The sequence below is a fragment of the Gordionus sp. m RMFG-2023 genome, chromosome 1 (genome assembly GCF_954871325.1).
Source record: "Gordionus sp. m RMFG-2023 chromosome 1, tfGorSpeb1-WG-v2, whole genome shotgun sequence".
In the NCBI taxonomy this organism is placed as follows: domain Eukaryota; kingdom Metazoa; phylum Nematomorpha; class Gordioida; order Chordodea; family Parachordodidae; genus Gordionus; species Gordionus sp. m RMFG-2023.
In genome coordinates this window covers 81,647,250-81,777,988 of record NC_088775.1, presented here as the reverse complement: position 1 = coordinate 81,777,988, position 130,739 = coordinate 81,647,250, and the positions used below count along the sequence as shown (strand labels likewise).

Here is a 130,739-nt window from a genome sequence, read left to right as displayed (position 1 = left end):
TTTCAAAATAATATATTGTTACCTCGAAATATTTTCAATTTAATTTTTTTTTGCTTTAATATAAGTATAATTAATTATTTGACACAATTTTTAGTTTTTGACCTAAAATTTTGAAAATGATACAAATTTGGCGACCAAAGTATTCTAGTAAAATTAGAGAAGTTAATATTTAACCAGATATAAAATTGTGAATATATATAAAATTCCCGATTGAGTGGATAAGAACACTATTTAATGTTAAAGGTATTTGTAATGCACGTGTTCACATTGGCTTTGTAAGTCAAATGTATCATTCGGATGGATTTTACGAAGAAGTGATAGGTCTGACTGTTTAATCTAAATATAAAAGTCATTTCATTCAGTTTTTTTAACCATTAAGGTTTTGCTGTTCTATATTCAAAGACATGTTTCCACAGTTAATACAAGGAAGGCGAAATCTACCATTACTATCGGCTAGTGAGAAACATCTAGCGCCTTATGGGAGCGTAATATACTATCTTAGATGAAGATTTACTGCAATTAAATTCTTCATCATTTAAAACACTCTATATAGCATCATACCAGTGATTACCATTCTATTTTATTATAAACTAAAAATAGGAGAGGGATATCATTTTATAAATCAGGCATTTTATTACTTTCATTATTATCATCATTCTGTTTTCTTTCATATTACTAATAAATTTATTTATTTTCGTAGCTTCTTTAGCTATTTTCAAATGTTTTTCTTTATAAATTTAAATAAACATTTAGTGAAAGAGATTTAAACCTACCAGGCATATCGTTGAACATAGAACACGAATCGTTCGCTTTATTTATTTTTCCGCTTTAGGAAATAAAATTATTCTTGTCTCAAACCTAAAAATCAGATCAGATTGGATAATTCAAATTAAACATCTTACATCAAGGCGAGATATGATAACACATCACCACTTTATAATCTGGTGGGCAGTTCGTTAAATTTTGCACTGTTGCAAGAATTTGCTACTTCAAGTACCCTCCCAATTAATGTTGTTAAATGGCTCGATTTTTAAAAACGGTTATCCCAATATTTTAGCCAATATATTTAACGCAATCCTGAAGATTTGCTCATAGATAGCAGAAATGTTAGAACATCTATTAACCTAATCTCGAAGTTGGCAAAATAATGGCAATCAAGCCGTTTTTGGTTTAAGCCCACCCAAAATAATACAGATAATATACAAAACAAGGAAGAGTTAAGGCGATAGTAAAACAATCGAAAAAAACTAAAACAGATATAGGCATTGGGGAAGAAGAGATTAAGAAAGTAATAGATCCGAGCAGGGAAGGAAACAAAAATTGAAACAAAAGTGTGGAAAGAATAAAAAGAGAGAAGACAGGCAAGCAACGAAAATAAAATAAGAGTGGATATAGAAAATCAAACAAAAGAGGGAATGCTAAAGAACAATAAAGAATAGACAAGACAAAGGAGGAGAAAAGTAGGATAAATAAATTGGAGACGGGAATAAAAACCCCAAATGATAGGAAATAGAAAGGAAGAGTGAAATAACAGTCCAAAACTAAAACATGGATAATGGAGGGAAAAATAATTGAGAAATATAATTAAATAACGTCTGTGTTGGAATAAGGGAGACAACGGAGTGAAGAGGTCGAAGGTATAAAAGGTAAAGGAAACAGGAAGTTAGAGAGATATTACAACTTAGGAGAATGAATGAAATGAGAATAAGAAGGAAGAATAAGTGATGAAGCTATATGTAGGACAGAGACGAGAGAGGGAAAGAACGAGAGAAGGATAAAGAGGGGAGAAATAGTCAAAGAAAAGGGGAAGATATCATGCATTGGTAATATGAATTCAAAAGTTAAAAAGATCATAATCATATATCATTTTTTTAAGAGGAATTTGAATAAACTTAATTTCATGATATTAGTTGGTCGTGGTATATTGAGACCTTATTACTTGGGGAAAAATTGCATAAAACCCTGAATTGCATGTACTATGTTAGAATAATTTTTTTTTGGCAAACTAGATTTTTTATTTCTCTCGATACTATAGATAATCTCATGGCTCACTTTTTTTAAAAAATTCTAAATTTCTTAGAAGATGAATGGTGCAATTAAGGATACGAATTTCAATTTTTTTCACAATAATTTTTAGTGTACTCTAAACTATAAATATATATAATTTTATTTAAATACAACAAATATTAAATGTTTAAACATTTTAATTTTCATGAAAATCTATAAAACAATTATTTGTAGGCATAAAACATAAATATACACCGCATTTTTTGCAAGATACTTTTGTTATAAATAAGCATCATGGCATTTTACATCTACCCTTCTTATCATTATATTTGGGCCAATGAGCCGCGAGGTCTTCCCTAACCTCTTCATTTGGTAAATATTGGGCTGGTCCTTTTTTACATTTTTCCCGATGACCAGTTTGAGAATTGATTTTCGTTTTGGTATATTGTATGAAGTGCATTTGCCATATTTGCAAAGGACTTCCGCCACCGAAATTTTGAAATTGTACAAACTTAATCGATCTTTGCGTGCTATTGATATACTATTACAATCACGTTTATATAGCAACCATGAATTTATAAGTAACATGTCAAATATGAATAAAATTCTATGGTACCATTTTCTTGATTTCGTATGAATTCTATATAAGGAAAGTAAAGAATCCATGACATCTACACCTCCCATTGATTTATTATAAATTTTAACAATATTTGGACATTTTATCATCATTTTATCCTTTTTTTTCCTATCATATCTTTCACAATCTATAAGAAGATGTGCACCTACAAAAGTGCTTAATAAAGTCATGGCACGATTGTCGTGCCACTTCACTGAATTTATCTCAACTCCGTTTATTATTGTTTTTTTTGAAACAAAAAATCCTCGCCCTTTTTTTCCGACTCCTTATCTGTTGGGATGTTTATATTTGGAAGTTGATTACCTCTGACCGTGGCCGCGCAAAATATCCCTCTTTGAGCGAGTACGACTAGCAAATTTGGGGAACAAAACCAGTTATCAAAAAATAATTTATAATTAATTTGCTGCTGTATATAAGAAATTAGGAGCACAGCATTGCCACTACAACATCAGTCAATCCTTCCGCTGGTACTATTTTCCCAGAATATACTTCAAAATTATGCAGAAGGCCATCATCTCCGCAAAGTAGAAAGACTTTATAACCACATTTTTTGGGCTTTTGAGGGTTATATTGCTTCAACCTCTTCATCCCTTTGTATGGAATAATTTGCTCATCTACCCAAATGTTTTCGCCTATCGATAAAGATTTTAGTATATTATTGGTTAGGTTTAATTTTATGAAGTGGGTCATGGCCTTCACTTCCAAGTGGAATAAATTTTCATTATCATTTATATGAATGAATGATTTTATTTGTTCCCAGCGAAAGGGTCATGAAATCTGCCACTTTGGCCTGTCTTGTATTAGTGGCCCAGTACAGACGTGCTCCGGGAAGTTTAATAATTGACATATAAAAAATAATTCCTATAAATTTTTCTAATTCATCTCACTATAAATTCAAAGGTTTATTGGAATTGCAATGAATGGCATATAAATTTGATTCGTAAACAATAAGATGTAATAATTCATTGAGATATATATTAAAATAATTCATTGGTTTTTTAACTTTATCAACCGTTGGAATTTCTCCTTTCCACTTTGGAATAATTAGCGGTAAATTTGTTAAGCAATTTTTCCAAACCATTTTTCTCCTAACGATTTATTTTTCATTATTGATATTTTCTTCTTCTTCCGACTGTCTCATTTAAATCCATATATTTATAGATTTATATAAGAGCATAAATTTTAAATATACCTAAATCATTATTTTGTGTTGATAGAAACTCAAAATCAGATGTTTCACTTAAATTTGAATCTTCACTATCGTTAGGTAAGTTATCACAATTCATAATTCTAAAAATATAAAACTCAAATAAAATACCTTATTTGTATAATGTGTCTTTAAAACCATGTATGATTATTATAAAATATAATTATCAAAAATAATAAATATATATAAAATAATTTCATAAACATTTATTTTTACACATTTTTAAAAATAGGGTTTAAATGTGAAATAAAAATAAATAATAGATCACGTGGCCCAAATTAACATTCGAATCGAAGATATGGATTGTGGCTTCAAATACACACCATACAATTTATCTAAAATTTATTTTTAAGATATTTATTATATAATATGTGGAATGAGATACACAGTATGCAATACAGGGTAGTTAATTTATAAAAATAATTAAAGTTTATATTTCAAAATATATAAACATTCTGTTTGTAATAATATATTTTAATACAACGCTTAAATAAGGAAAAAACATGTATATAATAAAAATATTTATAGGATTTGAATTTTGTAAACGACTTTGAACGTGTAAATATTAGATTTTCGTATTGATGCGACGAAATTTTTTCTAAATACTACCCAAAATTAAACGCATGCAATGCAATATTAAATTCATTATTAAGACTTCATGTTAAAAAATTAACTAACTCTTCTAATTTATAGTTAAGCTTAAAATTTCAATGATATTTGAAATTTTTAATTTAATTTTTCAACTTAAAAAAGATGTTATTGTAATGTTTACCACATTTCCTTGGCTTTTCCTATCAAAATGCAGTCCTTCATGTTATAAAATCAACTAACTCTTTTAATTTATAGTTAAGCTTATAATTTTAATGGCATTTGAAAATTTTAATTTAATATCTCAACTTAATTACCAAAAAATTGTAATCTACCTTTATTCATAATGCATTATTACAATATTACAAACAAATTATTTGTTATGATTGTTTTATAATGGAAAATCAAATTTTGAATTATAATAATTCCCAAACCAGTGATATATAACTTTTAAAAACTATAAATTATAATCTTAAACTTTCAAAATGTTTCCCACAATGTATTAAACATTTCACCTCCCATGGTTTTAATAGACACAAATGTAAATTCTTAAATAATGATATACTTTTAAATGTTAACAATGACCCTATTGATAACATCAATATTGTAACCCCACATCTGCCTCATAACAGTTATTTCTCCTCTCTGTTCTTAGATACCTACAAAGAGGAGCGTCGCTAGCCTTTACAATCTCAAGGGGCTCAACTAAAAAAATTTGGGTCTTCGGCCGGCTTTTGCCTGACCTTCGGCTGGGTTTTATATTAATATATTATACTTTTTTTAAATTTGCTAACTCTGAACAATTAATCTGAATTTCATATTTTGTCTTTTTTTATATTATGCATACAAAATAAACTAGCAAATAATAAAACAATACAAGACATTTCTAAAAATAATATTTTTAATACAAAATCTATTTATTACAGTATAAAATATTTTTGATTGCTGATATAAAAATTTGCGTCTAAAGAATTAAAAGTGAAAAAAGGTTAATTAATTTATACATATGCCTCAATTAATAATGGTTTTTAAAAACCACATAAGGCTATATAATTCTTAATAACTTTCAATTGACAAAGGTCATGAGACTAATATAACTCTCTGTTAACATTTTAGACAATATTTTATAGAATGGACTAATAAGGAAAAATTTGTAGGCTTAACCAAATCAACAATTCTTTAAGAAGGAAATATAAACAACCAATCCAAATCATAAAACTATATGGTGGTTAGAGTTTCCCCTTAGATGACATGATGGAAGCTTAATAGAGAAAATTATTGTGAGATATTAGATTTCTAAAAGATAATCTTCCATTTTTAATGTATAAACGACTACACAATTAACCTTATCTAAAATATGCAATCATATGCTCTTAGCAGCTGTAATAATAATCTTAAATTACATAGCCACACAATTAATAGATGCTGGTTTCAGTCATAGCCATGACACTTACGATGTTAACCCATATCAGAATTCATTAAGTTAGATAAATTGATAAAACAAAAACACTAAAAATTTTTTAGAAGGAATTATGCAATTATATTGAAGCCTTGAGTTATTTATACGGCAAAGATACCATATTAGAAATGAAACATTTTGTAACTATAAAATAAGAACGAGTGATATCATGAAAGCAATTAAAATTTTATATATTAATATCGCACCACCTCTAGTTGATATATTATATCTTAAAACAATAGTAGTTTGTAATAATATCAAAAATATATTCTTATTAAAAATTTAACTCAAAACTGTTTTTGAAAGAAGAAATAAATAGCTTTCCTAACGTAAAAAAAGAGAAGAAAAGATATCTAATTTATTACATTTATTGTGGGATGAATAATAATACGTTTAATTTTTAATAATATTTTAAATAAATAGATGGTGTTAAATATTTGTATGCAAATTGTTATTTATATTTATTTTCAAAAGTATTTATTAGTAAAATTTATTAAAATATTAACTTTAATATATTATATAACGTCAAATACGTCTGTAAAAGTGACATTTTTCATAAAACCAATTATATATAATAGATGATTATAAACTATATGCTTACTTACTTTTTATAAAAAAAAATTATACTTATTTGGATTTGGACCCTGAATATAATTTTAGGAAGAGGCATGGTAATTAAATTTAAAAATAAATATACAGTTGACTGGTGATTTTGAACTCGGCTGTTTTCAATTATAAATGATTATATTTATTTAATTAGGATTATATAATAATTTTAGTCAATTATGCTTCAACTGTTAATGCTAAATTAATATTTAGTGAGTGATATTGATATTCTATTTTTAACACAGAATTTGATTGCAAGCTGACATAGTAAATATATAATATGTATTAATCTAATCTAATAATTAAAATAGTATTCATTTAATAATAATAATTTAGATAATCTTATTAATTTTTAAATAATAAAATTAAATCTATATATTACTCAACAGAATTATGGAAGAAATCGTTCAGGGGGCAATTTAAAAAAATTTATTTTTAGTTTAGGAAGATATCCATTAAAAGATTTTTTTTTGCTTCAGGGGGCTATTTAAATTTTTCAGTGGGCTCAAGCCCCTATGCTCCTCTATCCCCTAGTGACGCCAATGCCTACAAGCCTGATGTTATTTCTTACTAGAATCCCTAAGGGTGCTAGCCTATTAGTGGCTAAATCTTTCTCTGATTTTCCTCCTTCTTGCATAAATACTTTCAAAGTGCTTGATAAATTTTAACTTAACAAATTAAAGCCCTTAACTTCTTGGTAAATTTTTAACCTCTAATTAATGTGCAAAAAAATAAAACCTCTCCCTAGTGATCAAATCCAACCTTATTTCTAAAAAAATTAATAATCCTTACGCCGAACATCCTAACTCAATCATCAATTCTATTGATCCTCTTTACGCGCGACTGATTTTACACATGAAGAAGTTAAAAAAAACCATCATTACATTCGTTCGTGATTCCGCATATGGACTGATGGAATTCGTCCTGTTTTTATCAGGACATTACCTCAATTAATATGATCCTATTCTTCACCCTTAACCTTGCTTACCAACTTATAATATTTTCGCCGTGATGCTCCAGATTTTGTGTTTCCCTATTTTTTGGTGTAAAACTGATTGCCTTGCAAAAACCCAATAATATCAGGTCAATAACGATGGCTCTGTTGTAGCTGTTAGAAATTGAAACAATAAAAATATCAATCATTACTTTAGTTTTAGAAATAAATATATTTTTATATAAAAAATTACTTTTTTTTTTTACTTTTTTTAATTCATGAAAATAAATTTATTTAGTCGTAATTAAAATATAAATTAAGAAGAAAAATAATTTAAATTGAAAAGAATAATCTGAATTTGTTGCCAGAATTATTTCCTTAAGAATTAAGCATGATGCAGCTTTCTTGTGTCCTTTCAAACTGGGTGTCGGAGTCGGAGTTGCCAGTGATTGTGAGGCTGTGGTACACAATTATTATTCATTTAGAAAACAATCCTTCAAATGAAATCTTTACTAAGATCGACTTTGCCAATGTCTTTTAAACATTCTTTCCGAATTTTTTCTTAAAATCCAGAGAACAGACATTTTCCTGGAAATAGTAAATTTTTCCATTCCTGCTATCAATATCCTTCTACTTTGCAATTCAAATAAAATTATTTCTTTTGTAGAAGGAATTCAATACTGTGATCTTCTTGACCCATTGCTATTTTGTCTCGGAATCAACGATATGATCAAGTCAATCAAAGACTCCTGCTCTCTTTCTCTCCATGTTTGGTACATGGATTATGGTATAATTTGTGGCTCATCCAATGAGGTCAATAAAGGGAACGATGTAATTTTAGAGATCGGCTTTTCTCTAGAGTTAATTCTCAATCAAAAAAAATCAGAATTCATCCAAATAAACAGATCCAAAATTAATTCTTATCAAATTGGGTGATATCCTTCTAATCCTTTCCTCTCATAAGTTATTTTCTGTTGAAAAACTTTTTAATATACCGCGCATTCTTTCTCTAAGAACCACTCCTGCTTTTAAATATCCTGGTCCTTTAAATATATATGAAACGGAAATTAAGGAATTTAGCGAAGAGATCTTAAATCTTAAGTTTAGGAAAAACTGATTGGGTTCAAGCTTCTCTCCCAACAAAATTTTGCAGTCTTAGCATCAGAGCTCCTTCTGATTTAGCTAGAACAACTTTTATCTCAAGTTACTCATTAAAAAAACTATTGTTGCCCCTCACTCTACTGTGGACAATTCGTCGTACACTGAGGCTTTAGATCTATAGAGATATTGAATTCTTGTTGACTCCCCATTACCTGCCACTTGCAAACAAAAAGAATGGGACATCCCGATTATTGCCTGCTGCATCAAAACTCTAATATCAAGCATGCAACCCCTAGAATGTTTTATTTTTTCACCACTGCTAAATGGTCTTGGGCACGAGATACTCAAGGGTATCCCTTCTGTTAATCTTCAATTACAACTCACCAAAAATAAACTCACGCATGCGATTGGAATCCGTCTCAATTACCCAACCTTACCTTTGCTCTGGATGATAGGTTCCTGTTGACTCGAAGGAACCGCATAGCCTGCACTGCCGATACATAGACGTATTACTAAACACAATTATTGTAATGCCATTATTCAACCTGCCTTTAAATCTGGGCATTATCGATCCATCTGATAAAACGTCCAGATGGCACTAGTATTGGATTATTCCTGTATAGATCCCTAACCCTTAAAAGTCTTAGCACAGACATCTTGGACATCAAGGGCTATCCAAAATTGTTACATATTCGGAAATATCTAATGAACACACTTTTATACCTATAATATCCTCTACATTAGCCACATTTAGTAGCCGGCTTTAACTTCTCCAAGGAACATAGTTCTATTATTCGTAAAATCACTAATGAACACAGGGAAAGTCTTTACCTTAGGCAAAGACTTTGCATTGCCATTCATAAATCAAATTATATTAGTTTCATTTGAAGCCACCCTCCTCCTAAGGAGCTAACATAACTTCTTTTTTTAAATCGTTTTACATGTTTTATTTTTTTATGTATATAAAAATCCTTTTTACATATTTTAATTTTATGTTATTATATTTATCATATGATGGATTAAAATTATGAAATATTATATTATTTTTTGTCAAACCTTTTAAATGATAATTAATATAATATAAAAAAATATATAAAGTATAACTGAAATTAATATGGTAAATATTATACATATAATTGCGTATATAAATAGAAATTAGTTTTTAAAAGAAATTGAATATGTTTAGAGTTTTATACCCATAAATAAAATTATCATGTTAATTATTGGATATAAAATACTAATATAAAATATAGAAACGTAACTTTTAGCTCTAACAATGAACTTCCCTGTAGAGATAGATAAAGTCTTTTTTATCTTGTCTCTTAGAGTCAAATGAACGATATTTGATCGACGTCCTGACAATTGGTTGTAAACTGCCTTTATCCCTGGATGATGTAACATTTTGATGTTGTTAGAGGCCAATGAGAGCAGATTTGGAGGGATCAATTAATTTATTAATATTATCTTTAATCGTGTCTCTGATTATGTGGAGTTTTTCGGCTATCGCTAAATTATTCATTCCTTTTTCAGGTAATCAAAAAATTTCTCCTGGGCAATTAATTAATTGGATTTCACTGGTTATTTGATTAAAATTAGAAAATAATCGTGAAAAACAAAAGCTTAACCTTGCTTTTGTCAGATGTTCAAAAGCAGACGCTCTTACCTGCACTCAGGGTTTCGAACCGTTAAGCATAACGGTTCGGTTCGTTCCGGTTTTTAGTTTAAAATTTTATATAGGTTTTGTTCCATTTCGGTTTTTTAAAAAAAATTTATATCGGTTCGGTTTATAATTTATAACGGTTCTTTTCGGTTTTTATAAATTTGATTTAAAAAACAATTAATCTAACCATGTATATATTAATTTAAGAAAAAAATCTTTTTAATTTATAATTTAATTAAACCATGATAATCTAATAAATATTTTTATTAAACTTAGTAAATATGCGTAAATACAATGATGAATAAAATAACGCATAAATATAATAAAATGTATACTAATGGATAACTAAAATATTTTCTAATATTTCAGGATTTAATAGAGAGTATAAACTTAAGGCTGCTCTTTCTACGGATACCTGCATAGCTGGAACTGCTAGCACAGTTATAGCTAACTTATAAAGTTCTGGCATACTATTATTTACATTTTCCCAATAATTCAAAAGATTAGTATCCTTTTCTTTCTCTATATTATCAAATGACCGAATTATATATTCTATTTCTATACATTTATTATAATTTTCTATGCCCTGAGAATTATTCTTATTAAGACTTTCATGCGAAATCTTCAAAATCATCATCTAAATTATCTTTCGAATGCGAATACGTAGGCATAGTATTTAGAATTTCAATATTCTGATTATTAAGACTTTGTATCAAGTTCCAAGTTTTACAAAGATGTTTCTTCAATTGTTAAAAATATTATTTTAATATAAATAATTTATAATGACTTAAATGAATATTAGAATTCTGAATTTAAAAAAATAATATGATTATAAATAAAAAATTATTATATCATTAAAATATTGCTGACCATCTTATTTATTGTCATTTAAATTCTATTATCTAAGTTTTTATAATAAGATAAAAAATAAACCATATAATATAAAAATGAATGTAAATAGTACTTGATTTCTATTAGATGTTAGTTATTAATAGAATTATTTAATTTCCTAAATTATTAGCAAGTATTATTATAAAATCTTATTAATAACTTATTTATATAAATAATTTAGCCAAGAATAATTATGCGTGATTTTAAGATATCTTATCTAATTAACAGTTGCCTAATATCTAATAAATTAAGTATTTAAAGAAGAAAAAAATAAACTTGATATTAATTGATATATAATATTGATAATATAAAAATATTTAATTTGAAAAGAAATCTCGAATTTAAAGAAAATTAAAATTTCAAATTTAGGTTAATAATTAAAAATTAAATATTTTTTAAAACCGTTTTGAACCGGTTTATAATGATTCGGTTCGCTCTTTTTATATTTCCTTTATAACGGTTCGGTTAAGGTTACGGTTCAGAAAATCATAACGGTACATTCCGGTTTGGCGGTTCGGTTCGAAACCCTGCCTGCACTTTAATATTATTTATGTTATTTAAAATAAAATTTGCTAATAGGTGACAAAAGATTAGGACATCTATTGGCAAAATCTAGAATCTCGAGCCTTAGGCAATATATTTATGGCTAAAATATTGATTTAGACGTTTTAAAACCCGCTCAAATTGAGCCGTTTAACAACATCAAATGGATTCCAGTGTCGAACGACTATAAAATACTTAAATTTCCTCTCTAACAATTGCGTTAAATTAATAATTTATCTTGACGCTGTAACTTATTAAAAAGCATTTCGTTATGCGACATATGTGATAAATTAATTTAAAAATTGTGCATAGAAAGGAATTTTCTAATGCGTGTCAGGATTTCATCTTGTTATAAACTAAAATGTTTTTTATATTTGATTTAGATTTATTTTAAATATTGACATCTATAATGCAAATAAATAAATAACTGTAACCACCTTTTCTGTCAAAACTATTTAAGAATAAATGGGCAGGTGTATATCAATTCTAAAAATTTTTAGCGAATGAGATTAAGATTCTATTATAATAAATTTTATTAAATTAAGTAAAATGAATATAAGCATATCGGGATAATATAATTATTATTTATTTAACAGATAAATAAAATTTCAAATTTTCAAATCCATAGTAAATCTTTCATAATAAATTATATTGTAAACATCATAAGAACCAACGCTTTGTAACATTCCAAGTAGAGTGGGAAGTTACGTTTATGAATAATTTTTCATTGTTTTCTAACAATTTGCGTAGTTTCATGTCACATGTTATGCTATAAACCACATAATTATCAAAAGTCCTATTGTAAATGATATTGTTATCATTGTTATAAATATGCAAGGTTATAATTGCCATGTCTTGCTCAAAGATTGACTTGAATAATTGTTTATAGAATATAAATATATTAATTAAGATTAATAAAATATTGGAATTAATTTACATTTGATTAATAGTATTAATAATATTAGGTATGTTATATAAAAATATGTTGATATATTACATATTGATTTGTTTCTGTGTGAATTTGATATTCCATACCATTATTGGTATCGAGAAGGAGTAAAGTGCAAGACGCAGACATATATAAGTTTACCTTTATTACAGTCTTAATTTATAATATTGTGACATAATATGTATAAACAATTAAAGTTCGATGCAGCTCGGTCCAAAAATTGATCCCTGGGTCGACCCAGGAAATAGATTCTCCGGCCATTTTGGGCATATTATTCAAAGATTTTTACGGGCCTATAGAATTATATTAAGATGTTAGTTTATAGATAAATCACTCGAAAATTTGCTTAGATATTTTTTTTTATCACGAACCATATTTCATACTAAGATAGACAGGTCATGCTTTGGCGCATCGAGAATCGGAGTTTATGACCCGATGCATATCACTACCAAATTTTTTCTAAAGGTATTAAGTATGGGTGGTATTATAACCTTGGAGTTTGAAGAAATATTAAAATTTTTCCAATATTTTAGTGCCATTTTTATATCTATCAATGGTGTCTCGAACATGACCATACTGCAAGTAAACCCATATTTAATGTATTTGAACATGGATGTGTATATTATATCAATATATCGTACTTGGGTGAAAAAATTATTGTGAGGATACATGGGTAGATTTCTATAATGATTATACATTAGTTTTTATATATATTGTTTGTTTTTAACTACTTTATAAAAATTGTCGAATTTTCTTTGGATAAAACCAAATTGTAAATTCCTTTCAATAAAACGTAATTGAGAACATAATTTTGATCAATGTAAGTTGCTTATGAATACAAATTCAATATAAACACATCATTTAAATATAAACTTTTTCCGAAACTGGATTTATAGTTAGCCAAACTAACGCCTGCATAGGATAAGATTACATAAGAGATATGGATTAAAACAATTTTTACTCATGTTATTTATCTGGCAATTTTGTAGGATGATATTAAGATTGGGGCTAGAATTTAAAATTGAACTAAGATTATTGATCAATATTTTGAAATATAGGACTCTCAATTTTTTAAATGGTCTCCCCAATGAACTCTGAATTATAAAGGACTGGTGTAATTCGTAAACTTGAAGCTCTCTCTTGTAAGGTTGCACAAATCGTAACTAAAAAATATTTGATCAACAGGAATTTGAAATAATATAAATTAAAATTTTAATACTTACACTAGTGACAGGATCATTAGTAATATGTCTATAATCTTTAAAATCATAAAGATGAGTTTTGTTGTTATTTGATAATGTAATAAGCCCATATTCGCCCCGATTTATATATTTATCAGTGAGGATTTCTAGCAATATTTCAGGGTGTGTATCTATATAATACTAAAGTTTATAAAATTTGAAAAGGAAAGATATACAGGATTTTTAAATTATAGAAATGCAACATTTCAAACCTGCGAAGTATTAAAATTAATAATCTTTACAAGTTTGAAATAATACACTTGTTTATAATTACACGTTATTCTAAATGAATATCAGTTTTTTATTACCGTAGTTTTAAGAGCTCTAGTAATTAATATTAGATCGTCATAGTATGGATCATCAAGGATGTAGCTATAATGGGAAGGTTTAAAATATTTCAATAGTGGCATTTCCCAAATTACTAGACCATCGACCAAATTCAACGAAGCGTTAGTTTGATATCTTAATCATTTTATTATAAATCTTATACATAATATAAATTTCTTTATAGGTTAATAAAATTTTTATTTTACTTGAAATAATTAGAGTTATTGATAATTTGTTATAGATATTTATGATAATTTCTTAATTTTTGGATATACTATATTGATTTCGTATAAAATATTAAGTAAATAATTTATCCCAATCAGTCTTTACTTTAACATCTATAACCTTATATAATAGAGTAAAATCCATTACAATTTATAAAAAGATAAAGCTAGATCATTTACCAATTATAAAAATTTCTTCTCATAAAACTTAAATATAAATACATTTATTTACTAAAATTTGTAATCTTAAAATAAACCTAGAGGAGTTGAAGCGCTGATTGAAGTCGTAAACAGTTGGATATTGCATTTGACAAAAGTCTACTAAAATATATAAGCATATATATTTATTTTCGGTTAAAAAATATAAATTATTTAACCTGCAGAAAATGTAACGTGTAGCACACTAATTATCCACAATAGAAGCATAGCGTATTTAGATATATTCAAATATATAATATATTAATGTTTTTTTTTAATATTCCAAACTGATAAATTAAAAAAAAAATAACATTTTATTAAACAAGAATAATTTTTTTTATAGTACGTTAACTTATACCTTTTTTAAAATAATTGTTTAATATAGCAATTTTTTTATATGCACTGTTAAATCATTTTTAATTTATATAAAAACAAATAATTAAATTAAAATATAACTTAATTATTATGTTCAAATTAAAGAAGAACTCATGACCTTTTCAAAACATGTAACCAAGTAACATTGAAAAAATATTAAGGGCTCCGCCTAGGAAATAGTAATATATTTATAATAATATGATATATAAATTACTATACATAAGTCGTTTTTTCTATTGAAAAACGTTTTTAATATACTAAGCTTTCTTTCTAAAGGACTACTCCTGTTTTTAAATATCCTGATATTTGAATGTATATGAAACTGGAATCAAGGAATTTACCGAAGAGATCCTAAATCTTAAGTTAGGAAAAATTACATGGGCTCATCTCCCTTGGCGGTCTTGGCATCAGATCTCCTTCTGATTTAGCTAGAACAACTTTTATCTTAATTTGCTTGGTAACAAAAACCTATTGTTACCCTCACAATCATGTAGACAATTCGTTGTACACTAAGGCTTTAGATCTATAGAGATCTCGAATTCTTATTGACACCCCATTACCCGCCACTTGCAAACAAAAGGAATCAATCTAATTTAATAATTAAAATATCATGTTGATTCTTGGATATAATATAATAATATAAAATTTATAAAAATATCTTCTAGTTCTAACAATGAACTGGCCATATAGGCATGGTCTCGAACAATGCCTGAATGCTTAGATACTTTTTCCATAACATTTTTTGATTTATCAGGATGGAATGCTTTATTTGCTTTGAAGACAGTTCTAAAAGATACTTAGATCCGTCGCTAAAAACAACTTTTAACCATTCGTTAAAGATCCCTATTTATTTGCCAAATAGTATCGTTTCTCATTTGGTTAAATGTTAATATAAATTTCTTCTTAGCCTATCATTAAATAAATTATAAACCAAAGAATGATAGATAAAGTCTATTTTTTTTTTTTATCTTGTCCCTTAATATTTGATCAAATTTGTTGTAAACTGCGTTTATTCCTGGATGTTGTTATATTTTGATGCTATAAGAGGCCAATGCGAGAAGATTTGGCTGGATCAATTAATTTATTAATATTATTTATGGTCGAGTCTCTGCTGTGGGAGTTTTTCGGCTATGGCTAAATTATTCATTCCTTTTTCATGTAAATAAAAGTTTCTCCTGGGCAATTAATTATTTTGAATTCCACGGGTCATTTGATATTGAATTACAAAAATAATTGTGAAGAACAAAAGCTTATTGTTTTTGGATGTTCAAAAACAGAAGTTCTTACCTGCACTCTAATATTAGTTTTTATTATCTGGCTAAAATATTGATTTAATCGTTTTAAAATTCGCTCAAATCGAGCCGCTTAGCAACATCAGATAGATGCCAGTGTCGTTAACGAATATAAAATAGTTTTTAAATTTCCTCTCAAAATAGCTGCGTTAAATTAATAATTTATCTTGATGCTGTAACTTAGTAGAAGCATTTCGTTATGCTACCTATATTTATGTCAAAATAATATTAAAATTATGGATAGAAAGGATTTTTATAATGGGTGAGAGGATTTAATTTTGTTATATTTATAAAAAAACTAAGGTGTTTTTCATATTCGATTTAAATTTACATAATATTGACAAAATAAATAAAAAATCTCTGTAAACTCCTTTTCTGTCAAAATTATTTAAGAATAAATTGGCAGGTATAGACCAATCCTAAAATTTTTAGCGGATGAGATTAGATTCTATTACAATAAATTTATTTATTAATGATGTATATCTATAAAATAACCCTTTATGTAATAACTCAACAAAGATTTTATTAGAAGATCTTGTTTTCTGTATTTATTAAATTTTAATACAATAATATATATAAAAACATAGGAAACCTAAGTTTTTAATAGAGCCACCTAATATATTTTTGCATTGGGCCACCAAAAGTCTAAGCATGGCCATAAAAGCTTTTATTAACAAACTGCATAAGACTAACATTATAAACTTATTTTGAACAATATGTCACATTTATTGAGTTAACCTGGTGGCTCAATACCCTATAATTTATTGATGTACAAAAAAATTAAGTAGACGACTTAGTTTTGATCACCGGAAAGTAATAATCGGTTAAAATTATTACTTTACCTAAATGGGTTTTTACACTATAAAACATTGAATTTTATATCGACAAAAAATTAATATTTGTAAAATTATTAGGTTTAGCTATATTTTTAAATTTAATTAAAATTTAACATTTTTAATTAACTTTATAGCATGAATAAAAGCGAACTTAACCTAGCAAAAAATTCCGTACTCAAATATTTAGATTAAACTAGAATCCTGCATTGAATCAATATTTCTTTCAGGCAATATCCAAATTAGAATATTTTTTTTAAACTACATAAAAGGTACGATATTTGAAAGAACAAGAATTTCAAAATTTCTCAATTCCTTGTATACCCCAATTATAAACTATAATTTTTAAATCAAGATCCAATTTGACCAAATTAATGAATGACCGACAGTCAGAAGCAAACTAAATTTTGCCGAATTGGTCTGGGTTGATCTTTAGTTTAAAACAACGAATTAAATGGAACAAATGTGATTTTCCTCTGTAATTTTTTTTATATAATTAAATCTGGTTTAAAAAATGAAATATGATCATAATATAGAATATTTTTGTAAAACGAATTATTCGTTATTTGATATTAAAATTTATTCGATTTGCATTTTACAAATAAGAATAACAAAATTATTCGATTCAAAAATTCGAATCGAATACGAATAAATAAAATACACATATAATATTTCATTAGTAGTAATATAATTTATTTTAATTTATTTAAATTAATCTTATATTATATTTTTATAAATATTATAATTTTTTTAAATTTTCTATTAATTTTTAATATATGACTTGTTTTGCTATTTGTTTATATTCAAATATTTTATATAATATTACAAAGATGTTATAAAATGATAAAATAATATTAAATTATTAAAATATATGATTAAATTATAATATGTTCTTTTAGTATTAAAATTTTTATATTTTAATTATTACACACCACAATGTCTATTCATCTATATCGCCTCAGTGTATGTTCAAATCTTTATAAGAAATATTGTTAACTAATTCTGATATGGTATCCCATATATTATGAGAAAGATAAATATGCGAACAGGCTATCTTGGCGGGATTGTTATTATTGGCCATTGGAGTAACAATTTGGTCATATCAATATAGACTTTTTCTCGCATTGTGGTGCATGATGGGCCTTTTTTTTACCCCTTCAATACTTTAATAGGTTTTATAGGACCTCAAGCTTGTTAGAATTAATATCCATTAAACGTTATTTATTATGAACTAGAATATTAAGGGCCAAATAAATTGTGCGTTTTGACCAAAAATGATATTTTTAAATGAATTATTTTAAAACTGTTTTAAATTTTACTTATAAAGATAAGTATTTTCTACGAGATTTAAATAGCTTTGAAATGGAATTAAAATACGAGATTTGAATGAAGTGATATATCACTCTATGATACAATTTATATATATATTAGTCGCGTTTTAAAATATTCGGCCTGGGTTATAAAAATTTTTTAGGCCCTGTTTCGAGCCTGCAGATCTCTGAAACGTGTTATATTTTTTACCAATAATTTACCTTGTATCTTTGAAAATAAATAATTTTTTATTAAAATAAAGAAAATTTTAATAATTTAAGTATAAATAATTTTCTGTTATAATAAGATATGGCTTGAAATGTCATGTTATTTTATCATAAATTATAAAATAATTAGACATTTTGGTTTTGAATAATTTTACCTTTATGGGTTCTGTGTACAAAGTGAATTGTATTTCATCTAGATCCTTTATTTAAAACGAAGTAACTAAGCTTCGGCCAAATATTGACATTTTTTCTTTGACTATTTTAATATTTAAAGTTAATTTCGTTGAAAATATAAAATAACAAATTTGGAAATTTTTTTCATAAATCAAAAAGACAAGTATGATGTTTTACAAATTAGAGCAGTAAGCTAAAAATAATTAATTTATAGTAAAAGTTGCCCTCAAAAAGAAACAAAGTGAGCAGCCTTAAAAATACTTTATTTTGACGGCATGAGTTTGCAGCTGCGCTCACAAATTATGAACATTTTGGATAATGTTTTTCATTTATGATTTATTATCAAATCCCCTTTGCCAAAATTATTTATGATTGTCTAGTTAGTATGAGGGCTATTATAACAGCAAATTATATTACATAAAATTAATATACCCAGAGCAAAAATGTTCAAATTAATAATTAACATTATAATTTGAATAATTTTTTATATGATAAATCAGTTTAATATTATATAATATCATAAGAACCAACGCTTCGTAACATTCCAAGTAGAGTATGTAGTTACGTTTATAAATTTTCCTCTGTCTCCAAACAAATTGCAGTTAACGTCACACGTTATGCTGTAAACTACATAATCAATGAAAAAAAAATTATCCACAGTATCAGTGATGTCATTGTCATGAATTTGCAAGGTCACGATAGAATTATTTTGTTCGAAGATTGCTTAAAATTATCGTTTATATTAAAGTCAAAATGGAAAATAAATATAATTTTTGAATTATTTCATTAAAAATATGGTATATTTTATTTCTTATATAATATAAAATATAATTATGTTATATGACTCATTGATTTAATACATATTGATCTGCTCCTACGTAAATTGGATATTCCACACCATTATTGAGACCGATAAGCAACAAAGTGCAAAAAGCAGACATATTGGAATTCACCTTTATTACCATATTATTTTTTTAAATTTTCTGATATAAAAAATATGTATCGAAAATCAAATAATGTTTAATATTTAACCAATGTATTATATGTCATTGTATTTAACGTGACATTATAAAAAATACTATATTCAGTTTTTTAAATATTCTAGAATTATTGATAACCAGACTATCCTCCTTTTAAAGTAATTTGGAAATTTTATTAAAATATAAGAATATTTTAAATAAATAACCTTAACTCTGCTTAAAAGATTTAAAAACATATTTTAAATTAGTTTACAAGTAAGTCACCCATTCAAATAAATAGCCTTAAGATTCTCTTTTTTTTATCAGGAGGCATCCAATAATTAAGATAGATCAGCCCTTATCTCATCTTAATTCTTGATTTTCACCACCCGACATAGCTAGCAATTAACTTTTATTTAAATTTGAGGGGAGGGGAAAGGGGGTGGAGATGGGGTGTAACCTCGGTATCTGATGAAATTTGAAAATTATCCAAATAATTTAGTGCCATCTTTATATCTTCCAACGGTATTTTGAACATGGATATACTGCAAGTAAGCGCGTTATTATAGTACTGAATTATGGATGTGTATATAAAATCAACGAATCGCACTTGATGAGTGACTAAATTAGGGTTAGGATACATAGGTAGATTTCTATAATAATTAAACATGTTAAAGTTAGTTTTTGTTATATTATTTTTTTTTTAAACTTACTTTATAAAATTAGTTTGGTTTTCTTTGGAGAAAACCAAATTATAAATTCCTTTATATAAAATATAATCGAGAACATACTTTTGATCAATGTAAGTTGCTTATCAATAAAAATTTAGTATTAATACATAATTTAAATATATACTTTTTCCAAAACTGAATTTATAGTTAGCCAAACCAACAACACCTGCACATTATAAGATTTCGTAAGGGTTAAGAAATGGAATTAAAATAATTTTAACTTGTGTTATTTATCTGACAATTTTGCAAGATGACATTAAGATTGTGGCTGGAACTGAGAATTGAACTAAGATTACTCAATATTTTGAAATATAGGACTCTCAATTTTATGAATGGTCTCCCCAAATAACTTTTAATTATGAAGGACTTGTGTAATTCGTGAACTTGAAGCTGTCTTCGATAAGGTTGCATAAATCTTAACTAAAAAGCATAATCAAGGGATTTAAAAAAATGAATTGAACATTTTGATACTTACTGTGACAACATCATCAGTAATATAGCTATAATTGCTAAAATAATAAAGATGAGTTTTATTCTCTGATAATAATCCATATGCGTCCCGATTAATATATTCATCAGTGAGAATTTTTAACAATACTTTAGGATTTGTATCTATATAATACTAAAATTTAAAAAGGAAACAGATTATTTATGTTCTAAACTTGAAGAGTGGCATTTCAAATCTGTAAAGTTTAAAAAATAAATAATCTTTACAAGTTTGAAATGATACATTTGTTTAGAATCACGCATCTTGCTATATACATATAAGTTTTTTTATTACTGTAGCTTTAAGAGCACTAGTAATTAATATCAGATCGTGATAGTAGTGATCATCAAAGATGTAGCTGAAATGGGAAGGTTTAAAATACATTATTAGTGGCATTTCCCAAATTACTAGACCATCGGCCAAATTCAATGAAGCGTTAGTTTGATATCTTAATTATTTTATTATAAATCTTATACATTATATAAATTTCCATATAGTTTAATAAAAATTAAATTTCACATAATTAAATAATCATTCTTAGCTTTTATATTTAAAAATTTACATAATACCATAGTATTTTATTATTTATAGAACTTTTCTAATTTTTGGGTATAAATTTATTTCAGTATAAAATATTAAGTTAATAATTTATTCCAATCAGTCTATACCCTAATATCTATAACCTTATATAAAAGAGTAAAATAGCTTTTGCAATCTAAATAAACCTAGAGGAGTTGAAGTGCTGATTGAAGTCGTAAACAGTTGGATATTGCATTTGACAAAAATCTACTAAATATGGCAATGATATTTATCTATTATCGTTAAAAAAATTAAATTATTTAACCTGTAGAAAGTGTTACGTGTAGCGTACTAATTATCAACAGTACAAGCATAGTGTATTTAGATATTAATATAAAATGTATTAGGTGTATTTTTTTTCAATGTTCCCTAAGTTAAATATAATAGGAAAATATTAACATTATTAAAAATATTTTTTAAATAAACCAAGATAAATTTTTTTAACTAGTACGTTAACTTGTACCTTTTTTTAAAAACAATTATTTGATATTGCAATTTTTTTCAGTATCCATTACACCATTTTTAATTAATATACAAAAAAAATTAAAGTTAAATATTTTAATTATTTCTTAGAAGAAGTAATGACCTCTTCAAAATAAGTAAACAAGTATAACATCGATAAATTACTATACGGATAAAATCTTTTCTCTCCCTACAAAATAGTAATAAATATATAATAATTAATAGGATAATAATATATATGATTTATTAATTACTATATACATAATATGCGGTGTATCTATGGTATTTCATAAAGGTATAGTTGCAAAAGACAAAATACAGTGATTTAATTAAGCCCTTTAACGTCGATTTTATGATTAAAGCTAATTAACATTAGCTGTTTTAATTGGCTAAGTCTGAACTGTACGCCTAATCTAGCCTTTTACCATCTATAATAAAGTAAGATCTAATATTTCAAAAATAATGAATATATAACAAAAATCTTTCCCTCCCCACAATATTGCAATGCAATCATCAAACTCGATTTCACAAATGCCTTCAACATTTCTCGTGATCATTTTTGAAATTTTTTTATAAAAATTTCCAGTTTATTAAGATTACTCCAAACATATGCCTTAAAACTCCTATTCAGTTCACATATCATAGACTCCCACAAAGATATCCAGCAGGGCGACCCACTTGGTCCACTCCTATTCTGTCTTAATATCCAAGACCTTCTATCCAAATTTAACTTGGACTTAAACATTAGGTATCTTGATGATGGACCCATTTGTGGATCTCTTCCTAAAATATTAGAATTTTAAACTGCCTCGAATAAAATTCCAAAAAAGGGCTCACTCTTAACAAGCCTAAAACGGAAATCTGCTTCCTTGATAATAATTCCACAAAGTTGCGAGGTTACAAAATCATAGACATCAATAATCTTACCCTCTAATGATCACCCTTATCAAGCACCTCTCCACCTGACTCACAATTATCCAAAATTTTTAACAATATCTATAACATGGAAAATTTTTTAAATATACTGCCAGATCACCAGATTCGCAAATGCCTATATATCCACAAAATTATACATTAAATATTTTATAGAGATTTTGGAAACACTTTTTAAATCCCTCCGGGAAAATTAAATCTAAATTTAACTAAGTTCAATGGAAATTAGCCCAATTACCTGGGAAAATGTGGGGGGGGGGCATCTAATTTATATCCCTTTATATTATGTACCTTTCTTGTCTTCCCATTTATCAAATAAGTCACTAATATCTAACTTCATATCTCCCAAAGATAACTTACTAGGTACAATGTGGCAAGATAGTCCGATACACCTTTTCCCACAATAGTCATCCACACAGAAAGAAAGAAAGAAAGAAAGAAAGAAAGAAAGAAAGAAAGAAAGAAAGAAAGAAAGAAAGATCTTTTCACTCCTAATATCAAAGTCTTTTATAAATTTATATTCCTCTTTATCTCTAAGAACTTCTAAAAAAGATAAAATCGGAGGTCACGAATGGCTGTAAACTTCCAAGCAAAAACTTGGGGAATATTTTAACATGAACAGAGTGACTTTAATATATAGACTGGGATTTGACCTAGTTCAACCTCATCTTTTCATGTGCAACCTCTTAGTAAATGCCAAGGAAAGGCATGTCCGCAACTGCATTAAAAGTCAAGGACTACACCAAAGGCATTCTTCAATAAACATTATTAAGCCTCCTAATAAAAAGGCTCGTATATCAAATATTTTAGAACCCTGCAACCTCTCAACAGAAAACAGCTTCTGAACACTCTCCCCTGGGCCATGGTGGCATACTCAGGCAGAGAATAAAAAAAACAAATGCAAAAGCCTCTGGAATTTTATATTATCACTTTTAGCTACTTCTACTAACGGGCAGTTTGCTCCTTTAACTTTAAAAAAAATTTAGCTCACAAAATCAAATAGTAAACTTCTGAACCAAGGGAATTCCTATTCCTCTGACAGAACATACAAATCAATATTTTCTTTCTAGGAATTCAATGATGTTTTTATTAAAATTAAAAAAAATTTTTTTAATTATTTTTTGTTTTTCATATTTTTATGGTATTATTAGACATGTACTTCCGGCAATTTTATTCATCCAGAAAAGTAACTGATTAAGTTAAGCGGCATGCTATCCTCGCCGCAGATTTTTTTTATGTCGGCAGATCGATTTCTAGAGTTTATAAAATATAAAAAAGAAAGATATACATGTGTTTTCCTATGAATCTAAACTGCGGCAGTTCAAATCCGTAATGTTTAAAAATCAATGTTCCTTACAAACTTGAAATGATATACATGTTTAGAATCAGACATTATGATATGTACATAAGTTTTATATTATTATTATAGCTTTAAGAGCCCTAGTAATTTATCAGATCGTGATAGTAATGATCATCAAGACAATTCTTAATTTTTGGATACACTATATTCATTTCAGTATAAAATATTAAGAATAATTTATCCCAATGAGTCTTTGCCCTAACATTAATAACCTTATATACAGAGTAAAATCCATTGTAATTTATAAAAAGATAAAGCCTGATTATAAATTTCTTCTAACAAAACTTAAATATAAATGCATTTAGTTGTATACCTACAAAAATACGAATCGAATCGAATAATGGAATTATTCGTATTCGTTTAAATCGAATAATTTATTATTCGTATTCGTATGAATAATAAAATGATTATTCGATTCGATTCGAAAATTTTATTTACCATGAATTAAAAAAGATCTATTATAAAATTTATTTTGTAAAATTTAACTAAGGATAAAGACAAACAAATTTTATTAGTGAGACAAAATAGAAGACATATATAATATATTTATATACAATGTGGAAAAATCAATATAATATTCATATCTATAATGTAGAGGATAAATCTGACAACAGCCAATTTTTCAAACATAAAGTTTTTCGGATTGTTTCCTCCTTTAACGACATTCTGTATTTTGTAACCATATGAGCTCCAGCAGAAAAGAGTCGCTCACATGGGGTTGAAGATCCCTGTATCAACAATATGTCCCTCGCCATTTTAGATAACACGGGAAAAGGGTCTCCATGTAGTTTCCACCATTCTAGTGGGTTTTTATTTGACGTTATTCTCACTTCTTTCAAATATGTGTCAATTTCAGAAATTGGCATAACATTCTGTTTAAAAATGACATCCATATTTGATTGTATTAAAGGTTTACTTTTTGATACATCATATTTAATTTTATATTCATCAAACATTTTCTCAAAATTATTAAATATAGTTGTAACGTTTATATTATAAGATATAGGTAGGCACTCAAAAAATTCCAGTTTAAGTCTTGGATCTAATATTGCAGATATAATTGTTTGGAAATCTGTTAAATTATAATATGATACTATTTTTTGTTGCGCATTAATTGCGCTTATAAGCGTATTATCAAAGAGACTTAGGTGCTCAATTAATGATATATAAAAGGGGATGACCAGATTAAGTGTAGGATATGTTTCTCCTGATATGGCAACAGTAAAATCATAAAATGTTTTTAAGTTTAAATGTATTCTTTCTAAGGCGGTGTCCATTCATCCTATATTAAAAAATAAAAATCAGATTTAAATATAAATAAATACTTCACTAAGTTGTTTCTCTTGAATAATAGATATATCATAACTATTAATAACGACATGATCTATAGCTTTTCTCATTTGTATTGCTCGTTCTATCATAGAATATGAGCGTTCCATCTGATAGGTGTATCTAATTTTAACTTGAAATATGTAATAGATGGAATTTGTGAATTACAAAATTCTTTCATCATAGTAGTTTTCTTATAAGAATTTCGAATGCTTTTTATAGTGCCTCTTAATTTTATTAATTACTCATTAATTTGTTTTATTATTTCTTGAACAACAAGATTTAAAACATGTGCAAAACAGCGAATATGTGCAATTTTTGATCTTAGATTTTTAATTTTAAGGGTATTTATAAAGGTAGTGTTTAATGCGGCATTGTCGCATGTAATAGCCGTTGACTTTATTTCTATGCTATAATTGTTAATGATTCTATAAAATGTCTTATATATGTATTCCCCAGAATGGGAATTTGTAAAAGGAACAATGTCTAATAATATAGATTTTAGTACCCATTCATCATCAATGTAATGGCAGGTTAATCCCAAGAATGGGACATTTGTTGGACTTGACCAAATATCTATTGTAAAATTTATTTGTATATTAGATTTGTTTATTATCAATTTAATTTTTTGGAATTCATTATCAAAAGATTCATTAACGTATTGTTTTAATGTAGGAATTGAACATATTTTAATGCTAGGATTTAATGATTTAACAAAACCTTTAAATTTATTTGTTGCAAGAATTTTAAATCTATATTAGATTTGATCAAAAATTTTAATAAATGGTGTTTGATATCATTATTGTTGTGCATATGATTTTTATTTATATCATTATCAAAATATGATTCAATAAATTTATTATTATAAGTTTTTTGATGGAATCGTTTGTAATGATTAATCAAAGCTGAAGTAGTTTTTTTTACACTTAATTTCAACCCGACAAATCTTACGCAGTTTCTGTTGATGCTTGGTAAATATAATGTTTCCAAATATCTGCATTTTTACGTCCTCCCAAGCCTGACTGTATAGAATTTGAAGTGGATGATGAATATTGGCTTTGTTCTCCAATGCTTTCTGATTCAGAAATATCTATTATACCAATAGGTTGAATATCTATTTAATAAATTAAATATTATTATAATATTTATAGCATAGCCAGCCAACCCAATATGGCAATCAAAGTTATCAGTAATATATATATGTCAAAATCATCAGATCCTATAATCATCATATCAGAATTTTCTTATAAAATATTTTTTACAAACTGCTCATACAATTGATAAATTATCCAAAAATGTAGATGAGATGATAGCTTATAAAAAATTTATCACAAAATTATAATATATATTTTAGTGAATTTGGATATAAATGAAAAATAAAGTTTTAAGTTTAAAAATACTATTACATGTACTTATATTAAATTTTATATAGATTTACTTATAAAATATTTTTTACAAAAATGATTTGGATTTATAGGTTTTAATTCCTAACACTGTTCATAAAATTTAATTATATTGGGAAAAGAATCAAGAATATAATTTTATAAAGATAATATAAATTTTTGTGAATTTTGATTCATAGCAGAATAATGAAAGTTTTAGATTATTTGATTAGGGCAATAAGAAATTCCTACTGAGATTCGATGATGATCTTTAATCCCAAACACTACTTTGTTATTAACATAAACTAAAATAATATATAAGTCAATATTCTTTTTAATGTGGGGAAATAATAAATTGTCAAAAAGCTATGCAACTTAAATAAGTACGAAAAACTCACATTAGCAATATTTTACAAATAAAGTGGTAAAAACTTTAGGCAAAAAGTCAAATTTATGATTTCTCCATCAGAAAATGAAAGAGAAATATCAGGTTTGCCCGTCATTCTTGATGTGATGGGATTAACAGTTTATTATAATTGTATATGTTATGTGTTATATAAATTACCTTCTTCGTCCATCTCTATCATAAAAGAAATTTCTAAAGTAATGGTCTATTATGAGATAAATTAAAATGGAGTTTTAAAATTTGGCGCAATTTTCATCATTCCACATTGAAATAATTTCAAATAATTCCTAATAATAATATATGATTTATATATGATTATTTTCCAATATATATTAATACTATAAATATTTTAGTCGAATAATCTCGAATAATTCGATCGAATAATAGATAAAAAATTATTCGACGAATAATAGATAAAAAATTATTCGACGAATAATATATTTTCCTTATTCGAATTTGATTCGAATTTTCGAATCGAATAATTGTGTTATTCGTATTCGTAAAATACGAATCGAATCGAACATCGAATAACAAATAATTCGTTTTAGGTATATTTAGTTGATTTAAATCGACTCCGAAAATGCTTTTATTAAATTACTTAGATATATTTTTTTAAGGTTAAATATGTTAAAAAATATATTTACTCAAATGCGATCTAAAAGTAAACCTAGAGGCGTTGAAGCACCGATTTGAAGTCATAAACAATTGGATATTGGATTTGATAAAAGTCTACTAAAATATGATAAGTATATATATTTATTTTCGGTTAAAAAATATATATTTAACCTGTAGAAAATGTAGCGCACTAATTATCCGCAATAGATAGTGTATTTAGATATATTCGAATTTATATAATGTATTAGTGTATTTTTTTTAAATGCTCCCAACTGATAAATAAAATAAAAATATTGACTTTTTATTAAAAATTATTTTTAGATATTCCAGAATATTTATTTTTCTAGTACATTAACTTATACCTTTTTCAAAACGATTATTTGATATAGCAATTTTTTTCAGTATCCGCTATTAAACCATTTTTACTAAATATATAAAAAAATAATTAAATTAAAAATTTTAATTATTTCTTAGAAGAACTCATGACATCTTCAAAACATGTAAACAAGTAACATATCAAAATTATTATATGGATAAAATTTTTTTTCCGTCTATAATAATAATAGATTTAGATAATAATATATTTATATAAAATATAAATTACTATATAATATATGTGTATTTATTATATTTTATAAAGGTACGATCCAAAGTCGATTTAATTAAGCCTACTTTTTGTATATTTGATGGTAAGCTATTTAATATTAGTTGTCTTAATTGATTTAGTCTGAAACGTAATCCGAATTTAGCCATTTACCATCTATAGTGAGTATGATATAATAATTCAAAAAAAAACAACTAGTCCAATTTATAATAGAAAAAAATATGGCGTAAATAAAATTTTTGAAAAACAATATTCTTAATAAATCGTTTTTGAAAAAATATGTCTTTAGAAAAATAAATATTTCTATAGTTATAATTGGAGAAAATAGGTCCCTATATTCATTCACAATGCACCTAAATATATCACAATACATTCCCCTATCTATAAATATTTCGATACTATTTTTAGTATAATAGAAAATTATTTTTATTTAAAAATTAATCTTTCCAATCAGACATTGAAATCTTATAAATTACTTCATATAACTAAAGGCTATTTCAAAGTATAATAAACACATGCCTCTTTGTGAATCTTAATTTTTTTCTAAAGATGATCTTAGTTCTTTAATAAAATGAAATATATTCTTTACCATTTATAGTCATAATAATAAAAAATTTATATTCAAAATAAATTTAATATTTAAATTAAGAATCATCTGATCACAATCGATATCATATTTCTTATACCTGGAGTCATTAGAAATGGATATTTTGATGCAAAATAGTAAAAAACAGAAATTGTTTTATGTATTTTTATTTAGGTGTAATGAGCTATCAAGTAAATTTTTGTCCTGGGCCGTCAAAAACAAAGTTAACAAGCATGCATGAGACATAACACAAAAACCTATTTTGAACAATATATCAATTTGAAATAATCTGGTGGCTCAATCACCTATAATTTCTTGACGGTGACATGGCGTGGTTCATACCTATATGATGGCATAGTTTCGATCACCGGAAAATAACGACAATATTTTCCTACACTATAAAACTTCGACTTAATTTGGACAAAGAATTATTATTGGTAAATTTATTAGGTTTTTGTTTATTTTTAAATTAATTAAAATTTAACATATTGTCTTTATCATAGATAAAACTAAACCTAACCTGGGAAAATATCTCGTATTCTTAGTTTAAACTAGGATCCTGCATCAAATTTACATTGTTAAATATATTTATCCGACTTATTTAATCCGAAATTTTATTTTAGAAATATCTATGTTGGCTGCATATTAATAGCATATTTCAAAGAAACAAGAATATCAAATTTTCTCAAGATCCTAGTCCAGCCATATCTTAAATTAAAATTTAAAAATCAAGATCCAATTGGATCAAATTAATCAGAATATCTACAGCAGTCAGAAGCACACTCATGGGCCATCGACCTATTTTCATATTTTTTAGCGGGCCTGGCCGGGCCTAGGTTTTTTAATTTTTTTTGATAGGCTTGGGCTCAAAATTATTAAATTTAAATTTAGCTAATTTGAAACAGTTTCTATCTTAAAGAAATATTGCCATTTTTTTCTTTTAATAATTGTAAATTTCAGTTGTAAACAAAATGATTGCCTATATACTAAAAGTATATTATTTATTTTTATTAAATACAATAAATTAAATTTTTGGATATGGGTTTGGGTCGGGTTTGGAAATTTTTTTTAATATTAGATATGGGCCGAGCCTTAAAATTTTTTTTTACTGCAGGCCTGGGCCAGGCTTGGTCAAAAAGTTAAAGACCATGCAGGTCTCTGGTCAGAAGCAAATCAAATTTTGTAGAATAGGTCTGTTTAGATCTCTAGTTTAAAACAATGAAATAAAATGTATTATATTTTGCTAATTCATAAAAATTTCCAAGTTTTAAAATAAAATTAATTAATTTATAAATTTGTTATTCACCTAATTTAATTCTATTAAATAATTAATATTTGTATATATATTTATATGCATATAAAAAAAACATTTTAAAAAAATAAATAAATATAGTATTGGAGGATATGTTTGTGACGATGTTAAAAAAAAATAAAAAAAAATATATTGAGGTTAGGAAGGATAATCTTGTGGGGAGAGACTGCTTATGAAGCTAATATAATTAGCCTAGTGTATTGCGATGGAGAGCCTTTGCCTTAAGAAGAAGCCCTCGCGGGGTTCACCGGTTAGTTGACGAATGTGGGAGCCGAGTTCCTTGAAAAAGGATAAGGCATATTTCCCAAAAGTAGTAAGGGTAGTGGAAATAATAGGGATGAAAATATATTCTTGAGAGATTTCGGAATATTTCGCTATTTTGAGTGTCTCCTTTTTCTCGAGTATATTGACTGTTTGATTTGATGGAGCGAGTGGATCAATACAAGAATAGTCCCAGACCAGGAATTGACCGCGCTTCCAAGGAATTTGCGAAATACCGTCAGGCCGTTTCCCATCAGATCTGAAAAGACCGGATGGTTCAAGAGTGGAGGGGATTTGAGCAGATCTAAGAGCTCTAAGAATGATCGAATTGCATAGATTATGTCTTACAATTCGACCTTTACATGAGCGACAATGAAGACTATGTCTTCCATTGCCCAAAACTGCGGAGCCGCAACCTGAACATATGTGGGGTTGGGTAATAAGGCAATTTAAACGGATACCGATTGCATGTGTGAGCTCGTTTTTATTTAGTTGTAATTGCAGATTAATAGACGGAATGGCCTCGAGAAACTCATGGCCTGAACCATTAAGCAAAGAAGAGAATAAGGGACGGTCAGATAATTGCATTCTGGAAAGGAGTGATTCAACGCAGAGTGCAATAATAGGCCTATCCCAGCCCTTCTGCTTATTAGATTCAGGAAGAGGGTGATCCGCAGAAATTCGTGTCCTCCATTCGATGATTGCATCATTAAAAGAAGAGTCGGGTTTTAAAGAATTGGGATTTATTATGTTTTTAGTTAGTAGGCAACTGGATATAAAGGCCGTTAAGGCGAGATCGGATGGAGATCTGAAGCCCAGACCTCCCATCTTTGTGGGTAAAGAAGCTTGTGTCCAAGCAATTTCATCGAATTTAAGATTTAGAATGTTTTCGATAAGGATTTTGATCCCATTATTATAAACTCCAAGTGGAATGGGGAATTTAAGCAGTTGAGCGAAGTGCGTAAAGAATACGGGGAATATTGAAAAAATTTTTCACCAGGAAAAAGGCTTTATGAGAAGGAAGAAGGGAAAATAAATCTGCCAGCTCTAATAAAGTATCCAATGTGGACTGAAGAAAGAAAGAAATAGCAGATTTACCACCAACAGGGGCTCCCAGATGATAGAGACCGTCAAGAGTCGTTAGTTTGAATTTGTTAGTATTAGGTTCGATTGTATTGATAGGGATAAATTCTGATTTCTCTGGATTAATGGAGAGTCCTATAGCTGATCCGGCCTCCTTGATGATGTTCACAGCTTTATTGACTTCAACATTGGAACCTCCAAGGATACCATCATCAATGTACCAGGAATGCAAGGATAATGAGCAGACCGAATTAATGGATTTAATGATGTCATTAATACCTAAACAAAAGAATAGGGAACCTAGGGGGTCTCCCTGCTGAATGCCCTCTACGGAAGGGATTTTAAAGGTATCAAACAGAAGAGTGGAGGGCTGTTGATAACACGATGGGAAAAAGATTACTTGAGGAAGGAGTTCCGGGAGAGTGTGTGTAATTTTTTTGTATTCTATTTTACAAATTTAAATAAAAGATGAAATATGATGTAATATAGAATAGTAATATAATATAATTTAAGATATTATCGGGAAAATAAAAAAACAAATCTTATTTTATTTTATGTTATATTATATTCTATTATAATAATATAAATTATATATATAATATATATGTACTTAATCATAATTTTAATCCATGATATGTTAAAATATAAGAATATAAAATTAAATTGTTAATATTTAAAGTAGACTAAGAAATTGTTGAGCAATATTCATCAATTATGAATATCTCGAAATTTTTTTAATTAAATTTTTTTTCGTCTTAAATATAAAGTATGATTAATCAATGGACAAGATATTTAGTTTTTGACCTAATGATTTTAAAAGCATTCAATTTGGGCAGGCGCGTAGCCAGCGGAGGATCCCCTTCCTCCCGTAGAAATTCAAAAAATATAAAAGGGCTCAGGCACGTAGCCAACGGGGGGGGGATAAATCCCCGGCGACCTCATAACAAGAATTTTTGAAAAATATAAAGGGCTTTATGAGAATTGCAAAGTATTTATTCTATTTCAAATAGGTTATATTCTATTATTTATTTCTTTAAATTTAAATTTTATTTTCTTACATTTTTTAAACCTTAAACACCGATGGATATAGAAAAGTTTATCAACAAAAAAAAAATTCTATTTAATTTATCTCTACTAATAACTATCATAATAAATTTTCTAGAATGTATGAAATGTACAGATATCCAAATAGACAGAATCTGCTGAATATATTTCTGAGTTCCTGTGTTACAGGAAAAGAAACTGCAAAATGTTTTCGACAAGATGGAGCCATTAACGCTGTTACAGCATATTTGGATATAGAAGAGCTAATTTTGAATGCCTTTGGAGAAATATCAGAATCATCTGAAACACATATTTCACCTGAAGATTAGATTTAATGTGACAACCTATTCTTTTTCATTGGATATATTAATAATTTATTTATTACACAATTTTGAGCAATATTCTTTCAAAAAAAATGGATTTGGCTGAAGTTATGAGAATCGCGAACATTATTATATTAAAACTTAGTAGACCTAGAGAATATCAACCAGGAATTTTTCGAGATTTAGGAGATTGTTGAGGTGAAAGCGAAATTACATAATTTTGAGATTCACAAGCCTCAACTTTACCGATAAACAAATCGATCCAATATTAATGTTTACTCAATCGAGGATAAAATAACTGTTTTAATCTTGACTCAAAGAACGATTTGTGTTTTATCAAATGGCTCTATGCATTTTAAAAATACTATATCTCATAAGTCCCTCTGATCTGAGGGTATAAAAAATCTTGATATTGTAACTAAATTCTATTCAGAGGATATAAATGTATCTAAAAGCCAATTAATTTCAAAATTTAAATGGTATGAATGTAGATATTTTCCAAGAAATATAGTGGAAGCATTGTATATTTTAAAATATATTTTATAAGTATCCAAATATTTTAAAATTACTGTATATTTTGGCAATGATACCAATTAGTACAAGCAAAAAGGGGACCTTTTCTTTATTACAGGGAATAAAAACTTGTACCAAAAGTGTCGAATAGTGTATTGAATTAATTATAACTTTAAAGAAACAGTTAATTTGAATATATTTGTAAGGATAAAATGTTTAAATTGAAGGTAATTGAAAGGTTTATAAGCAAATTAAAGGACAATTATATAAAATAATATGGTATATAAATTTTAGTAATATAAATATAGAGATCGAATGTTAAAAAGGAGAAAGAAAAAGAAAAGGTTTTTTATATAATTTTTTAGTTTGATTTTATAATTTTATTAGTTTGTTATTTTAGAATGATTTTGATTAACTATATATTTTAATAAATTAATCTGGCATCTTCTATTCGTGTTCATATTATATTCAACTTTCAATCAAAAGTATGACATCTTAAATGATTAATAGACTAGCTTTACTCAAGGAGATCCAACATAGAACATGTTGAGATGTCCTGATTGATTTTTTTTAATATTTCTTTTTCGCTATCTATTAACTCAATATTAACCTGATTGATTTTTTTATATTCTTTATATTAACTTAATATTAACCTTACGGACTCATTTTATAATATTAACTCAATAGTTTGATTATATAAATTATTAAATTGATTTTTTATATAAATTGATTTTTACAAACTATATAAGTATGAAAATTTTTAGTTAAATAATTTTTTAAATAAATAAAATAAAAATTTTAAAACATTTTCTTAATTTTGTTCTTTCTCCCTGCTAACCAAAACAGAACATAAAAAATTGGCGCAATCGCAAAGATATTTTCATTTATGAACGATATTTTGACTTACTTTTTAAATCTAAAATGATTAATTATATATTTTATTGTGATTTACATATATAATTAACAATCATGACATTTCAAATGAGAATGTTTTATAATGCCTCGTTGAATTTTTAGCATGTTTCCTTGTTGGCATTTTTATACTATAAAAACTACAAAATTTAAGATTAACATGGCAATAAAGGTGAACTCCAACATATCCTCTCTTTTTACTATGTGGCTTATCGGAATCCATAACGGTACAGAACATCGAATTCACATGGGAAAGAATCAATATGTAATCATGCAATGCAACTATATAACAATGGCAACATTATTAGAAAAACAATTATTTTTTCAATTGCAAACTTATCTCAAATTTAGATTAATTTTCATTCCTTTCTAGCACTAATATATAAACAATATTTTAGGCAATCCTCTAGCAAAATAATGGTATTGTGACCATGCGAATGCATTTCAAAGGACATGTTGTTATTGTTGATAATATTTTGGTAAATGATTATGTAGTTTACAGTATAACATGCGACATGGAATGCATATTAAGGGACAAAGAAAATTTTATAAACGTAACTACATATTCTACCTGGAATATGGCTAAACTTTTTTACATTTATATTAAGGAAATGCATATCAATAAGAATTACTGCAAAAAATTTTTCGGCTTGGCTAGCATCTATACTTAGCAAGTCTTTTTAATTTAAACTAGTTCCAGAGACTTGATAACCATTTACCATTCTTTTTTTTTCATGTAGATATTCTTAAACAAGCAGAAAATGCTTACACCCTAAAGCCCTGTAGTGCAAAATATGATTTGAATAATTTCATCATAAAAAAGAGAGTCGCATATTTTGTTGTTGAGACTGCTCGCTTTAAAATTGTCTTATACAAGAAATTTTATTTATATGATCTTAGTTTTGTAAGTTTTGAATTTATAACCAATAAAGATAACATTAAGAGAGACAAAATGAAAATATAAGTTAATTATAAGAACTAATAATAGGAAAACTCTATCAAATCCGCTAATAGTTCAAGGTAAAAGTTAATGATTTCAAAAATTCCTGCCAAAAATTATATAATGATAATTTAAAAAAAACAAAATGAATGATTGAATCTAATTGTAATTATAAATACTAATTCCTAATTATAAGCTTGAAAAATGTAAGTTATATTCACTAATTTTTATAAAGATACTAATTAAATTACAAAAAAAGAATTATAATTACTCTCAAATTAATCTATCTCTCTAATATATTATATAATTTTATGCATCATTTTCACGATATTCATAATATTATTATATTTATTATAAAAAAAGAATGTTAAACATTTTATGAACAGAAATGCCATATATGCAAAACAATTTTGTAATTAAATTATTAATTTTAAATGTAAATAATGAATTTGTAAAGATAACCTTTTTGTGAAGTCTCAGATCATTTTTCATTACGCAAGATAATTTTAATAATAAAAATAATGGCCAACATGTAATTGTTCCTTCATAGTAAAAATTATTTAAAGCACCACATCCTTTAAATCATAAATATTTAATAGAGAATATTTCAATCGAGAGGGGGCTTTATATTATTAATTTATTTTTTTGTAATAAATTATTTTTGATAATTCTATCTTGTAAAATAATTTTTTTTTAATAGGATATAATTTTTAGAAAAGTTTTTTTTGTATAATAAATTTTTATTTTGTGAATTTAAATTACAACTGTAAATATATTTCTGAGTGAAGATCACTCTATTTAAGCCTATTTTTAAAAACGGAAAAATTTTATGCAAGCCTGAAAATTTAGCTCATAGATGGCACAAATGTTAGGACATCTATTAGCGAAATCTGGAAGCTGAGGTAATATTTTTCTGGTTAAAATATTGAGTTAACCTTTGGAGCGATTTTGCACCGCTAGAATCATCCATAGTAGGATTTAGCCGTGTTCTTATTTCATCTATAATTTTATGCGCGATAATAATGCTACTCGCAGCACGATGCTCAAATTACGTAAATACAACTGTAATGCCTAGGGATAATTATCACATCGCTTCCACTATCGCGCTTAATATAAATAACAGTTTAAAAAAAATATAATTTTTGAACAATAATTTAAGATGAGAAAGAATTACGAACGAGCGGCATTAGATAATAAATGTTGTCTATTATTAATGACCTAAAATTTGGATTAAATAAAATTTCTAGGTAAAATAATGTTGTGGGATATAAAACGTTGCTGATATCGTAGAAAATAGATATATTTTGTATAATCGAAATTTCTAAGCGAACAAAATAATCCCAAAATGTGTTTATTATCATCGAAGGGATTACGAAAGTCGTATTTTGGAAAACCAAAAGAGTTAAAGTAGTTAAATCTATTTGGCAATTTTTGTTTATACCCGTTGGCCGGAAATCTAATTCATACAAAATACTAGTGCTCGGGATCTTACAGTTCTCATTAGAGATTGAAGGAGTAAATTTGGTGCCATTAATGCTTGTTTCTTGGATGGATTTTCTGGTATAAGTCTCTGTATATTTTATAAGATTTAGATTATATTGTTGCGATTATGATATTATTTACTAATTAAATATAAATTATTTTTTTTGAATCAATATTATAATAAATGATTTATACTTGGGGTCCTAACCCTGCAAGTAGTTGAACCTACGGAAGTTTTTGATGCATATTTCCTTTCTCCAATATCAGATGATTTTTCCTTTTCGTCATATTTCTCACTTCCTACTCTTTTTTTTAGAGGATTTTTAATTTCATCAATTTTGATTTCTACAGAATGTCTTCTTACTATATTACTAAATTTGGCGATGTTTCTTTGAGGAATATTTATGAAGCCCATTGTAGTATCCTTAATGATAGATCTAGATTTTCTCTTTTTATTGACTATAAGAATATAGGCATAATACATAATAAACAAAGGAATAAATCTGGCAAAAATTTCTCTAATTATCTGATATATGATCCAAATTACCGCTGTGTTAAGCATCTTATAAGCCGTCAAATAGAAGGTATTCTTATATAATTTTCCTTTTAGCGTAAAATCTTTATCATATTTTTTTGGAAGGTTATAATTTAATCCATGCTCATCACAAAATTTTCCCATTAAAATTTTGTACCAAAAGGTTAAAGGAAGAAACATGATTATAGAAAATATTAAAGACCCTAAAATGACGTATTTAATTCGTTTAGGCCTAAATATTTTAAAATATTCTCGATGGTAAGTCAGTGAATAACTGTACCAGAACATCCACACCGATAGCAATAAACTTATGTTTCTAGATATTAGTACGAGTGGTTTGTAAAAATAAGCTTCATAGTTGTTCCAGTTAAATCCTAACCATATCCTTCTATGGCGGTATGAATTATTTCCATCTTTCCAATGGTGATCTAAGAAGGGGTTAGTACAATCAATATTAATAAATTAAATGTAAAATGCCCTGCGTATAATAATTTAACCCCTGTTATGTCACATAAATGAGAAGAAAAATCAAATGAGTTCGTATGTGAAGGATAACCAGTCATGTACGAATAATTATTTAAGAAAATTTTTTTGCATCTTTCCACAATTGAAATATTTATGTGTGAATTAGGATTAAAACCAGACAAATTTTCCCTCTTTCTCGTAATGTAAACGCTTGATTGCAATATAAATATTGATTATATATATTAATAATAGTATGTTATAACTGATAATTAAAATATACATAATCATCAGACTGTATTGTAATATTATATGTCAATCATTTAGTATTTTAACCAACACATCTACATGTAATATTAACAATCATCTAATTAATATCGAAAAAGATTTCTTGTATATATATTTTGAGTTACAAGTTTAAATCGAAGGATTGAAAAAATTTTTTTTTTACACCCCACTGCTTTCTTAGATGATGAAAATAATCAACTATAAAGGGTTTTGCGGTAAAGGTCGTTTGGAAAAAGATAAATCACTAATCCTATCCAGATTCATAATAGCTTAATCTACCTTATGTTTCTTTCTTACACTAACCAAGGTAGGTTTTCATTAGAGATCTGCAAAATCAGGGCCCACCCGTACCCGGACCATGCCCGATCCGACCCCGACAGGTTTTGTGCTGGGTCTCTTTTAAAAAAATAATTTGTAGGGCTAGGTCGAGCCTAATACTTTTTTTAAAAATTTCGGACCGGTAAAGCGCTAATATTTTTTATTTGTAGAATATTTTTTTTTACAATAAAAAAAAAAATCAAATTTTTCTATATTTAAATAAATTCAGGCTGGGCCTGGCGGACAAATAATTTTTTATTTTTTAGGTCGGGCTTTTCAAGACAAATTGGGAAAAAATTTGTTCGGTTCTAGGGAAAATAGCCCCGATGCATATCACTAGTTTTCATGTATCCCTTCCTTCCTAAACAAGAATAAATAAAAAAAATTGAAAGGATAATAACTAGCATCGCAACTTGTTACTCTTAAAAGTTTGTATATTGTATGCAAATTACCAGAAAAGCAAGCCATCTCCCATGCATGGTTACGGCACTGCTTACATTTAATATTATAAAGGATAGCTTTTAGATAATTTATTACAGTTTCACAGCAATAATTTACCTTTTTTTGTTTTGTTCCATCTAACATATATACCTAATGCATATATTGTAATGAGCGCAATCCATTTCTTTATAAATTAGAAATATGAGAATACAACATAACTTGTATTTTCCTATTTAATTTCAGGCATTCTCCAGAACCCATTTTAACACCAAAACTATTAGAAATGCAAAAATAGTCTTTCTAACATCTCCCCATAACTTAAGGTTTAAAATAAAAGTTCTAAAGATTGCTTTGGAAAATAAATTTTCAAATCTTTAGTCAAAACTATAAAAAGTGTACTATAATCTTAAAAACGCTATAAATTTTGAAGCGGGTTCTAATAACGCGATATACCGTGCCTCTAATTGTTTAATAACAGGAAAAAGCAATCTGAATATACTTAAATTCATGATTCAGATATATAATATTCATTTCTTAGTTAGATTTCAAGATTAATGGAATCTATAAAATTTAAAACATTTATAGGGCTCATTTTTTTTAATGAGTATTAGTACCTTCAGCCATGTCATGAAATATTATATTAACGTTCCTTAATATATAAAAAAATTCATGAAAATTTACAACAAATGTTAATTCAAAATTTTTATGACAAAATTGTATTTAATTCATAAAGCAGGTACTATTAGAGGTCGTGGCTCTGTCTTTCCCAAAATATCCAGCTGAAATTTTTGTAACAGTTTTCGGCCAGGACCTTATCTTTTTACGAAGGAAGGAAACTTAAATTTGCTTGATTCCAAGCTTTAAATAAATTGCCCCCCAGCCGTAAACATATCCTGACAAATATTCCGGCCCAGCTTACCCCACCCCCTTCCCACCACCCTAGATTTAAATATTACAATTCGTATAAATTTTAAATTAAGGAGGGATTTTATATTTAAAAATAAAAATTTTAAATTCAGTATAAAGAAATATTATGACTTGTTTCTAAATTTTTTACTTGAGTAACAAATTCATTAAAGCAATTGAATTTCCAATATAACCGAGAATCAATAGTACTGGATATATTTTAAGATATGCCATATTTTCTGCGGCTGAAATCCCAATTAGAGTTTCAATATAGTAGCAACCTCTTTTAGTTATGTTCAAAATAATCATAACAGGGTTTAATATGTTCAATCTAAAAAATTAATGATGCAATTTGGCTTCCACTAAAAAAAATGAATTAAATTTCGTCAAATTTGTATCTAATAAAAATTTTAAATAATTAACGCAATTATTTGGCAAAATAAAATGCGTGTATTAATAAAGATTTAATAAATTTTTTTTTCAATATAAATTTTTTTAAAATTAATATTTGATCTAAAAAAAAAATTAAAAATTAATTAACACATTTTTTTTATTTAGTTTTTTCGTTAAATAATCTTAAAAATAGGATAGTCATCTATTAAATAGTGATACCATATCTACAAAAATAAAGAACAATATAATGGATAGTGCTAAATAATTGAGCATTAAAAGGCAGAGTTTAGAACTAAAAAAAATTTCTAGATATTTTTTTAAAAAATAGCTCTGATTTTGTGAATATAAAATTATTTTAATTTGTATAAAAACAATTACATTCATAAATAAATAAAAAAAAATTGTGTAAAGTTATAATAACAATTTCATTCAAACGAAAAATATTGATAAATTATCTTTTTATTATGTTAAGTTCTAATTGAATCTTAATTTTTTGCCTATTTTGATGTGCCCTTACTATTATTTAGAATAATACAGTGCCCTCGCTACAAATTTTTGGTCTACAGCAATTGATTAGGGATCATGTAATCCGATAAGACGGAAACTTTATATACTAATTAATCAAAAACCCGTGAGAACAATTATATGGAGATCCGTGTATTAAAAATTTGTTGGTGGCCTTTATAAATGGCATAATAAAATCCTTACCAAAATTTTTTACAGCATCACCTTATCATCCATACCTTAATTCTTTAAGATTAAAGTGTATTTCAAAAGAGTGGGCACCATGTCATACTATGAAATAGACTCAAAATGGATATATAAGAGAAGGATAATATAATAAAATAAAATGATCAATTGAGCCTCTTATGGAATATCATGAAATTAAATTTTTAAAAAAATTTCCCACTGCAACTAGATGACCATAAAACTGCATCTTAAATTCAATACCCGATAGAAAATATAAATATTAAATTTAACTGGATACAATTTATTTTTGAATATATTTTAAATACTTTTTTTTGATATTTTTATATAGTCTAATTACAGTTTGAAGATATTTCGTTTAAAATGACTATTATTTTAAATTTTAAAATTGAATACAAATAAAAAATAATAACTGCGAAAGGACGACATGATACGCGGGCATAATAATTTTATGACTCTCATCATTTATTTGATAATTTTTTAACTCATCAAAGCAAATATTAATTTTGTATTTACTGATATTTTTATTATATAACTGAATAAATTTAAATGTTAACTGATAAAAATTTGAAAAGAATATATTGTTTAGAAAAAATTGAATTTCTAATAATTATTATAGGTATTATTTATTTAATACAAATTTTCATTGCAAAAATATAAAAAAACTGTAAATTTTCTAATAAAACCGAAGTATGGCTTAGAAGCTACAAAACTGAACTGAAGCGAAGTTAAAGATTAGATTCCAAATGTAGGTAAAATTGAAATCAGATCATATTTTGATTTTTTTGTTAAAATTTTTTTGATAACTATCATTTAGAGCCAATGATGATATTATAAAATTGGTAGTTTAATTCTGCTTTTCTGTATTTATTAATAATTATCTTTGATTACTTAAGGTCTGCTGCTTTATTTTGATTGATCTGGCCTGTGTCCAAAACATCAAAAAATTAAATATGTAAACTTTAGGGATTATACCGAAAAAGATTAAAAGATTTTTAATATTAAAATAGAATATGTCCAAAATATATTTATAAAATAAAAACATAGCCTACGAATTCCTTAAACTGAAAGTTTTGAAACTTATAGAATTTATAAGACAAATTTTAAATGCAGAATTAGCTATTGCTTTTTAATAAATATATATTTTTTTATTTTTTCATAATTACTTTTGACATTTTTTGATATTATAATTATGTTTAAACTGTCGTAATTAAATTTTGCAATGAAACCAATGGTTGTAAGTAAAATTTCCCAAAACCAATTACTGCGAAGTAAAAATGTAGAACCAGTCATCAAATCTATTTTTTTTAAAATCCATAATGACACCTACATTACATTATAAAAATTATGATTATGAAACACATATCCAATAACTTTTTGCCCTCTCTTAAATACCCCAATAAATTAACTAAAAAAGAGATTGATATAGCCCAAATTAATAGATGGCATTGCACAGGGATAGATAGTGAAATGAATTTTTTTAGAACTTGGGTTACTGTAGATTCTTTATTTCATAATGCAAAATAATGTCTACATATAGGAGAAGAGAAACAAGTTGCCTTCATATCATTCAGGGGGTAAAGGGCAGGTTCTCAATGAAGAATGGAGTAAAAAATTATAAAGGGAACGAACAACAAATTTTTAGCACACATAATTAATATAAATGTAAATAAGATATTAGTTAAGGACTTCATGCTTATCTCTGAGCTCCACCTCATGTATAGACATTTAATATAAACCGGATCCACACTTTACGACTATCTATAACTTAAAAATAAATTTCTATATTGTGTAGTACAAGTTAATTTTTTATATCTTTATTCTATTTAGAGTTCGTCCGTCTAAACAATATTTTTTGGTTTTATTCTTGCATTTATTAGATAGCGCATAGCCCATCTTGATTACATTTTTATCAGGAACCCCTTTTTACAAAGGAAACTTTCATATCGCATTTATTCTCGATACCCATGTGAATTCCATTTTTCAAGCTGAAAATGGTTAACAGTATAAATACTCATTCCTATACAATATCAACTTCCTTCTCATGGTATCCACAACCAGTATTTACATGACAGAATTTTCTTTCCACCGTCTTTGGGGGTCTTTCCACAATATAAATTACATCTTTTTAATTATGATGATACTCCCTTCATAAATTTTTAAAAGAATCTTTAATTATTTTGGCTCTACTAACAACTATTAAAATATTGTGAATATAAAAGAGTTATTTTTAAGATGATGAATTCAATTAAAAACCCCCTCATTTAAAACGAATCCTTTATAGTATTTTGGCATGATATAAGTTTTCTGAGAAATTTAATAGGATAGCAGAAAGTTTTATTTGGAAAATAATGGCTATGATTGTTTGCAATATATAGATTTGGTCGATGATCATCAATATCATAATAGGCCTATAATAAAAGTATTAATTCTTAAAAATTTTTGCCCTATTTCCAAGAATTTAATAGATAACCCCACCCCCCCCCCCCCTTCCCAATATATTTATCCTAACCCCTCTCAAAAAACAGCATGCCCTGACCCCCTTACCCTGCTCGTGTAGATGCTGTCCACAACACTTGATAATTTTGAACATGTGGTTCTCGCCTTTTATCCTGCGACCCTTAAGAATACTTAAGCACGCTCCTTAATATGTTAGAATTTTAAAGATCAAATTTTTTATCAATTCATGATTTTTTTTATATTATATTTTTTTTTATATGGTTCTTAAATTTTATTTTAATATATTTATATTTGGACTTAAATAGTACCAAGGCAGCCAATATTAATGCTCTGTTGAGATAAAATTTTTATTTGGGGAAAGAATGGATGTCAAAAGGTAACATATGAGTTAAAGGTAAATGAAGGATACAATCAAAGATTTTTAAAAGAAACAGCAAACCATGAGAGTAGCAAGAACGTAAGCTGCTTTTACTTTTATTGTCCCTGAACCTCAACCTAGAAGCTTCTATCAATTGATGGAGTAGTTTTGTAATGAATAGAGATTACATTTCTGCTGAATATTTTCTATGAGGGAATAACCAATTCAGGAATTACTTCGAGTATGTTCTCCCGTCTAATTGTAATGATGGATGTTTTAATTTTTATGCAAATTGTTCTATTCAAATTTGATTATCCTTGATTGTGGTTACTTATAACACGAATGAACAATAAAAGAAAATACCATATTTATGAGAACCTTTCAGTAGCTTTCACAAGAATTGATCTCAAATAAAGATTAAATTTTTTTAGAATATGTTATTAAGAAGATGTAATCCAAATTTTATGTGGAAAATGAAAATATTAGCTAGAAATCTGCAAAAAATTGAATAATTTTAATTTGTAAAATCAAGTTTGGAAGTGGCCTTATATACTGAATATTACATGTTATTATAAAAATATTTCATATTTGATTAACTTATTTGTATACATATATATATATCTTTATACACTTCTTTAATTATAATAACATGTATCTAATTTAGGTTGTTAAATCTCTAAAAAAATTAATTTATGTTAAACAATAGTGATTATACCTTTCGGTTAAAATTTTATATTAACATCATTGTTAAATAATAGAGATTATACCTTTCAGTCAAAATTTTATATTAACTTTTTTATATATATATCATTTTAATGTGACATTTGTTTATTCACTTAACATTGTTTTTTTGATATATCAATTTGTATTGTTTAAAAAAGGATATATATATATATATAGATTGTTTTTGTTAAAAAAAAGGGGAGCATAAAAAAAATGTAATTTATTATGAAAATTTAAATTTTATAAGAAAATAAAATTATAACCTATATAAAATGATATTCAAATAATAATGTGGATATGAACACAATTTTAACATGTAGGCCAATCAACGTCTGAACTCGGCGTAAGTATTATCGCAAAATTTGATCTTGATTTATCGATGTACTTATATTCTATTTCACGCCTTTATCTATTATAATTCTCTTACGATGGATGCTTTGAACAATTCCACATATATGACTGAATTTGTCAAGCTAGATTTCCCCAAATTTAGTAGCGATGACATCGCTTACATAGGTAAATTGCAGAATTTCTTCAACACCAGCAAGATCTCCAATGGAGAAAAGGCCGCTTTATTTCTCTGAAGTCTTCCTGATGATGAATTCAATAATATTGGGGCATTTTGCACCGAGGAAGACTTCCAAGACCCAATTACCCTGCTTGGCAAACAAGTTGCAACATCCATCGAAGACCGAGAATGCTAAACTATCATTATTCTATGCTGCAACTCAAGGCAAGGATGAAACATTCTCAGCCTGGGTCACGCGTGTAGCACGACTCAACAAAAAATGTAATTTTAATGGCATTAAGAGAATTATTGAGGAAGTGAGAGTATCCTCGTATTCCAAAGATGTCAGGAAAGTGGTCAACAGCTCTATGACCATAGAAGAAATTTACAATCTAGGTCTAGAGGAAGACACCGCGGACCCAGTGGCATCAAGGGCGAGATGATTGTTAAATTTGTATGAATCACCTGGTGTACAAGAGGTTAATCACATGGGCAAAGTCAAAAATAGTTACGTAACAACAAAACCCATTCAGGACTCTCACGCACATGGTAAATCTCTTATCAAGCAATCCCAGTTCATCAATGACAATCACCCCGCACAGCATTTCGATGAACGTTACGATTTACGCTGCGACTATTGCCGTGATAAACGATTTGATGAATGTTACGATATACGCTACGACAACGACCGCGACAAACGATTCAACGGACGGCACAGCAACTTCCACGACAATCGTTTTGATCAAAGCTATGATAATTGTCACAATAACCGCAACCGTTTCGATAATCGCAACGATAACTACTACGACGATCGATACAACAATAGCGGGTACAACGTCCATGGCAATCGCCACGACTCTTATGACCATCATCAAAGCCCTGATCGACGGGATGACTGCTATAGAGGTGATAACCGAACCAACTATTCCCGTCGTGGTTAGCACAGACACAACCCTCAAAATATTAATGGTTTTCCGAAATATTCGTCGAGGCCTAACCAGTACAAAAATGACAATAATACTTACAATAGATCTTCTGATTACAAAGATCGTGACTGTCAATTGAATACGAACCATGCTATGAACATCGAAGTAATTGATGATGACGATGATTCAAACACAGACCTTAAAGAATATAATCTGCATACAATATGGGGGTCAAGGATACCACATATGACGCGTACAACGTGACAGTGAGCATCAACAGCATACCCACGTTGATGCAAGTTGACACCGGTACCAAGCACAGTACACTTCCGAAGCTGACAGCTAAGACTGTAGGCATAACCGCGATACGTAAGACGGACATGAGACTCACTGGTTATGACGGCAGCGCTATCAAGATATTAGGTCTTGCCAATGTGAACGTTAAGTATGAAGGAAACTCACATACACTGGAGGCCATTGTAGTGGATTGTGATAAAATCCCCCTGCTAGGACGTGTGTGGCTCTACACCTTCAACATTTTAAAAACGTTCTTAGTGGGTAATGTAGAGAATGATCTCGAGAAGATAATCTCGACAACAAAAAAAGACCTCAAATCAACTTACTCCTACAAACCCAAAATGGTCAGACAAGAGAAAGTTCACTTGAAGCTCGATGCCGCGACTAAGATCATACTTTCCGCCAAGATCGATGCAACGACCCAGAAATTGGATTGCTGTCTGAAGCACGACAAAATAAACCTTGCTCGAAAGGAATCTAGATGTCCGATGCCATGCACAAGCGACCCGGTTTGGACTAGCTGTCTTTACTTTACCAAGCCATCGTTCGGTTTGAAAAGAAGACTGCACCATGAACATGCGTGGCGTATTGCCTGACCATAATGCACGTTAATGGCGTCACCACTCAACTCCAAGGAAATCATAAGCCGAATTTCTTTGGAGGTTGGAATGTTAAACAATAGTGACTATACCTTTCGGTTAAAATTTTATATTTACATCATTGTTAAATAATAGTGATTATACCTTTCGGTCAAAATTTTATATTAACTTTATATATATATATATCATTTTAATGTGACATTTGTTTATACACTTAACATTGTTTTTTGGATGTATCAATTTGTATTGTTTAAAAAAAGATATATATAGAGATTGTTTATGTTAAAAAAAGGGGAGCATAAAAAAAATATAATTGATCTTTTTTTTTGATAAAATAAAATTGTAATTTATTATAATGAAAATTTAAATTATTATAAGAAAATAAAATTATAACCCATATAAAATGATTCTCAAATAATAATGTGGATATGAACACAATTTTAACAATTTAATTAATCAGATGTTGCTTGCACGTGTGTTGGCTCGGTTTATAAGATTTTATCATAATTCTCTTCAAGATTATAACGTGTATATTTCTAAATCGCATGATATTTACACCAACTTAGCTTTAGAAGATTACATATATTCTAATACAAATAATAGGATTTTACTTATATATATTAATAAGCCATGTGTTGTTATTGGAAGATTCCAAAATCCTTGGAACGAACTAAATATTCAGAAACTTCTGGGAGATGACATAAATATATGTAGGCGAAAGAGTGGGGGTGGAACAGTTTATCACGATAAAGGAAATGTTAATTTTTCTTTTTTTACTTATAAACATGAGTACAATAGAAAGGTTAATCTGTCATTGATTCAAGTGCCACTAAATGATGCCTTGAATATTAATATACAAATTAATAATAAAGATGATTTAATTTATCTGAATAAAAAGGTATATTAATATATTTTACACTTATTAAATTGTAATTAAGATATCTGGAAGTGCGGCTAAGATTGGTAGCAAATTATGTTATCATCATTGTACATTGCTTGTTAACTCTGATTTAAATTTGATTAATGATTATTTAACATCCCAAGTAATATATTCTTATAAGAAAAATATTTATTGTTTAAAGTTGTTTCCTTTCCACATTGAATGCAAAGCTACCAAAAGCGTCAGATCTAAAGTTGAAAATTTGATTAATATAAATCCAACAGTTGATCAAGACACTATAATAAAATATATTGCCAAAAGCTATTTAAGTTTCTATAAAAATACAGAGGTTATAAAAAATACCTTGTATTTTAAAAATATAATTATATATTATTAGAATAATATATTTGAAATAGAACCAAATGAAAAGAATTTTCCAGGAATATATAAAGCAATACAGGAGTTCAAAAGTTGGGAATGGCTTTATGGAAAAACACCAAAATTTTCCTTATCCTTAATTTTTGATAATGATATAATCCCTTTATTAAATAGGTTCAATATGGTTAAATATAATATAGAGCATGGCTATATAACACAAATTGTTATTAAAACAGAAAAAAATGTTTACAGCATAAATTTAATTGATAACAAAATTATATTTGATTTAATTAATCTTACAAATGTATCAATAGTCAATTCAATTGCCAATATTGTTAGCTTTGATTTTGCCTCATATTATATTATGTACATAAACAAAATAATTGCACCATATATTTGTGAAAGATTAATAAAAAACAAATTGTAGACATAAAAATTATTTTAATAATCTAATAAATGTGACAGAATAAATACTTATATTCATAAATAAATATAATTACATACTATACAATATATAATGCAAATCTATTCTAAAATACATAGATTACTATTTATTTTTTTAATAAGTGAAATTAAAATTTTATAAATTTATCTGAATTCGTCAAGATATAATATAAAGCCATAGATAAAAATTTATCTAAAGGATCCATAGCAGCCCTTTGAATCCATTTAGGTATGGTCAATCTAGCATGTGTAAATCCTAATTTATGCAATATATAATCTACACCGTAAGCTTCTAAATGTTGCCCTTTCCAAGAAATTATTCTAATGTTATTATAATTTTTTAAAAAAGAGAATATATAATATAATTTTACTAGGTTTTAATTTTGAAATTAGTTAAGATTATCTTAAAAAAACTCATAACCGTATTGTGTATTTACTATCTAGGAGTTTCCCTAAAGAGAGTCTCTAAAAATTTACTAATGGTAATGCACATGACTGTGGTAGATGAAAAAAAAGGAGATTAAAGAGTAAATTGGTGTAAAATAGTGCGACCTAAATGAGCGTTTTCAAAGTATTTCAAAAAAGCAAACTAGTTTGCGTTTTTATTATGTTTACAAATTGTGGTCAATGTGCACGTTAACATTTGAAAATGCAGTTTAGCTAGCACTATAATTGAGAAGAGGACATTAGAAATTTATTGAAGAAATTTTATAAGATATTATTTATACCTCAGGGTAGGTTCTAAACGCCATGTCCTACATATAAATTTCCTAAAATCATTGGCTTGAAAGCTTTCCATATCGGAAATATCACTTGATGTGATCTGGGTAGTGGATGACTTTCTAGAAAGATCTTAAAGAAATATAAATAATCCATATTTAACTCTCTTTTGGGGTTTTTATTATTTTTTTTAAATGATGCGTTAAAACTTTATCTACTTTGTAGTCCATAATTTTTATTGGTATAAGAGATGATAAGGTCATGGAGAAATGCTAAAGCTTCAGCATCTACCGAAACTAATATATGGTTTTCAAATTCGGATAAAAAATCGTATTCAATATTCATTTGTATCGTAGTTTGAGAGGCTTAAAGGCAAATATTTAATAATAACATTTAATCGTTAATGTTCCAACCTGTTTTTAAATATAATTTTTACTATTGTAATGTGATGATATATTAAGATATGACGGTTCTAACTTCTTTTTATTTACAAAAGACAGTTTCATGTTAATACATTATCGCTTTCATAATATTTGAAGGAAAATACACTTTTAGCCTAATCTAAATCACACTGAATAGTAATATTTATGAAATGTGTTATGCTTGACGAAATTTTGAATAAAATTCAAATATTTTAGATTATTCTCGAATCGATTAATTTTTATGCTATTCGATTCGTTTATCATTCAATTTCTAATAATTTCATATTGAACAATAAAAAAAAATATTCGAATAATATTTATACAAATTTCCGTCATGTTTTTGTGAAAAGTATTATAGATTGTATACATAATAATAATATGGTTGATGTTAAATAATGCTAAGTCGACATATAGAAATTTTCTAAAGAGCAATTATTTTTTAAAATGCAATAAAATCAATTTTTATATCACGCGATTTAATATTCTATATATATATATAACCCCTCCCCCTAGGACGGAACTATAGTTAGTTTCAAAAAAAAATATGATCCTTGCTGGACAAGAATTATCAGTTTGGCAAGCGGCGAGCTTATCGACTACGCCACAGACGCTTTCCGAAAAATTACGATTTTTTAAATATATATTATAATCAAAATGGTAGTTTTTGATCCAAATAAATAATATATCGATTTATTCAACACTGACTTTGGCAGTATATAACATTAACCTAATAATGTGTAGCAGTGATAAAGCATGATACTTTATAAAAAAAATAAATACTATTTTTTACTATGTTAAATACATATACAGGAAGCAAATATAAAATTGTTTCTTTTTTTAAAAATAAATAAAGAGAAAACCAGGGATCAAAACCGAAACGAATAACGGTGTGGGTTCAGGTTCGGTTTATAAAAAATTAAAATATCGGTTCGGTTCGAACCTCTAAAAATTCAAACTATTTTTTTATTTTATCATTAATTTTAAAAACACATGTATAAATAAAACCTTCATTTTTATTAATTGCACATAATAAAATAATATTTAATTTATAAATATCAATATATTTTAATTTTTTTTACTTAAATTTTTTTTATTAAGCTGCACAATTAATATATTTTAAAATGGTCTCACTCAAATTACATCTATAAAGAGATAGTATATATTTAATTGTTGAAAAACATCTTCCACTAACTTGGGTAGCCGGCACTGCCAATATGATATCAGATTTGATGTGTCATTTATAATAATATTTTGGATTTAATTTTTCTCTAAACATTATAATTTATAAGCTTAAATGACAAATTACATCTATAAGGAGATAGTATAAATTTAATTGTTGAAAAACATCTTCCACCTTGGATAGCCGGCACTGCCAATATGATATCAGATTTGATGTGTCATTTATAATAATATTTTGGATTTAATTTTTCTCTAAACATTATAATTTATAAGCTTAAATGACAATATACTAATATTTATAAAAATTATGACCGACACTTATCAATCAAATGTGATTGGTGATAATCTTTAAAATAATTCGAATATGAAATTTTATCAATATGCTAATAATAACTTAGATATTATTTTATAAGAATAGAATCATGAGGCTCGAACCGGTTCAGAGGCATTTTAGCGATTCGGTTCAGATTCAGCTAGAATTTTTTTAGCGGTTTTGGTTAGGTTCAGGTTCATTAAAATACCGGTTTTTAGCGGTTTAACGGTTCGGTTTGGATCCCTGGAGAAAACCATAAGAATATATTGTGTTTATCTTACGTTTAAAAAAAATATTTCCTTAACAAAAACAAAAATTAATTTAAAATGAATTGTGCTGTTAAAAATTTATTAAAAATATTCATTTAGCTCAAGAAATGACCGAAAAAGGGAAACAAACACCCAACTTTATAAGGTTTGGAAATATAATGAAAACCTTTTATCCGGCCTCCAGCAACTAGGGGTTTTCATCTTTAAATAGAATAACAACTTATTATAAAAACAGAATGAAATCATAACCGATTGTCCATCTTCATTGATTCAATTGAAAACAAATTAGTTGAAAAAAATTAACATAGGCAAAAAAGAGAATTATAGGCGACCTCAACGCAGGATTTTATCTTCGTCAGCAGATTACAATTTCATAAGCATTCATTCCTCTCTAGAGTGATATATACATTGTCTTTAAAGTTCTTTTTAATGTTTTTCTATATATTTTTCTATATCATTTTTAATATATTCTTATTTGTTTTTTTTAAATATTTTTTTATTTTGATATTTAGTATTTTTTTAAAAATTAAAACCGCTTTTTATAAATAAAAAATTAATTTTTTTACAATAACTTTATTTTTTAGTTTGAGCATTTTACCAAAAACAAAGGCAAATTCCGCCCATTTATGGCATCTTGTATGCTTTTGCAAATAAAAATAAATTAAATGCTTCTTTACTAGCAAACTTCACGCCTTCGTCACTGATAAATTAATGAGAATAAATATTTTATTTAATCATATATAAATAATATGATACAATAGGGTACTTAATATTATGTATTTACTTTCGTTAAATATATTACGCTCCAATGAAACTATTTTTAGTATATTATTGTGTTCATTCTCGTAGTAATTCAAAATTTTTAGAGTTAAATTTTTTTTATATTCATTCAAATTAATATTTATATGACCGAATCGAATAAAATTGGAATAAATACTCATAGATATTATTCGAAAAATATTTGATTAGATTGGATAAAATCGAATCAATAATTATGACTTAAAAATATTAAAAAATCTTATATAATTTCGTTTTTATCTTAAAAAACCTTGGCTCCCTATATCATGACATATTTTGTGTTCCGATTTGACGTTGAATTGCAATCGAGGTAAAGAAAATATAGTTTCGGCGGACATATTGCGAAAGTCTTTTATGATTACAGGTCTCCTGGCCTCTATAAATGGAAAACTTTCGATATCTTGGTTATTTTATTTTTTTAGTATGTAAAATGTAATAGCTATAATAAGGAAAAATCTAATTTATTTTCGTATAAATTTAAAATGTTGATATTAGTAAAAATTAAAATCAAAACAGTTAAACTCATGGTAAAACGTGACGCCTATGCCAATAATTTATATTGATTTTAAAATAATAAAAGTGGCTGTGGAAATCTCAGAAACGCTTAAAATATTTTCTATATGAGTAAAAAGTTTGTTCTTTAGGAATCAAAGTTAAAATTACTTAAAAAAAATAAAAATATGGCGTATATAATATTTTTTTTACCATCGATTGAGCTCTTATAAAAGGCGTAATTACACCATTCTTGTATGGTGGATGATTTAGGGGGAATGTAATGGCTACGCGTTATTTTCATGATGATAGCCATCTCGGTATAAATCTTTTTAGCTTTTTCGTGAGCTATCGTTTCTAATGGGAGCCCTAGCTGGAAAAGTATATTTTGAGTGATGTTTAACGAGTCTATGATAGCTTTGAAATAAATAAATTTATATTTTTAAAAAAAACATACATTTAATTCTTAATAATATTTTGGAAGAGTAAAAAAATAATGCGAAAAAAAGTAAATCAATAGGGTAAAATAAATGAATAATTTTACAAGTATATAGATGGCGAAATAGTGTATTATTATTAAAATTGCTATAAAATAAGTTTTACGATTCCCTCAAAAAACGCTTGCGTTCTAGAATATTCTAGAGGCTATGAACCCTATAAAAAACTACAGCCAATTGCTAAAATTATTGTTGATTTCATAATCATAATTCTATTTTTTTTAAAAAAATAAGAAAGTGATTTACCTTCAATGCCATTTTTAGCCATAGCTTCTCTACATCTAACCTCATCCACAGTACCTTCTTGCTTTAAAGTTGCACTCACATTTTTAAGTTGTCTAATAAAGTTGGGTCCCGGATTGGAGCTCGAAAATATGACGCTGATTTCTCTCATGCTGAAAATAGCCCAAGTTTTAGCCCTGAAGTTGATACCGTAAAAACAGGCTAAGGAGAGATGGTTTCCCTGGAAAAGAAAAGAACCTCCTAATAGCAGGGAATTGTCGGACGAGTTTATATTGGTATCGGGTATTGGTACTAAAAGCCTACAAGATACTCGTTGAATCAAATTTCTGATCTTTACCCAGTAACCGTAATGCGAGGTTACGGCTTCGGTAGACGGTCCTACCAAGTCGGTATCTTATTTAGAAAGATTGTTAAATTATTTTATTTTTTGGTATAAATCAAAGGATTATTTATTGCCATCCGTTAGCCATTATATAAGACCACAAAATAATAACTAATCGCTACTTGCTTTGCTATTTTTTATTTTATAAGTGACAAATATATTTTACCCCAATACCTGGGTAAAACGGTAGAGACTTGGGATTAAATAATTAAAACAAATTTTGTAACAGGTTACCTACTAAAAAATATTAACGACGTGCTTAGTGAATAGAAAAATGCATAAGCTTTTGAAATTTGAACCTTTCTGTGGGAAAAAAATGTTGTAGTTTTATTTTAATTAAACATGATTTATATTTTCAAAAATATTTAGTGCCGTAAGGTAACTCCATTAATATCATAATTACTTTTTTAAATTAGCGTTTACAGTACCAAATAAAGATTCTAAAAATAATCAAGGATTAAAAAATCAAAATAACCGGTTAAACTTCCGACACCGCCCCTCCTTTTTATTTTTATTTCTTCTCTAGTATCCGATTTGATCGGGTCATGGTGGGCTTTACTCAACGCCATTCTAGCCGAACCGGTTTTTAAATCGGTTTGATCATATTTATCCGATGATCTTCGCCTGTGATAATCGCTTCCTTTCAATGATTTTTTGAGATTGGGAAGTATTGCTACGCTACTTTGAAACTGCTGCTGAAAGAATTCCTTGATCTTGGTAGACATTTTTATCAAATCCATTTGAGTTGACTGGCATATGAGAAGTTGAAAATGGTCCCATTTGAAGGTGTTATGTAACCTTATGCGATTGTAGCTTTTATAAATTTATAATATATATTTTAAAAAAAAATTTAATTAAATAATTATCAATGCGTCCTAAAACTAAATCCAGGCATGCTGAGTACTCGTTTAACCCTTCCCATTAACCTCACTGTCTCAAAAACAAAATTTAAAAAAAAAATTGTATTTAAAGTGACCCCCAACAAATATTCGTAATTTATTTTAAATAAATAATTATAATACTCAGCAGACTATATTTAGAACAAACACGTGATGCGAATTACATAATATCTTGTTCATTATTATTGCCATGGTTGAAAAATCGATCGCCCCATCTCCCCTCAATAATATCGCTAGAATCAGTTTCTCCATTTTTTTGGTCTCGCCCGTCGCGGTGATCGTAATGATATTTTTGAGTTATATCCAATTCGTCCTTAATGGACGCATTGATGTGAGATATCCTGGCTATCAAAATAGTCGACCCCATGTAATCCATCCTGATTTGAAGCACTACTAACATCGCGTTGGCATCATGGGTCAGGATTTGGTAAGGATTTGTGATGATGTTAACTGGCATTAAAAAAAAGAAGAGAATACAAGGGTTGTCACAATAATTTACTATTTATAATAGTCCCGGCATTGAACCTATTTATTTGTGAGGCCTGCTCCGAGAAAATCTAGGAATTTTAATCCAACAGACCTAATCCGAATATTCCTATCAAATATATATTCTATCCGATATTGTATAATGTAGAAAAAGCACGATTTTTTGAAAAAAGCGGGGAAAAAAATATTTAGGAAATACTTATCATTTTTTAAATATATAATGTCAAACTGGTTTGAAAGAAGTTTTTCATTTCCATATCCCCTCCAACTATGCCACTTTTGGCATCTAAAACAGATTGCTTGAGTCCGAAGGAGAATAATACGTTCTTTTTGTGGTCAGAGTTGAGATAAATTCTTGAATGCAATTCCCAACCTTGAGAATTCCAACTTTATTTTATTGTTTAAAAAAATAGATTACAATATTGAATATATACGGATTATTTGATAAATTAGGGCCGCAACTATATGAGAAGGATATTTGAAGGCCAAGGTTCCCATAGAAAGTTTCTGGTTCCTAACTAAATTTCGTGAAAAAAACAAAAAACTTTTTTCGTTTTATTCCCTTTAAAAATATTTTAGTATAATTAAAATACAAAATGTATAAATATTAAATAAAGTTATGCTTACTTAATACTAATAATTCAGTAATTTATTCTAAATTAGTTATACTCAAAAACGATTTAAATATTCTTTTTTGTTTCGAATTCGAATAAAAAGAAAATTTCAAACAAATTATTAATAAGTTTTTTTAATAAAAAACTTTCTGACAGGTGATATGATTAACAAAGTATACTATATATCAACTACCTGTGAAAAGCATTCCCTGCCAAAAAATCCCATGCCTTATAAAGAAAAAACAATTAAATAAACTCTTTGCATTAAAAATTGTATATTAATTTATTTTTATTAATAACTTGATCATTGATTCTTTGTCATCAGATTATTTTAAAAAAAAATTAAAATACAAATTTTATTATTCGTAATACGATCAATGCACTATTTGACTCGTGTTCATTTTTTAAATAGGCCCAATTAAAAATTATTTATATTTTACTATAATATAACTATATTGAAGCATTATCTATTAATATAAGCTAAGCTGCTTATTCGTGAACCTCTTTTTAAATATGACGAACCTAATAATACTCACATGGCAAAAAGATAGCAGAAAGCAAGAATATAATCGATCTATTTTCTTTCTTTCGTTCTCTCTTATATTCTTATGCAATTCTCAAAAAAATGGTGGTCCCTTAGTGCCCCAAGCGAAGGGTTCTAGTTACGGCCCTATAAATAATATAAATGAATTGTTTAAAAATTTACTTAACATTCCCCATCACGTTACCCATATTCATTTGTATGTCAACTTTTTCAAATCTAACCGAAAAAACTAGCAACGATTCCCAGGTTATTTGCCGGCGTTTCTTTGGCTGAATATCGTCGGATGTTGTGTTATTGGCTTTGCTATCTTTCCCATTTTTCTTGTTTTTGCTGATTTTTTGTAAGTTATGTCGTTTCTTGTAAACTTTATTCATCTGTAATATTTTACCTATTTTTTTTTGCGTAAACATTTTTTTTAATAGGATTGTAAAATTTTATCAGTGATAAAGTCACTAACACTATTATAATATCCAAAAAAAAGAATCGAATCAAATTAATAATAATGGTTATATTTATGAAATTAACTATTTAATTTGGAATTCTCGCAAGAAGAAGAAAGACTGGATGATTCTATATTAGAAGAGCCAGGAGATAGATCGTTACCAACATTGGTCGGATTCGGTTTATCCAAAAACTTCGATTTGTCACTTACATTTCGATTAATGTTAGTTGTGCTGGATGTAGACGAGACTAAAAAAATAAAGTTAAAAAGTTAGTGACATATTTTGGATGCCGAAATAACATATTTGAGCCAGCATAACTTTTATAACAAGGTTAAATTAAACGTATCATAAAAAAAATTATTCTTTATTTCCGAGGAACGTAGTACCGTGCTCTCCTAAAATGATTCTTTTGGCAATCGACTTTCGATACCAAGCTTTAGGAAAAACCAATATTTCGTTTAATCGCCTCATATCGTATTTGAAAGAAGCCGAACCAAAGTCGCATAAACCTTTTTCGAAGAGGGCCATTTTATTCAAATATATATAGTTAATTAATGATGCCCAATTTATGATTTTTTTTTTAAAAAAAAGAGGAGAATATAACAATATTAAATAGCTAACTGCAAAACAAATAAAATAATAGAATGATAAAATTTGATAAAAGATACGCAATTATAAGTTTTGGTAAATAAGATAAAAATTACCAGATAAATATATGATAAATTGTTGATTGTCGCTATCGAAGGTGAGGGAAGCCCTACAATTTTTGGGTAAATTCTTAAATTTTTTCTTCGAACTGATCAAGGTACGCTTTCTCATGATATTGACCTACGTTACGCAATAAATTAGAAGAATGTTAATTATCCAAATAAAATGCGACATCCGCAAATAGATTTATAAGAAAAAAAACAAAAATTTAAAATTTATACTTGGACATAATCTATTTCAAGGCTCAAGAATTTTTTTCGGCTCTTGGACTTTTCGTAGTGCATTGGAACTCCCGGGAGGTCTTCATTTTTATCCGCTTAATTTTGCGATTATTTATGTAATTATAGAAAAAAATATATGTAATTTCCCTAAAAATTACTTTAAGATATAAGTCAAAAATAGTGTTTTATTCAAATTAATATACCTTTAGATGAAAAAGAAGGTGACTCTTCTGGCTGCTTGTCCTTGAGATATTCAGATAGTTTGTTGAGATTACTAGGGATGGAGGACGAATTGAGATTATTAATGGCGGAGGTAGTCGTTATGCCCCCGAAAGGGTGAAAAATTTCGAGGCTAAATTTGGACAAGTAGAGCATTATGCTCACACCGTTACCGGAATGTGAATATTGTTTTATGAGATATATGGGTCGATCCGTTATATTGTCGCCTTATTTTTTTTAAAGATAAAAAATAATTATCAGACCTGAGACCCGGCCCTAATTTTTTTTTTATATTTTAACTATACTCGGATTAGACCGAACCTAATTTTTTTTTAAATATCCGGGCCGGGCTGAATATTTTAAATCGCTAATTAATTAAAAATATATTTATAAATTGTGTATCATTGAACAATAAACCACATTCATCACTTATCATATCTTATTTTGCGATCCTTAGAAAATATTTATAGTAAAATATAATTAAAATAAATTATTCAACTAATCAATTCAATATATTGATATTCAATTAAATTAAAAGCAACAAAGATATACTCAATATTTAAAATATAATACACTTTTTAATGGAAAAATTTATGTTAGAGAAATATCAATTTATCTCTTTTCTTTGTCCCAAATTCAGGCAATTACACATGTTGCCAGGGAGTGAGCCAAAATTATTGATACTTATATAAAGACTATATTAAATCACAGGAAATAAGGGAATCACCATCGACCAGTCGAATTGAAAACGTGGTAATTCAAACTCACTCCTTTTAAGACAAATGGGAAGCTAGGATTATTTGAAAAGGTATTAAATAACGATCCGAAAAATTCAGAATAGGCTATTTTTAAAAACCCAAGGCTCTAGAAAAAATTTACATACCCAGGCAGAAATTTTTTTAAAAAAAATTCGGAGAGTGGTGTGGGGAATTTTTTTAAAAAAATCCGGGCCAGGTCTAAATATATAAAACCCGGCTGAGAAAATTTTAAAAAAAATCCAGATAAGTCAAAAAAAAATTTTCCACATCCAGGCCGGTCGTCAAATGGTACCTCTGGCTTCTGATATTTATTATTTGAGAATTTTATTGTTTCCCTCTCATGCATGGTATATATATAAAATAAGTGAACATCTTTTGTAAGAATGCTTATCAAATTTAATTTCTGAAATGAGGGCTTTTCTTTTTAAAGTATCCCTTTCTAATATCTTCTTCTTGAAAATATTTATTAATTTGATGATGAATCGAAAAATAAATAAATTAATATAATATCAAACTTTCTTCTTCGTATTCGTCAAACTCGATTTCGGTATTAAGTGAATCGGCAGCCTTAGAAGTAAATATCAAGTCCAAAGAAGGTAAATATATGACGCATTCAACTCTTGACATTGGTAAGCAACTTATTATATATATTTTTTTAAAGAACGTGTATAACAATGTATTCAATTTTATTTTATGGACTAAATGGTGTTCTTAAACACATTATGATATAAAACTCTGGTGAATTAAAAACAACAAGCATTTTTGGGGTTAAGATGTGAATTCTATGATGGGATTAAAAAAGTTATATTTTTAACAATTAAATATGTAGAACTGGCCACGACTAATATTTTTGGGGCCGGGCGCTAAGCAAATAAAAATACGAGAGGGCTAGACCTAAAAAACTTTCCAAAATAATTCAAGGGCCTAAGCCCGTTTTCTAATATTCAGATGTCAGAAATAGATGGATGCCACGATCGATAACTAGAACTCAGTAAGAAATAAAGGATACTAAAGACTAAAGATGCTAGATTAAAACTAAATTAAAATGTAGGAAATGACACTTTCTTTCTTTAAAAAACAACAATTAATTCTTATCAAACCTAAAACGAAAAGACGAAGGATTGACTCGTAGGTAGACAAAAACATTAACGGGAAAATTAGTCGTGGCTACGTACACTACATTCGAAGATGTCGTATTAGCCGATTCCGATTTAACATTACTTGGGCCGTAGCTGTTTTCCTCAGTTTTATTGTTATTCTCCTCACTTGCATTGGAGATATTAGATTTTTTCATGTCCATTTTGTTATCTTTTTGTTTGGTATGTTAAATAAATAAATAAATATTAGATTATACAAAGGGTTCATTTTTCGAAATATTTAACAAGCTTTGATAATGAATAGAGGTTGATCATTGGTAATTATATGTAGAATTTTAGTAGTCTATATTTATATTATATTGTTACACATAATCTATCAATGAATTTATGTTTATAAAATTTTTTTAGATGTCAGCCTATATTATAACCCTTCATTGCACAGGTGAAAAAAAATTACGCGAGAGAATAGGTAAGGTTTCTAAGACACCAATTTAGAAGTACTATATATTAAAATCAAATGTAGCTTCCATATTTTAAAAATATATAAATAAACATGATCTTAACTATTATTTTATAAATTTTATTAAATCAGCTTTTGCCGAGGGAGTTAAAAGAGTGATAATTTATTTTAAAAAGTCGAAATGTTTATCTAAGATTCAAATATTAATATGATATAATTTTTAATTAATAAAAATGATATATAAAAAAGTATTTATTATTTTTAATATATCAATGCCAAAACAGATGAAAAAAATTTACACGGATTTACAGGTAGGGTCTATGTGACCACAAGTTCCAAAAAAACCCATATAACATTTGATCTACTGAAAAAAAATCAAAATTAATTTTGCACATATATATATATTTTATCAAAAAATGTTAAGTTACTAAAAGATTCAGACAAAAATATCGAAAGAATTTTAGTAATCACGTTTTTAAAATTACTGAGGTCTGATAAGTCCCACCTATACAATGAAGGGCTAATGTACATATACAAACTTTTAGGCTTTGTTAATCAATTATAAATGAGCCAAAAAATATTAGGAGCATATAAATTTTTAAACGTATGTCATAAATTAACATACAATTAAATAATTCGTGATATTATAATTTTAAAACTTTGTAATGTGGTTTTATTATCAACATCCATAGGGATAGGCTCTAAAACGGCTTCTATAAAATCTAATATGTGCGGATCAAGCTTGTTTTCCTATTTATTTTTAAATTTTATTATATTATATAATATTTTAGTCATATTCAAATTTTCACATAAAAAAGGTTAAATATATTATAAAAACAGAATATACTAGAGATAAAAGAGATAATACAAGTTTATCACATTTTCATTTTGCGTTAATACAAAAATAATTAAGGAAATCGATATTTAAAAAAAAACTTTTAAAATTTTTCTAAAGTATTTCCAAAATTTTCAGTTAACCTTTTAGTCTCGCTAATTGTTAAAATTTTTTCAATTTCGTTATCAAATATTTATAGATAATCTTTGGTAATCGATTTCTGACACAAAAAAAATATGTATAACTTATTCTATTTTTTTAAATTTTTGTTGCTTTTTTTAATGTTTTTAAAAAAGTAGAAAACAAATATATGATAAGTGGAGTAGCCACTATAACAATAATGACGTTATAGATATAGGGAGTGATAAATCAAGGTCCACACTTCGATTCTAATTTTAAAAGATAGGGACACAAGATGGAACAGGTATTTTTAAAGAGGCCTATCGACCTTTATTACTATGGCCTTTTTTAAAGAAGTATTTTTTTAAAGAGGGAAAAATAAACAGTTTTAATTAACAGAGTAGAGTATGAACAAATCTGCGTTTATTTTTGGCGTTTTGGAGAACAAAAAACGTGTTTGGGAATGGTATAACGAGAATTAAATTTATTTCAAAGCGTTCGAAAAGAAGAAAAAAAAACTTTTGTAAAAGTTTTAATCGTAATCCATATGTACAGATCGGCAGTTTTAAGTGCATTTCCGGAATCATTTTCTAGAACTTGGTCGTTTTTATCGCCGTAATTCAATTCATTGGGATGGAATTCTCCGTGCTTCACTTTTTGGGAGTTGAATAAAGGAAGTTCTCGTTCCTTATTGAGTTGAGGATTTTGGTCATGATTGATCTTATATAGATATAATTTTTTTTTCAAATATTTATATATATCAGGCCTACAAAGTTAACAATTTTCAAGCCCTGCCCTGCCCTGGGAAAATAGCCTACCAGGCACGGGGATGTTTTTTCGAAGGGAAATCCGAAAATATAAAGAAACGAATAAATATTTAAATGTATATCATGCGATTTTTCAACAGGGTAATTAAAATAATATTTATTTCAAAAAAAAATCGTATGTTTTATATTTTTAGGCCCTGACTGAAAATCATAATAATTTGCCTGATGAAAATTTGATCAATGTGTGTAGGTTTCTGATTTTATATTATTAGAAAGTTTTACATATTTTAATCCTTTCTTTTTGCCTTCCTTCATTTAAAATAAAACAAATTAATTCATTTTTTTGTAAAACCCTATTTATTGTAAATATATTTATTTATTGGATATAATATATACACTAGCTAGCCCGTCAAAAATGACGGGGAATAAGAATTCTCCTTTATTAGATGATGGATGAATCAGAAATTTTCCTATCTTATGAAGTGTGATACAGAAATTTATGGAGTTATTAAAATTTTCCATTAATTTTATAAAACTAAAGGAGCATATATTTAGTAATTTTAATTTATGTGCGCAATAAAAAATCTTTAAAACTAAATTTTCATTCATTTGTATTCGTAATTTATAATCTAAAAATACATTCCTACTAGATGAGGGTTTTGGAGGGCAATATTAAATTGAAAAAAATATATGAAAGACTCTCAACCAGCAAGCGTGTATTTTTCAGGTTATATAAATTACAAATACAAAAAAAAATGTAAACGCTTATAACAAAAAAAAGGTTATAATACCGAAAATGGCATTATGATGTTTTCACACTGTCAAAAACAATAATCTTTTAAAATAATATCAACTACGGTATCTCCTAAAATGAATATTACTTGCGATTTTTGAGTGTTCTCGCTAGAATAATGTTTCGAGCTCCGCTTTATGTAAGGTTGATGGGCGGTTGGGTTAGCCGTGATATTATGCGATGAATATTTAACCTTTAAAAGATATCAATTTTAAAATTTTAATTTTTCGTTTCTTTTGTAAAATCTATAAAAAAAGTAATATCCTAATAATTATATAACATTTTAATAAAATGCGAGTTTGTGACAAAATTCAATATAAATAAATAATAAGTGTAAGATATTTAAAAAAATAAAATAAGCTATCTTATTTTAGCTGTTAAAGCGTCACATAAACTTAAACCTAAGGTCATATTCACGGTAGACACCATCATAGAGTCAATTGAAATCGCTTTGACAGCGGTGAGAATATATACTAAGCGTGATTTCTCCAGCGATGCGAATTTAATGGCTAACTAATTTATAAAAGCAAGCCAATAATAGGTATAATTTCAATATGGAGCGAAATGTTGAAATCGCGAGAGCTGTTTACAATTATTTAAAAAGTATTATAACTGTGAATTCGCTAGCGATTAATAGCATCGCTTGAACAAATCGCGCTTACTATAAACGAGCCCTTAGTAACATAAAGTGAAGAGAGGCAACGCGACGCGATATATTAGCAGAAGATTTTTGTAGCTCTCGATAAAAAAAAACACCCTTTTTATTCGATGTTTCAAACTCTTATTCTGAGTCATCGTCTAATTAAGATATGATTTATTTTAATATAATAAATAAAATTTGAACGAAGAGAATGATTAAAAAAAAGCCCTTTAAATATCTTTTGGTATTATGAAAGCAATTTCATTCGCAATAAATCAACTTTTATAATGACATGGTTCCACTAAGAATGCAATTTATGCTAATCTTCCCTCGTATATTCAAGGTTATATTAATTTAACAATATTAAACAAAAAAAAATTATTAAAATATTTTATATATACTTTCACATCTAAGCCTGGCAAATATAAAGAAGATGAGTATTTTATCTGTCCGGCTGTTATAGCGCTTTTGATTTTATCCAACACAAAGGAGAGGCAATTCAGATTGTTGCCAGTGTTTGGATTATTCGAAGTCGCAGCATTGACGTTTTCGTTGATTTCTACAGTCGGTTTACCCTTTTTCGAAGTTTGACCGGTCATAAGATTAATCAAACAGTTCTCGGAAGGCTGTTTGCTAGTCATAAAAGACTTTTCCTTGTTGAACAAGCTTTTTGGATTACAAAAACAAACAAAAAAATTTTCCCATTTTTTTAAAACATATTTGAGCCTCTCAGAGATAGTATAATTTAGTAATAAATAATGTAAAATAACAACTTTGACATCCACTAAAAAAACCATTAGTATAATCACAAAAATCTTATATTCCATCAGAATAATATTATGATAGTTATTTACTCCTTAAAGATATCCAGATCCTTGGTATCGTTAAACAGAATAAATGTTCCGCTGTCGATGTTAACGTTCACGTCCAAATCGAAATCAATTTTAGATTCTTGCGCCGCTTCCGTGGGGTTATAAGAACCAGTGGCACTGGAATAATCATCGATGTGAGCAAGTTTCGATAATTCCATCGGTTGAGAATGTGAAGCGTGGATGGTTGATATCATTCCTTTAAAAAAAATAATAATATTGTTTCATTTCCTAAACGATGAAATATAAATTCATTCGGTTACATTATGGTTATGAGTGCAGAATATATTGATAAAATACGCAGATGTGTATTAAGTTACAAAAACCCACAAACTAATTTCATAAGCATTCCGTTCAAAAAATATTTGGTCGTGTTATAAAATGGGAAGTTTATTTTAAATAAGAATAATATGTAAGTGAGGCAAACATGAATAATATAATATAAAGCTTAAAAGAATGGTGACTGAGATAAGGGTGATAAAAAAATGGGAGGAAAGGAGGAGGTACAAAATGATTTTTAATACTTAAGTTGAAGTCATCTTCTCTACAATAGCTAAACACAAATAGAAAAATCTTTTTATTTAAAATTAATTATATGTCTTAAAAAAATTTAAAAAATAGAAAAATCGCTAAAACTAATGTATTATTCGAAGTGAATAAAAAATAAAATATAATGAGGTAATGAATAAGCTAAAATAAACGGGATAGAATGGTAGTACATAACTAAATCAATTCGCAGAAATAGCAAGATTTTAAATTACCAGATTTTAAAATGATTAAAAAGTTTATTTTTTTTTAAACTTTTAGGTCTCAATCTATGTTTATCGAGTCCCCTTTTCTTCCGCATAACAACATCGTCATCTTTATCAATTCTAAAGAATATTGAAAAAAAATAAGTTACTTTTATCTTCGCTTAATCTTGACTTGTTAAAAGCACTTAATTAAAGAATAAAATGAATATTTAAACTTGTATTACTTTAAATATTATTATAATCCACCAAAAAACGCAATAAATATTTAATAAAAAATTGACTGGAATATTTTAATAAAATTTTCCAAACTGCGCTGTTTCATCGTTTTTCTTATCAATAATGTTATCGCGATATGTGTGAGACTGAATCCCATCTTTGACAGGGGATAGGGGTGCGCTTTGCTTCCTCGAGTCAAAAATGTTGACAACACTATCATACATAAATATTATAAAATATTAACATATATGAAAAATGAAAGGAATGTGTTTAGACGATTAAACAAACTTTTTATCAAAATTATCTTTATGGGTTTCGCCCCCAAAGGAACTGCTTTTAACGTGATGCTTCACACTGAGAGCTCCTTTATTAGCTTCGCTTTGCTGTTTACCGATCGCCAACGAATTTTGCCTTTGGTGGCTTTTTTTTATTATTATATTATACAAGATTCTTATATATTGTACACGGTAAAATAATGTATTATAGTTAATATTAATCTTTAAATTGGCAAAAATATATACTTTTTCGAAGAAAATAAGCTTTGAGGCCTGTTATTAGAATCGTATTCCCCCAATAATGGTTGTTTTATAAGAACGGCCTAGATTGGTGCGTGATAATTTAATTAAATAATTACATTTTTTTTTATTTCTCCAGATGATTAATAGATATAATTAAAATGTTTCCATATTATGATTATAAGTGTCCTATGTTATAAAACATATATTCGCATTAAACGTCAATCAGATGGATTGTATACATCTGATTGGAGAAAAAATTATTGATTATTAGATGTAAAAAAAATAATAATTATATAATTCATTTTTTTTTTGTTTTATAAAAGAGATGATATTCTTTTTTTTATGAGGAAAAATAAAGGTTTTGAAATAAAATAAATTATATATTCCTTCTACGATACTTGTTACTATACGTCAAAAGTGATATATTCTTTCTACGATACTTGATACTATACGTCAAAAATAAGTATAATTAAACTTTAATGCTTTGTTTGTGGAGTCGTTTGAACATATCTTGCCTATAATCTACGGCCACTTGAGCTTCCATGTTAAGTAGTTTTTCCGTTTCCTTTTTTATCTGATCTGGACTGGCACCGGATTGCCTTTATTTTATATGATATATATATATATAAGCATGGCATATATTTGTAATAATTGTTTATGGTGAGTATAAATGAAGGTTGCAAAAAATAACTATTAACCCTTAACAAAACTAGCTATAAGGAAAAGATTCAAAGAAAACAGCATTAAAATACATATTTTAATATTATATAATTAAAGGAAACGTGAAATCAAGTTCCAGAAAGTATTTTTCTTAAAATAGTTATCGATAAAACATATGAGCGTGCCGAGTAAGCTTTTGCTCAAGGGAACGCACTTGAGAAAATGCAAAGATCTAGCCAATCCATGATACTCCTCCAAAAAAGACGTGGGCAAGCCTACCTGATATTTTGGCTTGAAAAAGTATTTGTCTTCTCTTTGTTTCTCATTCCCATAATCATCATCATCAAGAAAATGATCCACTTTAATATCATCGGAAAACTTAACAGGGTGGTGAACACTTTTAATCCTTTTTGTATCGCTTGTGAGGGCTGAAGAGAGCCTTTTCCCGGAGTATTTGTACGCGGAGCTGCTTAATAACGTATTTTGGCTTTTGTCTGTGGTAATCATTGTAGCCCGACGCTTATCAACAGGAGTAGTAGCAGTGCTATATTCTTGATCGACAATTTCGTTGGGGCTCTCATTTAGAACCTCATCACCTTTTTATTTTTTTTAAATAAATTTATTTTGATAATATAGTTAAAAACTCGGTTTAAAGAACAAAAAATGTCTTATAAAACATGGGAATTCAAATCGATCAGTCTTTGATTATATAGTTAAAAACTAGGTTTAAAAACAAAAAATGTCTTATAAAACATGGGAATTCAAACCGATCAGCCCAACCTAGAAGAATTCCATAAAAATAAAATAATCTTTTGGAGTATATATTTAAAAAAATTTTATTTTACAAATTAACGTCATATATTCTGATCTTTTTATTATTATATATATAATAAAACAAATATTTTCGCATTAAAGATATAGTTACATATATTTATATTTGTATCATATCATGGAATTGGCGAAATATATAAAATTAAGGATCTTAATTAAAAAAAATACCTTTTAATTCTTCTTTGGTCAATATAGTTAGAGTATAAATCAAATTTTTCAAACATATTCCAATGTATGTGTTTGCCAAGAAATCGACACCTTTCATATTCCAGTTAATGTGTAGCACCCATTTAGGGTTCTTAGTTTTAGCTTGATTAAATTTTTATATAACATTGATATAAATGGATATATTAATAATGCTATAATCAGATTAAATATGTCAGTGATTTATTTCTATAAAAATATGATGGAACACACAGTGGCATGCATGCTTAGGGAAAACTACTAAATTCTAATTAAGACAAAAAGATGAATTTAACATTATCTTGAAAACATCTAAAATTTTAAGTTTATATTATAAATTTGAATATAAAAAAAAATGAAATAAGTTCGTATAAATTGCGATATATTTTATAAAAGGTCATAAGTAGAATTCGCGATATATTTTATATAAGATCAATATTATAATTGTTAGTTATTTTCATTAATATTATAATTTATTTAAATTAATATTAAATTTTACTTTTATAATTTTTTTTACTGAAATTAAGTTTGAAAAGTTATTTACAAGATACAAAATATTAAAAAAGCATTGCCTGACTAAAGAAAAATGGTGCATAAATATTAATTATGATTTTATTTTTCTTTTAAAAATTGTTCATGGGTGTTCTTATATACTTATTAAAACAAAAGGTCAAAATCCAAAAAAAGGCATTATTTCTCTTAACTATAGTTAGGTACGCTCTATTTTTTAGCCGTTTTATAGATTAATCAGAATTAGCCGATTTTTAGCCAATACACTATCACAAAAGGAGTTTATTATTTTAAAATATATATAGTATATATTAATTTATGTACTCGAAAAAGTGTTGGAGCAGACTTCGTAAGTTCCTTCTTTAACATAGCAAGAATTGCATACCAAACTATCTATAGCATTATTAGGCAGGGAACCAGCATCCAAAGGGTTGGAAGGAGACTTAGGTCTCCTTGGTAAGATTCGTATCTTGGTGTTATTATTATCATAATTCTCGGTCGGTATATCCTGACGGAAAAAATTATTGTAAATATTAGCGTAATAATCGTAATTGTTAGGGCTCCAGTCGTCCCAAGAAGGATCAAAATCGAAGGAGAATCTGTTGGATAAAAAAAAGCGATAAACAAAATGCTAATATTTTCTAATATTTGAAGAAGAAAAAAAATACAAGGGAAATTAAAAGATCGTATTTCAAAAACCTATAGCCAAGGCAATCATGTTAGAAATTTTTATAAAAAGTAACCTAGTAATGAGGTGAGAAAATATGCCTTTGCAGACAAACAGCTCTTTGGAATAGGCAAATATTTGTGAGTTTTCGATGGTTAAAACAAGGTAAACCTTGTTATCCTCAATGGAAAATCTGGCACTTTGATCAGAATCTTCTTGCAGCTTTCTTTTCTCGTCATATTCTGAACCTTTAGATGTGGTTTCCACAAGATGGTGTCTAGGTAAGAGAAGTGGGTTGTTAACTAAATGATGCTTTTGATAAAGACATATTGTTTTTAAAAATGAGAAGGGAAAAAAATGTTTCTCACTTTCTGTACTCTTAAATATATAATCCTGTGGCCTTATATTATATAGCATTTTTCGTTAAATTTCGTTTCAAATTTATGCCCTTGTTTGAAATGGTCCTTAACAAGGTAATATGTAGTACTGTAAAGTAACATCGTTACAAACGGCGTATCTATTGAGGAAAAGAAAGATCATTCGTTACTTATTTCCAATAGTAAAGAGTAATGGTTTATTTTTTTGAGTAACAGTTACGGAGAATGTTACTTTATATTTTATATGTTTTTTTTATTTTATAAATAATTTAAGCCGAGTTTTTAGTTAAGATAAACCGTCAAAGTTATTTATTTTTATTTATTACATTTTTGTTGTTGAATTTTATACAGTCTTGTTAAAATCTAACTAATATTAAAACAATCAAGGTATCGTCTGTCTAGAATTAAAGCGCTCCACCTGACATTTTTAAGATTTTTGAGTTAGGAGTGAATTTCAATTGATAAATTTTAACTAAATATATAAATAAAAACTAGATTTAAAATTTTTAATCTTTGGCAACACTGTCAATCTTGACTTGTTTCGTAATTATTGTTCATAATCTATGATATAATGTGTATTTTATAATTACCCGTTGTGTTTTTTAAATTCTATAAAAAAATTAAGATAAAATATGTATGGGAAAAATTATCTGCTAAATATTGGTATAATTTTTTATAAAGTTAAATTATTATTTCTATCAATAAATTAAAACTAAATAAATATTGTGTATCTATATTATATAATTTGATGATTTATAGTATTTGCCTGTTTATTTTGCTTTTATTTAATAAATCTCGATATATAAAATTAAAATAGAGCTATTTTAAAAAAAATTCCCAAAATGATTATTTTGCTCCATTTGCATTTAGATTTTATCAAATAAAATTATCACAAATTTTTTTTAAATTTTTTTATATATTTGAATCTAAATTTATAATTTTCCCCAGTATTAACAATTTTAGAAGTGGAGCACTCCAATTTGCGACCAACATTAATTTATATTCTTTATATAATTATTTTATTAAGAATATATGTCAACAGTACTTATTTTTCAGGAAGCTGATTAAATTCGCCCTGTCACAGCATGAAACATTTTTTTACACTAATATGAAATTATGGGCAAGAGGTTTACACTTTATAATTGCAAATTGTGCCATAATTTTAATATTTTAATTTCGACCAATAGCTCAAATCTAAAAAAAACAAATGATTTCGATAAAGATTTTTGATTCTGAAATCTAGATAGTTGTAAAGATGATCCAATAAGATTTTAAAAATAAAGATCACTTAAATATTTTTCATAAATTCCACCAAATAAAAGTTTTATTTATTAAATATAATCCAACCCTCCTATTCGAAGGTTCCAGTTGAACGTATGTTTAGCAGTGACTATGTTTAGCTTAAGCGTTCTTGTTTATATTAAAATTTTTAAAAATCAATTGTTAAAAATAAATAAAAAATTATTAAATGAGCTAATCTTATCTTATTTTTGTATATTATTTTCATTATCTATGGGGGAAAAAAATAAATAAAAAGAAAATTTTCATATATTAGGTATTTTTTAAATGTAACGAGTAGTTTATATTTTTTGGATAGCGAGTTACGCATTACTTTTTCACAAAGTAGCTAATAATAGCAACGGTTCCTTTTTATTTCAAAGGTAACGAGTAACACGTTTTAACGTTTACAGCACTAGTAATATGCTATTATGATTTTTCAAAAATGGTTCCAGGTCAAGTCAAATATAAATAACTTTATTTGAAATCGTAGGTATCGATGAACGATATTTTTAGAATCTTACTAATTATAGAAATCCATTTTAAAAATACTATATTTATTTCCCATCAAAGAGAGGCAAACTTGAGGAGGTCTTTGGAGAGGCAAACTGATTCCCAAGTTTTCGATAGTGAGTTGAAGGAACAACTGAGACAAAGCCTTGGGGGTTTGCTGTGGAAGGGGGGTAGTTAATTTTTCCACTACCTAAAGACACGTATCATTTTTTTTATTAGAAAAAATATGCAAACTAGATCCGAGGAACTGGTCCGGTCTAAAAAGGTTAGTATAATAATGCCCGTCCAATTCAAAAAATAATTTTTAAAATTTTTTTTTCTGGGATTGGATCTGTTTCTGCACGGATCTCATATAAACGCTTAAGGTATATATTTATTTTATTGATAACATTAAGTACCATTTAAAAAAAAAATATTTGAGATAATTATTATCTTATTTAATATTAAAAAAAATTTAACCACCATTAAAATCATTGTCGATTTTATCATTTTTTTAACATATTGGTGGAATTTTCTAAAAACCAACATCCAAATAGAATATTTTTAAAACTATAACCTGTTGTGTCGCCAATTGAACGTCCCTTTTAAGCGCGGCTCTTTGCTCGTTCCAATACTCGTAAGCCGTTTTATAATTGATGTATATTAATATCGCCTTATCGAGCGCCAGGGCTTGAACGTTCAGGTGGGGCCTTTGAACACCTACCATTATAATCTCTGACGAACCTTCCTCTTTTAATTTTTCTTCTAGTTTTTGGCTACTATTCAAATTTTCACTATTCTTTGGGTCGTTGTTGTAATCATCGTGGCTTTTTAGCTTACAGGGATCGTTGCTAAATCGACTATTTAAGGAAGGCTAATAAAGGTTGGGGAGGATGTCATTAAATGTTTAATAAAATGATGTGATTGCCCCAATGACATATAGTAATACTTAGACTAATGATTCATTCATTTAAATGTGTATCAATACAAATCAGATGTTGGCACGCCATTTTGATTTTCCCATATAAACAATTTATATTAATTAAAAAGATCAGTATCATTTATAATGAAAAATAAATTATATGGGAAACCAAAAATAATGTGTCACCAGTTCATTTATAGTAAACGAAACTTTAAAATACATTTTAATGAATAAATTGTCCAACAAAGTTAAAAGTGGTTATATGTCATTGAATTGGCCAAAAAGTATAAGGTAAATTTATTTATTTAAATATTAAAAAAAATTAAGATCATAACCCTAGGAGTATTTTTCATGGAAATAGAAGTGTTGAAATGAGCCAAGGTTGTATAGTCAACGTCAGCTTCTTCGTACAATAAATTTTTATTCATTTGCCCCAGGGATGCTGATATCTTAAACTAAATAAATTATAATAATGCAATTTAACTATTAGATGGTAGATTATAAGAATAAAAAATTTTGAGGCCGATTCCATAAATTGATAAAAACCGATACCTGGCATTAATCAATCAAAAATTTTTTTAAAAATAGATCAATAAAATAAATAATATATATATATATGTGTAAAAAACTTTATCAAATCAATCAACAAATTGTTAGTGATAAAGAAGGATAATAATAGAATGATCTATTTAAAAATGGCTAAAATCGGGTTTGATGATTGACATATAATGCAAGAGTATTTTTTTTTCGAACCTTGAGTATAGCCAAAGTCTTCAACTCGAACTCTTCATCTATACCACCTCCCTTCCCCTGTTTTTTATAGGCCTTAGAACTTCTTCTTCTCACTTTTGATTTAATTCGACCCATCTTTATCTCGTCCATTAAAGTTGATGCGTTGTCAGCTTCCGAATGTCCGGTGCTGACGGAAAAACGTTTTTTTGAAACTCCTGAGAACGATTTTTGAAGGCAAGATGATTTCGACGGCATAAGCTGGTTGAATAGCTTGAAGTCAATAGCACTAGTTTCGAGGCGTAAAGCGATATTTGTCGGCGTAGATGCGGTCAATTGTAAGCCCTTTCGTAGTTAAAAATAAAAAACTTCTTAGGTGCATAAATGAGTTTGAGAATTGATTTAATTATCTATCTTATTTAAAAAAGTATATCAAAAATTATTTTAAATCTAACTTGCAGTTTTAGGTTTATTTCGTATAGATAAGAATGGATATCGTTAGCTTGAGAGACTATTTCTTCGCTCGAGGAAAATGAATCACGTTTACCATCTTTAAACTTAGGTATTTGAGGTTGATCTATGCCAGTGAGTCTTTGCAATAACTCGTTGAGTTCCTACGTATTTTTAAAACAAGCATATTTAAAAAATTACCTACAATGCATCAGAACTCCTGATTTTTTACGCTTATTTCAAAAAAATCCACTATTCATTAATTTAAGCTTTCTTCCGATTTTCTATAAAATATATGTATATACGTTTTCTAGAGTTTTTTAAATAGAAATTTAAAATATTGAATTCTTAAAATTAGTCAAACCAGAATATTAAAGCTCGTCATTTTATTTAATATCTTTTTTAAATCATACATTAAAAAAGGCATCTTGTTTATGGTTATTTTTTTCTTCTTTTCATTTTTAGAAAAGAAGGAACAAAACATTTAATTTCTTTACATTTTTAAAGGAAATATTATAATAAATCTCCAATTCTGAAAATGATTCTCGTTAATGTAAAATAAATATATTTTAAATTCAAAATTCACTCTATATATGATGATATTAGAAGTTGAAAAATAATCTGCATATTTTAGTATTATTTTTAAAAAAATTTACAGCTTTATACAGTCAATATTGATTAGTTAAAATAAAATTCTTTTAATTTTAATATTTCTCTTCTCTTCATTTCTATTATTATTCCATTAATTTAATTATATATAATTAAGTTCAACATCAAATAACTTTAAACACAATACCTAAAATTCCATTATTCGTGATTAAAGAAGATAAACAAAATAGCTGAAATTCAATTTGTATATACAATATAAAATTTAATATCAAGCAAGTCCATGACGTGAAAAACATTCAACAAGGCAAGCATATATATTCAATTTTAAAAATATGGAATACTTAAAACAATAATTTATGTGGTGATAATATTCTATACTCAATATCAAAAACGACAATCGCCTAGTTATTTATCTACAGATTGCATTGCAAACTTATTGCCTATTCTCTTCAAAAATAGCCAAAAATATAAAATATAGGAGAACAAAAGCCTCAAAAATAGTTTTAAATATCACGGGCCCTAATAAGAGACATATTTTAGTAGTTTCGAAGGAAAATCATCTATTTTCTTTAGTAAAGGATGTTTCAAATAACTGAAATTTCAAAAACATCCCCAATTATTCTGCGCTATTAATAAAGAAACAATAGTTTCAAATTTAAAAAAAACAAGAGTATTGAATCTAAATTTAATTAATAATGTAAAAAAAATATGTATGATTTATTTTATATATTGATTTTTACAATATTTTGTGTGCATATTCTCAATGTAAAAATTGATTGAAATAATTTTTAGAATTATGGTTAAATACTCTCGATTTTTGTTTGAAAAAATCAGGCAACCTTGTATGATATTAAAAAATCATTCAAGGAAAAACCCCATAAAATGTCTATTAGAAGGTCGGTCACCCGTGGACATCTTTGAAAAGTTTAATCGGCCTGCGGTGGCAAACAGAATAATTTTATACAAATTGTCTGACCTGTCCCCAAAATTCTGAGTCTTACCTCTAACGTCTATATAAGTAATCATTTAAAAGTATATACCTTCATAAAAACTTTCTGAATGAAGACCAAATTGTTTAACAGATCGGTCGTAAGGGAGCGCTCAAAATAACCAATCTCCAGATCAGCCTTTACAAAAGCCTTGATGCATTTAGCCTTGATGGTTGGGTACCGTAACCTTTTGAATAAAGGAATCAAATGCCATTCGTAATCAACTTTCATGGCAACTTTAGGTAATTTTATCAAAGTTTCCGGGGATAATTTTAGTAAAGGATCTAAAATCTATATTTGGAAGGAGAAAATAAAATGACAAAATAAGATAAATTATTTTTAAATTTATATATATATAAATATATTTACCAATGAGCGCAAAATAAGGGAATGATCGGAAAAGGATAAACATCCTTTCATCCTTACATCTTTCCAGCCGTAAAGAAGAATATCGTTTATATTATATAGAGCTTTAAGGGATGGGAGAAGAGCGGCTTCAAAATCAATCCTCCTCCAAGATATGCTATTTATAATAAATAAATATTCAAACAAAAAAAAGATGAGATAATCGAATAAGTTTATGATAGATTTAGCAATTGGTCTGAAATTCGTTAATTGTCAGACCCACATTAAAATAAATCATTGTAGCTAACACTGGGCTCTGTCTCTGATTCTAAATAATTTATTTATCTCTCTAAATTTCGCCAACATAAATATAACAAAAATAATTAGTAAAATGAATTACATTTTCATGAAATATTTATTTAACCCATTAGAAAATTAGAAATCAGATATTTTATCATATTCATAAAAAATTATGAGCTATTCCTCTCTACAAGATTTGTAAAACTTGCAAAAGTTTTTTGTAAGTTAAAAAAAATAAATAAGAGTTTTGCAAAGTATACTTTAAAATATAGTCATCGCCATAAGGGGGATAAATATAGTTCCAAGATACATCATCTTCATTAACTAAATAAGTGTCCTCGATAAACATAGAACTATCTTCATCATGGCTTAACAAACTTTTCTCCTCAACGATAGAAATTCTAAAAAAATAAAATAAATTAGATGGTTAAAAATTTTTTTTTATAAAGTGTAACAATAGACCTTTGCAAACAAAATCAGTAAGGGAGACTCTTATGGGCCCACTAAAAATTTTAAAAAATAGTTTTATTCTAAAAAATTACTAACCGAGCAGGGTCTAATTATTTTATTTTAAAAAACCTGGCCTGAGATATTTACCCCTATTTGAGCAGACGGTCATGGTTGATATTCAGTTTTTCCTCAAATAATATATATTTATTGTACATATTTTAAATTTTAATAGTTTATTTTCGCCTCTTTTAAATATTATTAATATTAAAAAATGGGCTTTCTATAATTAGTTTTAAAAAAAATTATATAATTTTAGTAGGATGAATAAATCTAATATTCTATAATATTTTTAAATGCAAATAAAAAATTCAAATAATATATAAAAGACACAATAAACCAATCTTGAGTGTTGAAGTGAACTATCTATATCATTCTTTTTTTAAAAAAAGGGCCATTCCATGTCAAATCGATCAAAAAAGGCACTTTTTCGGCCGACCCCTTTTAAAATTGTTAAAAATTTATGGAATTATTTAGATAGGTAAAAGAATGAGAAAGTGGTTTATTTTAGCTCGCTAGGACACCTGGTTCTCGAGATATAGGGGCTCAAAGGTACAAAAAAGAGCCATTTTGGAATCTGTAAAATTTTTAAAATGCTTATATCTCAAAAACTATTTATAGTAAAATAAATTATAATATATCATTTTGTAGGTAAAAAAAATTCTCTAATGGGCTAACAAAGAATAATAACTATTGGCGCCATTATAGGTTTTTAACATCCGGTTTACATAAATTGCTTTACCTGTTTTTAGCAAAATAGTGAGTTTGTTTTAGAATTTTTTTATTTACTTTTTATTTAGACACCTTTTATAAATATATATACGATGTCAAAACCTTGGCGACGCTATCGACTTTTCCGAAATAGACATTAGATGGCGCTAATGGTTGAAAAATATTATTCTTAAGGAAAATGAAAATATTGATACGTTTATAAGAATTGTGATAAAATTTTCCAGTTCTGCCCCCCCCCTCCCACTATCCTTAAAATGTTATACATTTTTTAGATCTCTACTTTGCTACTATAGCGAGCGAATGACTTATTAACTCGCTAATATATAACAGCTGCAGTAAAAACGAATATTTAATTAGGCATATATTCGATTATATTTTACAAAATAATTTTTTTAAAATGATCTCTCTTTATGTAAAATAATTTTAACCTGTCCGTTCAAATTAATTTTATCGTCTGTCTACCAATAACAATCTGGATTTGGAGAGTGCAAAAACATGTATTCTAGGTGTAGATCAATTAAAATTTTATTCTATATCACAGATGGACGTACCAAATATTAAAATGTTGCAACCCATTTAATCTACAGAGACATGCTTATTATCGCGAGATTCTAATAAAGATTCTAACCTAAATGACCCAAAAAAATTTACCATTCAATTTAGATATGTTAATATGCTCTTCATGGCGACAAAAATTAGCAAACATTCCTTATACTTCAAATGACAATGTATATATTGATTCTCTCCTTCATATAATTAATCAAGAGGCTATTGATAACATTAATATATCCCTACAATCAAATGGGGAATCTCTCATTAAAAGAAAACGCTTATGTGAAAAGAAATATTCGAAGAAAAAAATATCTAGAGTAAAAAAAAGTTTTAACGACTAAAATTATACCATTAACTTCATCAAATGATGAAAAATTCGATGATATTGTATATACCTTAAAAATTATATGAAAGATATTTATTATTGGAAATTTGTTACATTATTAAGTGTCGAATGGGCATATGCCCACTCTGCTCCTCAGTTAATTAGTATATTTAAAAGAAAATCAAAATTTTTTAGTATAAAAAGAAATATCTGGTTATTGATAAGTTAGCAACAAAATTTTAACCATAATCCGTAATTTCATAAAGCGCCATCTATTTTTTCATCAATTTTTGGAGTCGATAGCGTCGTCAAGGTTTTGATATTGTATATATATTTAGCAAAGGTGTCTAAATAAAAAACAATAAAAACAATTCGAAAACAAACTCACTATTTTGCTTAAAAATACAGGTAAAGCAATTTAGGTAAACCGGATGTTAAAAGCCTATAATGGCGCCAATATTTATTATTCTTTGTTAGCCCATTAGATAATTTCTTTACCTACAAAATGATGGTTTTTGAGATATAAGCATTTTAAAAATTTTACAGATTCCAAAGTGACTCTTTTTTTTATCTTTGAGCCCCTATATCTCGATAACCAGGTGTGCTAGCGAGCTAATTAAACGGCTTTCTCACTCTTTTACCTATCTAGATAATTCCAGAAATTTTTAACAATTTTAAAAGAGGTCGGCCGAATCGTGATCGATTTGACGTGGAATGGCCCAAAAAGGAAAATTCAGTTTAAAGTTCCATTTTTTTTAATCAAATAAAAAAATGCGATAGTTCAAATGATTTTAGTAAATTCTCATTTTTTTAAATTTCTTTCTAATAGTATTCGTTAAAATTATTCGAATAGGATTTCGTGGATATAGAGATAAAAAATTTAAAAAATATATATTTGGTCAATTTGTTTGGCCCTATTTTATTTTATTTTTAAACAAAATTCTGCCAGCATTAAAACGTTTATGAATACAGATAATAAATATTTTTGCTGTCAGAACTGGCAAGTGTAAATTATTTGCCGGTTTTGAAAACCAAATCAGACCTGTTATTATCTCTATAAGAAATCGATTTCAACAAATTCATTGGATCGGGCAAGGAAGGGCTATCTAGACCATTAGTAACTTGGGCGTTTCTCCCGAAATAGTAGGCGAATTGATGTAACGTTTCGCTAAATTTTTTGGTGAACCTTGTAAAGATTTGGTGAAGAACTATAGGATGTTGGGGAATTTCGAATTTTATAGCCCCAATTTGCAACAATATCGAGTTGAGGGTTTTGGTTAATAGGGGAACTAAAAGGCGTTATAATATAAAAATAAATAAATTCAAAATATTTTATTATAAAAATATATTCAGTACCATTAACCAATAGGATGAGAAGAATATAAGGTGTCGTGTACTTTCCAAATAAATTTTTGCCCCATAAACAAAAAAAAAACAAACTTAATTTTTAAAAAGGGAGAGAATATTAACATTAATACATAATGTATTTTATATAAAATATATTAATATCACCATATTTACAATTATATTCCTTATTTTTATTTAATTTATAGTAAGCGAGATATCGCTGATGCGATGCGCAATTAACAATTATAATTTAACATATTTTGTAATTCGCGCATCACTTGAGCGATATCGCGGTATTCTTGGCTTGCTATAAACGAAGCCTACGTCTTAAGGGAGCGTCCCGTCTTTTTTTAAAAAAATTTCTAAATAGCTGTGTGAATAGAATATGTTTTTTAAACTAAAATTAAATAGAGAATAAGTACGCTCTTAAGTGTATTTTAAAGATGTATCCTAACTTTTATTCAAAAAGATCAAAAAAGGGATGTCCTAGCGGTATTTCTGCCTAGAATATTATATTTAGAATTAAGAACGAAAATTAAGAGATTACTAGTATTTTGAACTAAAAAAAAATATATATATTTATAAATTTTTGGGAAAAAAAATATTAAATTTAGATATGGAATTGTTTAAATAACTTTGAATGTGAAATTTTAAATGTAAACTTAGATCGTTTGAATGATGCCCGTTTTCGTCGTTTAAAATATTCCAAAATAAAGATGTTTCGGACATGTTTAAGTTGAGTAAGACGTTGGATAGCTGTGAATAACTCTCCATTAATGTGATACTCATTTGGGGCAAATTACCGAATAGGGATTTGACAAAATTATACGATTTGCCTATTAATTGATGGTCAAACAATTATTTAAAAGTTTGTTACAAAATTATGGTAAAAAAATACATTTCGTTAGCAAAACCCTGCATCTGATCAGATCCGGCATGATCGAGTTTTAAATTTTAGTTCGGACCCACCTTGGAAGAGGGTGCACACGGGCCAGGCCTTGGCATAAATTTATACTAATTTTGTTTAATGAATTTTAACATGTCTATCTATCGAATCGAACCTGTGAAAAAATAGTTCGGGGGAATCCTTAGAAAAATGTCGGATTGAATTGGTAGGACAAAAATTAGGTCCAATGCAAGGGTTCTAAATACTTAGTCATATATTTTATAAAAAAAATGGCTCTTTTTTTAACAAAATATTATAATTAAAACCTTTCAGGGGGTAATTGAGAGGTTTCTTCCAAGCGAGTTCGGAGGCTGAATTGCAATTAATCAGAAAATTCAAAAGTTCCAATTGTAGGTTTAAGCCTTCTACGCCTAACCAGAGACGAATGTAGGATATGTGACCAACGAACTCGAATATAGAATCTAAAGAACCTAATGTATAAAATATTCGTGTGAAAAATTGTCATATTTCTAAATTATTTGAAGGAAGAAAAAAAAAGTAAAGAAATTCTTAGTAGTTGGGAAAGATGTTCGCAATTCCATTTAACCTTCAATTCTCCTCACTGTTTACTGTACTCTCTAGTTAAAATCTCAAAATTAACATTGATTAAAGATTGTATTAATCGATCAAAAAAAATAATAATTAATATAAATTATTACGCCAATTTAAGTGTACGAGAGGATTGGTGTCTTGATCCGTATTCTCGGTCTGCGGTAATGGCTTATATTTTATCATTTCTTTGCCCAAATTTCGTTCCAGCATTTTTGATAAGGATATATAGGATAGTATTGGATAGGAAGAAGTTTCCTGTTTATCTAAATATTTGATTATTTTTTTTTAAAAAAAATTTGTTATATTAGGTAATATTTTTGGAAAGCGAAAAAAAATATATAAAGTCCATAATTAAATGGATTTTCCGTTCAAAAAAAGGAAGAAAATATTTAATCCAAAAAAAAGGAAAAAGAAAATTTTTAACAGAATTAAATTATTTTGTGGTTAACTTGATGATCGTGTCGTTAGAAAAGTATTTGGCGAGCTTATAAGAGTAACCATTCGGTAAAGCTTAATCGCTTCGTCCAGAGCCGTACCGGGCTCTGTTTTAAAGTGCGAAGACGCTATGGAAGAACGAAGAGAATGGTCTAAGCATAAAAGTAATTAAATATATTATATTGTGAATAATGGTAAATTTCGTAAAAAGTATTTATTTTATTTCCAACTCTAATGCTGCGTCCTGGTTTGTTCTTTTATTTTATTTCTTTTTATTTTAAATAGATAGCTATATAGAATATGATAAAAAATAATTCCAAAATTTATGTATCAAAAAAAAGGAATAAAAAAGGGTGTTTTAGCTGATCTCCTGAATAAAATGTGGCGTTTATTCGGAAAAGCCAGCTAGGAAACCCTTTTCGCTATTCAATTTATACATTCATACAAGAGTATCTTCAAAATTAGGTAATAGGTGATTTATTCTTATTATTTTAATCTAAAAAATCATATTCTATGCAAATAAGCTAGTTTCCAGAAATAAAAAAAAGATTCAAAATAAAATATATATCAAATAAAATATTTTTTTTTTACTATCTCCATATGAGGATATAGATTTTCTTTCATAAATCTCGGAATCGGATGAACTAGTTAGAGATGGATTGCGCACAATTTTTCCAAATTTTTTTCCCACCAAAAATGAAGGAGGATCGTGAGGAATTTCGGCTTTGAAGCCGTAAAATTTTTTAGCAACCCAAATAATCTAATTTTTTTAAAAAATATATATAAATTTAGGTAAATACAACGGCATATAGAGGCAGAAGGTGGCATTATCATTATATAAAAAAAGTCAAAGTTTTGTTATCAAAATATAAAATCTACCTGTATTGTAACGGATATAATTATTAATCATTCTAAATAGACTATCATTTGTATTTCAAAAATAAAACGTAAATACTGAAGGTTATATCTATAAAACGACTATTTTAAACTGTTATTATATCTCACATAATATATATTTTTTAATACTGATTTTTTAATCCTTAATTAAGTTAGCCTTAAATTTAATCATATAACAAACAAAATTTTTTTTTACAGTAATGATAATATATAATATTTATAATAGTTTTTGTAAAGATGGCAAAAATGACATCCATATTTGAACAATTATTAGGATTAAAATTGTAGGAGAAAACGTAGAATTCTATAAGATTAAGATTTCTCACTATTAAGAGCTTATGTAAAAAAACTATAAATACATTTAGATAAATGAAAGAACAGAACCGAAATAAAATAGCATCATAAAAAGAAATAAAAACCGACCTTCAAAATACAATGTATTGGCGGATCATATAAATTTTTAAGGTTAATAAGTAACAATACAATGATTTACAAAAAAAGGAATATTTTTATTATAAATGTGGTGACCTAAAAAAAAATATAGCATCATTTTTCAATACCAATTAAATGAGTCTAAGAAAAAGGACAATGTAATTTTTAAAAAAAAGATAAGTTGTGTACATTAAAATATTGTGGTGGAAAGCAAATGATAACTTTTAAAATGTAATCATAATTAATAAAATAAAACATTAATGCCAACAGTTTATTTATCACCAATTATATTTTCGTCGGCTGAGTGTTGTGGTCGTCTATATCCATTTTTATTAAATAATTTTTCAGGGTAAAATACCAGCATAAATAATGCAAATAAAGAATTATATTCTATTTTACATTTTAACATTTTTATTAAAGATGTGGAAGGATACCAGACTGAAGAGATTGATTTACCGAGAAAAATGTATACTGCAAAAAAAAGTGGATATAGAACATTATAATACTGAGCCGATGACTTATTTAAAATTTCGCGACAAATCCCTAAAAATGAATCACCGTGAATAAAAAACTAATTCTAAAGCGTCAATTAACTGAGAATAATTAAGTGACTCCTTTTTTTAAAAAAAATATTAACTGAACTTTTCAAATATATATATGTTAGCGGTGTTATTTTTTCAACTTAAAACATTTTTTGAGCGGGTTTTTAATTATTGAAAATCTGATTTTGGAAATACATTTAAGCAGATTTGGACCTATGCTATAAATTGTAGGCAACGCTAATCTTTGAGTCAATCAAAATTTATATAATCTAAAACGAGTATATATTAAATTAAGTTGATGATAAAATTGTCTGAAATTCATAGGCTAGATATTCCAAACATGATGGAATACATTTCTGGTAAAATTAAATTCTTAAATTTTGAAAAAGGCGCTCAAAAAATGATTCAAACTTGAAAAAATAACACATTGCCGCTAACATATAATCTTATAATTATTTTCTAGCGAACTAATATTGTTATATTAATTTACTTGGTATATGAGTTTAAGCGTAGAAGTATTAACGTGATGCGAAAATGAGGCTACGTCAGAGATTATTTGCGTGGAACTCCTTTCAAAATAGCGCTTTTGAAAACTGTAATCATAAAGAATGAGCGGAAAGGTGAGATCGATTAAATTATCGCCCGTTTTCGGTGGAGGCTTTGAACTGTTTTAAATGATTAAGTTTTAATCACCTACATTTTGTCTTTTAATTGATTAAATAATGTAAACTCAAAACTCTCGAATTCTGTTTAAAAATATATTTCTAAGCTTATTTAGGAACAGGAAAATTAATTTCAAACACTTAAATCCTATTAAAGGGTTTTAACCAGACCAAGGAATCTCCTTAGAGATCTATCTAATTTCTCTTACATCATCCACCTTTCCTTAGATGACCCACCACTCCATTTATATTTTTCCATTTTAGATTATTTTTTTAAATAGGCTCTTTTAAACATTAATAGCTAACATATCGATACACATCTTATAAATCTTTGAAATAATGTCATTATTTATATTTAAAAAAATGTAATTAAATAAATTACTCAGAGGGTATGATACGAGGTATGACAAAAGTTTCCCTAAATTTAGCCTTAACTCGTATAGTTTTGAAGGCGACTGGAGGCACCAAGGGCGTGGTTAGACCCGGAATACATTCTATGATGTTGATTCGAAGAGAAGAAAGGATTAAATCAAGTTCCAAAACACACTTATCCGTTATCTCGGAGTGCGAAAATAACAATGTTTGAGGTAAGTAGTTGATATCGGTAACGATAGATAACAATGGCTTGAGGCAATAACAAGCGCGTGCCATATTGGGAAGGGTGGCGCAGTTTTCGAAGTTATCGACAGGGACTGATGTCAAATTGAATGCGAAATGAGGTGACATAAAACGGAAATTTATGCGATATATATAAATATTTAGTTCATCATAGTAATATCTTTTTCGTATGTGTATATAATTTTATAAAGATTAATCAATGATTGATCCCGAAATCAAGCCCGGAATTAGGATCTTTAATAGCAAAAATAATAAAATCTTAGTCTCATCCTTTTCCGGGTATGATTCAACTGTTCTCAGAAAAAAATGTGAGGAACAAAGTGGGATATTTATTTTATTAAAAATGATAGTTTTTTTAATCTTATTGACGTTTGTCTTTTAAGACTAACTCTGTCCCCTTATCTCGCAATAATGTTGAATTCAATTTGACATATTATAGGTTATTTAATATTGAAGGTGTAGGGTAGCTAGAGCCCTGCACGGGCTGCAAGAGGGAGCCACCCGAGACCCGAAAATTAAATATTAAAAATATAATTATTTCATTTCAACGAAATGTCAATCAGAAGCTCATGTTATTTTTAATCTAATTTCACTTATTCATTTATGTAATTTCCATTTCTCAAATTAACAATTTCCTGTGATTGTGATTTGCATCGTGATTAACTTAATTGCTTATATACATCATATTCTACGTTAAATTAAATGTATATTAATTTCTACATTTAGAAAATTATAAAATCTGACAGTTATGAAATATTTTTTTCAGTTGATAATTTTTGTTATATCTAATATCTATTAATTAAATAGCCTCAGATTTTTATATAATTAAAATTGTTTAATAGAATGGATTTAAATTTGAAAAGTTCTGAAAAGATTAGAATTCAAGTTTAAGACCAAAGAAAATAGGAAATGGGAAATATGATATTGATAAATAGGGTAAAAAAATTCTAAAAATTTTTTAGACGAGCTCGGGTCGGACTGGAACAAAAATTTTGTGCTCCTCGAACACAAAATTTTTTAATCAGGCTCGGGTCGGCTTTAAGCCGTGGAAAAATCACTATGCAGGGCTTTAAATGTAGCTAGGATTTTCCCATGACGGAGAAGGGGGGATTTATTGAGGACAACCGCTAATTATTGTTTTAAAAACTTATTTGCCTATATATATTTACATTTTTTTATTGTTTATAAGACGATGTGGGCGCGGGTGTATTTACCCCTTCCATCTTCCCCTATGTCAATGCTTTCTAAAGTTATTATTACATGAATAAATTTTTGAAACCTTTCTCTCCATCATTAGATAATCTAGGAGTGGTGCGATTCTCCTCATTGCTCTCTTTGTCGGGAAGATTATTAGGGAACGCCAAAAGGTTTTCATTCTGAGTAAAAATCAAATTTTGAATCAAAAATTCTTGATATATGGGCGCGATAATATCCGCCAATTGGTTTTGATGTATTTTCGAAGAGTTCTGTAATGATAATAAATAAGAAGTTATCGACGGAAAGAGGCCAAATTCGAAGTCATCGTTGTTATTTGCATTTTCCTCCGCGCATGATGAATTACAAGTGTCTTTTTAAAAAAGAGGAAATCACATAAATATATACTAATAAATAAAAAAAATATCGCATCCTGCAATTTCCCTTGCCCAAATTCATACCTTCCAGGCCAAAGTAGCTGAAGGGCATTAAGGGGTAAAACTATGGTCCATAATCTCTACCATGCATTATATACATACAAACATTCTTTCTTTCTTCTTTTTTTCAATAAAATTCTTCGTAGGTAATAGTTAAAAACTATAAGTTCATTCTGCTAAGCTTCTTCACTCGAATTTAGCGACTTAATAAAAAATTAATCTATAAAAATGTTTAGATTATAAAAATATTAAGATAATAGAAAGTAAAAATTTCCGAATAAAATATTTTCTAACTTTTTATTTTACTTATATCACCTCGTTGTAATATGAATTTTGCCAATTTTTAATAAATTTATAATTGCGATGTGCCTATACATGAAAGTTCTCGAAAATTTAATATTTAAAAAAGTAAGCATGCAAGTTAATAATTTCTTAATTTTTGGAAATATTGGAGAAAGGTTTGGAGACACAGGTAAAATTTTGAAGGAAATAAGATTTATCAGAACGAGGTTGAAGATATGTCAGAGGATTCCATTGCTATATCAAATTATAGGCCAAAATTAAATAATATATTGGGCGTGATCAAGAATACCACTGATTGCCAAATTTTTTGCTTGTAACATTTACAATATAAAACTTTTTATAAAATATTTTTTTTAAAAAAAACTAAAATCTATTATCAAAGAAACTAATATAATCAAGGAAAGAAAGAAAAATATTAACCCGTCACAATAAGTTTACCTATCTGACTGATGGTTATTTTTCCCCCATTTATAAATCCCCAAAATATTGTAATGTTTAAAATTTTTTAAAAAATCAAAAAATGTCGTGTCCAATAAAAAAAATCTCATCTTTCTCCCAATTATTAAGAATTTTAATTAATATAACAATTACCCACATCTCCATAAGTTATAAATGACTCGAGTTTTTTAGTCGTTGGCAATATTTGATCGGTAGAAAGGGTCGGTCTATGCTTGTATTTGGGTTTATTAGAACGCTGGCCGAAGCATCTTAAACAGTACATTGTTTTAAGGAAAGAAAATCTGAGTCGCGACCAAAACTTGTAGCTATAAGATTAAACGCATGTTTTTTCAAAATAAAAATAACTTATAAGTTTAAGATAAAAAAATATAAATACTTATAATAAAGAAAAATAAAATTTATTTTTAAAATGGCGTTTATTATGCCTGAATGTCACACTCCGTTTCATGGTTCTATTTATGGCATGATTAGATAAAAGGATAAGCAAAAAGGGATAATCGATTGGAACAATAAACAGAATAGAAGGAGACTTTAGAATATGTTATGACAAAAGGATTAACAAGGGGTGAAAGTGGGAACTACATTGCCGAGGGCATCTCAAGTGTAACGGATTGAATTTGCATCCACTGTTTGGCAGTAATTTATCCTACAAGAGGAATGACGGTGCTTCTTTAAAGATTGAGCATGAATTTTTGGCAAGGATAAAGAAATAAGAAAATATTTTTTTATGGAGATTTGTATAGGAGATTAGTTTATTTGTTGTATTTTTGGTTACTTTGTAATGAGAATGAATTCTAAAAGCGGAAAAAAATATTAAAAGAATAAAAAGAAACCTGTTGATGGTGGTTATTAGTTTTGTTTGTATGAAATTTCTTCTCAAATATTTTATCGTTTGAAGATCTATATTCAAATATCTACAAGAGGTGTGATTGAAAAGAATAGATCAATAGACTGGATTTGAGGATAAATGGGTTGAAAGAATGATATGATAAGATAGGGCTAAGGATCTGAAGGACAGTAAACAAAAAATAATGAAGAACTATAAATGATAATTTTTTAAAAAAAGAGAACGGAAGGCAAAATTTAAGAGAACAAGAATTAAAGAGATTATAAACACAAAACAAAAAGAGAAAAAAATAGATAAAATACGAAACGAAATACAAAAGAAAATTGGAGAAAAGAGGAAGACTAAAGACAATAGTAAAAAAACCGAGACAAACAAGAACAGATATAGCAGTGGAGAAGAAGGTATCAAGAAAAAGGAAACAATATTATAGAGAATATAAAGGCCGAGAAAAACATAGAGTGAAAATTAAAAATAAGAGATGATAGAGAACCAAGCAAAAAATAAGAGAGCAATAACGAGCACAAAGAATAGAAGATAAAAAGGAGAAAAAGTAGGGTAGATAAATAGGAAAACAGACTATAACCAACACAAATTAGATAGAAAAGAAAGAGATAAAGAATGGAGAAAGGAAAAAGAAATGAAATGGTATGGGAGAAAATGAAGTCAAATGGAATGGGAAGATATTAAAGTAATGATGAACGAACTTAGAGAAGATAAAATAAACAAGAAGTTAAAGAGAGGAAAAACAAACTAGAAAGAGTTGAATGAAAGGAGTATAAGAAGGAAGAGTGATCAAGAAAACAATAGATAGAACCGTGAAGAGTGAAATGGGAAAAAGTGAGGTGCTGAGAAGTCAAAGGAGTATATATCATAATATTGATAATATATGAAATCGATGGTTAGAAAAAAATAAACCATTAAAGTTTTCTTTATCATTCATCCATTGTGGTATATAATTTGAATATTTATTTTTTCGAAAAATTTAAAATAATATGCAGAACTCGTTCAAGTTTTATGTTATGCAGACTAGGAACTCCAACGGACTGAGCCTACCCACGTCGCCCAATTAAACAACGGGTAGGCAGGTATTTAATTTATACTGTAGGCTGGCGGGTTAAAAAAATTTCCAACTTTTATTTCTCGCTTCCATTTCAGTAAACATTTAAGAAAAATTCATTCCTTAAAAAGCAAAAATTTTAAATAAACTTTTTTTGGATATTAAAAATAAAAATTTCCTTTTTTTGGTAATATACTAATACTTTTTTTATATATATTAATCAATTTCTTGGAAATTAAATGTCAAAATTTCCTTTTTAGGTATTAATGCTATGCAAATCATAATATATATTTATGCATCGTATTGTCATGTCATGTATTTTATTATATTAATTATTGTTTTTTATTATTTGCCCTTTTACATTTTTATTATTTTCAAAAATTGAAAAAATAAATTAGTTATTTTAAATTATATTATGGATAAAGAAAATATACAAAAAAATTGAAAAATAATTTTTAGAAGTTAAAAGAAAATGAATTATATATAATAATAAACAAATTTTCAATTATGGAAACGATATAAAATCATATTTGATGAAAATGACAAAAAGCTAGATTGGATTCACTGCATTGATTGCGAATCCATCAATAAATATAATAACAAAACTGGCACATCGTTTATCCTTCGGCATCAATGTTCATCTGCAAATTATGAAGATTTAATAGATAATAAAAAAATAACCGGATATTTAAAAAAGACAATTCTCAATCAAGCAAAAACCATAAATCGGTTATAATTGCCAATTAGAATATTGTGCTAGAGACATTAGGTATTTAAATTTATATTTATAAATTATTCTTCAATCTTTTTTAGGCTATTTCAAGCCAAATGGATTGATAGATATTTAATTAGTTTTGGTAAAATCCTCATACCACATATTAGTAGTGCAAGAGCAAATGGAATCTTTTATCATTTTACCAAGTTTTAGAAATAATTTTTCCTTTACACCATCATTAACTTTTGCTATCTGTCTGATAACTGATGTGGGGTGTAGAATAATTTTTTCAACACTGGCAAGTATGTCCACACATTTATATAAAAGGTTTACAAATCCAGGTACTTGAATGGCCTAATAAAAGGTTGAAGAATAATTTAATATAAATTAAAATACTTTGTGTCTCTAGCACAATATCCAACAAAAATAGCTATAAGACCCCGATATTAACGTTCTATTTAATTGAGAATCTTCCTTTTTGAAATATCAATTTATTTTTACAATATATATAAAATCTACATAATTTACATACGAGCATTGATAGCGTAGAAAAAAAAGATGTGCCAGTTTTGTTGTTATATTTTATAGATGGATTCGCAATCATTGCAGCGAATCCAATCTAGCTTTTGTCATTTTCATCAAAAATAATTTTAAATTGTTTTATAGTTGAAGATTTATGTTTATTATTATTTAATTCATTCTTTTTTTGACTTATAAAAATTTTTTTTTCCTTTATTCTGAATTTTCAATTTTTAAAAATAAAATTAAATAAAAATTAAAAAATATATTTATTGTTAAAAATTAAATAAAAATTTGGCTATAAAAAAAATTAATCACTTATAATAAGACACCAAAAATTTCCATTGGTGGTTCTCTCTTATCAAGTATAAATGAAAATAGTGGAAACGCTAAAAATAATAACCGCCAAAATATCTAATTTACCTCAAAACTCAAACATTCAAATAATAGTGTCCCCCTAAAAAGATATAATAATTATTAAAATAAACTACATAATATCTCTTAAGTACACGATCTAAAAGTCTTAATTATTCCCTTACATAATGTAGGAATAATTATATTTAATAGAAATTTAGAATAATAAAAATTAGCATATTAGTATTAGCTAACCTGTGCAATATGATCGACGATCCTGTCCCAATGCTCCTTGATTTGACGATCGAGCTGGTTATAACCGGCGCAGTGCGTTTACTTTTAATTGTCCTCTCTTCGATCTCGTTGTTCTTAGGTTCTTTAACAATAAAGTGGCCTTTGTCAGATTTATCGCTAAGAGTTTGGTGATTATCTTTATTCATTCGAATCGCTTCATCAAGCCCTCGTTCAGAATTAAGATCATCTCGATTAAGAGCGCTCATATCATAATTTAGATGGTTCAGGAGAAACCTTTGAGTTTCTTTTAAGAATAAATTATTTCTGCATAACGTTCGCGAACGTTTCAAAAGTACCTGAGAATTTTGTTCGTACCATAGGAGAGAAGATACGGGAAGTATCGCCTTGTAAAGGTTAGAATCGGAGGCGAAAGTATTTTTAGTGGATATGAATGGCCATTCGTGTAAATCTTTATTAACTGTCATTTTGTAAACGAAAATGAATAAATTGTAGGGTTAGGGAAAATAAAAAATTTAAACTTAGTAATTCAAAAAAAAATCATCCCTTACAATAATCTTCTTCTGAACGCGAATATATGTCAGAGTACCACAGCTGGAATATATAGGTGACAGATGCAGAGTTTAAGGTTAATGCTTGTTCGGAAAAAACGGATGGAAATTCAAATGCGCCTGGCTTTCATATTATTTAATTGTGTAAGGTCCATATTATCAAATATTCGCATTTTTGAAATAGTTAAATATGGTATTTAATTTTTAAAAAGATAGAATTAGTGAGAGAAAAAAACTTGTAATAAAACTTTTCATTTGGTAATAATCCTTGAGGTGAGGGGAGTTTAACATTTTAAAAAAATATGGGCTGAGGTAGGTGGGGATACAAATAATTCTGAATAGAAAAGCTCAAAAAAAAATATCCCAAGGAAAATATATCTAGCGGGGGGAAAAAGTGGAAAATATTAATAAACAACCCCATAAATTATTTTTTAAAATGGCAATCATTAAGCTATGAATTGATAAGAGAATTTGGAATTGTATCATGTATCAGTATCGGGAGGGGGGGAGGGTGATTCGAAAAATGGTACAAAAAAAGAAGCAAACTTACAAATAATTCTTCGAATTCGGTGTTTTGTGACTTCGAGAATAAGTGATACAGTAAACGGCTTCTATAAAGGTCATAATTTTCATCGTAAATTTTCAAGAACTTGGAAAGTCTGCAAACTGGATTCACCCAGGAAGTCAGGGATGTTGACATGATCGTGAAAATATGCCAATCGTCTCTAATATAAATTTAGACATGTATGTAATGAGAAATATTTATATATAAATGGCAACCCACTCTAGGTATGTATGAGAAGAATTTTTATATATAATTATGCGTGCCGTAGGAGAGGAGGGGGATTACCAAATTCAGGACTATGTTTCATAAACTTAAACTATAAATAGCGCGCGTTATTTAACTTTTAAAATCTCCTTTTACCGAAATCATATTCCAGCATGCAGAGTTTCAGACATCTGGTAGATAGATATTATTATTATTATAATAAAAAGGGTTCGAGTCCGATCAATAATTTTTTTAAAATAATATCTGTAATACTCTTTCTGCCCCGAGTTGTATTTACACAAGACGAATACAAAAAAAATATCATAATTGATCATTTAAGTTTAAAGCCATTGCTATATTATATATAAATATCTTTGTTAAAAAAATATTAAGAATTTGCACAAAGTAAGCATTATATGGTATAAACCTTCTGTGTCAAATGATAATAATTTTCATATGCTGGCCTTTGCAATATCACCATAATATATGATTTGATAGCTAAAAATGATTTTTTCACTAAAGATATGGAATTGATCAGAGAGCCATTTTGATTTATAAAATTTGTTTTAAGCACATCAAAAAGAAAATTCCAAATTTTAAAAAATAAATATTTAAGGTGGCTCAAATTGGAAAATGTTTAGGATTACTTAAAATCTAATAAGTGTGGAGAAAATACTGCTTTAAACGCCAGTGATAGTTTAGTATTGATAAGGGTCAAAACCTGACGTGAGGCTGAGAATAAACATATAATTATTCAATTTTTAAAAAGGGGGAACTCCCTGTCATTCATTTTTTTCATAATTTATGAAAATTATTAGGCATTTCATTTAAAATTATATAATATACCTAGCGGGTGTAGTTTCCTCACTTTGATCGAAATTAAATGAAACTGGAAAATCAAACCAAACGTCACCGCAAGTTACTTCCATTCGGCTCATATTTTTGTTATTACAAACATCATTATTATCTTTGATATTCTCCTTGAATAAATCATTGCGTGTGTCCTTTCTTTTATCATTTTTGACCTCTTTATCCATAATGTCATCCCTTATGATTGTGATTAGGGAAGTTGGAAGGAGATCAATAAAACTATCGTTGCGAAATTTAGCATCTATCAACTCCAGTCCGAATTCTAGCACTATAAGAGCTTTCGTTTTGGGGATGGGAGTCAAAGTAAACCCGACCTTAGAATTTTTCTCAGAAATTATAGCCTTATTAGCGGAATCGTCGAAAGGAGATGAAACACAGGCTTCTTTTTCGAAGCGCCTGGCTTGAAATCCCAAACTTTTTATGGTGATTCGGACTTTTAATTATAATTTTAAACAAATAAAAAATTAATTTTCTAAAACATACTAAATAAAATACGGAAAAATATCCGAATAAATCCTAATTCTATAAGGAAGAAAGGATATGTGAGGTAACAACCCGGATTAAAAACACAAATAATGGATGATCTTCAAACAATGTTAGTCAGTTAAAATCGAGAAAGCAGTCTGAATAAAGGTAAGCGAAATATTTAAAATAATTATTGAATCAATGAAATAGATGAAATGTATAACGCAAAAAATTACGGTAATTTTTGGACAGTCTATATCGAGACTGTTGGTTATAAGTTGAATAACGGGTCTCAAATGATCGCAAAACATTAATGTTCAAAGATTGGGCTTGCACAATGAATAAGGTACAACAAGTAGCCAAGTTTTCTATATCATCGATTTGTGACATCAAAACTTTTTCTTTGATTAGACAGGTTTGCAGTGCGTTAATTTTAAACTATATTTATTTTTTATTTTGATAAATTAATATTAACTTATTGTTATATAATTTTAAATATAAATATATTAAATAAAATTATATAAATGGGTAGGTCGGTCTCATTTTTTGGCTAAGAGCATATCATAGCGTTCAATAAATTAAACCTGTAGGCTATGACTTCGCAGGCAATTTAAAAAAAAGGCTTTATGTTAATGAGCGAATATTTTAAAAGGCACTCACGTCTGTATAAATCGTTTACGTTTATAAATTTTGCAAAAATCATTTTAATTAATAGCGAAGACATAGGCTTAATTTATAGAATGCATTATGTTCAAGCGTTGCGTCTTTTCATGTTATCAAAATCGGAGCGGATTCTTCATAGCATTAACAGTGGTTAAGTGTTAATATTTTTAGAAATAACGTAAGCATTTATAAATTAAATTCCTTTATATTGGCTCGATTTTGTAAATAATGATGCGTTAGATAACGCGCCACTTGAACATAAAGCGACTATAAATTAAGCCATAGGCTTAATTATAAAAAATTCATCTATTAGTTTAAAAAATATGGAAGTTATTCGGAATTAATAGAAATAGAAAGCAGACGATAAAAAAAATTATTGTGCAAACGTTCTAAATATCTACATATTTAAGAATTGAATTTGAAACGTCTGACATTTTGGTTTGCCATCTTATAACAATATGCACTCGAGGGCTCTGGGTTTCTTAGACCTTAGTTATAAAGATGAATCAATTTGTATGATCAAGTGCTAAAAAATTTAATAAGGTTGAGCAGCCTAAAGAAACACAATAAAAACCCTCTATTTTCTTTTTTTGAATAATTAAAGATTTATAACCCCGGGAATCTCGACTTGATACACATAATTGGTAGGTATTTGAGTGTAGGTATGAAAGGAAGAGATCATGGAATCGTAAATATTGAACTGTAAACGTCTCAACAAACCTGTAGCATTGTATTGAAAGTGCGGAGAGGAAAATATATCCAACATCTCTTGGACAATATCCAGACTTAGGGGCGTAACTTGTAACGCTATAAAGTCGGAAAAGCGGATAACTATTACGGTACAATTTTGGGTCAAAGTTATCATCTCGATATCAAATTCGTTTGGACTATATAACCGACTTTTTTTTAAAAAAAGTGCGAATATATTTAATAATTTTTATTTTAGTTATCATAAAATTCATTATCCATTACAATCTGTCGTCTATTTCGATTGTCAGCATTTAGAAACTATAACAGCTATAGCCATGAATAGCCGTAAACATTTTATAAAAATATGGTTTAGTGATGGCCTATTTACATAGCTGCAACTCATATATGTCTCGAATTTTTCGAGGAAAATCAAAAAAAATTGGATATCCCCCTCCCACCCTAAATAAAACTCTACGACGAAGGGGAGAGAGGGTCTTATTTTCATACCTATTAATTCGACTCCTTCTAAAAACTCCTTCTGTGGTCATATAATGACCGTCACCTTCTCCCTTTTTTTCCGTAACGAGTAGCGTATGTATCCCTCTACTATTCCCTGATATCGATGCCATCTTCCCAATATTGTCAATTTTCTCGGGACAATGAACGTCATTTACTAGCTCATATCTATCACAAAAATCTAGGTAACCAGCCATCAATAGAGGAGATTGGGTCAGAGGTCGTTTCCTTTGACCAGTCAGAATTACCGATTCCGTTTGACACCCGTCGCTGCTTTTAGTTTGAGATGGGTTTGTTTGCACTTGTTGAGTATCAAAAGAACCGGGCGACGTTTCGAGAGATGAGATTGAAGATTTGGCAGAAGAAAATTGGTCGCTGCCAAGGCTTATCTTATCGTAACTGGTAGGCATGTTGTAATTGATGTTTTTGTCTGCTTCGTTTATTGGGCTGTTATTCAAGGTAAGATTGTGATCGATAGAGTTGGAGTGCGAAAAGTGGTAATGTAGCTTATCTAAACAAGCAAAAAAAGAGAGTAATAAGGAATAGGGTTAAAATAGCTATTTTCGATATAAAATCTTATATTAAAAAAAATAAAATAAAACCTTCAATCCCGATATAATTTTTGGCATCAAGATTTCGTTGAGGTCTAGATATTCCGGAGGCAACTTTACCAACGGTATCGAAGTTAGCTTCTATTTCGTTTAGCAAATTATCAGATTGGAACAACATACTATCATATAGAAATGGTAATCTATGAGTAGATCTGTCGTGAAAAGTCAAAAAGCGTCTTTGAATGAGAGATAAGTTGCGTGGCTTCATCGAGCTAGATTTGTTGAAGTGATCTTAATTAAATCAAGGTAATACATTATATATCCATAATGTATTAGCCATGGGCCATAACCAGAATACTGGTGGAGATGGGAGCAGCAAATTGGTTTATTTAATTTAAAACTAATAAAAAATATTTTATGTATCAATTCAATTTTAGAAAACAAACTAAGGAATATTCAAAGGAATATTTAGCATATCATCATAACAAATTAAATAATGCAACATTCGATTATTTTTTAAATTATAATTTAATTTCATATAAATTGCATAAAACTTTTCTTTTTTTTAAAAAATTTTTTTTATTTATGCCAATCAATAGTATTCGCACAAATGATGTTATTTAAATTAGAAATTATTTTAATCAATACTATTGGAATAACTGGCTCTACTAATTTCAGTTTTAAAAAAAATTTATCTAAGGAAAAGAAGTCTGTAGAATATATGTTTTTTTTTCAAGAAGTGAGAAAAAAAATTTTGAACAAAAATATAAAATGAGATAATTCATATTTATATATATAGGAAAACCATCAATTCTTGTTGGATTCGCGTTTATATTTACACGCAACGCTGGGATGATTATATGAGCGCATTCAATACTAAGTAAAGGAGCGTATTCATGATAAAGAGAAATGGATGCTGAACTGGGTATGCTTAGTTGAGACGCGATAGTTTGGTCTAGGGGGTCTATTAAATTGCTAGAAACGTATGATATGGGCGGAATCTATATAAATGTTATATAAACTAAAAACAAGGGTTATTTTAAAACCAAAATACGAGCTTTGTTTTTTGGTTTCCCGAAGCCATAGAATCAACAACGCAATACCCCAACTAAATTGGGAGACACTCCAAAATAACTTAAAACGACATTGATCAAAAACTATTTGTAAATCTAACGTGATTTCATGACATAGCGTAATGCCAAACAATATGATTTTTTATGAAAATAAATTTAAAATTTTATTTAAAAAATTTAAACCAATTAAATCTTAATTAGTAATAACGATATCATCAATTTAGTCCTGCCATCGCTAGGCTAAGGAAAGAGTAAAAGTTGCTTAGACGCAAGAACTCAATTAAAGAGTGCCTAAAATATTTATTTTAGGAGAAAGCGTTTTTTTGAACATGTCTAAGTGATAAAAACGATGATTCTTTTTTATAAAAAGAAGCCTTTAAAAAACATAAATTTAAACCTTGATAACCAGTATTCTATGGCCAGAACTTGGCATATTAACTGCGGTTGAAATTCTAGCATCGCAACCTTTAAATTCGAAACCAAAACGAGTAAATCTAAAAGTTTCGATTGGGTAGAAAGGGGAAACCACTATTTTATGGCTATTCGCGTGATCATTTCTCAATTCCTTAAGACGCATCTTATCAATTTGCAAAGTTGTTTTCACCGAATCTTCCGCCCCTTGATTTGCGTCAACAATTTTGGGAGGTATCGGTGAGCAGGATTGGGAAGATAATTTAAAAGTAAGAGCTATGCAGTTCAGGGCATCGACTAAAGTGTAAAACTAGTAATTTAAAAAAATTAATAAATAAAATGTACTTATTGTACAAAAAATTATAATAAAAATTTGGCGCAAAGTATGAATGATATAATATTGATATTTTCTTAAATTCAAAATATAATTATAGAGTTTAATATGTTAAAATTTTTTAGAAAGAAAATTTTTTATAAAGATAAAGTTTAAACCTGAAACAACAACCATAAATAGTTCTTTTAATCATGCTGACTATAAAGAATATTTCTTATATATTCCAGAAAACCTCCAAAAAAAAAGATAAAACGTATTTAAATCCCTAGCTTCTTTATTCTTTACTGAAAATTATATTTATAAGTTACATGTTTGGGTGAAAAGTTTCCGTTCAGGGATTCAATATCGCAATTAGTGATCCAGCCATATTCCAACGATTCTTGAAGTATGGAAAGTTCTCTTCTGGAGAAGAGGGCTCTCCCTTTAAACAATAATCCGTTAGCGAACAAAACACTGCTAGTATTATTCGGTCCCTTTATTTAAATTATAATATATGAATTTTTTAAAAAATAATTTGGGTTGAAGTTCTTAAAAAAATTTAAAAGCGGGTTTTGGTTCCGAGATTTAAAAACGGTTTCTAGCGTCCCATATTCTGATTCGAAACTTCATAAGTAATAGGATAAAAAAAATTTTTTAAATAAATCAATAAAAAAAATTTCCAACACGGCCCACAAAATAATTTTAAAACATTTTTGTCCTGTCCAGTCGGTGATAATTTTTTAGATAAAGCAAAAAAAGATTATATATTGGCTTAAATTTTAAGGCTTTAAAAAAAATTGCGAACTTTAAGCCATGTGACCATATAAACAATTATAAACCCACATAAATTGATCACGCTAAACTTTTTAAATAAATAAAAAATAAATATACAATTAGTTACACTTTTGTACGTAGAAAAGATGGTGATAAATAAAACAATAAAAATAGAACTTACACTGAACACTCTGATTCAAACAAAAAGTATAAAATCATGGGCCATCGGCAGGCCGCCTTTATGCCGAGAACAAAAATATCATATTTATGAGTGTCTTTAATCATATGCCTAATTTAATATAAGTATTACTTGATTTTTAGAATTATTATTGGTCGTGTCAGTGATATCGCTGAATTCGGGAACTGTCAAGGTAAACGGCGACACGGCTAATTTAAATTTAGTTTCGTCGATAGATTTCGTCATCAAAAAGCGAATGTTTTCCAAATCAAGATGAGGACAATATTCTCTGAAGATTTCCAAACAATCCTGCATCCATATTTAATTTCCAATTATTACAAATTCGAATAAGTTATTTTTTTTAATATGTCAATCACTAAATTCGTAAAGAAACAAGAACGGCGATGCGAGGAACAATATTTTTTAAAAAAACTAAACTTATTCCTAAAAATAGGGAATGAACTAAACAAAAATATTTTATTGAAAGCCACGTCCAAACTCTATTTTCTGACTTTAATCCCTATCAATATACAACTATGTAAATCCATTACCGTTTTTCAAACTATCAAAAAACTTATATACCTCAATTAGCGTTGTTAAACGACTGGATTTGAGCCGATTTTCAGAACTCAATATTTTATATCCAGAAAAATATTACACAAGCCTGAAGATTTTGCTCATAGATGGCGCATAAAAGTTTGGATATCTATTAGAGAAATCTCGAGGCCTTAGGCAATATTTTTCTGGTTAAAATATTGAGTCAGTAAATTTAAAAATAGGCTCTAAACAAGCCATTTAATAACACTGACCTCAATTCTATTCGATTCGACAATTTGAGTAATTTGTTTAAAAAAAATTCTGAAATAATGAATAATCAAGTTTGGGCATAAACCATTATGGCTATATGAAAAGCAGGGTGTCGAACCGATCGGTATACAAGATTTAATTGCATTTCGGTTCTAATTTACAATTTTAAAATGGTTTAGTTATATTACAGTTATTTCTAAATGATGTTTGTTTCGGTTTGTTTACAAATTCATTTCTATTTTCGGTTCGAACTTGTTTTCATAAAGTTTTAGTTTTCTATAATTAATTATCGTACATATCAGTTTGTTGACACGTAATAATCTAATAAAAAATATTTTTTAAAAATAAGGAAGTTATAGGAAATTATTTTATTATAAACATTATTTTAAATTATTGTCTTTCATTTAAAAATAAATAAATACAATTTCAAAAACAGGTGTGAAATTGTTCGAAAGTTTTTATAACGTTTCGGTTAGGGTTGCTAAAAAGACCGATTCGGGTCATTTTTAAATGACCTGATTAAGATTTGGCAAATAGAGAACCAAACCTTTCTGCCATCTATGAGCGAAATCTCCAGTCTTCCATTTTGGCCAAAAACAGGTCAATTTTTCTAGTTTTGGTTTTTCCCTTTCAAAATTTTCTCATATTGTTCGGATAATTATAACGGTTTATCTTGGGTTCGCGGTTCGGTTCGGCACCCTGATAAAAAGAAATGTAAATACTCTTTATAAGCTCTTCCAATAAAAAAAAAATCAAATATCTAAATCTTATCCGGTAATTACAAATAAAACCTTAATCAAATAGACGCGCGGTGCTTCAATATCTATATCGATATTAATATCGAGATGAGAAAAGATTTCGTTGGACACATCGTGGCAAATGTTAGGGCAAGTCATAGGTAGCGGGTTGAACTTTTGGCACTCGCCAAAATAATTTTCCTTTAAAAAAATAAACATTTAAATTTAGCGGTTCCTTATTGGCTCATTACTTTTTATTAAAAAAAATTACTTTAAAATGAAGCAATTGGTTCAAAAACATTCCATTTAAATATATGGTAGAGGGGCAAAGTGTTACAGAAACATCCATCGTATCGTAGAGATTCTCGTTATTTTTAACCGTCTTAGGAGAAGAAATATTGACTTGTGCTGCATTATCGGTATAACGACTTTGGATAAAAAATTTATTGTAAATTCCTGATATATTTTTCTTTCTTTCTTTCCTAATTATTTAATTTAATTTTTATTCTTAAATAGAATAGTTATTTCTATTTACTGTAAAACTCCAGTCTTATATAAACATTATTTTATAGTATAATATTTGTCAGCGAGTATAATATTTTAATGTCTTAGAAACTTGTTTATATTGGAATCGGAAGAATATTCGGCATAATAAGTATATATTAGTTCGAAGTTTAATCTCGTTACCTCCCAACAATTGATCCAAAACATTTTAACTTGATCATGACTACATTATATAATATAAAATTGTTGATATTAATGAAAAGATAATTTAAATTATTGATATTATATTTATTTATTAGTTTCTAATTATGACCAAACCTCGATAAATCTACCGCTCAACGTGCGGTAATATGACATATCAAATTATTTTAATGAACCCATCCTAATATCATTTTTATATTTAGATGCTCGGCTCAGGAGAACCTTAATGATAGGTTTCGCTGTATACAAATATACACATGAGAAAAAAAAATTGCTATTACTTAAATCTATCACTTTCACTTTGGTTTAATGCGTTTCGCGAATTTTCGATATTTTTATCCAATCGAGGGATTGATGCGACATTATTGTTTAAATCTATGATTCTGGCTTCCTTTTGCAGACAGAGTAATAGCGTTTTGACAGTCATGTAGTCTGGAACGTGCATAAATAGTTTGGTTTGTTCGGTCTTTGATCGAAAAAAAGATAACAAAATATATTTAGTAAACTTTGATTTTATTACTTCATCTTTCATATTATTTATTAAGTTTTTTTAAAAAAATCGTAATTTGTTTGATATAATAAACAACTCTCCTCCTGAACTATTAAAAATTTAGTTTTAGTTATGTTTCCCGTTTATAACTTTTTTCCTTCACTTTTAGCGTTTTCATTTCCGGTTCTATATATGATTTAAAAAAAATGACGTTTCCGGCATAACCGTCTACAACTTCCTATATCTTGGGGCACAAGTCTGCAAAGTGATTTTTTCGCGATTCGAGCCCGGATTTCAAAAAAAATTTGTCTGCGAATTCAAATTATTTCGATCTGACCCGAACCCGGCTAAACTTTTTTAAAATTTGAATGTTAACATTATAACATCCATAAAACAATTAAAAATTATGTGTATTACCATAAATAAAAGTTTAATCAATATCTATATTAAGCATTTAATTTGCTGGAAACATATACTTTTTATTCAGTTTACGAATTTAAAAATTATTGCGATTATATAAAAATAATGTGCATGTTATAATGGATTGAGATATATAAATAATGATGAGTCGAGTTTTCAGGATTTAAACAAGTCCTTTTATCTTCAAAGTCCCTACCAGCCGCTGAAATCGCCCATTCACTGCTAGCTAATGAAGCATGAATAGCCAGGAATTTAAGAGCCAAAACGCTTAAATTGGGAAATTCGTTTTCGTAAGTCTCCCACCAATTTAAGATTTGGTAAACGATTTTAAATATTGAAAATTTGAGTTAATTAAATAGATATTTGATAAAATTTTAATTAACCTGATAGAAATGATGTAAGTAAAGTATGTAATAATAACAACATAAAGATATAATAACAAAATAGTTGGTAAATGGATGTTATGTAAAATAATAATTGAAAACGACATGTTATTCTGATATTCTGATTGACATTATGAATTGGTGGGACACCTCTTACAACCCGACCCGAAAATAAGAGGATATTTATATCCTAACCTGACCCAAATTGAGTCGGAATACGGATAGCCAATACCTCTACCTTGGGGGCCCTTATAATCGGGTTTATACCATATTGTTAATATTTTTATTCAGTTTTTTTAAAAAAAAACTATCAACAACTTAAGTTTTTAACCTCGCAAGAAAATTGAATTTTTTTAGAAACAGGCGCGAATTTATGTCCCCGTATATCAAAATAAGCGGCGAATTGCGAAGCCCTCAGGTTTAAAAGGCAATTGCCTAACAAGTGTATGTCACAATTCACGTAATTATACCGATCCGTAAAGATCATGAGGCCAAAATTTTCGTTTTTGATTTTGAAATGCCATATGAAGGGGGAAAAGGTGAGGATATCCAATTTTTCAGGACCTCTTGACCAGTCGTTTAATAATGCTACATGTTTTTTTTTTAAAAATGAAGGATATTTATAATTAAACCCAATTTTAGTTAATTATCCATTTTAAAGTATAATTTTAAAAAAGTATTATATTCAGAGCTATAAGGTAATTTTTTTAACATTCACTCAAATTTAAAGTATCTTAGATTTTCAGAGAAAATTTAGAGGTCCCACAAAAACTCCCGTGATTATATCTAAATAATACTATATTTATATTATGTAAGGTGGGGGTGGGGGAGGATGTTAGCCGAATAAATTTAAAATAAGAATGAGAAGTGAAAATTATAAATTTCATCAAATAATATTATTTATTTTATTTTTTTTTACCCGTTATAAAAGATTTATGTTGGTACAATCCAAAAAGTGTAGAATTGATCAATCCAATTTCGAAATCCCAAATTTGAATGTCGTTAAAATGTCTCTTGTAATTAATTCTCAGCGCAAACTAGAAATATATCATAAGAGAAAATTTTATGAGCCAGATTCTAAATTTTTAAGGAAAGGGTGAGAAGAAAAGTTTACATTCCTCTTAAATGTTATTTTGTGACACTTCAAATTTTATTCTAATACGTGATTAGGTGCTACCCATAAGCATTGATTTTTAAAGTATAAAAAAAAATTATAAAATATTCATATGCAATTAAATTACTTCAAAATCGAAACATTCCATGAATTGTTTGTAGGGCAAATTCGTATTGATTGCCAAGTTCTTCAGATCAGCCTTTATCAACTCAAATCGTAGATGTGATTCGTTCAGTGATTCATTCAATGAATCTAGTTCTGAGTTAGGTGATGAATTCACGTGATCATAAACATCTTTGCTGAAAGGTATCGACAAATCTATTGTGGACCCCTTCTCGAATGAGAGAAGTAGGGACTTATTTTTCTTGTTTGATCAAATTGTTTGTTTATATTAATTTATTTTTCTAAATTTAATCGTTCAATCTTTCTTTCCTTCCTTTCCATTAAAATGGTTGGCTAATATTTCGTAGCTTGATTGTCATAGTGTTTAATTTCAAAATTTTATAATTATTGAGATAAGCTCATATTAAAAAAACAAGGGTTTCAATCAATGGCATGAAAAAAACAGGCATGTCCTTGATTGAAACCTCGAAAGCTAAAAAAAAAGCAAGTAAATCCTTTAAAAAAAATGAGTGTAAAGAAGTGGCATTCTCAGGGTTGGGAAATCTTTCAAAAAAAAACTCATTCGAATTTAAATAAAAAACAATTCAAAAAAATATTTAAATAAAATACGTTTTTTAAAAAATTCTGGCCTTAAGGGGCATCATTGGGTTAATACGCTTGGTATTTCCGTTCCTCAACTCCTCAAAGCCTACCCTGAATTCATATTCAGAGCGAATTCGCCCTCTATCTCCAGCCAAAAAAAAATTTTCCAGTTATTAAATGATAACATTTTATTACATTACAATTATTTATTAATATCAAATATTTATATAGAATATTTGCAATAGAATAATGATTTAAATGCCATATCTCCTAATCTAGTGGGCCCAACTTGAAAATTATTTAGAGATCTCCATATCCAAAATAAAATTGAAAGAAAAAAATGCTGATTTAATTTTATGATCTTACGCATTAAAAACTTTTAAAGGCCTACCAATAGGGCAAATAAAGAAATTCAAATGACACTTTTAGCTAAACTATATCCAAAGATATCTAAAATTTAAAGGACTGCATTTTGCACAAAATGCCCGATTATTTCGATATTTAGAGGCCCATATCACAGCCATTATTAGAAGTTGGAGGCTAAAATACGCATTAACTCTTGTAAATATTTTAGAAAAATCTGAAGGGATAGTGTTGAAAATCCTGTTTTTTTGTTGATTTTATCATGGAATTTACCATTTATAAAACATACTTAGTTTGATCAAAGTTACTTTTTATGATATCATATTTATTTCATTTATTGATCTTTCCTAAAAAATGAAATTTACAGACCCTATGGTTTTTTGCGATTATTTTTAGCAATGGTTAATAGATCTTTACCCTTCAAGGTTTGTCATCTAAAAAAATAAGGATTTTGTGAATACCAAAATATTTTCCAAAATTTTGAGTTTAAAGATCTCGTTTGAAATTAATAAAACAAGATACGGTAAGAACAAAATATTCCAAAGAAATGCAAAATATTTTGAGTTATATTTTTGTTGTTTTATTATCTAAAATTAACCGCATCAATTTAAACAACGAAGGTTACATTTAAAAAAAAGAAGTTAAACGCTTCTACTTCTATCCAATTGGTATGCACCATGTTATTAATTATAAAGTAATAGTTTTTTTTTGTCTCTCCTGAACAATTTCAAAAATGCTATTTTACGAGGTTTTGCTGGAATGACAAATAAAAACAAAATTCAAATAAATAAAATTTGTAATATTTTGTAAATTAAGCTTTTTTACAAAATGGTATTGGCATAATGTTTTGTGCTCATGATCATTTATACATATCCGCTCGAATGATTCTATTATTTCTAATGTCTAAAATTTAATGATAGCCGATTGCCAAGTTAGCTCTATATAATTAAAACTAATTTAATCAAGTTTATTATAAAAATGATAAAGGAAAGCCTTCCACTACAATGTTGGCCCTAAAGAACGTATGAGCATCCTGTAGATCTCGTTTGTATTTTTTAGTTGTATCCTTTAGTCTATAATAACCCGGCATAAATTTTTATAATTATAGTTTTTTAAATTTCGGCACATGGTAAGAAATAAAAAAGAGAGATGTATTTTCTGCGCGGTATAAGTGGTTATATTAAAGATGGTCATCAAAAACTGAGGATACAGCCAATCAAAAGGACCCTAATGCGTACTAGGCAACGCATCGCTGTGTTCCTGGTACCCTAAAAGTATGACTTTACTGAGCCAAAGCAGGTCTCTGGCATTTATCTTAGAATAAAATAAACATATATCTACTTTATATTTCCCGAAAATGATGTCCAGGTTATTATAAGAATCCAAAAATTGAAGCTTGCACTTAAAACACTTAGGAAGCCTAGGTTGGAGTTCGTTGTTAGCTGATAATCTTTCATTATAATCCTCGTGAAATGTCGGAAAAAAGAAATTGTACAGGTATTCTCTTGTAATTTTTTTAAAAAAAGAAGTTTTTAAAAATAAATTTATTATTTTCAGTTTTTTTTCTTCTTAGCCCCTTATTATTTTATTTATATCCAATTGTAACTTATAAATAATTAAAGGTAATATGAAATGTTTGTATAAAATTGGTTTTATTTTTAAATCTCAGTGAATATAATATTTGATAGGTTTCTATCAGAACCGTTATGCTTAAAGATGTATGCGAGATGAGAATGTAAGAAAAGGTAAGTCCGGGGCCAGTTAGCCCGCCAATCGTTTTGGTTTTAACCTAACAAAACCGAACTAGACCGTCGATTTTCACTATATTATTAATTAATAATCCTAAATAATATTAATAACCTGTTCTTATCAACCCAAGGTCCGTAAAGAAAGTCGCAATTTTTAACGAAATCGACATTGACTCCCCATGAGGGATAATCATCTGTAGAAGAAACATCAAAACCGGGTTTATCTTGATAATGCTCGAACTCTAGTTTTTCGCAAGCTCCTATTATTAAGCGATCGTTAATCATGTGTATAGGTGGCCTATTAATGATGAACATATGGTAGAGGATAATTTAAAAAGTAGACATCACTTCTATTCCTTTGATTATTAAAAAATGAAGAGTCTAACACTTTCTAATGTTCCACCATCCTCATAGAGTCTAACACTTTCTAATCCTTCACAATCCTCCCAACATTTTTTTTAACCTCCCTGCTTCTCAATAATATATCTTCCTTCCATTCCTTTTTCGACATTCTTTTAATTTATTTTATCATTTTTTTGTTTGAATATTCGTGTTTGTTTGTTTACCATTCATACTGGAAGTTAGTGTTATCGGTATATATTTCATTTTTTATCAACAGTATTTGCAAACCTACCGCTTTTCCTTTTATCTTTTCGCAATAAGGATCTGAAGTATAAGATGCCGGGCGAGTTATATAATAAAATTTGGTTTCCTCTACCGAAATAGCGAATTGATTTGGCAACATATGATTGCCAAATACAATTTTTCCCTTTTTTAAAAAAAAATAACATAATGAATCGACTTTAGGAATTGATTATTAGTAATTCTTGTATAAGCGAATAATAATTAAATTAGAAGCTTGCTAGACCCGACCCGAAAACTCTAGCCACTAATGAGCTGGGTTGGAAAATTGTAATTATTTTTTATTTCGGGTTGAGTCAGGAAAATATTTTTTTCCCTATGGGTAGGGTAGAATATATTTGTCTCTTGCAGGTCTCTAAAAAATAGTTCTATAAAATAGAGGATAATTTTCTTAGTAAATAAAATAATATATGATCATAAAATGCTCTAAAGGCTCTATATGAGTTGGTTGGATTAGATAAACCAGCCGCCATTTTAATGGTAATAAATGATAGGCAAGTGTTCTATGGATTTACATAATCATTTTAAAACCTATAAAAAATGATTATCATCAAATATTCACTATATTGAAACAAACTCTCTAAAAAGATAAGCACAATATTTATTAATTATATATTTTCTTATTTCTATATTCTGACCAATAATCTATGCTAATTACTGTCAATAGTTGGATCCTGGCTTATCCACAAGAGGTACCGTCAGTCCTCTTAAATTGAACGGGCTCTGGCAGTAGGGTAAATTACTGTCAAACAGTGGATGCAAACCCGAATTGATATGAAATGTGTTTTATAATTTTGTATAGAAACAAATTTGATTTAGGTGCTGAGAAATAAAAAAAAAGAGAAATAAAAAAAAAGAAGGAGGGAGAAGCTGAATTTATTCATTCTCAAAAACGAGCTCTTTTAAAATATTTTTAAAAAGTGCATCGTGTGCCGCATCTGATGAGAGAAATAATCAATATTGATAATGAAGAACACATGTTATATAATTTGATTTTTTTGATGTATTACTAGATCATGCGAATATTTTGTTGGAAGAATGTTTTCAGCAGTTAAACTTTTTAAGGATCCTTGGGTTTTTATTCTATATACCTGCATTGGTACATGTTTTTTAAATGTAGCTAAAAAATAGTAATCAATTAAATATTTTCAGGGATCAAAATATGTTTAATTAAAAATTTTAACAAATATATTATGCAAGCAAGCCACAATAAGTCCTTTAGAAATTTTGAGTTATATTTACACTAATAGACTAAATAAAGCCCTCCAAATATATCCATTGTTTTCAGGATTATTTTACTAACATAATAATCTCTTTTGTGAATAAAAAAGTGAGGAGGATAATGTTTATACTACTTTTTTTTATTATTTAATGATTATATGATAAGCCTGTGATTACATACATGGTATATGCATTATATTAACATTTTTAATATGTGTTACTCTTATTTATGATCAAAATTCAATAAATTTTATATTAAGTTTTTGTCAATATACAGAAAATTTTCAAAGCTTAGATAAATTATGTTCTTAAAGGACTGCCAAAATAGTTTTTTGCCCTGAGTCACCAAAATTGGCACAGCATAGGGCACAGTATTTTGGTTTGTTTTAAGTTTGTATAAATTATATTTTTTATATATATTTGGTACAAATAAAACAAATTATATTTGCCAACTATGTAATTCTAAATAGCCTTTCTCTTGCTAAATTGTTCAGGTGAAGCTATACAGACGGGTAAACAGATGACTGTTTAGAAATAAGACAATCAAGTTATGACCTAATATTAATTTTCAGCCCTTAAGGAAAAAAATTCTGAGCAATATAATATGTCTAAATATATTTATTATTTTTTATAATGATATATAAATGATTTACATTTGAAACTTGAAACTTCATAATGGGGAAAAATGTAAGCCATAATTCTTTGTTTGGGTTTGTATTTTCTGTCTTAATACTAGCATCATTTAGTCTAATAGTATTTTTCCTACATATATTATATATAATAAATGTTATTAAATCAATCATCGCTGTCCAAGTGATATTATAGTAGGATTTCTAGCATTGTGAAATTATTCAAGCAAACCTAAATCCACACAACATTAACAATAAATTCTCACATCATGCTAGTTACAAATTTGGTCTTAGTCTTAATAATTACAATTCAACAAAAAATATTGAGGGTATATTTTAGGTAATGTTATTAAAATGATTAAACTACTTAGCTATAAATAAACATTGCCTTAGTCTCTAGATTTTGCTAATAGATGTCCAAACCTTTCTGCTATCTGTGTGTAAATTCTTGACTTATGTGAAAAAAATTTGTCATGAGTTAGTTATTTAAAATAGCTAAATAAAGTCATTTAACATCACATCCTAGTTACTGAAACAATGAAAAAATATTGTTTTGCAAATGTAATGCAGTTCTTAATTTATATTTTTAATATGGCTAGTAATAATATACAAGTAAAAAAAAAAATTTTACTTAGAGGTATTAATGTACATATTTTCATAGGATGTAGCTAGTTTAGAATACATGTTTGTTCTATTAAATATAAATAATTCAAGTCCATTACAAACACAGTATATACGATGAAGTGAATATCCTATTAAATCTTTAAAATTTAATTTTAAGAGTTATATTATACCATTATGTAAACTAAATGTGTCATTTAAAGGTATCCACCATCGGAAATTAATGTACCCATCACATATTCTTGCAGAAAAATCTTTATTTATTATGTGCACATCTCTAAACATAATTTTGCCAGAAAGAAAAGAAATGGATAAGGACCCTAATTATAAGTTTTAATCATATAGAAATGTAATTAATACCAAATTTCACATTTTGCTTCTTTGAAATTAATAAGAGATTGATAAATTTTGTTAAGATATAGCCAGTGATTCTACTATGAAAAAATAGTGCATATATGATCCATACAATGAACAGTATACATATTACTAAATATGAATATATCAATAATTATATAGTATTTGAAAAATTTATCAAACCAGTATATAAACTGTAATATGTAAATATATTCATATTATTGGGAATGTCATTTGAATTAGTAAATTTCCAATCTTCCATATCATTTCAGCACTAAATCCTCCAAAAACACATGTTGCAATCTACTATATCGCAAGAAAACTATGGCGTGTGATGTGACATCTAAGTAATCAAAATTTAATTTGTTATAGGCGACAGGACATCTTTTGTTATATGTCTTGAAATAGCAATCGATATTTCTTTTAAACGTACATATATAATTAAATTCACTAATTCCTTAGATATATTTATATCCTTTGAATAAAATTTGTCTAAATATTAAATTTTTCAATATAAATATTTAATATATCTTCAGATCATGGGAGTTTAATTTTTTTTTTGTTAAAATAAAATATCATTGTTATAATCTATCAAATAAAATTATATGAAAATTAACATATCAAATATAAAATAAAATAAAACCTTATTCTATAAAAACGGAGGTGGGACTACAAGTTCCCTATAAATATGAATAATTATATTTTAAAATAGTAATATGCTGATTTTGTTTTGAAGAATAATATTCTTTAGGTTCTGATTGAGTCATTTGATGTATCATAAATTTTTAAATGATTTGGAACAAAAATCTATCTAAAAGTGGAATAAAAACGGTTATTATTGTAATCCTTAATTTAATTTTGAACGATTTATTTCTCTAGATGAAATGCCTTGCGAATATCAAAAATCATATAATTTCCCCTTAGCCTCAACAATCATAGAAATCTCTAGAAATTCGTGGTATATGATTAGTTTTCTAATAGCAATATGATAATATTCGTGATTACTTCCAGCCAAATCCATATCTTTTTTGAAGAATATTGCATAAATTTATTGTGTAATTAAATTATTTGTTATTCCAATGCAAAAAAATTAGCTATCGTATTGAATCTAATGTTTCAACTTTATCTAACATTTGATTTAGGCAATTCTGATATTTCTCCAAGGGCACTAAAATTGGTATTACTATTAGATTGATAAAATTTTCAAGCCCGTTTTGAATTTAATAATAGAAATTTTACCCCTAGTCTATGTGTCCATCTAGATTCAAAATACTGTTACTTGATGTCGAAAGTTTCTTGTCGGGCATGCCATTTTGCAATTTCTTACTCCTATAGAGCGATTATTATAATAAGGCAATATTTACTTACTGATCATCGGTGTCGGTCTAGATTTATGGATAATGATATAGAAATGATTTTAATATTATCTTCCAAAATCAATTTTAAAAAATTTGCCACACATGATTATTTTTATTACATTCATTTTTGTCATTTTTTTTTATAATTCTATTATAATCAATAACTACTTTGAAATAAAATTATAAACAAAAAAAAAGTAGCCAAGCTATATTTTTTTAAACGGTAACTATAAACGTAATTTTTTAATAAGTAGTAATAGCGATAATGCGTCGTATCAGGTCTATTCAACGACATTTTTATCGCGAAAATCACGAATGTCGTTTATAGTGAAGAGTTTTTATAGCGAAGGTAATATCGCGAAACCAATTCTGCGAATTTTTTTCAGCGAAACATTTATAGCGAAGATAATTTAGCGAAGCCACTATCGAGAATTTATTTCCGCTAAACCTTAACCGCAAATTTATTAGAGCGAATATATTTTAGCGAAACTTCTTAGGCGAACCCTTTACAGTAAATTTTTTACAGGGAATATGTGCGCGAAGTTATTATCGCGAGCGCATTGCCGCAAAACAATAAATATATTGAGAATGCATTTATTTAAAGGAAAACAACATATTGTTATTTAATGTTTTTTTAATAAATAATAATGATATGCTACTATTGTAATATTATTTTGGTTACAATTTATTAGTAATTTTCACTTCAAAAATTTTAAGCAAAAAATATTTTTTGAAGTTCAAAAAGATTTTTGAACATATTTTGATAAAAATTTTAAATCTTCCTTGTAAATAAATTTTTTTTGATGAATTCTTTTGTGAATTTTATTATAAATAAACAATTTTTTAGGTAAAATCTTTAACAGTTTTTTTTTAATCAACTTTGTAAAATTATCTATTTAAATATATTAAAATGGGTGGGTTATCTAAATAATTTTTTTTAAAAATATTTATATTAAACTTATTTATGTTATTTTATATGATCTTTTTAAGGAAAATGATTTCATGTGACAATTGTCATATTCGTTATAGAAGATGTTCCTTGGAAAAATGACAATTATCATAATCGGTATTTTAAACATATTAGAGATTTTTTTGACTCTAAAATATGTATATTTAACTGTTAAATTAAAATTTCAATTAAGATGTACCATATAAAAATTATCATTATCATAATCGTTATTTTAAAAAAATTTTAAATTTTTTGACGTAAATTGGGTAAAGTAAATATTGTTAACATGTATAAATAAAACTTCAGTGAAGATGTACCCTAGTTAAGTGACAATTGTCATAATCCTTATTTTTAAAGTTTTAAATTTTTTTGATGCAAATGGGCAAAAAGATAGATTGTAAACATGTTAAATTAAAATTTCACGATGAACCATAGAAAAGTGACAATTGTCATTATATAACTTTTTTGAATTTTTTTGACCTAAATTGGCTAAAATAAATATTGCTAACATGTTAAAATAAAATTTCAGTTAAGATGTACCCTAGATAAGTGACAATTGTCATAATCGTTATTTTTAATGTTTTTTGAATTTTTTTGACGCAAATGTGCAATAATATAAATTGCTAACATGTTAAAATAAAATTTCGGTGTAGATATACCATAGATAGTGTCAATTGTCATAATCGTTGTTTTTAAAGTTTTTTTTCAAATTTTTAGATGCATATGGGTAAAATTATCAATTGTAAATATGTTAAATTAAAATTTTATGATGATGTACCATAGAATAGTGACAATTGTCATAATCGTTATATTTAAAGTTTTCCAATATTTTTTTGAGAATTTTTTAAAAAAAGAAGATATTTTGATTAAATTTTATTGAAATAATTCAGAAAAGCTCCAATTATAACAATCTTTAATCATTAGCTTCTTATATGTTTTTGGCAAATGTGTTAGTACCATTTGTCGAAACAGAAAAAACAAATTAAAAATCGTTGTCCCTTTTATCCTGCCCAAAATTTGATAAATATATGCAAAGTAATTATTAAAGATAGTTGTAACTCATGTTAAATTCTAAACTTTTAAGATATGTATTCACAATTTTATTCCTTTAATTAATAAAATTTTTAATTCTACATCTATTAAAATGTATAACCATGCATTCACAGTTAGCAAATATTTTTGTATACTCGTGGCAAAATAGTTCTGAGTGTGAATTTAAGATTTTTATGAAAATAACTTAATAACCATTGAATATTATTTAATAATATGATTCAAAAAACAGCCTATAAATTTAATGGAGATTCTGAATTTTATAAATATATGGTAAAATTGGATTACAATCTTTTTAACCTTTTGGAGTCAAAAAAAATCAAAAATCCTTTAAAATAACGATTATGACAATTTTCACTTTTCCATGGTACATCTCCATGAATTTTTAATTTAACACGTTTACAATCTATATTTTTACCCATTTGCTCAAAAAATTCAAAAAACTTTAAAAATAACGATTATGACCATTGTCACTTAAGGGTACATCTTTATTGAAGTTTTATTTAAACATGTTAGAAATACTTATTTTAACCCATTTAAGTCAAAAAAATTCAAAAAAATAATAAAATAATAATTATGACAATTGTCACTTATCTTGGGTACATCTTCACTGAAATTTTATTTAAACAGTCTAGCAATACTTATATTTACCCATTTTGGTCAAAAAAATTCAAAAAACTTTAAAAATAACGATTATGACAATTGTCACTTTTCTATGATACATCTTCATGACATTGTAATTTAACATGTTTACAATCTATATTTTTACCCATTTGCGTCAAAAATTACACAAAACTTTAAAAATAACTATTATGACAATTGTCACTTATCTATGGCACATCTTCATTGAAGTGTTATTTATACATGTTAACAATACTTATTTTGGCCCATTTACGTCAAAAAAATTCATAAAAGTTTAAAAATAATAATTATGCCAATTGTCACTTATCTAGGGTACATCTTCACGTTTTATTTAAACATGCTAGCAATACTTATTTTAACCCATTTTCGTCAAAAAAATTCATAAAACTATAAAGTTAACGATTATGACAATTGTCACTTTTCTATGGTAAGTCTTCATGAAACTTTAATTTAACATGTTTAGAATCTATATTTTTACCCATTTACGTCAAAAAAATCTAAAAAACTTTAAAAATAAGAATTATGACAATTGTCACTTATCTAGGGTACTTCACTGAAGTGTTATTTATACATGTTAACAATATTTACTTTGGCACATTTACATCAAAATTTTAAAAATAACGATTATGATAATTATCACTTTTATATGGTACATCCTAATTGAAATTTTAATTTAACATGTTATAAATACATATTTTAGCGTCAAAAAAATCTAATATGTTAAAAAATACCGAGAATGAGAATTGTCATTTTTCCAAGGAACATCTTCAATAACGAATATGACAATTGTCACATGAAATCATTTTCCTTAAAAAGATCATATAAAATAACATAAATAAGTTTAATATAAATCTTTTTAAAAAAATTATTTAGAAAACCCACCTCTTTTGATATACTTTAAAAAGAGATAATTTTATAAAAATAATTTAAAAAAAAACTATTAAGGATTTCACCTAAAAGATTATTCATTTATAATAAAATTCACAAAAGAATTCCAGGATTTTTTTACAAAGAAGAAATAAAATTTTTATCAAAATATGTTCATAAATCTTTTTGAACTTCAAAAAATATTTTTTGCTTAAAATTTTGGGGGTGAAAATCACTAATAAATTGTAACAAAAATAATATTACAATAGTAACATATCATTTTTTGAAAACTCACTAAATCACGGATAAATTTTTAACATTATCATTTTATTTTTTTTTAAATTAAAAAAATTTTTTTTTTATTGTTTGGTCTGGTAGAATGAAGTCATAAACTGTTATATAACTAGATAACTAGTTATACTTTAAAAAATATATACGAATAAATCTAAATAATATATTTAAGTAATTAATTTTATTTTTAATATGTTTTTTTATTAAATAATATAATAACTATTTATTAAAATTATAATACTATATCTATATCCTATGTAAAAATATATAATTAAAAGAAGAGAAATTAAATATATATTTAGGGGTCGGCGGGGCTTAATGACCCATATATAAATATACATTTGGATCGACAAACTTTGATTGATATTCTTTGTCCTTGTAGAAGCCTTTTTTGGATCACCTGTGATTAAACGTAACCTTTACCATATTGTTTTGAATTATTTTAGGTCTTGGGGTCCAAATGATCCACAGGTGTCTGAGAGGTGGCTATATTTATTTGCTTTTGTAATTTCAGCTTTCGTGATAAAGTTGAAATAAAAAGATCTAAAAAGATCTAGCAAAACGATCTACACATGTATAATCCCAAGCGAGGGTATACCTTGGTCCGAAGTGACTACCGTCATTCCATCAGGGCTGAAACCAGAGGGTTTCAGTGTAGAAGGAATATTTGCAGATTTCAAGATTCTATTAATGATCGATTTGATGGCATAGTGCCTGGATAATTTGCCTTTTGAAAAACTAGAGTATAAAAGGGGGGGGGTGTCTAAGGCTATCGTTATGAGTTTTATAAGGGACACATGATGTCGGAGTTACTATTTCACAAAACGAAAATTTATAGCTATTCTAAGTTCTTCGTTGGTTAATAAACAAGCCTCAATTACTAGGTATAGTTTCTAACCATTAGTAGCCAAGATGGCATATGGTGGAGGCTGGAATTATTTGATCAAAGAGTTTGGTCATTCTGCATACTGGGGGTTGGGTTTAAGGGGAGAAAGAGCAATGGAGATATTCATTGAACAGCTTTGAAGTGTAAGTATTCAACGTTATGCTGTATCAATGGTACATTCCAGTCTCTTTGCCTTAAATTTGAATATGAGCGACTTGGAGAATTATTGCTCCACAGTTTAATGCTGCCATAGATGTAGATTTGATAGTATCCAAGTCTCCAAGTGTGTATGGAAATTTAGCAACTGAGGATAAAAAGGCTGAAATGCTTAAGGATATGGGGGAATCGATACCTATACCACCTAGCTTTGGTGGAAGGGCAACTTGCAAACTGAAGAGAATTTGATATTTAAAATAGATTCTAGAGTATTTTTATAATGAACCTCAAGGTCTAATAATATTTCAAGGGACATGAAAATTGTTGATGAACTAATGGCATGTAAAATTTTAGGAATGAATAAAAAATATTTAAATAAATAAAAAGCCTGATGAGCAAGAAAATCTTTTAAAATATATTTCATTCTATTGAATTTGACAAGAAATATCTCTGCAATGTAATTTAGCACTTTTACCTCCAATGGGTGAACCTGTGTGGGTAAAGCTATTTTTGCCCAATACAATAAAATTTTTAGGTGGGCAGTCCGATTCAAGGGTGTGATAAATTAATTTTAATAAATTTTTTTTTTAATTTATTAATTTAAAAATATTGTTTAAATGTCTGGGATATGCAACAATAATATAATTTCCCGTCCAAATAGATTTTCTTTTCTTAAATTGTTACATTGCTGGGTTTCATAATTTTGTAACCAAATTCAATTGGTAAACCTATTTTTTAATATTATATTTTTTTTACCTATAGCACAATATATTGCATTTATTTTGCCCTCAAGTTGCTGGTAATATTTATGGAATTTCATATAAATGTATTTTTTTTTTAAATTTTACTAAATTAGATCATAGAACTTAGTATAAGGAATGACAAAGACTTAGATGAATTTAGAATTAAATAATTAAACTACTAAATTATTAATCATTACTTACTAATAAGAAAAATTATCAGGCCCAGACAGGATTTTTTAAAATATATTAATTATTTTTGATTTTTATAGCTAATAATGGCGATTTCATATATTTGGTTTTAAAATATTAAGCCTGGTCTGGATATTTTTTTTAAAAAGAAAATTTCAGGCCTGGCCTGTATATTAAAAAAATTAAAATACGTATCGGCCTGTATATCCGGGCTGGGCTTAGGGCTGGGCCTGCAGGTCTCTAATAAATATATTCTATTTCCGATATTATTTTTTCAGTTTAATTTTTTTTTTATATAAATAAATTGTATATTTTTTCAAATAATTGATTATAATTCAAATATCCTACCTTTTTTATATTAAATAAATGCGTTCAGTAAATAAATAAAGCCTTTATGAATGAACTTATTATATAACTAGTTATTTTAAAAATATAATTGTAACTAATAACTAGTTACATTTGTAAAAATGTAACTAGTTATATCTAAAGTAACTTTTAACAACACTACGATATTGCTCCAATCTTCCCTGTTAAGCATAATAGGTTATTTAGGAATCTGCATCCAAAATTTGTCCTGACTTCTATCCCGAATTTTATTTATTTTTTCCCGAATAGCCCGACCCGAAATAAAAAATAAAAAATATTTTTCATGCCCGGCCTGGCCCGGCCCAGCTTTAATTTATTTAAATATATAAAAATTTAATTTTTTTTGACTGTAAAGGAAATATTTTACAAATGATGAAATATATTAGCACCTTGTTTCTTGAAGTAACTGTTATGTGGGTCGTTTTTTTTTAAATTGTGGAGTCATTTTTTTGTGTTAAATTGCAATGTCATTCTTTTTTGAGGATGAATATTTTTTTTGAATATTTTGCGCAATCATTTTTATAAAATATTATTATTTAAAAAGCATTTATAAAAATAATTTATTTTATATCAATATATAGTTGTCTTCCAATTTTTTTTAAAAAAATTATATTTTATTGAGAAATTTTAGACGGCTAATATTTAGAATAAGGTAAAAACCAATATTTTAATAAATATTCTTTTTGATAAAAAATTTAATATTTTGATAAAAATTTATAGTAACAATTTATTTGACATAATGTAATGATATCATATTTAAAAATTTAAACCCGATCCGGCACAACCCTTCTTAAAATTAAGAAATCAAAATATATTTTTCTATTTATTAAAATTTCAGAAAATCTAGATTAGATTCTTTAGAAAGTGGTTGTTTTCTATTTTATTAAATTTGAAAACTATTCTAATCTAAAAAAAATGGTAATAATTTATATTAAAATAAAGATAAACTTTTAATTTCAGTAAACAGGGTTAGCCCAATATTTTCCCCAAAAAATATTATCTGACCCGGAGATTTTGCTCATTCGTGATAGATAGATTTGGACATTTATTATCTAAATCTCGAGGCTTGTGTATTATTATTTTGGCTAAAAACTTTAATTGAAATCAGATAAATCGGGCTATCAGTATTTCAAAATATAAACAAATCCGGGCCAGGCTTAAAAATGCATAATCCAGATCTGGCTCAAAATTTTTACATCTGCAGGTCTGATATTTATCATAAGTTAAATTAAAACAATATTAATTTTAAGGTTATAAAAAAAAAGAGATTTTATTCTTCCTATGACAAATGACTGGAAAAGCAAAAATCCACAATAATGTTTGTAAAGCTCGTTTTACTCTAAAAATATTTCGGTCCATTCTGATTAAATGAAATGCGATAGCAAGGCAATATATATTAGTATCACGTTTAAACAGGGTTCTAATCCGGACTTAAACTGGTTAATACTTATTATTTACCGCGTCCAAATCAAATCTAATGTTAACAATTTTATGACCTGAATAACCTCTAAAAAGGTCGATAAACTCAATATATCCTAACTGTTTTAAAGATAACTATTAGTCAATTTGATTTGTCGGTCTGTATTAATCACCATTTTTGAATAAATATTTATATTTAATAATTTTTTATAATTTATATTCAAAAAAAATAATATATATTTAGTCGTAAATTTTTAAAAAAATCTATTTCTTCATAGACATTTTATACGAATGGAATCGACCCAGCTTTTACAGATTCAAATCTAAGGTTATTAAAAAGCCTGATTTGGATCCATTTGGAGTCGAACCCTGAACCATCGGATTGGCAAGCGACGCTCTTGTCGACTAGGCTACACACGATTTTCGAAAATCACGATTTTCAAATATATATTATAAATAAATTTGGCAGTGCCTATCCAAATTAATAATAAACAAAATACAAATTTGATAGGCACTATCTTAGATCTATCATAAACTATAATTTATCTTTAAAAAAAGTTAATTTCTTCGAATTTAATATTAACCTTTAAAACATCTTCAAAACATGCTCCTTTTCCGGGAAGTGGGGGGGGGGGCAAATATTTCTTGCGTGTTTAGGATCAGAATCTGCAAATTTTGTTTGGATTCCCTCAGATATTTTATATTTCGATCACTTTTCGTCAATTTTTAAAGGTGAATACTCAGATTAAAATAGACTAATTCTATCCCCTGTTATATAATAAAAATTTTATGGATATAGAACGAATTGAAGAAAAAGATAAATATTTTAAATAGTCAATATTTTTAAATTAGATAACATGGGTCCTTATAAAGAATAAGGAAAATTTTTTAGTTAGTATTTTGTAAAATGTGCGTATAGAATAAATATAATAATTAGTAGAAAATCCAAATTCTTTTTTTTTTTACATTTATAATATTGATATCGTAGTATACTGTAGAATTCATTTTAATAATTTTCAGCTGACGATTTATTACATTTTCGGCATATATAATTATATGTTACATTTTCAATTGATTTATCTAAATATGGCTCAACATTCACTTTCATTTCAATAACATCTACCCTCCGGGATGTGTAATTTTAATATCTATTCAAATCAGATAAAACTTCAAAAAATGATGAAAACTAAATGTGCAAACGGAATTCAAAAATAGAATGAATAATTAAATGCCAGGAAGTATTGGGTATTAATTAATTTAAACTTTATGAAATCGAGTTTCTAGGATCGGACAGAAATGACAGAACTGGGCCGATAAGCCGGATGATCGGTTGCTTGAAATTAATTATTCTCAGTTCGATACCGGATATAATATTAACTATCTTCATATAATGTTACGCTGCCTTTATAGTAAACGGGTTTCCAGAGTTGCGTTATTTAATGCAATGTTATTACAGCTGATTCATTTTTAAAAACTAATTTAAGATAAATTTAAAATAGAGATAATTATTTTATATATTTAAGAAAAATCATATATTTTTTTATCAAATTCGCTATTATATTTAGAATAGGATCGCATATTTTTCCTTAACGTATCGTAACATATGCTTTTCAATTTTTATAATAGCATTATAATCATGCTCCATATTTATAAATTTATACTTATTTATGGACAATTTTGTAATAAGATTACGTTAAATAACGCAGCACTTGAATAAAACGCGTTTACTAAAAATTCGGCCTTCTGGTCAACGTTTTTTTTTATTAGTGTGTTATTTTTTCAGCGCTTTATATCATCTTCTGAGAATATTTTTAAATTTAAAAATCTGAATTTACCGAAAATTATTTTAGCATGTTTAGGACACAATGGCATTGGGTCAGTTATTAAAAATGGCCTGAGTAATATTTTAACCAAAATAATATTATAAAAGCCTCTAGATTTGGCAAATAGAAGTCCTGACCTTTCTGTCATCTGTGAGCAAAATCCCCAGGCTTATATAATATTATTTTGGATATCCTATCCATCCAAATAGTTTTGCGCTTAACTTTTTATTCATTTATAATTTATAAAACAAAAATGTAAGGAAAAACTAATGTATATTATATTAAGATCCAAATATTCATGACAAAATTTTCTAAAAATAAAGAGTAGGTTTCTAAAGATGCTGGAACACATTTTTAGTAAAATCAGATTTTGAAAATTTTTTTTAAAAAAGTGCTCAAAAAAATAATTCAAGTTTCTAAAAAAACACAACACATTGACCCTAACATATAGAAATAAACTCCTAATTCATAACTGCATTTTAATGAGATAAGGCAGGTCAGGCTTAATTTTTGGTTGGTAAACCAGAATAAACCCAAAATGTTAGGCTGCGTCTTGATACGAAAATCAAATTCATATCAAATTCTTAAATTCGAGTTCAATATATAAGGAAATTTATGACTATTTTATTTCTATATACTCATAAAGTTATAAAAATTGTAAAAGTTTGGGAAAAAATTAAGTGGAGTATAACCCCTCACCCTACCGACAAAGAAGTTCTTAAAGTCTCTGTATTACTAAAATTCTCGTGCTTTCCCGCCTTTTGGGGTGTTTTTTGCCCCTATGAATATTTTTATATGACAATTCAAAACCAGATTTTGGGATGCAGCATTAGACTGGAAGTTCTTCCCATCTCTCAGCGTTTAATATTAAATTCGTTTCAGCAACAAAAAGTAACTTCAAAAAATAAGCATGTAAATAAAAAAAATAGCTTGCTTTTCTCGAAGTCTATTATTATAAAAATTAAGCCTTCATTCATATCGAAAATTTGAATATATTTTTATATAGGTCGTGACAAGATAGCCTGCCAAAATTTTTTATTTGTTTAAATAATTATTTGTTTATTAATAAATTATTTGAAGGTGCATTTTTTTGGAACATGTTTGCAAAAATATTGAATACTCTAAATAACACCTGCTTGCGGAATGTTACTACTGTAGTAGATCATCATTGTATACGAAAAATTATATTAGATTTCCCTAAAAATAAGTATAAATAATATTATTGTAATTTATAATTAATATAAAATAAAAAGAAATTCTTTATCATTGGATATGCTAAACTCCTTAATATCCGATACGCAAAATGCCGCACTTAATACAAATATCAAAGTTATAATAATGTCATCATCGCAACCCAATATATTTTCCTCTGGCCATGATCTCAAACAATTTCAAAAGGTTTTTTTTTTCACTTATGGTTGGCAAATTTATAGTTTTTAAATATTAAAATTAGAATAAAAATGATAATGATTTACAGTTGCAAAAGGAAATTCTAGAGAAATTGGTTCGCCTGATTAATATTATCCAAAACCTGCCTATACCGGTTATTGCTGAAATTAAAGGTGATTTTTTTTTTAAAAACTAATGTTAAAATTAATTTAATTGATATTGTATTATCATTTTTGATTGCTAATTTTTCTCACTTTGGAGCTTTTATTTGTTTTATAATTTATTATATATGTCGTATTGGGATATGGGAAAATTTCAGCCAATTTCCGCCATTAAATTAAGAGTAGTTCTAAAGTTCGTGGCAAAATTATTGGAAATTTACAGTTTGGGGTACTCTATAAATACCGAAATGCAATTCAAATCAAATTTTTAAAATTTAAAAATCGCCCTTAGTAAATGTTTCAGAATCGAGAGATTTCGAATCCTCGTGGATTCTGTATCTCGATACGACATATAAAAAATTATTCTATGAAACTTTAATAGAAAAATATTTACTATAAGAAAAAGGCATATATTAACTGGATTCTTTGATTATATTATTTAAATTTTATTAGCCTTTTATTATTAAAGATAAAATTTTCCATATTAAAAAAAAATATATAAATAAATTAATAAACCAGATTTTAAAATCTAGAAAGAGGCCATGAATTTTTAACCTCATTATTTTGAATGGGTAAGATGTACGCTTGGAAACACGAGTATGAACATGGACGCAGGTTCAATCCTGGTAAGAACCATAAAAACTTTCAAGTTTTTCTTCGATGACTGATGTGTAAAGACATATGGTATGATGAATTTCGGAGCTTAGAGATGACACCCCGGTCACCGACAGGCCTGGACAGCCGGGTGCTAAGGATACCGTCCAATAAACAAAATGAAGAAAACAAATGGAAATATGAATATGAAAGATAGGGCGTTCCCCTCCAAGCGACGCGCAGGGTGTAGACATCCATCCTGTGAAAAGTAAAGTAAAGGTCAAAGCAAAGAAAACAAGATTAGCAAGTTTGAATATTGGGACGCTTAAAGGTAAGACGAGAGAATTGGCATCAATGTTGAACAAGAGAAAAGTTGATATAGCGTGCATACAAGAGACGAAATGGAAAGGATAGAAGACTTTGATGATTGGAGATGGGTATAAATTGTATAATGGACTTGTTAGCAATAGGAACTGTGTCGGCATCATTCTCAGTCAAGATCTAACCTCCTCAGTTGTAGAAGTCAGGATCTCTGATAGACTAATGAAGATAAAACTCTGCATTGGTCAATCAATACTACACATCAGTGGCGTAGCTAGGAACTTTCCTTAGAGGGGGTCCAAACATATAAAAGCCTGGGGGGCAAATCCCCCCAGACCCCCTTTAACGGGCCTTCGGCCCTTTTGCCCGGCCTTCGGCCGGATTTATCTTACAAATCATAACCATATCTTCGATAATATATAATAAATATATTTTTTAAATGCTTCAATAATTCGTTATTATGATTTAGTAGATTATTCCTAATGACTTTATACTAATACTATCCAGAATAATTTCACTAGTAATATAATATCCTTACACAAACATCAAAACCCGTATAAATATTAATGTTATTTATTTGATATAAAGTCACCACTTTTAAGTCTTTTAAACGTATAATCTAAAAATAAATTTTTGCTCTGGGAGGGGTCCAAACCCGAAAACCACCCCCGTAGCTACGCCACTGCTACACATCCTTTCATTATATGCTCCTCAAACGGGTTGCAAGGAAGAAGAGAAAGATGATTTTAGAGCTATCCTCGATGAAGCTGTAATGGAAATCCCTAAGGATGACCTAGTCATAATTGGTGGTGACTTAAATGCGCATGTGGGGAAAGCAAGAGATAGCTACAAAAGGCATCATGGTGGTTATGGATATGGAGAAAGAAATGATGAAGGAGAGCATATACTGAAATTTGCGCAAGCCTTCGACCTTGCCTTAACCAACACCTAAGGATAGTCATTTAATAACATACGAAAGTGGTACAAGGAAAACACAGATAGATTACATACTAATCTCTCGCAAAAGATTAAAAGATGTAATAGGCTGCAAAGTCATCCCAGGAGAAGATATCGCCGCACAACACAAGCTACTAGTCATGGATTTACACATCTCAAATAAATCCACTCAAAACAAGATAAAACTGGAACCATGCATCAAATGGGGCAAATTAAAAACAATGACAGATGCCTTTGCAATCAATGCAAACATTGAAACAATAGATTCCTCACAAGTCAGTGAAAAAATGTGGACAGACCTTTCATCCAGATTAATAGACACTGCCAAATCATACACTAGGCTTGACAAGAGGGGGCAACAAATCATACAAAGAACTATGGTGGTGGAATGAAGAGGTACGAACCACTATACAGGAGAAAAAAGCCCTTTATAAAATATGGTAATCCAAAAACGCAGATGACAAGACAAGATACAAAAAATCCAAGAGATTAGCTACAAAGGCGGTGGCTAGAGCCAAATCTATGGCATACGATGACATGTACGAAGATCTACATACCAAAGAAGGGCAAAATAAAATATACAGATTAGCCAAACAGCGAGAAAAGAACTCTAGGGATATAAACGGAGTTCCGAAAGTAATCAAAAATAAAGATGGGAAATTGATAATAAAGGAAAAAGAAATAATGAGTAGATGGAGAGAATATTTTCAGGAGCTTCTCAACTTTAATCCGCACATACTGCATCTAGACGAACACTCCCCTTGTCAAACCTTGTACAACCTATAAATCAACAAGAAATAATCACATGCCTCAAGCATATGAAAAACAACAAAGCTAGGGATCCAGACGATATTCCAATAGAAAGCCTTAAAGCACTAGGAGATAATGGAATACATCTCCTCACAAATCTATACAATAAGATACTTGGAAATGAAGAGGTTCCCTAAAAATGGAGGCAGAGCTATCTAGTTCCTATCTTCAAAAATAAAGGGGATCCACATAATTGTCAAAATTACAGGGGCATAAAACTAATGTCACACTGTCTAAAACTTTACGAAAAAATAATAGAAAAAAGATTAAGAGATATAATCGAAATAGGAGAGACTCAGTTTGGCTTTATGCCTGGAAGATCAACAACCGATGCTATCCATGCAATTAAGCAAATGAGTGAAAAATACAGGGAAAAGAACAAAAAGCTACACATGGTCTTTCTCGATTTAGAAAAGGCCTTTGATAGAATCCCAAGAAAACTTATCTGGTGGGCGCTACGCCACAAAAATGTTCCCGAAAAATATATAAGAATAATACAGGATATGTATATGGGCCATACAACAATGGTCCGTTGCACAACAGGTATTTCAGCAGGCTTCACAATAGCCGAAGGAGTTCATCAAGGGTCGGCTCTCAGTCCACTTCTCTTTATTACAGTAATAGATGTATTAGCACAGTCTATACCTCAAACAGTCCCGTGGAATATGATATTTGCAGATGATATTGTGATACTTGCCGAATTTAAGGATGAAATGAAAGAAAGACTAGTGTGTTGGTTAAATATCCTAGAAATGCACGGATTAAAAGTAAATAGAGAAAAGACGGAGTATATGGTGATAGGAGGAGATGAAATAGAGAGTATTGATACAAATGAATGGCAGATATCGGCAATTGAAAGCTGCAAATATTTGGGCTCCACTATACAAACAAACGGCACAATAGAAAAAGAGATAAAGAGTAAGATTAATCAAGGGTGGCTAAAGTGGAGATCTTTATCTGGAGTGCTATTTGATAAAAGAATCCCACACAAATTAAAGGGAAAAATTTACAGTTCCATAATACAACCAACTATTCTATATAGTTCGGAAACATGGCCAACCAAAGAATCAGACGAGAGAAGTCTACAAACCATGGAGATGAGAATGCTGAGGATGATTGCTGGGGTAACAAGAAAGGATAAAGTGCGCAGTACAAGAATACTAAATAGTTTAAAGGTAGTGCCCATCAAGACTAAGTTAATGGTACACAGACTTAGGTGGTATGGGCACACAATGAGAAGGCCTATGAACTACATAGGAAATAAAGTTAAGAGTTTGGAAGTGATGGGCAAACGTAAAAGAGGAAGGCCAAAACTTCAATGGGGCCATAAAATTAGAGCCAATATAAAGAAGTATAAATTAGATAAAAGAGATTGTATTAATAACATAAAGTGGAGAGAGATGTTGAAGGAGCTTACCACCAGAAAAGGTGAAAGCTAAAGAGAGAAAAAAAAAATTATTTTGAAGAATTATTTTTTCAGGGAACAACATAAATAGATTAATAAAAAAAATTTATATTAGAATATAATAGAAAATTTCTTTAAAGGATCAAATATACTGGATTCAATCCATAAGAATTTTTTTTTGGCTAAAACATAATGAAAAATCAATATTTTAAAAAAATATATTATAAAGATTACTAAAAAAAAGTTTTTTTTTAAAAAAAATCTGGATTCCGCAGGAATTTTTAATTTCTCGCGTTTTTTTAATATTTATTAAAACAAAATCACATTTTCACGATTTGACGAAGACATAAGCTCATTAAAAAAAGAATATTCGATTTATACGGATCTGGTATTGAGATTGTAATACTGTTTTCATGGAAAAGATCTGCCTGCTGATTCGACACTCGTTTTAACAAGCCTATAATTATAAGATATCTAGACTAAAAATTCTGCAAAGACAGATGATTATTTAAAACAAGGTCTGCCAAAGTTTGGGGGTGGCTATGAATAAATGTTAATTGATATGGTTTTGTTTTGTACCTTGTAAATCATCCAAGAGAAGGTCTCTCTATCAAGTGTATACCAGAATCTGGTGAGATTTGAGAAGCTGATTTTCAAAAAGTTTTGTTTTGTGTACAATCGTATACGTGTGGTTTGAGAGATAATAAAATAATAATGGCGAGAGATTTGTATTTATTTGAGTTAGTAATCTAGTTTTCGGGCTTGAAATGATAATCGTTCGAAATTTTCAGTAGTATCCTCTTTTTTTAAAAAAAACTTATATTAAAAAATTCAAATAACGAAATCACTTTCGAAATATATCTAATTAAAAATTACAAATTATTTGAATTATTTTTTTAAAAAAAAGGCCACGCAGCTGCTGCAGGTTGTCAATTAGCATGTTCGTGCGATATAATCACAGCATCCGAAAAAGCTCTTTTTTCCACTCCTGGCATCAAACAAGGTTCATATATCAAAAAATTATGTTAATAATCCTCAATAAAAGGTATATTCTGTTCAACACCGGGAGTAGCCATAATTAAATCATCTTTACCTCTCAAAATAGCTACAAAGATGTTATTCACTGGCGATCCTATAACTGCTCAAGGTTTGTGTCTAATTTTTTTAAAAAAATTTCAAATTAGAGAAAATGAATTGAACAATATAAATTCTCAAAGGCACTTTAAATTTAAATTAATATAGATTATGATTTATTAACATAGTTATTTTAACATGATATAAAAAAAACATAAAAATTAATTCTTAATATATTAGTAAAACCAAAAGAAATATTTTTATGGTAAAACCACAAAAAATAATAATATGGATAATAATCTTTTTTTTTATAAATAAAAAAGTCTGAAATGTTGAATAGTTAATTAACAATGCATAATCAATTTAGAGGTTATTTACAATAATATAATTGAATATTACATTTTGCATAAATAATGAAATTTATTTAGTGTTAAAAATAAATATGAATTGTGCACAAATTGAGCGCTTGCGTTTTGCCGAAAACTTTAATAAATAAAAAGATAAGGCGTCCCTTGTTTAAATTGATGTTGCCTTTTTATTAATATCTATCGCCGAGTCAAATTTTTTTTTTACAAAGTAAAAATTAAAAAGAATTGGTAATTGTAAATCATATTATCGTCTGCACTTTTATTTCATATCAATTTTCCATTTATAAAAATAAATAAACATTTTATATAATATTGCAAAATGAAGAATAAAAATGTAATGAAAATAGGAAACTTGTTGCGTTTTTTAAAATGGTTTCTAACGCCAAGCGATGATTTGAATTTACACGATACCATTTGAAATGCGTTATTTGCGATTTTAACGCTAAATTTGTTCTAATCATGAAATACTATAATTTTATACATTTTGATGAAGAGGTTTCTTTTTCTCAGTCAATTATTTATTTTATAAATATAAATATTAGTCATCGAGCCTAATTTCCCAATCATATTAAAATGAAAAAATAAGCTTAAAAATTAATACAACGGAGAAAACCCCATAAAATAGGGTGATTATTTTTAGGATTTTTGTTAATTAAAAAATTTTAAGGATAATTGATAAATTATTTGTTCTTTTACCAAAAATTTTTAAAACCTTAATAGTTTTTCCCAGAACTACGCTGTTTTAAGTTATTACATGATGTTGCCTTTTTGGTAACACCTCATTCACAGACCGCGAATTCGTAGTTAAGTATATAAATATACAGCATATTTTGTTCACTTATATGTATTCGTGCATATTTTATATGGCGTAGTATATAAAAATACAGCACGTTTTGTACACTTGGCTATGAATTCATACATATTTTATATTCTTCGCCACAAGTTCACGCAAACTGTAAATTCAGGATAAGAACTTTAACCAATAGCAACTTTTATACACTTTCAGGTACCGAAAAATATAATACATCTATCCCAATCAATAGTCATTATGTTAGCCCCCAGTCATTGTTATAAAAGATGCTCCATATTAACTTTAACAGAATGTTTAACCCACTTTGATAATTTTTTACCCATATTTTAACTTAACCCTTTTCTAGAGAGTTTTAAACGCTGCTTAAAATAAATGAACAGAACACGTCGTTTAAAACAATCCTAAAACATTTCTCAATCATAAAATAGAAAAACTTTTGTACACTTCATATAGACAAAATTTTTTGCAGAAGCTTATCAATTCGGATTGGTTTCTCAAGTCTTTCCTGAACATTTGTTAGAAGATGGCACTGTAGAGTTAGCCAATAAAATAGCAAAAAATAGCAAAGAGGTTCTATCTTTGGGTAAACAGTGTTTATACCAACAAATCAATCTGGACAAGTAAACATTTTTTTTAAATATAATATATTCTTAATGTAATAATATGCAAAAAATAATTATGCAATTTTATTAGGCTAACATTATTCTAAATATAATATTTATCATGTATTATGCAGAAAAGAGATCGGCTATAGATATTATCAGACATATATTAAGTATCATAGGCGTAGCTAGGATTTTGGTAAGGGATAGAAGCACTCTAGTATGCTTTCCCCATAAATAAAGAATAAAAATATACTTTATTTCTAAAAATTTTGAATTATAATCGTTATTTTAAAAAGTTATCATTTTTTTTTTCAAATTCTTACTGGTTATTAACTTAAAATGATATTTGTGGGAACAGGCAAATTTTTGAAGGGGAGACTTCTCCTTACCCCCCCCCCCTGGCAACGCCTGTAATAAAAATATTGTAAATTATAAGTGATATTATTTTAATTTTGTTATGAATTTACATTTTTTTTAAATATATTATTTTTAACCAAGTACATTACAATTTACATCATTTCGTCCCATCAAAATAAATAGCTAAGAGTGGAAAAAAGTTCTACAGATAGATATAACGCTTTTTCGATTAAATATTTATATAAGTATATTTGTTTATATTTTTTATCAGGGAAAAAGCTTATCAAGTAGCCATCGATGCAATGTTGGAAAATATAAAATTGGATGATGCCCAAGAAGGAATCAAAGCATTTTTAGAAAAAAGAACTCCTATATGGGTTAAAGCTAAAATGAATAAATAAATAAAAAATATCATAATGGAAAAATAATAAAATTTATGTTATTTATATAAATAAATTGATCAAATATTTTGTAGTTTTTTAAATTTTTGGATATTTATTGTTTAATTAGTTTTATATGTTTTTGCTATATAACATTGTAAATTAAATTATACAACATAAATTAAATTATTTAATTCGTATGAAGGGGAATTATTATATTAAATTAATGGATTTGTTGGTTGGAGGATTATTGATATATAATGTGAGCGAATATTTAGATTTTTTCATCCAGTCCAAAAATAACTTGCTATATTTAAAAGATGTTTAAATAAAATTTGCACTATTTATTTTAAAATCTCAAAAGTGTTTTTTCAATATTCATCTACTGCCCAGAATCTTTTATCGTATTCGGTCTAAAAAATTTTCCACGGGCGGTAAAAAATTTGACATGATTTATATTATTTTTAAAAATTTACTTTTCCCCACGTAATTAAGAAAATTTGCAATTTCAATACTCAAATAGGTTTTTTTTATAAATAATGCAAAAAAAATTTTATCCGGTCCAAATCAATTTTTAAAAATGTTTTACATTTTTGAAGAGCTATTAGCACAACTTTAGATATTTTTTAAAAGTGTATTTATACCCCTTTTTATGCCCTCTATTAGTAACTAAATTTTTGCTGACCCATCACCTGGCATCATCTATTCCAAGTTATTTTGAGTACTGTCCCACTGGCGTCTACATGAGAGGGATAGAGAGTCGGAGTCATTTACCTCCAATTTTTATAGGTAGTCTAAGAAGCATAAGTTAGAGGTTAGAGTAATGTTAAAATAAATATTATTTACAGAATAATGGCGAAATAATCGGGAAAAGAGATTCTAATTTATTAATGTTTATTTTTTTTAATTTTTTTTAATAGATTATGATACGCATTCCTAAAATTTTATTTATTATTTTTGCTGAATGGAGGTTGTTGATGTATCATGTTTTCAATAAAAACAAAAATAAATAATAATATCGGGTACAGGAATAAAATTTGAAAGGACCCGGTTCCAGGGTTCGGGTCCGGATTCAGGAACATAAAATAAATATTTTTTTTAAATTCATTTATTATTATACTTCAATATATACATATTCATAATTTACAGATGAAAAATTTAAAAATGAAATAATTTATATTTTAAATGATTTATTCTCGCACAATCATAATATCTTCTAAAATATATCCTTCAGATTTCCACGAAAGTATACAATATATATAATGAAAACTCACGTTCTACCCTTACTTCTGAGAACTTTACTACTAAAGATGCAATAGGCATTTTTTGATCCTCCTTTTTAACTGATGATAATTTGATTTTTTTTTCTCTATCTAAAAGTAAAATTGCAAGATCATCAATATTGCTATCATTATTATTATTATCACTACAACCAATAGGTATCGTCGTAGCCTCCAATATATTGCAAATAATAGAGTTTTGCTTATGCCATAAATCCTTAAGATGGTCTTTAGCCATTTGTTTTTGCTCAATACTCAATGAAACTTGATATCGTGGGTCTAAATATATAAGCGTATACAACACTATTTTGGAAATATTGTTGCTCTCGAATTTTCATGTTTTCTAATATTTCGTATAAAAAGGACTGTAAATTTTTCTAAATCTAATTGGCATCTAATCCATATGCCTTAAAATCAAATAAACATAATTGTTCTGATTGTAATCTTAATATTGTTATTTTTAAAGGAACTAATACACAAGTAAGGTCCTTTATTTGGCACCAATCATCTTCTGACAAAATGACTTCACATGCTCCTATAATAAAATCATTACAGAAATCTTTCAAACTTAAAAATCGTTCTAGCATAATACAAATTGAGGACCAACGTGTTGTGAGTGAATAATCATTTAAATTAAAATATTATTAATTGTACTACAAAATAATTCACTTTCAAAATAATCAACGTATTTCTATAACACAGCATAATAAATTT

The 130,739-nt window shown here is 27.5% G+C and overlaps 4 protein-coding genes across 7 annotated transcripts; 3 read left to right on the top strand and 1 right to left on the bottom strand.

Annotated features, from left to right (window-relative positions):
• The first annotated feature begins 45,675 nt into the window (after positions 1-45,675).
• Positions 45,676-46,128, top strand: LOC135930812 (myb-like protein M). Its single transcript, XM_065467600.1, has one exon. The coding sequence runs from the start codon at positions 45,676-45,678 to the stop codon at positions 46,126-46,128; it is 453 nt and encodes a 150-aa protein (XP_065323672.1).
• Positions 46,129-46,337: 209 nt separating this feature from the next.
• LOC135930811 (uncharacterized) lies at positions 46,338-48,694 on the top strand. Its single transcript, XM_065467599.1, has 6 exons — positions 46,338-46,959; positions 47,724-47,766; positions 47,808-47,907; positions 47,948-48,052; positions 48,092-48,238; positions 48,287-48,694. Exons 1-6 carry the CDS (start codon positions 46,338-46,340, stop codon positions 48,692-48,694), a joined length of 1,425 nt encoding a protein of 474 aa, XP_065323671.1.
• Positions 48,695-48,756: 62 nt separating this feature from the next.
• On the bottom strand, positions 48,757-121,816 carry LOC135922950 (bridge-like lipid transfer protein family member 1). 4 transcript variants are annotated; one of them, XM_065457499.1, is made up of 77 exons: positions 121,619-121,816; positions 108,958-109,117; positions 108,781-108,906; positions 108,594-108,740; positions 108,431-108,551; positions 107,824-107,932; positions 105,874-106,076; positions 105,420-105,605; positions 104,901-105,063; positions 102,619-102,855; positions 102,297-102,414; positions 101,709-101,965; positions 100,366-100,550; positions 99,996-100,106; positions 99,651-99,807; positions 99,434-99,580; positions 97,968-98,144; positions 97,213-97,377; positions 96,557-96,880; positions 95,892-96,087; positions 95,138-95,377; positions 94,527-95,046; positions 93,943-94,228; positions 92,903-93,104; positions 92,178-92,634; positions 91,113-91,287; positions 90,563-90,686; positions 90,015-90,471; positions 86,400-86,572; positions 85,154-85,441; positions 83,639-83,948; positions 83,085-83,259; positions 81,315-81,483; positions 80,738-80,875; positions 80,396-80,551; positions 80,003-80,167; positions 79,453-79,626; positions 78,486-78,732; positions 75,588-75,728; positions 75,052-75,205; positions 74,734-74,973; positions 73,090-73,248; positions 72,659-72,979; positions 72,241-72,360; positions 71,561-71,857; positions 71,075-71,194; positions 68,913-69,148; positions 68,494-68,768; positions 67,645-67,785; positions 66,860-67,241; positions 66,461-66,584; positions 65,989-66,065; positions 65,756-65,887; positions 65,561-65,680; positions 65,301-65,371; positions 64,485-64,698; positions 64,032-64,296; positions 63,079-63,183; positions 61,950-62,150; positions 61,135-61,225; positions 60,019-60,226; positions 59,434-59,555; positions 58,145-58,387; positions 57,942-58,036; positions 57,717-57,840; positions 57,399-57,521; positions 57,095-57,259; positions 56,732-56,957; positions 55,641-55,798; positions 55,090-55,375; positions 54,502-54,839; positions 53,648-54,037; positions 53,118-53,321; positions 52,663-52,812; positions 49,650-49,796; positions 49,440-49,563; positions 48,757-49,032 (listed from the first exon to the last, which is right to left on the bottom strand). In XM_065457499.1, the coding sequence occupies exons 2-77, from the start codon at positions 109,034-109,036 to the stop codon at positions 48,840-48,842; spliced, it is 14,946 nt and encodes a 4,981-aa protein (XP_065313571.1). In that variant the 5' UTR covers positions 109,037-109,117; positions 121,619-121,816; the 3' UTR covers positions 48,757-48,839. The 4 variants fall into 4 exon arrangements, with proteins under 4 accessions (XP_065313571.1, XP_065313573.1, XP_065313572.1 ...); XM_065457501.1 differs by having other exon boundaries at positions 72,752-72,979; XM_065457500.1 differs by lacking the exon at positions 121,619-121,816 and having other exon boundaries at positions 108,958-109,188.
• Positions 120,587-129,031, top strand: LOC135922951 (enoyl-CoA hydratase domain-containing protein 3, mitochondrial-like). Its single transcript, XM_065457503.1, has 7 exons — positions 120,587-120,720; positions 120,767-120,911; positions 120,967-121,075; positions 126,058-126,153; positions 126,196-126,297; positions 127,873-128,023; positions 128,637-129,031. Exons 1-7 carry the CDS (start codon positions 120,611-120,613, stop codon positions 128,764-128,766), a joined length of 843 nt encoding a protein of 280 aa, XP_065313575.1. The 5' UTR covers positions 120,587-120,610; the 3' UTR covers positions 128,767-129,031.
• The last annotated feature ends 1,708 nt before the right edge of the window (positions 129,032-130,739 follow it).

Bases quoted from the DNA above. Each gene is read 5' to 3' on its own strand.
- LOC135930812 (XM_065467600.1), top strand. From the start codon at position 45,676: ATGGGCAAAGTCAAAAATAGTTACGTAACAACAAAACCCATTCAGGAC.
- LOC135930811 (XM_065467599.1), top strand. From the start codon at position 46,338: ATGGGGGTCAAGGATACCACATATGACGCGTACAACGTGACAGTGAGC. The intron at 46,960-47,723 runs GTTTGAAAAGAA...AAATATATGTAG, and splicing joins CTTTACCAAGCCATCGTTCG to GCGAAAGAGTGGGGGTGGAA. The intron at 47,767-47,807 runs GTTAATTTTTCT...TGAGTACAATAG, and splicing joins TTTATCACGATAAAGGAAAT to AAAGGTTAATCTGTCATTGA.
- LOC135922950 (XM_065457499.1), bottom strand. From the start codon at position 109,036: ATGGAAGATTGGAAATTTACTAATTCAAATGACATTCCCAATAATATG. The intron at 62,151-63,078 runs GTAATATTCATT...TATCTATATAAG, and splicing joins AGAACACTCAAAAATCGCAA to ATCAATCATGACCAAAATCC. The intron at 49,564-49,649 runs GTAGATAAAGTT...TATTTCTTTAAG, and splicing joins TAAAAATTATGGACTACAAA to ATCTTTCTAGAAAGTCATCC.
- LOC135922951 (XM_065457503.1), top strand. From the start codon at position 120,611: ATGTTTGCAAAAATATTGAATACTCTAAATAACACCTGCTTGCGGAAT. The intron at 120,721-120,766 runs GTATAAATAATA...TAAAATAAAAAG, and splicing joins TTAGATTTCCCTAAAAATAA to AAATTCTTTATCATTGGATA. The intron at 120,912-120,966 runs GTTTTTTTTTTC...TATTAAAATTAG, and splicing joins ATCTCAAACAATTTCAAAAG to AATAAAAATGATAATGATTT.